Consider the following 144,179-nt stretch of genomic DNA (forward strand, 5'->3'; position numbering starts at 1 on the left):
TCCGATATACTGGACTTTTTCAAGGATGTTATGTGATGGATAGAGGGGTCTTTTATAGAGCTTGCTGAGTCCCTATTGGTTAAGCATTAATAAAAACGATATAATGATTTCAATATGTTTATTAAAATTGATAGTGTTTAATACAAAAAGTATTATAAAATTAAAAGGTTAAAATAATAAAATTAGATCTTTAAAAAAATTAGATCTTTAAAAATGATCCCAAATCGAAGTCACTATTTAAACCATACGGTATGAGGGTTTTAACCATATATATCCACTTTGTTTCTTGGCGTGATATATTTGATATATAATCTCCACCTCTCCAAAAATGGTTAACCTTCTGTATTCCTAAGAATTTAAGTTTATTGGGATTGCATGTGGAATTATTAGAAAAGTGGTTGGGAACGCTATGGGTATTCAGTCTTCTTTTAACATTGTATAGATGCTCAGCAATCCTTATTTTTAAAGTCCGCTGAGTCCTTCCTCTATACTGAACACCACATTGACATTCCAGCATGTAAACAACCCCTTCCGTATTACAACTGATATGCTGTTTTATGTTAAATGATTTCCCATTTGAAGTTAATTTAAATGTAGTAATGGCTTTGGTTTGAGAAATATTCAAATCTCTACATGTCTTACAGTTTAAACAATGATAAAAACCGTTAGAGCCAGGAGTTGATAATTTGGCCTTTTGTAGTGGAATATAGCTGTTAGTAAGTATCTTTTTCAAATTTTCAGCCTTCCTGTAAACGATATTTGGTTTACTAGGTATTAGGTCTTTTATTTCTTGATCCAGTTTCAAAACCGGCCAATGTTTCTGGATAATCTTCTCAATATCTTTAGAATTGCTATTGTATTGGGTAATGAATGGGATCTCTGGGGCTTTTTTTACCTTCTCATATTGATATGATAACAAAACAGTTCTCTCCATTTTTTTCACATTATCCAATGCTAAATTCACTGATTGAGCATCATACCTTCTTTCCCAAAAATTTTTTCTTAGATCTTCACTTTGTTTCTCGAATATATTATGGTCAGTGCAATTTCTTTTTAATCGTCTAAACTGACCTGACGGTATATTTCGAACCCAGTGTCGATGATGGTTGCTTGTAGCTAAAAGAAGGTTATTCGTGCTGACTTCTTTAATGTAGTTTTTGGATTTGACTTCATTATTTTCTATATAAATGGTAAGGTCTAGAAAATTTACTGAATGGGGACTGGTTTCGGCTGTAAATTCCATATTAACAATATTCTTATTGATATATGAGATAAATTCCAAAAGACATTCATTAGTTAGTTCCTTCCCAAACAAAGATTACGTCATCTATATAACGATACCAATGGATGACATTTTGCTTAAAGGGATTATTGGTCCATATGCAGTAATTTTCCCATTTTGCCACAAATAAGTTGGCATAACTTGGTGCGAAACGTGTCCCCATCGCAGTTCCTGATATTTGTTTATAAAATTTACCATTATACCAGAAATAATTGTGCTGTAAAATGAATTCCATACTACTCATAATGAAGTTTATCTGCTCATTTTCTAGGTCAGTCTCATTGCACAAAAAATGGTAAGAATGTGCACATCCATCTGCATGTTTGATGTATGTGTATAGAGACTTGACATCGCAGGTGCCTAGGATATATGTATCTTTCCATTCTATTTTATTCAAAATCTGAAGGATAGACGTGGTATCTTTCAAGTGACTCCTTTGTTTTATCACTAATTCTTGCAAGAAAAAAATCGACATACCCTGAGAGGTTTGCTGTGATTGAATTGATCCCTGACACAATAGGGCAACCCGGAGGATTTGTAGTGCTCTTATGTACCCTCGGTAGATGATAAAAAAACAGAATATTAGGATTTTGGTTATATAAATACTCAAATTCTTTTTTGGATAGAATTCCAATACTTAAACCTTCTTCCAACAGATCTACTAATTCTTTTTGATACTGTTCCGTGGGATCTCAGGTTAATTCCTGATAAGTATCTTGATCTGCCAGTATTCTTTCTAATTCTTCTTTGTATTTTGTTTTGTCTAAAATGACAATGCCACCGCCTTTATCGGCGGGTTTGATAATTATATCTTGATCTTCTTTTAGTTATTTTAAAGCTAGATGTTCTTTCATAGATAAATTTTGTTTTATCTTTAATTTCTCTGGAAGATTTTCTAGATCTTTTTCTACAAGTCTCTGGAATGTTTCTACAGACAACCCCTTCACAAAGCTTGGATAGAAGTTGCTGGGTTTTTTGAAATTTGTGTGAACAAAGTGGTCTGAATTGGTAATTGTTCTTTCTATAGGATTTTTTTGGAAACATTTCTTTAGGCATATTTTGCGAACAAATCTATGAAGATCAATATAGACATCGAATTTGTTTGTTTTGTTTGTTTGTACTTAAATTAAAAATTCCTCCCATTTCAGTATTGTTTTGTGGAGGTTTCTTTTTATTAGTACCGCCTCTTTTTCCTCTTTTCATGTATCTGTTCTGGCTAAGCTTTTGATTCTTTTGATACGTGATGGTGTGTTCCTGGTGGACGTGGTTGGTGACTCTTCTGTCCCAAAAAGAAGTTGTAAAAAATCCTCTGAATCTTCAGATAGTGCTCTTTTTTTATATATCGTTGGTGCTTTATTTGTAATATTCTGCATCAACGATCGAGATGTATCATTCATCTCTTTTCTGGCATGTAATTCGCCATTTTTGAATGATTCTTTTTCAACTTTATTATTTTCCTTCCTTTTATTGCCATAGTTGGTATAATTTTTGTTGTAACTGAAATTATTTTTATTATAAGGTGGATATATCCTTTTTATTGTCGATTGTTCAGGAACATTTTTGATTAATGGTTTTTAAACGGATGGTTAGCAAAACGCTAAGAAATAGGATTCTTTCAAAAAAACCTGTCCGGATAATTTTATCAACTTTAGAACAGGTTCAGCCACCGCTGACTTCCAGAACTACAGAAGAGAAACAATCAGATCGAGTCCCGGGACCAGCGATTAGGGTCATATAGGGTAAAATCATTTTTTATCTCTCACGCTGACAGCTTTTTGAAATCTCCCATTTTTGCACCATTCATATCATCAAAAAAGAGCTATAAACATTTATCTAACGTACCATCTACTATAGTTGTGTAATTATTTTGCGCCCTCCATTTTGCTTATTCTAATAATTATTAGAGTTGGAAACAGAGTTGTTCTCCCTTGAGTCTCGCAATAGACCACAACCCACTACAGATCTCATGTCCCGAATTGATTTGTCAAAGGACCAACTCCAGAAACTCTTACTGACCCGTACCCAACAAGTGTTGAGATAAAAGTTTTATGTAGCGGGTAGTAGGGCAGGTTGATTATTGGCTAAAAAACTTAGGGATGGCCTTCACTGGGAATTTATGCAAGAGGTCTTGGTCAGGTTTGGGTTTGTGAACCAGATTCTTGCATCCATTGTAGAAAGGTATAAAGGATCCTCAGCATGTGTCTATAGTAATGGCTCTACTTCTGACAGAGTGCAACGGTGCTAGGCATTAACGGAAGCCTTACTCATTAATGTTCCAAAGGCTCATTTGCCGTGATTGAAGGAAGACTTTCAGTATGCTTGGAGGGCCTCCTCCTTGCCATATCTTGGGATATTGATTACCCCTACTGTAGACTCCTTACTTGATGCCAACTATACTTTTGTTGCATTTAACTAATCTAACTAACAAAGTTCTGGCAGTGTCACAATGTTTCCTGGCTGAGAAAAATAGCTGCATTTAAATTTCTATATTGTCTAAAATTTATGTATATGTTTCACACACTCCCATTCTTGCTCCCCAAATGATATATCGACAAACTACGTTCTCTACTCATTACATATCTTTGACGGGGCAAACAACCCAAACTTGCCCACTCTGTCATGACTCAACCAAAAACAGCGGAAGGACTACCCTTCCCTGATGTAGTTAAGTATCAAGAAGTGGAGTGGCCATGCTCGCTCAACTGCGTAACTGGTATTTGCCCGCTCAATCCAAACCTTGGGTGAACCCTGAAAGAAATTTTAACCATGCCTTCCCATTGGCCAATTTGTTATGGGTCTCTAAAACTTGGCGCCCCTCGTACTATCAGTGTTGATACAGATGAGGATGATGAGCAAAAAGTCATGAAGGACGCCCTGCGGATCTGAAACAAGACTCTGAATAGATTATGCTGTCCTTTACTCAGCTGTGACACTGTTTTCACATTTCAAACTATGATTTTTTAAGTATCTACAGGTCTGACACTGGCTCCTCTCTCTAAATTCCCCCCATCAGCATTTGCCACCCCCCCTTCTTCTAGCTAGTCTGACAACTGAGAACAATAGAGCTGCCATTTCCTTCTGGTATACGTACCTCATGATGGGTGGTGAGCCCTCAAAGACCACTCCTCCAGCTCTTCTAGGAGCAGGACATCGGGCAGGAGCTAGGTGCATCCCAATGGGATGAGATCTTCCGGATCATCCATCACATGTCACACGGAGATGATGTTTAAACTGCTCATTGCCAAATTGAATAAGATTTGGTCCGCTCAAACCATACACTGCTGGCGTAGTTGTGAAGCGAGGGTCAACATCTTTTGGGAGTGCCCCGGGCTCCACCCTCTGTGGACCGTAGTCTTTTCATTGATAACGACTATTACTAAGAAGGATATTGACCCCACCTGGCATACAGCTCTTCTGCATCTTGTTCCCCCTCAGATTTCCTCAGGTGACCGCTTTGTTATTGGTCACATACTGATCGCTACTAGGGCCGTGATTGCCCAGGTATGGAGAACGCCATCTCTTCCCCCTCTCTCTGAGGTCATCTCTAATCTCCAGTTGAGTTACAAAATTAAACCCGTGGGGTTCCATACTCGTCCTCGGCTTCTTCTCCACATATGAAGTGGCCTATCTGGCTTGAAAATTCCTCTACCCACCCTGCAACGCACGACCCCTAGGCCCTGCTTGTATCTCTCTCGCAGTGAAACCATAGGTCCTTGTTTTCTGCTGTAGTTGTTTTGCCTGCCAATGTTGTTTTACTTCCTTTTACAGTAATGCCTTGTTTGATTTGTGAGTATCATTCCTCCTTCCCCCATGATCATCACCCTTCTAACCTTAACCTTTTTTCTTTTTTGCATTTTGTATTCCCTAATTGAAAAAACTGCTAATAAAACTATTGTTGAAAGAAGTAATAATAATTAATAGAATGGAGATCATATTGTGGATAGTAGCCCTAACAACAATAATACGTACAGATGTGTTAAGGTATGAAGTTGTCCCATACGTATTAGGCAGTTCAAGGCCAGACTTCTAGCTCAGGTGACTGTGGTATTGATGATTATTTCTGTGTATGGTATGGTGCAGTATATAGTAGGCTACTCACATTTGCCATGGACTTTGTCCACTTCTGGGAAAATGGTGGGCTCCTGAAATATATATGGATCAAATGCGTGGAGAAGAAACAGCAAGATGAAACCTGGAACAAATCTGAACACTCTGTATAATGGTTCTGAATTCCCTCTGGACTGGACCCTCTCTGGACCGAATCTGTATTTACCTGGAGGTGAATGGCAGTTCCCTCTGTGATGCTGGCAGCCCTTTCTTGCAACCTGGCAACCCTCCATGTTAGAGTGGCAGCTGTTTTGTCAAGACAGCAGCTTTCTCTCTAAGACTGACCCTAAGGGATTTACAGCATTTTTCATCACCTTCAGTCTTCTGTTGATGGTGTTGCCTTCTCTGACTGCCTCTCTCAGCAGTAACTATTTTCAAGGTACTCACTCTCCTACCAACTCTTATGCTCCCTGTCAGGTTCAGTAGGCTTGGCTCCAATCTATTTTGCACTCCACTGGCTCCACGCATTGTCCCAACAATGGTTGCACCTCCCTTCTCTCTGGCTGAACTCCCGCACTTCTCCTCCCTTTCTGGTGTGAATCTCTTTGCAACTGGCAGGCTCTGACATAATTTTCCACTGTGGACTGGGCATACTTGTGCGCCTCATGTTGTGCAAATATGCCATCTCTACGACATCTCAAATTGAAACACTTTGCTGGCTCCATCAATGGAAGATTATTTTAATGATGATAGAGATAGAGACATCTCAGACAATCCCTTTGAATACTGGAAGAAAAATAGGTTTTTTTAGATCCCTTGTAAAAACTGGCTTTATGCTACCTATGCTGCCCACCTTCCGTGTGTGGCGCTTTGAATGAGTGTTTAGAACAGTCAACGGCATTGTTAGTGTACGTCACATGAGACTTCTTCAACGTAGAAACACTTGTTGTATTCATCAAACTGAACTATGGTTTGTTTGATGAATACTGTGAAAGAGAATATGTAATGGTTGATTCTCGAAGAAATGAGCTTATATTTGGTGATGATGACATCAGTGCTGATACTTATGAAGATGATGAGCAAAAAAAAAAAGAAAGACTTTCTACTGTAGAGTTTTATTTGAGGGGGAGGGGTATTATATCTTGAGGCATTACATCTTAAAACCAGTATACAACCAATATACAACCCATCTTAAGATCTATACAGGGTGGCACCAGCAGCATATGTGTCCGATATAAGTCAGGCACACATCACAGACACGTAAGTCCCACTTGTGCCCATGTTTTATGTATTTGTCTTGTCGTTGCAGGTGGGGGGAAAAGTGGTATAGAGAGATAGAGGGCACGATCTTAGGAATGGGTGCAAAGTAGGGCAGATAAAGTCCTGCTGTGGGGCACAGACTATGAAAAATATGACAGGAACATGGGGAGATGTGGGTGAGCATGGAGCTTACAAGTAAAGTCAGGGACCCCAGATTTGGTGGAACTTGTCTTCCTTATCATGCAAGTGGTGGGTAATTTTTTTCCATCCGGTCAATGAACCAAATATAGAAACGTAGGGAAGACATGCGAGGAGGGTCAGTCTGCTTCCATGTTTGGCAACTAAGCAGTGCCCTGCAGAAAGGATATAGAAAGCTGAGTGCATCCAGAAGGGAGTAGCAGAGGAGGATGGATCATTGGTCCTTCCGGACAGAACAGGAAATGAGGGAGTAGAAGAGAGCCCTAACACGGTCCCAAAAGAAGTTCATTTTTGGGCAAGACCACCTGATGGACCTAGTTGATCACAGCCATGCCAGCGGAAGGAAGAGGAAAACATTTTTGAGAGCTTGTCAGGGGTTAAATATCATCTAAAGAACACGAAGAAATGAGGCGAGGCACAGAATTTCAGACGGGGAAAGAAGTGGGAGGAGAGACCCCACATAGGACCTAGTTGGTAGTATTCAAACAATATTGACCGGAGGATGGGGAATTTAGATCTCAGAGCCTCCCAAGAGAGAAATTTTCCTTAATGTAAAAGGTCACCAACAAATTGAAAGCCAGAAGCAGTGGAGAGACCCAGAAGAAGTCAGGGTTTCCTCAAAGAGATAAAATAGAAGAGGAGGATGACATTTTTGAATGCATACCCTGCTTCCTCAGACTACTTAGTTACTTTCAAATTCATGCAGTATTGAGATTTTAACTGTGAAAGCCACATTTCTGCTGTCGGAATAGAGTTTCCAGAATGGCAGCACCTGATTGTAAGGCTAAAGCACAATGATGGCATGGAAACTTATCTAGCTGTTTGTCAGTTTTGGCTACAAATGCCCACAGAATTGAACTAACCCAACAGCGCTCCCATAGCTGCCTCCACTGTGGGTAGAGCATGGGTGCCATTACATATCAATAAAAAAGGTCAATTAGAATGCGCAGCCATAATAAAGGCTGACTTTTGTAGTATTACTGTAATCAGCTAAAGCCAGTATAATAGGGCAGGGCCATCTTTTACATTGGGCACGATGGGCAGCTGCCCGGGGGCCCCACGGGCAAGAGGGCCCCATAGGCATGGCTCTTAATGAGAATAAATAATCTTGCAAAAGAAAAAAAACCTGCAAAAAACCCTACAAGGGTCACTGAACAAGTACATCTATCTATCTCTATCTCTATATATCTATATCTATATCTGTATCTGTAAACATCTATATATCTATATCTACATCTAGAGGCCCCGGTGCCCTGCTTTGTCCGGGGGCCCATAATGTTGTTAAGATGGCCCTGTAATAGGGTGATTCTGTATGTCTGGGTATAAAAGTGTAATGTTATATCATAGTGTGAATTGGACTAATGAAGGGGTTCAGAAACGGGTTGTTATCATATTAATGTAGAAATGGGTGCAATCTTAATAATAGCCATATGTACAGATTTGGGCTGCATGAGCAGATCTTGTGTCATTCATGAGACTCTCTTATCACAGCTTCTCAGCTATCCCAGACAGGGGGAAATGTTTGCTTAGTGTGTCTGAAGCCAGCTGATACAGACACTGTGCGTGTATATAGGCAAGCCAAAGAAACAGTTTGGTATCAGCTTGGTGATCAAAATTTACAGCAGCGAGCCAAGCTCAAGTTCTACTGAAATGTAAAGGCCTAGAATACTTCCGTCTTGTTTTTGCCATACAACTGATCATGCAAAGCCAATTTCTAATAGCACAAATCACTCCAATACATTCCTGTACAGTTAGCACATTTAACTTGTGCGATCTACAATAGATGACAGGCAGCACAAGCTGTACAATAAAGGGTGTTGTCCGTTAGCCGATGTGACTCGGCGGCTTTGCCGTGTCCCCTGTGCATGGTAAATCCTCCATTTATTCACAAATGAAGTGCTGCCTGCAAGCTTTGTGTAATTGGCAAGCCATGCTCTACAAGCACAGCTATTGACACTGCAGACATATAAGTAATTACACAGTCTCAGCTCTGCAGGCTACCTGCTTTAACTCTTCTCGATGTGAAAGAGTAAGTTTCTACTTAGAAAACAGCTTTTCAAAGATATCTGATCTATTATGATGGAGACGACTCCAAGCCTAGACAGCATTGAATTCCCCTTTATCAAAAACACACATCAGAAGTGTTGTACCTGAATGGAACATGTTGCACCAGCTTGAATAACAATGTCCCTGTCCTATATCCCCAGGAAAGACATGCCCCTTATGATTCTTTTTATTAACCTCAGACATCTACAGTGGTTTTCAGAAGTTGCTTGTTTTGTAACAGCAGGCCATGTAAGGGTTAACCTATATACCATGCAGGATTCAAAGCGGGATCGGAGAAGTATCTTATAATCCTGAGTAAATATCAGAGATGTGGAGCGCTGGACACACAAATGTCAGCTTTATATTCTCGCTCCCGTCTCCTCCCTACTGCTTATTGTCCCTCGCTATGCTATCCTTACGCTGTGCCCCCCCCTCTCACTTCTATATCCTTGATTTCTACTGTTTCCGTCTTCAAAGAAACAAGTCTGCTAATTTCTAAACTTCTATACAACCCTGTGCCCTCGCTACTTGTTCTGCAACCCTTCACTTATCAAATAAATTAATGTCACAAACATGGCAAATACAAATAAATAGTTTTATTTACATACTCTTGGAAATTATTTTGCAGAAGGATGTAACAAAAAAATTGATGGAAATATTGTCATATCAAAGGGCTCGTACAAATAGGAATTGAAAAACATTGCTAGTTAAAGCTTAGAAAATACCTTGTACTTTGTCCTTGCTTTACCAGGGAGAGAAGAGTGCATTCATTAACATGTCTCAAAGCCTCTTTGCTGCATAGTGTATTTTGTACCTAATATGTGCACCCATAGAACTCTGTTGCATTCTCTTGCGTGTTACCGCTTCTGAATGCTGCAGCATTGTTACTAAATATTCCTTATTTCTGGAGACAATTCCAAATTTTAGATATTCGGCCCTGGCAAGTTTATTCTCATTTTTTCAATATTGACCAATAATACAATAAAACTCATAGTTTTCTCCATGATGAATGCAATTCTTAAAGCTGTGTGTGTGTAATTTTTTTTTATCTTAAATGTAATCCATGTATGTCTGTGGGGACAGTGATAGTGTGTTAGACCTAATTTGTACCTTATAGCACTCTTGGGCCCACAACCTGGCTCAGTCTCTGCAGCGCAGAGTCCTGTGGGTTAAAATCAGCAGACAGGTGTCCCTGCACCTGCTGGTTTGATAACACTAACCAGGGGGTAAATGTATCAAGCTGAGAGTTTTCCGGCGGGTTTGAAAAGTGGAGATGTTGCCTATAGCAACCATTTAGATTCTAGCTGTCATTTTGTAGAATGTACTAAATAAATGACAGCTAGAATCTGATTGGTTTTTCAAACCCGCCGGAAAACTCTCAGCTTGATACATTTACCCCCAGGTGTGATGTAGATGCAGCAGGTGTAGTGGTGCACTGTTACCTCTGATGAAATAAATGGATGTCTATGTGTGAATTTAGACTGTAAGCACAAATGGGGGCAGTGACTAATGTAAATGGTAAATGTCAGGATACCACCTTTAGCTGGGATGGCAGTTACCCTCTGTGGGATTCAACTCACTCGGGTAGACCAGAATATATCCAAAATAAGACTTTATTATGACAGCACAACACCACAAGACGTTCACAAGTTACAGGGTAAATGGTAGCATGTATCCTCCAGCAGCCTATTGCAGTCAGCACTCCAAAGTAATAATATTGGTCTCTTTCAAAGTCTTATCCTCCTGCAATATTACCACTACTGATTAGCAAAACAGTTATGGTGTCGCCCAGCCTGGGTTACTGGCTCACGCAGAACCTGTCCTGGTAGGGTTTCCTCCAGCGGCACCATGATGCCTGGCCCAGAGTCCTTTATGCTGTTGTCTTGTACACCAGGATCCTCCAAGCTAGAATAGCTTCCCTGACATTCTACTCTTCCTATATTCTATGCTGTATACACAGGAAGTAGGGTCAAATGTCTCAAACCTCCCCCTTACAGCAGGGGTCTCTCAGTGAACACTTTAGCTACTAGACATACTGTCCCTGTTACCTTGATTATACAATGGAATGGCTTGACTCAATTAGCTATTTTGGCTGGATACACTAAACATGGGGTTAAAATATTACATCAGGGAATGACACTGCATGCTTACATGAAACATAATACTTTTGACACATTGTATCAGCAGTGTTACGCCATCTAAGTCTCTGATACATTTTTATACAATAACATTTATGTTGATACATATTAATACATTGCCCAATGCTATTTCATCCAGTATATTACTGTGGAGGCACATTGCATGTCATTTAGAAGTTCTAATTTAGACCTTCATTACCTCTCAGATTACCTGTTGACCTAGCTAATTAAACTGGGCTGCCAGCTAGTTAACTCAGACATTGTTCTGATTACAAACCAAATCTAATGTGCACCTCATAACAATAGACATTTGAGACAAATGGTAATTACATTAGCTAACACATGCAAAATGACTGCTGCTGTCCTGTATTCTTTATATTTATACTACGTACAATATTACAGGTAATAGCAAGGGCAAAATGTACCTAATAACATGAAATAATAATACACATAATACACCGATGCTCTGGTGTATATTCTTATACTGGGCCAAGGATTAAAAAATACATTAAACCGTGAGAAACAGGTAATGAATACAAAGTTCTCAGTCCAGTAGCACCCCGTTTCCTCACAGTAAACATTACCATGTTGTGTAATTTTAAGGTGCAATGTAAATAAATAATTTTAATAAATGTATCTCCCGCAACTCATCACACCGCAGCATTGACAGTAGTAGCTACAACATGAACAGTCCGGACTCATACAAATAGGCAAATGGGATGATGTTGGGGTTAGATGTGTTTTGTAAACAACAATATAGTTGACCATTGAAAAATCAAAAGGTAAAGCTTTATGTTTGACAACTTATAGAAGAAACCCAAAAAAGGGAGAATAGGATAGAAATATTTGGTTCACAAAGGTAAATTGAGTTATTTAGGGCAGTGTTCCTTAAACGTGGTACTCAGGACCACTAAAAGTGCAGGCTTTCCATCGCTCCTGCTTTAGCACAGGTGTAGTAGTCATTACTGACTGACACGTTGTAACAGATCCACAGGTGGTATAATTATTTCCCTTGTCATCTGGAAAACATGCACTGTTCCTGAGAACTGTTTTTTTTAGAAACACTGATTTGGGCTATGCTCTTAGATACTGTTTATTGTTTTAGATGAACTCTGCAGTGATAAGTAAAATAAACCACTAGGACTATGTTCTTCCAAGGTTGGTGCAAACAAAACATGCACAGCAACAATGGTAAAACGTGTAACATTCCAATTGTGATAAATGCAATAAAATGTGTAACAGAAAATCTAAAAATATATTTTACCAGCGACAGGCCAATGTTTTCTTGTAGTGGCCCTTAGGGAAACTTCGCACACAGCCCCAAAGGTATATCTAGGTCTATAACTAAGTGCTAGGCATGTTGGGGTTAAGTCTCAGTGGTTGTATTATGGCTGGAAGATTTTTGGACTAATCTTGAAAACCAAGTGACCTGGATAAGAATTTATACTACAAATTTTGTGTGCAGATAATCAGAGGTTTGTTCTAAGATGAAGTTCTGGCAGCAGATGCCCTCCTTATTGAGTACAATTTGGGTTAAACATATGCATGCAAAAATAGTATTTTCTCTGCATGCAAAAAAATTGCATTTCCACCCCTTGCATTGCAATGTTGGCTTATCCAGGTGCAAATATGCACCCTTTAGCTGGATTGCTCTTAACTCTAAATGAGGACTGATATAGCTGGGACTGCTAGCTTGAAGGAATTTTTGGGAACCCAAACACTATTCCCAGTCGACTGCTGAAATTATTCCTAACATTTGTCTATGTTCTGCAGTTACTGTCAGCCATTATTCCTGCACATCTCTACCAGTTGTTGTCAATATTAAGTGACAACAAACCAATGACTGTTATGCTGGCTAAGTCTTCACATGGGCAGATCCTGCCAGTCCTGTTTGATCACACAGTAGACAGTAGTCAAGTGCCAAACATATTTTCAGACATTGGGTTTCCATTCAGATTATTTTTCGGCATTCTGATCATTTTGGGGATACAGACATGACACTATTGTTAAAATATGGGAATGTTTTATGCACAATTGGTTTATTTATAGTTTTCTAAGATGTACAATTTGAAGTAAGCCCTTAATAAAAGATACAGTAAGTGATGCATGTGTTAGACATAGTTGTCTTCAGGGAGTATATGGATACTTCCATTTTACCCTGCACAATGACCAATTTACTCTATGTTCATCACTTTGTTTGCAATACAAACAGACTATACAGCCAGAGATGCGCTAGTTCCCAGGCTTGAGGCAGTAGGTTATTACAGGCACCATGCTAGTTCCTGACTTCAGGAAGTTGGTGATTATAGTACCAACAAAACATCTTACCCAAAACAATATAGGGTAAGGATTTTTATACCAGTTATTACAGTATAATTAGTGCAACATGATGGCACCAAATGCAAGTGTGGGAATGTTTGCTCAAGATCACAGCAGACATTGTTAAATATGGGCAGTGTCAAAACTCTGGCCTGCCAAGCAGGAAATAAATTCTCTGTACTGGGGTTGATGACCAGAAATGGGAAATGTCCCAACATCGATGGTGACCATCCAACAGGTAGAGTATTTGCTAAAATTCATAGTGGATGCATCCAGGTCTGAATGAGCAGCAGATGTGTCCGCTTGACCACAGACACACCCCTCAGACAATTGTAACCAACTTACTAACATATACATATTTTATATGTAATAAATGCAATTGCTATAAAGAATCATTTAAACTTGAATAACTACATCGTACTCAGCAAATTCTAATTTATGGCCGATTGACTACTGAAGTCTCAATAAGTGTCTGTGAAGCAAACCTCTAATTACAAGTGATTCTCTAGTTCGGGTGTTCATCATCACCATTCTCATCGTTATCATCATCATCATCCACCGCTTACATCTGTCTGCACCAAAATAAAACAGCTTTTGTAAGGTGTATCTGCGTGTCCAGACTGGGATACCAGACAGGATTGGTCACAACAAAACAGGTTAGCCAGTTCCTTACAGAATCAAGACTTCTCAGGACTTGTCAAACAGACTCAGGATTCAGGTCCATCAAGAACATTCATCACACAATGAAGACATGTTGGTTAATTACTGAATAAGACAGAAGCTGGACAGGTGATCCATAAATATGATTCAGGAATGGGGATGTCACTTTTTATTAATTGCAATCAAGTTCGGAGTTTCTTTTCCAAAAGCACACACTGATGACATCAGGATCCCAAGGTACAGAAGTGCATAAATGGAAGCCATATAACCAACTGCCATATTAGTTTGCTAATAGATTTAGAACAAATATGTATCTTACCGGAATTTCAGGGCATTACATAAAGTCTATGAATAAACCTTCAAAGACGATGGTCAATTCATTCTGATCTGTCTCTGCTGAATATTCCATGGATCAGTCCAAATTAACAGTAGTTTAGGGGAATATTTTTTTTAAAAATATTATTGTTAAAATTAAGATGACCTAACTCTAAAGTCACTCACACGCGACTGCCTGATTCACCAAGGAAAGTAAATACCGGTGCATGCCCAGAGCGTTCATGATTCGCCAGTGAAAGCAATGACATCAAATCATCTGTGAGCGCAAAGGACACTTATGACAGACTACGATTTCATGGGCAGAACCAAGAGGGGACTGGGCGTATACATGTAGTCAATGTACAGTAAGGGAGCAGCGGCGTCTGATTCAAGCTTTGGGCATCTCAAAGGTATGTTTCTGTTGTCTCACTTGCTCCAGCTACATGGCAGGTGTAAGTGCCGAATACTCATGATGAAGGGTGTGTATGTAAGCTAGAACATGATTTTGCAATCAGGTGCAACAGGGCCATCTTAGCAACATTATGGGTCCCCGGGCAAAGCAGTGCACCGGGGCCCCTACATATATAGATATATATATATATATAGATGTAGGTGTATAGAGACACAGATATAGATATAGATATATAGAGATAGAGATAGATAGATGTACTTGCTCAGTGACCCTTGAAGGTTTTTTTTGCAGGTTTTTTTCTTTTGCAGGATTATTCTAATTAAGAGCCCTGCCTATGGGGCCTCCTTGCCCGTGAGGCCCCTGGGCACCTGCCCATCGTGCCCAATGGAAAAGATGGCCCTGAGGTGCAACTGTAAAAATAATACCACGGTGAGCGTCTTTAAATTAATGAAAGGTGTGCAAGTGAATAAAATATTTTGAAAAGTGCAGCAAGGAGAATGAAGTTCACTGTCTAAGTGAAAAAAAAAAGAAGAAAAGATAGTCTGGCGCTCTAAAACAATCAATATATAGGTAGTTATGTGTCAACATATACATAAATAGGAGAATTTTATGTACAATATAGATATATAAAGGGAGGGGAATACAGACAGACACATGGATGAGACGGAGAGACGGGAGAAACGGAGACGGAGTCGAGGAAGGGGGAGAAGGGAAGAAGGGATGAGAGAGAGAGGTGGCTATGTAATATCTCAATGAAATACAATTATATAATTCCTAACATAAAACCAATATACACTAACATTAATCGTGAAGAAAAAAATGACAAGGAGAAAATCTTAAATTTGGTCATATAGGGAACAAACATGTGGTCCTGAAGGGGTTAATGGTAGAACACCCACAGCCACACAGAATGCATTGATCAGGCAGTCTGTACAGTAATCTTATGTGTGTCCATTCCATCAATGCAGAAATAGGATTAGTATTTATTATCTTAACGCCTTATTTCTTATCATACACATGCACAGCATATAGTGTTTTGTGTATTTAAAATATAAAAAGAAATCCAACTGAAACTAGTTATGATGCTAACAGTATACATCTTACACTTATAACATACCAACAGCAACAGTTTAACATAAAGCATACCAGTGTCAGAACACTCTGCCCAGCTGATAGACATCACATAATGAAAATACGAACACCAATATAAATGGAAGTTCTAGGTTTGTGAGATAAAACTGGAAACTTTATAAATTAAATAAGGTATAGCCCTAAAGGGTATTTTTACCAAAGGTTAAAAAATCTGTAGGCAATAGGCCTTTTTTTTCCTAATCACCCTATATATCACTGATAACATGGGGAAGTCTATTTAGCGGGAATCGCTGCAGTACATGTTGGATGGCAATAATGAAAATTATACAGAAAATGCTTTATTCTCTGAAATAATCACTTTTCAGTATTTAAAGATTATTTTTAAATATTTTTTTATCTATTTCTTTTGTTTTTTAATTAGTGGAACGGAAAGCCCAAATCTGTACTTTCAGTTCCACTCTTCATGCGCAAGCCCCATTGTGAGTTAAAAAAACATGGTTATCCATGCTATTTCATAAATAGCCCTCTAGCTTCTTTACCGGACCCTCACTTTACTGTTCTGCCAGATTGCAAAGTTCCACTTCACTTTTATTACTACAACTCTGTGCTTTCCTCCATGTCATAGCTTCAGAGAACTGGTGCAATAAGCACAGCCCAATCAGTGTGTAAACCATGACTCAATAGTCAAAAGTCATGGTCCATTCATAGATAGTTCTTCCTTTTAATGTTAGAATCGCTAGTAAAAAGTTGTAATGTGAACTTCCTAACCAGTTACTTCGGTGTATTTACTGAATTTTGACAACCAATGATTTAAAAAGCTTTCACAGAATAATCAAGTAAGTAAGAAGAGTCCAAGCTATCCATTTAGGGCTTGATGTAGAGTTGGACTTAAGCATCTTTTTTTGTTGCATAAAATTCACATTTTGCCACTGCGCATGTGCACAAAAAATGCATTAGCGCAAAGTCTCTATGTACATCTTACACTAACGACTTCTTACAGGTAGAGAGGTCGGACAGGGAGTGGGAAGGGGCAGGCAAACATAAGTCAAGTACAGTAATGGTGTGTTCACAGGAATGTAACTGACCTGTACGCAGATGTATATGTGCCTGTCAGCAGGCGTATATCTCTTGCGGTGATGGATGGAAGGTTCAAAATGTGCACTGATGATGATGATGACATGAGCCTGACACATATGCGTTCGATGCAGACCTGGATGCATCTTCAGATGCGTCTGGCTTGGCAACTACGCAAAATGTGTATTTTTTTTCCTGGACGTAATTTATATTTGCATTTTTTACTTAAGCAGCTCCCAACTCTACATCAGGAGGCAAATGTATCAATGTGCGCATTTTGCAAATCGACGATATTCCGTGACTTTGCAGGGAAAATTGGCAATGGCTTTAAAGCCATTGTTTTGCCTGTAAAGCCATTATTGTTTTAGATTCTTCGGGGCATATTCAATTGGCCACGCTACTGTCAAAAGTAACGCGGCTTGTGCACTATTACCGTTATTACGGTAATAGTGCGCGTAATTACCGTTATACCTTTAACGCCGGCTTTCTGCTTGCAGCTCAGGGAGCTGCGAGCTGAAATCCGGGTTAGAATGACCGTAATAACTGTAATACGTTTAACGCCACGTTACTTTTGCGAGTAACGTGGCTAATTGAATATGCCCCATTATGCTGCAGTAACGCTGTACAGAGACAGTGTTACATACATGAATTATAACAAGATATTATAGCAATTACAAGTCAGGGAGAAACAATATAAAGTCTGAGTTGTTATTTCTGATGGTCCGTGTCACAATGATTGTCACCTTCCTTACCTTCTATTATTGCACCGATATAATCCACATGAAATGCATGAAACTTTCCCTACCAAAATTTAACAAATAGTCTCAAAGCAATATCATTACACAATCCTTCCTCACCTAAACCCTCCACAACCAACTTATCACATTGCAGAACTATTGGTCCATGTTATACATCACCAATGTATTTAGTTAATTAAGTGTTCAGCGCCGTTTACCATCTAGAAAGAAAACATTCTGCATATCCCTTGATTGTCCCTTGACTGCAGAGCTAACCCTCTGCAGTCCAGGGAAGCTGTGTTCTGCTGCAGTTGTTCCCTGTCATTATGGGTTATTAAAAGTCTTTTTTGTGAATGAAAGGAGTCATGACAGCAAAAAGGCCACCAAGGCAAAGCGGTGCTAATTACTGTGTTTGACAAACTCTAATTACTGAAAGAGACAGAAGAGGAGGGAGAGAGGAGGCACGGATGGGGAGCAGAGATTAGGCAAAGAGATGAGGCTGCAATAAGACGGATGAATAAAAAGACAATATTTGCTAGGGAAAAAAAGATAAATAAAGTAAAAAAGACGTACAATGCAGAGAGAAAAAAAAGAAAGGCAACATAAAATGAATTCAATGCAGCCAGTGAGAAGTGCAAATGTTTTATTTGACAATGACGGGTCTAATAAAAAGACAAGGAGAGCTGACTCGGCTCACCTGGCTCCCTGTCACAATTCTCCTTATCAGAAAGATAGTCAGACTTTGAGGATCACAACCTGGAATGCACAGGCTGTGCCTAAAGACACACAAACTCCATATCATCCCAAATCTATAGTAATTGCTGTCCAGGACTTAAAATGTTATCATCCCAGAACAATGTTTTACATTAATAACATACGGAGAGGTAGTTCACTTAACTAGTTTACTTATTTGGAACTTGCTAGGGCAGATTATCTGATTAGCATTAATGCAGCTGAGTTGATCTCCAGATATTGAAATATTGAGACGAGAGTGATGCTCTGCAGGTTGCAGTGATCCTGAGAGAGATGTACTAGAGGACCAGTGTCCAGCCTCCTCCCTCAGGCTGAGAGGTTGTGGTGTTGGTGGGGGGAGAAGTGACGTCAGACGTGCCCTATAAAAGCATGAGCTGGTAGCAGGTGCACAGAACATACTCCTAAAAGAGTAGTGATGCCAACACCAAACATCTCCGGATCTGCTGGGAAAAGCTTCAGAAGGGCTGTTTCTGAGCTTGATCCCAAACAGGCTGAGGCTATCCTGGTAAGGGACATCTTAACTTGGGTTCATGTGCTTAGTATATTGCTGTGTATCTATCTGTAAGTTTTTATACCTTTTGCCTTTTATTCTTTATACCTGTTGTGGTGTGTTTAGTCTTTGCCCCTGTTGTGGTGTGTTTAGTCTTTGCACCTGTTGTGGTGTGTTTAGTCTTTATACCTGTTGTGGCGTGTTTAGTCTTTATACCCGGCACGTTGTGTTTAGTCTTTATACCTGTTGTGGTATGTTTAGCCTTTATACCCGGCATGTTGTGTTTAGTCTGTATACCTGGCACGTTGTGTTTAGTCTTTATACCTGTTGTGGTATGTTTAGTCTTTATACCTGGCAGGTTGTGTTTAGTCTTTATAACTGGCATGGAGAGTTTAGTCTTTATACCTGTTGTGAGGTGTATACTCTTTATACCTGTTGTGGTCTGTTTAGCCTTTATACCTGTTGTGGTGTGTTTAGTCTTTATACCTGTTTTATGTTTAGTCTTTACATATGGCATGGTATGTTTAGTCTTTATACCTGGCACGTTGTGTTTAGTCTTTATACCTGGCACGTTGTGTTTAGTCTTTATACCTGGCAAGTTGTGTTAAGTCTTTATACCTGGCATGGAGAGTTTAGTTTTTATACCTGTTGATTCTATTTTCTCATCTTGGTTTATACAGCTAGAGTTTTGTATTGTCATCCTAGGAGAACGTAAGAGCTAAAGTGACACTATGAGAAAAAAAGACATTCATTGTATAATTGTTATATAATAATACTTTGTCCTTATTGCTTATTTGTGATATACAAATGTGCAGAGTGGCTGAATGCAAGCTATTATTCTGTTATCAGCCATGTTCAAGGTAAAAAGACCACTGATAAGCACCTATATTTGAAAATGTGTACTAGTAGCTCTTTTATATACAGAATTTGGTTTAGGTTAAATGGATTTTTATTGTAATACAATGCTAGACTAGTCACAAAAATGACGGTGGTACATGAACTGTTTATTAGCAACTGATGTCTAGATTATCAACATTACTGTAATGAGATATATATGTTTAACAGATTATCATATTAAGAACATACTACATCCCTGTTTCTTGGACTGACTTATTTATCCATAGAGAACACAAACTTCTCTTTGTAGCAGTGTCAAGGCTTACTTTATAGCCCAAATTGGCTTCCCATGTATAACAAGACTTTGTAGATAAATTACACAATGAGCCAATCAGAATGGATCCTTATAATGAAGAATGTATACACCGTGGGACATCTTATAACACAATTACACTGCTAATAGTGAATTAAACATCTCTTATTTAGTTTCATTTGCAGCCTCTGAAAGACTGAAATTGTGTAGCTCCACCGATATAGCCTAGCTGCTTTGCAGAAAGGTCATCCAATGCTGCTGTAAATAAGAAATTCACATTTTCTATACACTAACATATACATAGAAAAAGAGAAAGAATTGTCTGTAATGTTGACATGTTTCTTAGGTAAGGATAGCTATGCACACATTATATTTAGATGATATAGTTTAATTACAGCTCACACTTGTAAACCTAGTCTCAAAAGCTTGCAATTTTTGAATTAGTTAGCCATGAGCTAACCATCTATATACAACTTTGTTTTTATGTTTTCCATGTGTAAATTAATTCTGCGGCTATTCGACTGGTAATCACAGTGTCATGCTCAACCTGCATATGTGCACAATGAAATGACAAGTGTCTGATAGGTATTAGGAATAATTGACAATGAAACGGTTGTTGGCGAGAACCACAGTAATCAAAACAGTGTCTAATCATTTTGTAGAACGAGGAAACAACTGAAATGGCCCTCAGACAAATTAAGATGATTATTATATTTAAATTCACACAGCGTATTAAAATTACATTTTATCAAGAATTCTTCTCCCTAGAATGAAAACAACATTTAAACAGTGTTTGCTCTCATGCAAATTAGTTCTCAGCTGCGACTAACAGCTGTTTGGTACTTTTTAAATGGAGAAAGCTATTGTACTCTGTTATCAGTCGTTTCAGATTCCAAGATGCAGCCAACTATATTCTTCAAGTCTGGTCTGCATAAAACAAAATAACAGCAATTGTTCTACTTTCACTTTGTTTCATAGCTGTCTACTTTCTCAGAATATTCCCATAATAGGGTGTGAATTCCTAGACTTCTAGAAGCACAGGCAATTCTTCTGGAAGGGTGCTCACATGCCTCCATGATGGGAGGAGACACAAATCACGTCATGAAGCCCACCCACCTCATTGACCACTGAGTGGCCATGAGTTTGATTCCTGACCATGGTCTTATCTGTGTGGAGTTTGTATGTTCTCCCCGTGTTTCCTCCGGGTGCTCCGGTTTCCTCACACACTCCAAAAACATACTGGTAGGTTAATTGGCTGCTATTAAATTGCCCTCAGTCTCTCTCGGTCTGTGTGTGTATGTAAGGGGATTTAGATTATAAGCTCCAATGGGGCAGGGACTGATGTGAATGAGTTCTCTGTGCAGCGCTGCGGAATTAGTGGCACTAAATAAATAAATAGATGAATGATGATGTGTGTTTACAATTAGCTTTTAACTGCAAGTAAACACTAAAAAAAATGCAAATTATACAGCCTGTTTCTGTGTGCCTGCAGCTACTATCATGAATGCATTAGGTGCTCTCAGAAGTTCAAATAGAGCACAACATTCATGATAAAGCAATCTGAAAACAAAAACATGACTCCGGACTATCCTTTGCAAATGCGGAGCTCTGCGCAATATCCATGCTGGAGGGGTTATTGCCGTGTGGCTAGACTCACAGGTTTAAATAAACATTTAGGGAGGTCCAAAGCATCTGACACCACCTAACAGTGGTCACTAAGATGGACAATCGTTATTGCTGTTGGTGACAAAAACCTGGTACTGTCACAGTCAGTGGATAAAATAAGTTGCACTGAACACAGACTACAATAACAGAAATACACTTTCACTAAAAATGGACTTTTATTTAGAAGTTAGTCAGTTCTCTCTTTTTTACCCAGCATGTGTCATAAAGCAGGGCTTGATGAATTCAGCGCTGCGGAATTAGTGGCGCTATATAAATAGCTGCTGCTGCTGATGAATCTAGGAGCCAGATTAAATATTTAGGAGCCAGACAAATTTTAAATAATTTATATATGATATCTGTTAATAAATATATAACTTTACATGTAGCCCCAAACCACATTCTCACACAGCTCAACCCTCTTACAGACATTACACCCCCTTGAATCCACATCATACCCCTTCTCTACACCCTTCTATCTACATCTCAATCCTCTTCTTCATCTCATGCTTCGGTTCCCTAGCTCAAGTCCATTTTCTATGCTCGCTCTCTCTGTAACCCTCAATCACATTCACCCCCTCTTCCTCATCATCATAGGCAAACCGAGGAGGGGGGTGTTTCCTAGTGCCTGGAAACCCCCCTCCAAGCCTGGGGCACTGTATAATTGAGGTGTCTGGACTTTGCCCCTGCTTCACACGGCTCTGCTTGAAAAGAGAGAGCTGCGTGCACCTAACAGTAGTGCACACAGCATTGCCCATGTATATTATGGGAATAGGAGGAGTTGGAAAGCAGTCAAGCACTCTCTAAAATTATAGCCACGCCCCCATGCACGCTGGTCACACCCACTGGCGGCGTGGTGTGGAAACCCCACGCTGCAAATCCTGCGTTTGCCCCTGATCATAATTGCCCATTCAGTCCCCTTCTCCATCCCATTGTCCAATTTCTTCTTATCCCATATCATCACATCATGTTCCCTTCACCTTTATTGTTCCCTTAATCCCTCTGCACCCTTCCCCTCCACACTCACAGGCCCAGCAGCTTCTCAGTCCTCCCACCTTTATTTCTTCTCCTCTGTAAAGTGATGTTGTTACATCATTACAACATGTTTGTTGCATTTCTTTTATCATTATACTAAAATTACAGCAGTGTTATAGGGTGAGCGGAGCCAGAGGTATCAAGCACATGGCTCTCTGTGGTAATACCCCCAACAGCCCGCCCTGAGGGGACTTGTGTATGGATGTGTGAGCTGTGCAGACTGCTTTCATTCTTTCATAGTTGTATTTCATGTGTGTACTTATTATGTAATATCAACTTAAAAAAACTTTATGGCACCCATATATGCAATATAGTTTACTTGTGATGCAATCCTCTTTAATGAGAGCACTCAATTATTATTATTATTATTATTATTATTATTATTATTATTATTATAAGTTATAAACAATTCCCTATATGGAAATTGCAGGAAATTAAGCCACACCATGATTGGCACAATTGCCCAATCTACCCATGCCATGCCCACTTGTTGTGAAACAACTCCACTTTTCAGTAGGCCTCACACCTGTTGGTCTCTGGTTCTGTCCTGGAAAAGGTTGGCGGGGATGACTAGGTGTGGGGCACACAAGCAATCTAAGACTAGGTAATCTAATTGAAAAGATTATTCAGAAATGTGATTTCCCAGATTCCAGCATTTTGAAAGTTCATTAATTGCTACATGTCTATTCAGATTGAACGATCATAATTAAGCAATTTAATTATCTTAAAATCTCAATGATATCATAAATAGTTTATTCCATGAATGTACAAATTGTTCAATGATAACATTGTTGATGTATTAGATTGTTCAGTTAAAATTAAGAAAATAATTATGGGCCTGATTCATTAAGGATCTTAACTTAAGAAATTTCTTATTTAAGTCTCCTGGACAAAACCATGTTACAATGCAAGGGGTGCAAATTAGTATTCTGTTTTGCACATAATTTTAATACTGACTGCTTTTTCATGTAGCACACAAATACTTGATAGCTTATTTGTACACTGAAATTTAAAGTTGATATTTGTGTGCTACATGAAAAAGCAGTCAGTATTAAAATTATGTGCAAAACAGAATACTAATTTGCACCCCTTGCATTGTAACATGGTTTTGTCCAGGAGACTTAAATAAGAAGTTTCTTAAGTTAAGATCCTTAATGAATCAGGCCCTATGCTACTGTTCAGCCATAGAGAAAAGTTGTGATTGATAGCTTTCCTTTTGCAGTGTTACAATATTTTTCTTAATTTAACTCCAGATACTGTACATATCCTCTATGTCAAATATTAACACACATTTAACAAAATCACTATTTTGATTAAATAACTAATAAAAAAACATTATCTGTCATTATTGAGCTGTGTGATAGAAACAATAATTCTACTGTTCCACCCAGTGTCTGGATATTTTTCCGAAGGTAGAAATGTTGTTACGGTTTCATCACAACTGTTGTAGTCCAGGGACAGCATTGAGGCTAATGCAGCCTATACCTCTCTGATCTCTTCTGACTCACTGCGATTTTTTTCTTTTACAGTCTCCCCGCTTCCTGGGCAGAAGGCAGAGTTTAATAGAAGATGCCCGCAAGGAACGGGAAGCAGCGGCGGCAGCTGCAGAGGCGGCAGAGTGCACAGAGTCTCTGGTATTTGAGGAGAAGGATGGAAAGGCCATTGTCAACCTGCTCTTCTCCCTCAAGGGGAACAAACCATCCTCCTTATCCCGCACTCTGAAGGTGTTTGAGGTAAGTAACAGAGAGTGACACACAACAGGAAGACACACAAGCCTGTGGGAATAGTACATAACACCATGCTGTAGATGTGGTGGATATTAAGGGCTAGATTTACTAAACTGCTGGTTTGAAAAAGTGGAGATGTTGCCAATAGCAACCAATCAGATTCTAGCTGTTATTTATTTAGTGCACTCTACAAAATGACAGCTAGAATCTGATTGGTTGCTATAGGCAACATTTCCACTTTTTCAAACCTGCAGTTTAGTAAAAATACCCCTAAATCTTGTAAACAAAAAACATTCAAAAAGATGTGGGTTACATGTACTGTATTTGATGAAAAGGACAAGTCAATGGCTGATTAACTCAGGCATGGCAGTCTGCCACCGTCCAATCTTCCAGTCTTTGGGGTGATTATGTCTGCATTATATTATTATATATTATTATTTTATTTTTATATTTAGTTACTCTCTTTTGTGTCAACTTAATACAGATATTACGATGTTGGGGTCTGTATTTTCACACAGAATTGCACGTTGGTGATGTGACTATAGTGATCATTACTCAGCATGACATATTTCCCATTATTTTTAAAAGCAAAATCCCCCTCAGATCCCCAAACATGTCCACTTTCTTGTGATACCACACCCACTTTCCAATGAGCTACGCACCTTTCACTGTCCTATAACCAGAAACAGTCCCCCAAAAATCAGGTCTTTTGGGAGGTATGTGAGAGTGAGTTGTCTTTGCCTCATGTTCCTGTACAATAATCACATGAAATAATAATAAAAGCCTCTCCTCCCCACGGATTCACATCTTATCTGAGTTACTGCAAAAGCCACAAGTACCTGGAAACCTTTGCTTGGAATGTATTTGGCCGTCCTTTTTTCCCCTGTTGTATCTAGATTTGTTCATTACCTGTATATGAAGACATCTGTTGCTCGGCATTGGTTTCCAAGAAAAGAGTAAGTTATAGAAACCTGTGTGCCTGGTTTTTATCAGGACCGTTATCATTTTTCCATTGACAGTCTTTAACTTTTAATGAATATCAAATTGGTTCCATGTGGCATCCAAATGTCTTATTAGCTTAGCAAATATCATCATCATCATCTATTTATTTATTTATTTTATTTATTATTTATAAGTTCGCAGCGCTGTACAGAGAACTCATTCACATCAGTCTCTGCCCCATTGGAGCTTACAATCTAAATCCCCTAACATACACGCACACAGACCGAGAGAGATTAAGGGCAATTTAACCTACAAGTATGTTTTTTTTGGAGTGTGGAGGAAACCCATGCCAATACGGGGAGAACATAAAAACTCCACACAGATAAGGCCATGGTTGGGAATCAATCTCATGACCCCAGTGCTGTCAGGCAGAAGTGCTAACCAATAAGCCACCGTGCTGCCAAATATGATGTATGAATCATTGATCCCTAGGTTTTGTAGCAGTTATGGAAATTTGGATTATCTTACCGAAGTTCAAAAATATTCTGTTTGTCTTTGACATTTAACAATATTTGTAATGGAGGATTTGTGGTCACATAAAAAAACCTTCAATGCCACGCTCACCAGTCACTGGTACATGCGGCATTGAAGGACATCGCTCAGTGGGACAAATCTCCCAACGGTCACCAAATCTGGACAAAGGTCCAGAAATAAACAGGACAGTCTCCTTTAATTGGGACTGTCCCACCTAAATTGGGACACTTGGGAGGTCTGGTTTCATTAAGCATCCTTTTGTTGGATGTGTAAGATTGTACCATGTTGGTCATGTGCCGAAAGGTAATAACTTCCTCTGCGATACTGGTGCAGACCAATAGCAATAGGTCATTTACAGTCAGTCTCCGTAGCTGTGTGTATATATGAGCCAGGATGCTGGTTAGCGCATGCACATGTTACTGAAACACCAAATTTGGGCTAGATTTTAGTTCCCTTATTAATTTTTTGTTTTAATATAAAGCATGAAAAAAGAAACAAGCACACACATAAACATCATAAATATACACACACACACATATACAGTATATATATATATATATATATATATATATATATATATATATATATATATGTATATATATATATATATATAAAACCATCTCTTCATTTATATAGCACCACTAATTCCACAGCACTGTACAGAGAACTCATTCACATCAGTCCCTGCCACATTGGAGTTTACAATCTAAATCCCCTAACATACACACACAGGCCAAGAGAGACTAGGGGCAATTTAATGGCATCCAATTAATCTACTAGTATGTTTTTGGAGTGTGGGAGGAAACCCACGCAAAAACACGGGGAGAACATACAAACTCCACACACATAAGACCATGGTTAGGAATTGAACTCATGACACAGAGCTTTGAGGCAGGACTGCTAACCACTAAGCCACCATACAATATACACACAATTGATTGTGTTTTAACATTAATATACACAAATATTGTGTCATTTTTATTGTTTATTGTTTTTTATTATTATTGTTTATTTTTTATTTATTTTATTGTTATTGTTTTTTAATTTGTTAAGTCCTCTGTCTCTGTCTCTGTTAATACTATCATGAAATGACAATAACAGAACAGGTAATGTGGAGGTAGAAAAACCCCTGCAGTAATTGATAAATAGGCTCCCCATGAACAAGGGGAGGCTTCGCTAGCAAGATGAGATAAAGTTATTACTGGCGGTAACTCCCTATATATGTAGGGTGAAATTCACCGATAAAAAAACACCTGTCTAGGCCCTTTGATAAATAAGCCCCTAGATGCAGAAAGCCTGATATGCCTATAATATTTGTCATCCTCAATCCTAGGCTTTAGTTAGTGGAAGATATCAGATATGTAAATACAACAGTATTAACATTCAGAGTTGTTGTATATCAGTTATGAGTGTAAACATAAAAATATCGTATGGGGCAGAATATAACACTAATGCCGTACATCTACAACCGTGCTTTCTAATAAGTAAGTACAGTGAAAGATATAAATCTTAGCAATAAAAAATGAACTATATAAAATATTAGAGATAAGTCTGATGGGAAATTAAATGATAGAATAATGGGTACAGAGAAAAAAGATATAAAATAATAATAATAAAAATAATAACAACTACAACAAAACAGGCATATTTGTCTTGGGGGCGTATCTAAAATGACGTGAATTACAGCACCCCGCCCCTTCTGCCCACCAACCACGCCCCCTTCCTACCTGCGATCTCCTGGAATTAACTCACCAGGTTGGTAAGTATGTCTTTAACGTATCTTCAGTAGATGGGTAGTAGAATATGAATGGTGCTAAGTAAACCGTCACTGCTATTAGACCCAAATATGATAAAGAGATTAGCTGTGAAATGTTAGAAGAGAGAGCAGAAAGTTATAGTGGATTCTTTGTAGGGAGCACACAGACGTGCAGGAGAACAAAGATTCAATGCAAAAATGTTGAGTATTTTTGAGGGTCCTTTACCAATCTACTTACTTTGTGTTCCCTTTATACATAGAACAATATATAAAGGGAACACAAAAAGTTAGTAGATTGGTAAAGGACCCTCAAAAGTACTCAACATTTTTGCATTGAATCTTTGTTCTCCTGCACGTCTGTGTGCTCCCTGTTTTGAAGTGGACGGGGAGTCTGCCTGGACTCCCGAAATGTTGTGTAGGACCCTCCTGCTAGGCAATGCCAGTCATTTGTCATCTCCTCATCTCCTAGTGGTGTGGTGGAGATACGATGCCCCCAAGCACCCCTTTAATACACCCGTCATGACGTCCCCTCGGCAAGTGTGTGTAAGTAATTAGATCCATAAGAATGTACAGAGCAGTGTTTTAGGAAATGTGCACACTAATCTTGCATTTTATTGTATAAAGCTACATATGACAGGGAAAGCGTTACGATGTGAGGAATGCAGGCAAGCAGGAAACCACTGACAGTGCTCTACGGTGAGAGAAGCCTAAAGTAGGGCACATTTTAGCCCGGGAGGAGAGACTGTGCTTTCCAGCCTATTAGAAACATTTCAAAAAAATGCAGGTAGCCCGGTATGCGACCGGCCAAGGGGGCAGAGGCCCCCTTGCCCCCCAGCCAGGCCAGCCCCTGAAACAAAGTTCACTTGTTTAAAATGTGTTCGAAAAAAACAATCAAACATATCTGCAGACATTTTTCCAGGCTTCAATATGGTTATTCTGTTACCCTTAGCTGAATGGAAATGACCTGCTTAAGTTAGTCTTTGGAAAGGTGTTATAATAATCACATTTTGTTGAAGAGTTTGCTGTTTTCAGCTCTCAAGATTAACTGGGTACAAGCTGAATATCTTCCTTGGGCAGAACTGTGTGACTTATATTTGCACTATGTCATTCTATGGGCATCCGGTGAAGGGGGTTACATTCTCCCCTCAGTCAGGCTGACCTGATAAAATGTCAGTTTCAGTGATGTCAGGAGGTCATTGGAGTATCTATCTAGCACAAATGTAGCAAATGTTAATTGTCAAACGTATTTTGGAGGCATTTCCTTTCCAACTACCAGTTATCATGTATATGAAGGCTTTTTTTTTAGTATCAATGTGTATTTTACAACAGAATCCATCTTGCATTAAAAAAAACAAGATATCTACATCACCTTCACTTAATTCACCATGAGGTTATTTGCTTTGAAGAAGAATAAAAACACTTTGACTTGGAATCAACATTTTAACGTATATTAAAAAATGATATTGCATAGTAATTTGTTCTCCAGTAGCCGGTCATTACAAATATACTTCCCGACTTTCCCAATTTGAAAATTGTGACACTTTGGGGGAGATTCAACTGCCGACGATGTGGCTCACGGACATCGTGCTGCGCACATTGCTGGCAATTATAGTAGGAATCTCCGCTTTTTTTCCCTCAATCCTCTATGGGGTGTGAGGAAAAATGAGCAGAGATTCCAGCCTGAACATCAGCGCGACACCTTGTTATGAAATGCTTATTGTTTTTTTTATTTATAGTTTTAGCCTTGCGTAGCTTTCTATTTAATGTAGACTTGTCATTGGTACATTAAAACTATGATTAATACACAAATGTTTTATAAGTGATATTGGGGTGATTATGTCTGCATTATAACAGGCAGCACGGTGGCTCAGTGGTTAGCATTTCTGCCTTACAACACTGGGGTCATGAGTTCAATTTCCAACCGTGGCCTTATCTGTGTGGAGTTTCTATGTTCTCCCCATGTTTGCGTGGGTTTCCTCCAGGTGCTCTGGTTTCCTCCCACACTCCAAAAAACATACTGGTAGGTTAATTGGCTCCGAACAAATTGACCCTGCTCTGTATGTCTGTCTGTGTGTGTGTGTGTGTGTGTTAAGGAATTTAGACTGTAAGCCCCAAGGGACTAATGTGAGTGAGTTCTCTGTACAGCGCTGCGGAATCAGTGGCGCTATTTAAATAAATAGTAATAATAATTATATTGTCATATATTATTATTTTATTTTTAGTTACTTGTCTGTTTTGTGTCAAATTTATATAGATATTACGATGTTGGGGTCAGTATTCTCAAACAGAATTGCACTGTGGTGATGTGACTATAGTGCTAACCACTAAGCCACCATGCTGCCAAATATGATGTATGAGTCATTGATCCCAAGGTTTTGTAGCAGTTATGGAACTTTGAATTATCTTACCGAAGTCCACAAATATTCTGTTTGTCTTTGACATTTAACAATATTTGTAATGGAGGATTTGTGGTCACATAAAAAAACCTTCAATGCCACGCTCACCAGTCACTGGTACATACGGCATTAAAGGACTTCGCTCAGTGGGACAAATCTCCCAACTGTCACCGAATTTGGACAAAGGTCCAGAAATAAACAGGACAGTCTGCTTTAATTGGGACTGTCCCACCTAGATTGGGACACTTGGGAGGTCTGGTTTCGTTAAGCATCCTTTTGTTGGATGTGTAAGATTGTACCACGTTGGTCATGTGCCGAAAGGTAATAACTTCCTCTGCTAATCAGCTGCCTCTGCGATACTGGTACAGACCAATAACAATAGGTCATTTACAGTCAGTCTCCGTCGCTGTGTGTATATATGAGCCAGGATGCTGGTTAGCGCATGCACAATGTTACTGAAACACCAAATTTGGGCTAGATTTCAGTTCCCTTACTAATTTTTTGTTTTAATATAAAGTATTAAAAAAGAAACAAGCACACATATAAACATCATAAATATACACACACACATATACAGTATATCTAACATATAAATGCTTAGTGGCGTCTGTGTGTGTGTGGAAAAAAACAACCAAGTTGCAGCGCCACCTGCTGGGCAGAGTTATACACTGACCTACTAAATTCTTAATGTGTGTGGGAAAAAAATTTCAAAAAGGGCTGAAATTTGGTAGGGCTCAAACTCATTTTCGTGAGGTAATTTTACCTTATGAACACACATGTGTAGAGGCGTGCGTTAGTGTGTGTGTGTGTGTGTGTGTGTGTGTGTGTGTGTGGAAAAAACTATTTTCTCAGAAAGGGCTCATCCAATTGACCTGAAATTTGGTATACTGACATTATTTGACAAAAAAATTAGAATAGTCAAGTCAGTTAACTTCCATCATCCCCCCTTCCCCCCATGGGAGGGGTAGTAAAGGCTAAATTTACGAGTTGAGGGGTCAAACTCATTTTCGTGAGGTAATTTTACCTCATGAACACACATTAAAAAGGGCGCTTGCGTCGGGAAGTAACGATCTTCCCCTGAGGAGGCCTGGGCTAGGCCCAAATGCATGACAAGAACCTTTTTAAGACCTTAAGTATCTTGATTTGACTAGAATGCATGAGTATCATGCACAGGTTAACTTGTGTATATATATATATATATATATATATATATATATATATATATATATAAAAAATCATCTATTCATTTATATAGCACCACTAATTCCACAGCACTGTACAGAGAACTCCTTTACATCAGTCCCTGCCCCATTGGAGCTTACAATCTAAATCCCCTAACATACACACACAGGCCATGAGAAACTAGGGGCACTTTAATGGCATCCAATTAACCTACTAGTATGTTTTTGGAGTGTCGGGGGAAACCCACGCAAACACGGGGAGAACATACAAACTCCACACACGAGACCATGGTCAGGAATTTAACTCATGACCCAGAGCTGTGAGGCAGAAGTGCTAACCACTAAACCACCGTACAATATACACACAATTGATTGTGTTTTAACATTAATATACACAAATATTGTGTCTTTTTTTTATTGTCGCATTACCAAAATCATTTAACCAATAAATGATTTGTTAAGTCCTCTGTCTCTGTCTCTGTCTCTGTTAATGCTATCCTGAAATGGCAATAACAGAACAGGTAATATAGAGGTAGAAAAACCCCTGCAGTAATTGATAAATTGGCTCCCCATGAACAAGGGGAGGCTTCGTTAGCAATATGAGATGAAGTTATTACTGGCTGTAACCCCCTATATATATGTAGTGTGAAATTTACCGGTAAAAACACCTGTCTAGGCCCTTTGATAAATAAGCCCCTAGATGCAGAAAGCCTGCTAGGCCTATAATATTTGTCATCCTCAATCCTAGGCTTTAGTTAGTGGAAGATATCAGATATGTAAATACAACAGTATTACCATTCAGAGTTGTTGTATATCAGTTATGAGTGTAAACATAAAAATATCGTATGGGGATATAACACTAATGCCGTACATCTACAACCGTGCTTTCTAATAAGTAAATACAGTGAAAGATATAAATCTTAGCAATAAAAAATGAACTATATAAAATATTAGAGATAAGTCTGATGGGAAATTAAATGATAGAATAATGGGTACAGAGAAAAAAGATATAAAATAATAATAATAAAAATAATAACAACTACAACAAAACAGGCATATTTGTCTTGGGGCGTAGCTAAAATGACGTGAATTACAGCACCCCGCCCCTCCTGCCCACCAACCACGTTCTTATCCCCCCTCCCTACCTGCGATCTCCTAGAATTAACTCACCAGGTTGGTAAGTATGCCTTTAACGTATCTTCAGTAGATGGGTAGTAGAATATGAATGGTGCTAAGTAAACCGTCACTGCTATTAGACCCAAGTATGATATAGAGATTAGCTGTGAAATTTTAGAAGAGAGAGCAGAAAGTTATAGTGGATTCTTTGTAGGGACAGGCCCGGCGCTCCCATTAGGCAACCTTAGGCAGTTGCCTAGGGCGCCGGGACCTGCAGGGCGCCGCTGCCGCTGACTAGATTTGAAAATCTAGTCAGTGGAGGGAAGTGGGAGAGAGGTGTTTTTTCAACTTCCGCCGCCACTTGCAATTAATTTCGATGCGCCGGGCAGCTCACCTGATCACTGACGATAGTGATCAGGTGACAGGTCTTTACCCGGCGGCGCCTGTGCTGTGCTGCATTATCACACTGTCTGTCAGTGACAGACAGTGTGAATAAAGTTCTTTCCCCCTCCCCTCCCAGCATGCATCGCTCTGCCTCCTATGTGAAGAAGGCGAGGAGCAGCCATAGGACAGAAAGAAAAGAAAAGAAGAGAAGAGAAGAAAAGAAAAGAGAAGAGGTTTGAAGAGCCCCCCTGCATCTACTGAAGAGGCTTCAGGAGAAGAAAGAGCGAGGTAAATAAAATCTAATTATTTATTTATTTATTTAGTGTTTTTGGCGGGGGCGGCGGGGCAGGAAGGAGGGAGGGGGGGGCGTTGAATTTTTGCCTAGGGCGCCTAGAACCCTAGAACCGGCCCTGTGTAGGGAGCACACAGACGTGCATGAGAACAAAGATTCAATACAAAAATGTTGAGTATTTTTTAGGGTCCTTTACCAATCTACTAACTTTGTGTTCCCTTTATATAGAACAATATATAAAGGGAACACAAAAAGTTAGTAGATTGGTAAAGGACCCTCAAAAGTACTCAACATTTTTGTATTGAATCTTTGTTCTCCTGCACGTCTGTGTGCTCCCTGTTTTGAAGTGGACGGGGAGTCTGCCTGGACTCCCGAAATGTTGTGTAGGACCCTCCTGCTAGGCAATGCCAGTCATTTGTCATCTCCTCATCTCCTAGTGGTGTGGTGGAGATACGATGCCACCAAGCCCCCCTTTAATACACCCGTCATGACCTCCTCTCGGCAAGTGTGTGTAAGTGATAAGAACTGAGATCTGCATAGGAGCGAAGGATAATAAAAGCTTTGCTGTATATTTAACTGAACTATTCTCTGGAGTGTTAACAGTTAATTTGGTGGTACGCCCATCTGGTGTCATAGGGGAGGGGTTAGGACTATAAGTTGGATGGGCAAAGTTTGCTCAGTCCTTTGCAGATCTGGAAGTTGCAGCCAGCAGACGTGGATTCGATAAGTATCCTCTTCTCCTCCCTGTCTCTTGCCTTTTTCTCTGCTTTGTGAGCTTTTTTCTCATTTTCTCAACCCACACAGTGTGTGTCTGCCCCTATCCTTAATTCCCCCCTCCTTTTTTGTGCCACCCGATTCCCTTTCTTTCACCCATTCCCCCTCCATTTCCCCCCTCCCTTTCTCCTTTCACCCCTACTTTCTGTTTTAATCCCCCCCTTCCTCCTCCAAATTAACCCCCTTACCTTGTCTTTTTGGTTATTGTATTTTTGTCGGTGGTGCTTTATTTTCCCCGGTTAGCGCTGGTTAGGATGTCAGGTGTCGGTGCCCCCCCTCCCCTCTCCAGTAGGGCTAGCGGCCCCCCCCTTCGGGTACCCAGAGGTCTAGTGGTAGGGTGAGGGTCCCCCCTTCACGGGCTTCTGCAGAGGGGTACAGCGGGAAACCCCGCGGAGATCGCCGAACCGGATGTGACGGCCGTCACTTCCGGTCTAGGTCATCAGAGTCGGCGGTCCGCCAGGAGGCGGCGGGCTTGTCAAGCCAGTCACTGGGGAGTTAGGTAGTCAGCCTCAGGGTGCTTCAGTTTCTCAGGGGGCAGTTGGGAGTCCGGGGCGGCGGTTCCGCTCCGGGCATGACCCAGGCCTGCGCGGCTCGGACGAGCGGCGCAGAGCTTGCGAAATTGGAGTTTCTGTTAGTGAGTCACTGGGGGCCAAGAATTATGGTGGAGTCTGAGGTTTGGAAATAGGTCCAAGTTCGGTTTCAGATCATAGACGTGGGCATAGAGCAGCGTCCCATGGTTCCCAGTCTCTGGCTTCTGGCAGTAACATTTCTTTCTCAGCAGAGGCCGGAGGGTATGATGAGGATCGGTTTGCTGGAGCGGAGGAGAAAGCGGAACGCTATCAGGCATGGTCCGGGGACGAAGGTCGAGCGCAGGGTTCGGTGGCTGGCTCGGAATTCATAGGTGTGCAGGATTGGTTTGATTCACCTGACATGCAATCTGTGTGGTCTGACTGTTACAGTTCAAGTTCAGGATCGGATAGATCATGGGCTTGTTCCAAAAATCTTATTAGGAAGTTGCGCAAGCATTTTGTTCAGCGCGAAGGGACCAGGCCGGCAGATAGGAGTTTTAGTCAGCTCAGAGGTTCCCGTCTTACAGGGGGGGAGAGTTTGCGCTGTGCTAGTACGGGGATACTGCAGGCCGTTAGAATGTCGGTCAGAGACCGAATTCATAAAGGCAGGCTCATTGACATGTTCGCTATGACATATAAGGGGAAAAGATTGGTGGCCCAAGCCCTCGCGCGGGGTGGCGCTGGGGAGACAAGTTACAAGTCATACAAGAATTGGCTTTCGGGGGCGTACCTTTTTGCGGCATGTTATTTAGAAACGCGTCCTTCATAATGGATGGACATGTTGAAATACCTGCACATGATCCATGAGATGTATGCAATGTCACGCCCAGGGGTGTGGCTGGCTTATGACGAAGCGTTTCGGGAGAAGTATGATGGCCATACGAGCCTCATGTTGGGATTCAAGGAAGTTGAGGTATGGTTAAAGGTGTCCCAAGATGGTGGGGGAGAGTCTACCCAAGGGTCAGGATGACGGCGGCCTTTGGGCCGCAGCAAGGGGGCCGCTCCCTTTGAGGTTAGGGGCCTTCTGGTGTGACAATTTGGGTGTCGTGCAAGTAATCAACCGGCATAAGGCTACCTCTCAGCCGGTCATCACTCTGTTGAGGAGATTAGTATGGAGGTGTTTAGTAGATGACATTAGCTTCAGGGCGCAGCATGTCCCTAGGGTGGATAATGCGCTGGCAGATTCATTATCTAGAGGGGAATGGGAGAAATTTCGAGCCTTGGCACCTCAGGCATCCCTGCCGGGGTTACCTTGTCCCACTTATATCTGGCAGATTGTCAAGCCGGGATAGAGGGTCTAGCTGAATCATCATTGGCACCCGCTACCAGGGAGAAGTATCGTTCGGCTTGGCATGACTGGTGTGCGTTCCGGGACTAAGGGCGCGAGTCCGTGGCCACAGGACATAAGCTGATGCTAGCGTATATTTGGGCTAGTTTCAAGTCCGATAAGTCCAAAGCGGCAATGTCAGGGGCTTTGGCGGGGATATCCTTTTTTACCAGGCTTAGGAATGAGGTGGATTATACAAAAAGTTTCATGATAGCCAAAGCATTAAAGGGTTGGGCGAGGGAGCGCCCTGCGCTTACGGATGGAAGACGGCCCATTGGTGAGGCTTTGTTGGCAGATTTGCTGGGGGCTATCAAGGAAGTAGCACGCGATGCATTTGAGACTTCCTTATTTCGCGCAGCGTTTGTCATGCTTTATTTTGGAGCGTTTAGAGTAAGTGAAGTAGTGGCCTCTTCAAAGTCTTGTCCTTTGTCAGGAATGTTGGTGCAGCATGTTATAGTTTCCCCTTCCTCAGTATGTTGTAAAGTCAGGAGATCAAAGTCTGACCAGTTAGGTAGAGGACATTGGGTTACATTGGCCCCAAAGGTGGGTTTCTCAGTTTGCCCTGTTGTTATTATGAATGAATTTGCTGTTATTCGTCCAGTGTCTGCAATTCCGTGGCTGGTGCATGGTGATGGTACCCCCCTCACCCGGTACCTGTTTACGGCAGTGTTTAAAAGTACATTGTCTAAGCTGGGTTTGGATGGATCCCAGTTCGGCACTCATTCATTCAGAATTGGTGCCGCCACATCTGCAGCTTTGGCTGGGGCATCAGAACGGGCCATACAGGGTGTTGGTAGGTAGAAAACCAAGGTATATAAGCGTTATGTTCGTCCTGCTCTCCTTACCTAAATCTTCTTATCTTTTTACCTATCTATCTCCTGCGGTGGTGGGGAAGGTTTTAGACTGCTTGGGCCTTTGGAGGTCGGGCTCGAAGGGCTTTGTCCATTTTTTTCCCCACTGGGTTTTATGGTTTCACCTTCGTCTGTGCCTCCGCCCAAAACCTTTTTCCTTCTTTGTCGGTGTGTGGTGTGTTTTTGGGTGTTTGTGTCTCTGGTGTGCTGAGCATTTGTTAGTTCTTGTGCTTTCTGTGGTTTTGTTAAGTTCAAATTTTCAGCATCATAGGGGCTCTCTGAGTTCCGTTTTTTCTGGATGTATGAACACGCATTGTTGCTTGTGACTAACGTTTGGTTTCTCCACCTTACAGACCATCGGACCCCGCTGCGCATCTGGGTGCTGGGACACTCTTATATTCACTGGGCTGGTTTGCACAGGGCAGCTAGAGATACTTCTCTGTTTAGGTCTTAGATGGTCTGGTTTTGAGAACTACTGAGTGGTTATGTTGACGTTCAAGGGGTACCCCGGGTGCTAGTTATACATCTGGGTGGTAATGACATAGGTGGTTGCAAGTCGGTTTAGTTGATTTTGCGTATCCAGGAGGACTTGGCTTGGGTACATGCATCTTGGCCTTCCCTTGTCATTTGCTGGTCGGATATTGTGCTGAGGAGGATTTGGCGCTCATTTCCTGAAGGACGTGTTGCTGACGAAGTGAGGAGGAAAGTTAATTCAGTTGTTACACGTTTTATACGTTCCATGAGTGGTTGGCGGATTGAACACCCGCATATTCGTTATCAGAGCCCCTCGCTATATAGGGGGGACGGAGTGCATTTGAGTGATGAGGGCATGGTTATTTTTGTTCGGGATATTTAGGAGTTTTTAGCATCAGAAGGTTTTAGTATGGTGGCGGGCCACGGCTCCTAGGGATCCGGGCGTGGCCGGAAAAGCAGTACAGTCGACGGCCAGTGGTTTGGGCTCACATTTATGGTATTGGGCATGGTGAACCCACCTCACTTTGAGTGAATCGACTATTAGTCTCAGGTTTCAGGAACCGCCCTTGTGGGTTGCCCTGTGGTTGCTTTCCGTATAGCCCAGAGGAGGGGCGGGTTCGGTAGATTCAGGACGTGGTGCCCCGTCCAGGTAGATATGTGCGCCCGGGGTTTGATTGGTTTGTCCCCCACTTGAACCCAGGGGTTTGGTTGTTCCCCAGTGTGTAGTCCTAAGGCTATGCTAGGACAGTTGGGTTTTGCCTGGCATACGTCGGTCTGACTGCTTATTTCACCTCCACCATGTTTATGAATAAATCATTTTATTTGTGCCCTATTTCAAGTCTCGTGTCATTACTTCAGGTTATAGTGATAAGATGAAGAAGGTAAAAGAGGTTAAGGTATCAGACATAAGACTTTTATTAGATCCATAAGAACGTACAGAGCAGTGTTTCAGGAAATGTGCACACTAATCTTGCATTTTATTGTATAAAGGGGCACATTTATCAATCATCTGCAAATATGAAAAATAGTTATCAATCCTTATCGCATGGATAAGGATTGAACTATTTCTCAAATTTATTAAAAACGGATCACAGAAACAGCAGTTCCGAAAAACTGCTGTTTCTGTGATAAAAAAAAATCATACTTACCCCCCTCATCGGGACGCGCTGCCTCAGGATCTCCTCCAGGTGTTCTTCGCTCCTCTTCATCCTTCAATTGCGCATGTGCATTTCGATTTACTGCACATGCGCACAAAGATCCCTGCTCTGTCTCTGCAACTATTGTTGCAGAGAGCGAGCGGTGAGTGACAGGGAGGGATCATGTGATCCCTCCACACATGCGCTGTCCAGCTCTGCTCTTCGGAGCAGAGCTGACAGCATTGAATTTTTTCAATTATGATAATGTACATCAGCTTCATGTTTTTTTGGAACTTGTTAGATTGCGGCCAGGAGGAGTCACCATACTGTTGAATGGTGACTGCTCCCAAAAACGAAGAGGAGTGCAAAGCAGCAGATATCCACGATAACTGCTGCGATGCCCCCTTATTAAATATGCGAGTGTCACGGAGGGACCTGGATCTCACGGTAAGTGCACGATAGTGCACCATCACCACTTGTTAAATATGCCCCAAAGCTACATATGACAGTGAAAGCGTTGCAATGCGAAGAATGCAGGCAAGCAGGAAACCACTGACAGTGTTCTACGGTGAGAGAAGCCTAAAGTAGGGCACATTTTAGCCCGGGAGGAGAGTCTCTGCTTTCCAGCCTATTGGAACATTTTAAAAAAATGCAGGTAGCCCGGTATGCGACTGGCCAAGGCGACAGAGGTCACCCTGCTCCCCCCGGCCAGGCCAGTCCCTGAAACAAAGTTCACTTGTTTAAAATGTGTTCGAAAAAAACAATCACACATATCTTCAGACGTTTTTCCAGGCTTCAATATGGTTATTCTGTTTCCGTAGCTGAATGGAAATGACCTGCTTAAGTTAGTCTTTGGAAAGGTAATAATCACATTTTGTTGAAGAGTTTGCTGTTTTTAGCTCTCAAGATTAACTGGGTACAAGCTGAATATCTTCCTTGGGCAGAACTGTGTGACTTATATTTGCACTATGTCATTCTATGGGCATCGGGAGAAGGGGGTTACATTCTCCCCTCAGTCAGGCTGACCTGATAAAATGTCAGTTTCAGTGATGTCAGGAGCAGGGCCATCTTTTCCATTGGGCACGATGGGCAGGTGCCCGGGATCCCCACGGGCAAGGGGGCCCCATAGGCAGGGCTCTTTATTAGAATAAATAATCCTGCAAAAGAAAAAACCTGCAAAAAAAACCTTCAAGCGTCACTGAGCAAGTACATCTATCTATCTCTATATATCTATATCTGTATCTCTATATCTCTATACCTCTCTCTCTCTCTCTCTCTCTCTCTCTCTCTCTCTTTCTTTATATATATTATATATATATATGTAGGGGCCCCGGTGCACTGCTTTGCCCAGTGGGGGCCCATAATGTTGTTAAGATGGCCCTGGTCAGGAGGTCATTGGAGTATCTATCTAGCACAAATGTAGCAAATGTTGATTGTCAAACATATTTTGGAGGCATTTCCTTTCCAACTACCAGTTATCATGTTTATGAAGGCTTTTTTTAGTATCAATATGTATTTTACAACAGAATCCACCTTGTATTAGAAAAAGCAAGATATCTACTACACCTTCACTTAATTCACCATGAGGTTATTTGCTTTGAAAAAGAATAAAAACACTTTGACTTGGAATCAACATTTTAGCGTATATTAAAAAATGATAATGCATAGTAAAATTTGTTATGAAATGCTCATTGGTTTTTTTATTTATAGTTTTATTATATTTATATTATATATGTAACACACTTGTAAATGCATCTAAATGTATATAAAAATCATATTAATGAGCACACAGGGGTAATGTGGTTTATAGGCATATTTACTTGCGCTTTAGCATGTGATAAAAAAAAAATCGATTGCAGACGCTAGTGTGTGTGTGTGTAGCCTTGCATAGCTTTCCATTTAATGTAGACTTGTCATTGGTACATTAAAACTATGTTTAATACACAAATGTTTTATAAGCGATATAGGCTGTATTGTAGTAATATTGTCTGTTTTCTAAATAGTAACGAGAACGATATAATTTACAGTTAACAAACTACCTCCAAGGATTGTACTAGAGATTAACAACATTTTCACAAATGTTCCATCTTTAGTTCACCCCTTTTTAATAAAACTTTAACTATTTTGTTTTTCTCTTAAAATGCTGCTCCATTTAACCTCATCTATTGCTTCAATTAATTGTTAGAGGGAGGGGACATCTGGATTGTCTGTATTACATATGAGAATTTTGAGTGTGTGAAGCTTTTTAATACATAGCTCAAAGTCCACCGCAAAGACCACCTGTTCTGAGCTGTTGCAAAATTCAAGTGAGGCTCGCTAATCAAAATGTACCTCTTTCCGCTTAGTTTCAGTACTGCTCCACAAAACTATCCGAAACGGTGTGCCTTCTCCGTAATCTACAATGAACGCACTCACTCAGCGCAAACCCTACACCTACAGGGGCGCACGCAGGATTGTCGTGGGGGGTTTCCCCCCCTGATCCAAACCTCCCCCCAAAAAAAACCACGCGAGAGAGCTGCTGCGCATGCGCCCGCGCATGATCAGCAGCTCCGTTTCGGCACCGCCGCGGACACTTCTTTGACAGCGCCGCGGCTGCTGTATAGGACAGTGCCACTATGGTGGGCACTTAGTTAGCGGAGGGGGGGGGGTTTCCAGAAACCCCCCCTGCGTGCGCCACTGACCTACCTGTGCAAACTTTTGGTCCTCTGCAAATGCCATCGCAAATTTGGGCGTATGAAGGGTCAAATAGTTGCTTTCATTGCGTAACAGATATTTAGCAGTGTGGAAATAACCTTCTAAGGGGCTAATTCATTTCGGCCGCGTCATTCTTGGAATAACGCGGCCTGCACTCTATTACCGTTATTTCTGTAATAGTGTGCGGTATTACCGTTAGTAGAATCATTTTAAAGTTGATATTTGCTCTTAGCCCGCGGGGGCCATGAGCAAACATCTGGGTTAAAATTACTGTCTTAACGGTAATACAATTAGCGCTGCGTTATTCCTAGAGTAACGTGGCCAAATTGAATCGGCCCCTAACTATATACTGATTCAAGAAACAATGCCAGACATTGCGGAAATAATTTTTCACTATAGAGGAGAGCAAGCGGAGTATCACAAATATTTTCAGCACCAACCCTGTTTAAGGGATATTTGTCAATTACTAATATTACATGATGAACACCCAACATATTTCATTAAGATTCCAGAATCCACATTTTAAATGAAAACCATAATGTAAATTACATTTTCAGGACTGTAGAAAAAACATAGGAGCACATTTATCAATCATCAGCAAAAATGAAAAATAGTTATCAATCCTTATCGCATTGATAAGGATTAAACTATTTCTTAAATTTATTAAAAATGTATCACAGAAACAGCAGTTCCGAAAAAACTGCTGTTTCTGTGATAAAACAAAATCATACTTACCCTGTGTCTTCGGAAGCGCTGTCTCAGGATCTCCTCCAGGTCTTTTTCACTCCTCTTCATCCTTCAATTGCGCATGTGCATTTAGAAGAACTGCACATGCGCACAAAGATCTCAGCTCTGTCTCTGCAACCATTGTTGCGGAGAGAGGGCGGTGAGTGACAGGGAGGGATCATGTGATCCCTCCACACATGCGCTGTCCAGCTCTGCTCTTCGAAGCAGAGCTGACAGCATTGAATTTTTTTCAATTATGATAATGTACGCCAGCTTCAGCATGACAAGTTGCCGAAAAAAATGTTTTTTCGGAACTTGTTAGATTGCGGCCAGGAGCAGTCACCATACTGTTGAATGGTGACTGCTCCCAAAAACGAAGAGGAGTGCAAAGCAGCAGATATCCACGATATCTGCTGCGATGCACCTTTCATAAATATGCGGAAAACACAGAGGGACCTTAATTTCACGGTAAGTGCACGATAGTGCACTATCGTGCTTTCTTAAATATGCCCCATAATCAGTCATGAAATAAGCTGGCTCTTATTGTTAAATACTACTGTGTATTAGTGTAAACATGATAAATCCCATACAGGTTGCTATTTAGCAATATATAGGCAAGACACAATAATGTATATCTTTTTCTGTGCAGGTGAGATATAAACACTTATTTTTTCATCAGATTGTAATCAATTGTCCACTCTGCAGCTAATTGTCCTGTTTGCTATAACTGACACAAGCTGATGTGTGAAGTAGTTTGCTCTGGGTATGAGACGCGATACCGGGAGTGAGCGATGTTCTGTGTTGTCTGTGAGATGCTCTGTGATGTGCCCTCTAGCTGGGCTTGGGAGGCAGACAGCAGTAATGTAATTTCCCTGCGTATGTGCCAGCTATCTGCTGCTGTCCCCGCTCTGGTAATGCGATCAGTGCTGTCACATTAGTGGTAATGCATTGATGTGCAGATACCTGCCACACAAATAGGGCAGAAGGAGCCAGATAGCACAGCCTCAAGCACCGCACAATTTAACCAGCTGTGTTAACGCTTTCCTCGTGTAGTGCTCTGTACTTAACTTCTGTGCTTGTTGTAAATGTATAGGAGTTTGTACTGTATGATACGGTGTATATAAGAGATGCTCACTGACCCCTGTGAACTGGTTTTGGTGTTGGATCTGGATTAGCTTCGTTTTTTGGTTTTGGCAAAAAAACGCCTTTGTGTGTTTTGGTTTTGGTTTTGTATTTTTTTTTAAAAATCCTAAAATCACATAATATTGCTCTTTTTTTCCCCCTACATTATTATTAACCTCAATAACACTAATTTCAAGTCATTTGCAGTCAATTTTGACCACCTCACAGGTCACAATATTATTTTCATACACTTTCAAACAAAGACTGCAGCGACCTGGCTGGATGGTAAGCAACAGAGCAATGACTCAAACACACGGCAGTTCCTAGCACATCTAGGAAACATTGACACACAGCAGTGGCAGAAAAGAAAAATGGTGCAAGATGCAATTGTCCTTGGGCCCGCCCTCTGTCCTTGGGCCTGCCCTCTGTCCTTGGGCCCGCCCTCTGTCTTTGGGCCCGCCCTCTGTCTTTGGGACCACCCTCCCTCCCACCCAATGTTATGTTGGATCTTAAAAAGGATTCCAAAATTTTGCGAGATCCGACGACGTAACAATGACGTTTTGACGAGGGCGTGCGACAGTACCGAGCCGGCTCGTCTCGGGATTCGGATCTACTAAGTTCAGGTATGTTTGGTTCACGGGGAACCGAGCCTGAGCATCTCTAGTGTATATACTGTATTGTGTGTGTATTTGTGTGGTAGGGAATTTAGACTGTAAGCTCCAATGCTGCAGAGATTGATGTGAATGATTCAATATTCTCTGGAAAGTGCTGTATAATATGGTGGCACTATACAAATAAATTAATAATAATTTTGCACAACATTTGTGTCGACAACCACTTAGAAGCTGAGGTGAATGCTGGCCTTTGTCGAGCTTGCAGCTCCAGGCATGATCCAAGCCATGGTAAAATAATAATGGTAAATCATGACAATATGTACTTTTCATTACCGCAATAAGAATCAGTAACAAAAATAACACATTTCAGTGTGATAACCATTATGATGATAAACAAAGCCCAATATGGGGTGGTACATTCAGTTAGCTGCGTTGTTCTTACTACGGTAATTTCTCCTCTGATCTTTGCTTGTAGCTCTATGAGCCATAGTAACGGTAATAACAACGCGGCTAATTGAATCTACCCCCTATGTGTGGTACGTGTGGAGCACAGCATTTCATCAAATTGTGAGATAAATCCAGTGTGCAAACTAGTAATAAATCACACAAAGATGGCCGGACATTTGCGTAAAGTGGAATACCTCTATTTGCGGCTAATTGAATTGCCTCCAAATTGTGATATTTATAAATGATGTGCTGGGAACATCAGTCCTCTGTCCACTTTACTGTAGAGGTTTACAGACCAAATTTATGCGATAAGGATAAAATCACAAAAGTTAGACGTTATTACTGAGAGAGACTTTCCCTCTTATTTTTAATCTACCTCGCAAAATGACGTGGAGCTATGTAATGATGCAACTAAATATCCGGGATTTTGGATTAGGCACTAACATTCATACGAACATGTGTAGGTCATAGCGCCTCTCAAAGATTAAGGGACAGCAAGGTGGCTAAGTGGTTAGCACTTCTGCCTCACAGCTCTGGGTCATGAGTTCAATTCCCGACCATGGCTTTATCTGTGTGGAGTTTGTATGTTCTCCTTGTGTTTGCGTGGGTTTCCTCTGGGTGCTCTGGTTTCCTCTCACACTCCAAAAACATACTAGTAGGTTAATTGGCTGCAATCAAAAATTGACCCTAGTCTCTCTCAGTCTGTGGGGTCTATTTATGACCCTTCGTTTTTTTCACTTGATACTTTTCAATCCTTATCTCCTTGATAAGGATTGAAAAGTAACGGCTATGTATTAAAAAACTTCTCAGGGACAGCAGTGCCGATAGACTGCTGTCCCTGAGAAGTGCATCACCTGATCATCGCAGTCTTTTCTCAAGTTTAAAGGCTGCGGTGATCTTCTCTTTTTTTTTCCTTTTTTGTTAGTGCGCATGCACCGACTGAAAAGTTGGTGCATGCGCACTAGCATCCTGGACAGCAAACTGTAGGATGAGTGACAGGGAGGGATCACATGATCCCTCCACACATGCGCTGTCCAGCTCTGCTCTTCAGAACAGAGCTGGACAGCGCGATAGTTTTCAGATATGTTAATGTACGCCAGCTTCAGGTGGCGCCAGCTTCAGATGGCGTACATTAACATGTAGAAAAAAGAGAACATTTTCATTAGTTAGCCTTTAATACATAGCGGTTCTGAGCACTTCCCATACACTGTTATGGGGAGTGCTCAGAAAAACGATAGCAAATGCAAAGCAGCAGATATCTGAGATATCTGCTGCGATGCTTCAATAATACATAGCAATTTCACGGTAAACACCCGAAAACTGTTGTTTTCGGGTGTTTAACACAGGAAAAATCCTTGATAAATAGACCCCTGTGTGTGTATGTTAGGGAATTTAGACTGTAAGCTCCAATGGGAAAGAGACTGATATGAATGAGTTCTTTGTACAGCGCTGCAGATTCAGTGGCGCTATATAAATAAATGGTGATAATGATGAATGGTGATGAAGTGACAGATTCAATTCTAAAAATACCTGCTACGTCGTGTCCCGTAATGGTTGATTTTTTTTAGTGAAAGTACCTTTCATTTTTGTGTGCACCCCATCGAGGTGTGAGCAAAAGTAAGCCTTACATATTACCATACAAACTGTAATAAAATGTGGCCGCGATGCAGGGGCGGATCTAAAAAAATGCTGTACCCGGGGCGATTTAGGAAGGGGGGCGATTAAGGCCCCGCCCCTTTCTAACATCTTAGGCTGCCGACGGCTGCACACTATGTGCAGGTCCGTCCAGCCGTGACAGGCAATGACAGTCTGCTGCCCGGCTTCTCTGATTGTGTTATAAACACAGTCAGAGCAGCCGGGCAGCACACTGTCCCTGCCTGTCACGGCTGGACGGACCTGCACATACTGTGCAGCCGTCGGCAGCAAGTGTCTGCTAGGGGGGGCGATCGCCCCGATCGCCCCCCCCCCCCCTGGATCCGCCACTGCCGCGATGTTCTCAGGAAGATCGTGGCCAATTGAATCTGCCCCTATATTACATTGTATGCGGTTTTCTGCACAGTGTGTGATTGTGTGTGAAGTAATTATTGCCAATCACAAAAATAAATAGCACTTCCTACACTCCCCTTGACATGGAGTCTTCGTGGGGTAAAGGAAAGAAAAGCCTGATTCCTAAACAGTGTGTCGGGACATATTTACTTACATCAGTCCCTGCCCCAGGGCAGCCTACAGTCTGAATCCTCTACCTAACACACACATGTGTCACATAAAAGCTAGTTAGGAGGCTGCTATGTCAGTAGATGTATCATAATACGAAAAAGGTTATGAGCCATTACAGGGCTATAGCTTGGGCTGTATGAGAGGAGCAACTGCCCAGGGCGCAAAGCTGAAGGGGGCGCAGTATAATTAATATTTTCAGTTAATTTGGCTACAGTTCTGGGCTAGGGAACGACAGTCCTGCAACAGGTATTAAAATGTTTAGTTACGGCTCTGAACTGCTATTATGGCAGCAGCAGAGAACATATAGCACCAACAAATTGGACATACCATGATTAACAATAGAATAACAAACAATAAACGGAGGGTGAGAGTGCCGTGCTTGCCAGAGCTTACAATCTAAAGGAGATGAGGGAAATGGCCCATAGGCGTGTGCAAGAGGTGTGCTGGGTAATGTAAGCTTTAAATTCTTCTTCTCTTCTTATATTAAACTGAGCGACACCACTCGATACCCCAGAATGCTGAGCTCACCACTCAGTATACTGGAGTGCAACATTTAAACTTCCTAAGGGTGGTGCAGATACATTCCTTTCTGATCAAGCAACAAGAGATGTAGGGCTTTGCATAGAATATCTCATGTATGATCAGTTCCCATATGGAACAGTGAGATGACCCAGGTGGATGATATAATGAGGGGTTAATGGAGAATGATGATGAGAGGGGGTTAATGACGCATAATCTATGGATGGATGTTTGCCTTTAAAAAACAGTATCCCTAATGTTCTGCGGATGTCTATGAATGAGACATAAAGTAGTAATCCATGCTTTGTGCAGCGGGCAAGCAATGAGTAATCATAAAGATAAACTTCATGAAGTGTTTCATAATACAGGCTGATCTTCCAACTAGTTTCCATGCATACACAGAAATAAACCACATTCCAGAGTAGATAATGGTGTAATAAATTATATGAGTAGGTGGGTAGTGTGACTATTGGGGGCACGGTGTGAACAGGTTGTGGATGGCAGGTGTAGGTGATAGGGCTTGGGGTTACTTATGAAGCTAAGGGATAGAATATCGGGGTATTAAGGAAGTTTGCTAAGTGTCCCTAAAATATGTGTTTTCAGGGTGCACTTACTACTTTCATCATCATGCCTCCCTCTCCCTCTCTTTTATGCTGTGCCTGAGCCCCCAGAGTTATAGTGCTTACTGTTACTTGTACTGTGCTGTTTCACCTTGTACTGTGCCATTGTTTGTCCTTGTACGGCGCTACGGATACTTTGTGGCGCCCTATAAATAAAAATTAATAATAATAATAATAATAATAATAATCATCATCTTCAGTACAGAGAACTCATTCATATCTTTAAGGTTAGGATTAAGTCTGACCGGGCAGAGTATAATGTATTCCAGACTATAGATACAGCACAGGTACTGTATTGGAGATGGGAGGTGCAGCTGATAGGCGAAAGTCACTGGCTGTCCAAATGGGAGGAAAATGAAGATAAGGTAAGAGTTATTGGAGGGTGCAGCATTGTGTGGGGCTTTGGAGTTGGAGCAAGGAATGGGAGCATTATTAAAACAGTTAGTAGGGAAGATCAGCCTGCAATCCACACTTAAAAGTGTTTGCTTAACGGAACACTCATTAGTAAGGGGCAACAATGGTCTACAATGGTCTACAGTAGCAGACAGGAAGTCTCTAAAGATAGAAGTGCATCGAGAGAACAGATCCCTGGGAAACTTCAACTGATGGATAAACATCACCATTTTTTATAAGGTGCCACCTGTCCGTGGCTCTGGACAGTCAGCATACAGATACGTGAATACAACATAAGTAAAATAACAAATACAGCAAAGCATAATAGCAGAGGTGTGGTAGAAAACCCAATGCTAATAGTCAAGCAATTACAGGTAGCACAAAAACAAGTATGAGTCACACTACATGCTTAGGGGGGTAATCAATGTAGGCTTAACAGAAGATGGGAAAAATACAGATTGGAAAGAGGTTAAATATTTTAATTAGATGAGGAAACAAGATTAGAAAGAATGAGATCAGAGGGCAGGTAGTTGGACAGGAGACAGAAAGAAAGTCTGAGACATCACCCTCAGTTATAGGCTCAAATATAAAGAGGGTGCGTGAATGAGCTACAAATGGCAAAAAACACTCCTTGGAGATGTACAGTGTAAATTTTTTTTGGGGGTGTGACTGAGGTGTAACCCACATGGCAGCAGGAAGGGCGGTGTCAGGACTAGAGGTAGGTATATTGTACACTGAACATGAGTTCCAGGTTATCCCTGCCGTCAACATAGGTTTTATGTCTGTCCTTGTCCCATGGGGGTGGCCATCTGCATAAAATCTCATAGTTATCCCTATGTGTCATTATTGCCCTGGTGACAGCAGGAAACACCAGTGACACGAGATCTGGGTCTGCAGCAGTGCCCCTAGCATGTGTTTACATGTTTTGACATAAGCTGGGAGGTCTATGACATTCTAGTCTATGGTATTGCATGTTAACAAAAAATGTATAAAAAATAAATTAATAAAATGGTAAAAAAAAGTATTATTCGGTGATAATCGTATTATCGATGACCACAATTCCGACATCCTTCATCCCTACAAAAACAAAAGTAAGTAAATACAAGCAGACTTGCCTGAAAGCCTGCGGGGTCCAGACATTGCCGCTTTAAATTAGCATTCATCTAAGTCATGCACACGTCAGACTCAAGTGCCAGAGAGCTGTCCATTCGGAATCACTGACTGTCAGCCTACGATGCCATCGGACATCTGCATCTTCAGATTTCAGGCAAGTCTGCTTGTATTTACTTTGTTTTGTTCTGTCGGAATTGTGGTCATCTATATTCCGTACCCAACCCGTATTATTGGGTTAAAAAGGAGGAAATGGGAAACAAACATATAAAACATATTTTATATGTACATTTTATTATAGCAAAGAAAAATGTTAGCGGCTCCTAAGACGCAATTTTGGCACGGACACGTGGAAATGAAAGGTTTAAAGGGGGCAAAGAACGAGAGCTGAAATTAAACATGAAATGTTAGTAAGGTTAGTGGGGTTTCTTGATCTAGATATAAAAAGGTAAGGAATATTTAAAATAAAGGAAAAACCAGCATTAAATACACCTAAAAACAGGAGAAGGGAGAGGTAAAGCAGATGGCTGTATGACTTATAGTATTTTTGGTGTGAAGTGAATGGTACATACCTGTCAACATTTCTAACTGGACATTTGTGATAAAAACAAAAGGAAGCCAAGAAAGAGCGCAAACTTGAAACCAATAAGTAACAATTTAATAAAATCAGTAAAAAATTATTTAAAATAAACCTGAGATAAAACAGGAAGGAATAAATGATGGGTTAATAATCACAACATAAGATTGTATACGCACAGTCCAAATTCCCAATGTTCTTGATTTGGGATCAGTATCCCATAAAAAAGTCCACATGTTAATCAACTATATATAGATGGTGGAATAGCAATCAATAGTCTGTGGGCTCAGGCAACAAAAAGCACAGCTTTGTGTGCATATGAACTTCAAATAAAATAAAACAGGATGTAGATGAGAAATAATTTCCATACAATATAGATGGTAGTTATCCGTTTCTCCAGCCTGTGAGATGGCACATTAGTGCACTGCATAGAGTGCTTTGTGATCTACACCAATTATAAGCACTGGTGCAAACAGAAGAACGTTAATCTGTGCTCACAGACTTGTGCAGTGTTGATGCCAACACATGTAAAAAAAATAACCAGTCTTCAAACGCCAGATGATGCACCTGATACAGACATGACACCAGTGAATAAGCCACCATTATAGTGGTGCAGTGTGAAACTAACTAACAAACTGAAATATAAATGTATATAGGAAATTAAGCTTTATAAAATCTTCTATCTGAATTATACACAAACTCTATTGATTAGAATTCCACATTCCCATGAATCATTCCAGTAAGTTCTATCAAGGAGATTGAGTAGAACCTTTCTGATAACTTTGCCTTTGTAAAACTGTTGACTGCAAAGTCAAATTTCTGCCATTAATGTTGGTCTGTAATATTTTACACTTATTGTAATTATCATTACCTCTCAGACGTTTGAGGCCAAAATCCAGCACCTGGAGACACGAGTTGGGAAGAAGGGATTAGGAGCAAGCACAGACATGGAGTACTTTATACGCTGTGAGGTTCATCGCACAGATCTCGGAACATTAATGAGCTCTATTAGAAGAGTGTCAGAAGATGTGAGGACCACTAAAGAGGTGAAAGGTATGCACTAATCAAGGCTGGATCTGGCCTAAGGAACGGCAGGCACAGACAGCGCCCATGGACATCAGAGGTTGACAGGTTATACATTGTTTATGGTAGCTCTGCTGTGCTCTGTCCTGTCACATTCCTTATGAAAAGTGTTGCATATTACATGTAGTTTGATAGTTTACCATGGAAATTCTACACTATATATATATATATAAAGTATGACTGGTCTTTGTTATGGGGCTTGACATTTTATAATTTGTGGTATTTGGAAAAGATAAAATGTATGTAAAGTTAATGCTAAGTAATATTAGCCATTTCATAAGGATGCCTATACTGCATGTGGGCGGTAATAAAACACAAGTCAGATGTATGAACTTTATTTCATATAGAGGACACTTTACACATATGAAACTCAATGGAAGTGAGGTTGGGGGTCAAAAAGGTAAATGAATGGCGTCCTGCTTAGTGCATCAAAAATGTGTGAAAACAGCATTGAAATCACATCCATTCACACTCCTACCCGCTCCCTGCGCTCGGCCAATGACCGTAGCCTCTCCTCCACTCTGATTACCTCTTCCCACTCCAGAATCCAAGACTTCTCCCGTGCTGCCCCCCTTCACTGGAATGACCTCCCTCGCTCCATCCGTCTCTCTCCCACTCTTAGCTCCTTCAAATGGGCACTAAAACCCTACCTGTTCTTCAAAGCCTACCCACCCTCCACCTAACCCCTTCTCCCCTCCCTCCTCCCGCCCAACCTTCAACCTTCCACCTAACCCCTTCTCTCCTCCCTCCCTCCTCCCGCCCAACCTTCCACCTAACCCCTTCTCCCCTCCCTACTCCCACCCAACCTTCCACCTAACCGCTTCTCCCCTCCCTCCTCCCGCCCAACCTTCCACCTAACCGCTTCTCCCCTCCCTCCTCCCGCCCCCCTCTTCTCTCCCTTATACGTCAACTCACTCCCTTTGTACCTGAGTTTTGTTCACCCTCCCTTAGGATGTAAGCTCATTGAGCAGGGCCCTCTTCCCTCTTGTGTCCTTACCTGCTCTTCTGCTCCGTCTTTACTGCATTAGCCTGCTTGGAGCTTCTGAAGTGTTAGTATTTTTTGTTTACTGTTCAGTAATGTTTTACCCTGTATTGTCTACTGTTTGTGCATTGTACGGCGCTGCGGATATCTTGTGGCGCCTAACAAATAAAGGATAATAATAATAATAACATCCAAAGGACATGCCGTTTTCATGTGCTTTCCAGACATGTTTGATGCTCTGAGTAGTATACCATTATTTTCTTACTGTACTGGTAATAACCATTATCTACTACCCACTCATCACAATCATAGCTGTCCCAGCACTGGCTTAATATTCCACAGCCAGTGGCTGGGAGATAATCCAACCAATGAAAAAAAAGTGGGGACCTGTGTATAATACCAGCTGCTCACTGTATCAGAATGCAGCATGGTGACTACTGAAATCAGTGATGTTCACATTGAGCTGGTCATTGTAGCTCAGGCTGGTGAAAGTCAGAGCTTGTCTCACTGACACTGAATTTTAGTAATAGGGCCAAATGGGTTTTTGCTGTTAGCCACTGTGTCACAGCTTAGCATGGACATGCGTTCAGTATGATACCATTGAATTTAATTAAGATTCAGCTTCAGTCTCAATGCAACAGGAGCTGACATCATAATGAATTGCGTCTGACCCAGTATTTAATTTAAAGCCCAGAAGGTGCAAAGTAGATAAAGAGGCAAATCTGATGGTATTTTCTGTGCAAAAATGTTGGGGCTCCTGGATGGAGAATGTCTATGGATGCTTAGCTGGCCCTTATGTCATTAATATTAAGTTTTATTTTTTTTTGCTGCCTGATTCCTTTCACCTTATTGGAAAATACATTATAGCCTTCAAATACTTACTATCAATATAATAATAAAACAATGTAGCCTAGGTGATAATATATATTTATTTCATAATTATAGGTACAACATCTATACATGGCTGTAAATTGAGTAACACCTCTAAACGTGAATATTTCAATGGTCAGTGATAGGAACCTCTCTTGTGTTAGATTTGGTGCTGAGAGGAAGGAGCAATATATAGTAATGTGCCTCCATCACATTCTACAGACATACAGCACATTTACATTCAGATTTATTATTTCTACAAAGAGTTTTGTTTTTCATTTGAAAGGGACTTGTATTTTACTGCAGCTATAATATGACTTCCCCTTGTAGGGTTTAAAGTAAACTTCACATGAGTCCTATCATCTATCATTCATATACAAACATCAAATGTAGATCCAATTGCTATAGTATGATGCTGATTCAAGTCTTCTCTCTTGCCCTCGGCAGTTCACTGGTTTCCTACTAAAATTACAGAACTGGACAGGTGTCACCACTTGGTTACGAAGTTTGATCCAGACCTGGACTTGGACCACCCGGTAAGCTATAAATCTTCATCTGTTTCACTAACGACCTTCAAAAAAATCCATATTTGTATAGAATAAGGATTGTCAATGTACAAAGCAACATGTTGCTCTGACGTTCCTAATTTTTAAGCCTTTAAATTTGTACCATAAGAGAGATTAGTTATCAAATTCTTTGCTTGTTTATTTATCTATATCAGCTCAGTGGCACACGCAGGAGGGTTTCTGAGTCTCTAGAAACCCCCCCCCCTGCGCTAACTAAGTGGCCACTGTCCTATACAGCAGCCGCGGCGCTGTCAAAGAAGCGTCCGCGGCGGTGCTGTATTGTACAGCACCGCCGCAGACGCTTCTTAGACAGCGCCGCGGCTGCTGTATAGGACAGCGCTGGCGAAACGCAGCAGCTCTCTCTCGTGTTTTTTTTTTTTTTTTCGGTCGGCGGTGAGAAACCCCCCCCCCCCTGACAATCCTCCATGCGCCCCTGCAGCTGGTTATGATGTTACCCAATATGTGGCTGTATTGCTTTTTTATTTGTCACTGTGTTTATTTACTAACGTGGTGTAAGAGTGCAATACTGCAGTAACTCATTACAACTAAACAGACATTTCCTTTTATTGTATAACTTACTTGATTACTAGATTCATGTGAGCAGCTATACATTTACACTAGTATATTATCTTTGTTAGCTCTTTTATTTTGCAAACCAGCCGAAGTACCCGGCTTTGCCTAGATTTAAATCTTCAAGTTATTAAGTTAGCAATGAGTTGGATGTAACTGTCAATATTTTAAAAATAACTAGTAGCTAAGATGTCATTCAAATCCATCCAGTAGATGGCCCAGAACAGGCTCCATGTGTCAAAGTTCTTCCCAGCGTACACCAATGGGAGGGCCAATCGGGACCCCAACCACTCCATTAGGCATCCCAGACCAATTGCCAGCCCTCTCTAAAGTATTCATTGCAATCCATCCAGTGAAAGGACCAGAACAGGCTCCCAGGGTCATAGTTCTGTCCAGCGTACACCAAAGGGAGGTCCGACTGGGACCTCAACAACCTAGTATGTCTTCTGGGATCTAATGTTACCACTCTGTGAAGTTTTCATCCAAATCTATCTAGTGGAAGGCGCAGGACAGGCTCCCCGGGTCAAAGTTCTGCCCAAAGTACAGCAACGAGAGGTGCGACCAGGACCCTAAACCCCTTAAAACCTAGCTATGATCCAACTGGACCACCTCGTGTGAGTTTCATCCCAATCGGTGCAGGGGTGTCTGAATGCATAAGCGGACAGACAAACAGACCAATGATTTTTATATATACGATTGCTTAAAAGCCTATTTATTAAAGCAACGCTTGCAGCAATAAGTGGATTTTTTTTTATCACTGCAATTTAATATTATTTAATTGCAGTGGTAACTGAGCAATGCTCAGCAGTAATACCTAAATATATCTAAAGAGATAATGGTTACTCATGGCACTGTATGCTCCACTCATGCATGTAACTGGAATCTCAATTTCCACTTTTATATATATATATATATATATATATATATATATATATATATATATTAGAATATTTATTTACTAGGGGTGGTTCCATAGCCCCATTAACAGAACAGTTACAGGGGCGGTACAAGTACTGGATAAATAAGCTCCCACAGGCGAAGGCTTGAGTCAGTCTTCAGCTTGCTGACAGCTGAAGACGCTTGAGAGCAGCAGGGGGGTTAATATTGCTACCAATGAGCTCAGTGAATTCCATCCTTTCTCTCTATGTCCCTCTGCACTGTGCATTGCGGTGGTAGTCATTTACCCCACCCGGGCATTGTCATGGTGCTGTTGTGCATGTTTTCTCATCCTTGTGTGGTCATCGCTTTTCAATAGCTTTACTAATCAGTCTCTTTATCTTTACCAGGGTTTCTCTGACCAGGAGTATCGCAAAAGGAGGGCGATGATCGCTGACATAGCCTTCACTTACAGGCAGTAAGATGATCATAACTATGAACTACATGTGTTCCTCTAAGGAAGTGTCAACGTTTAGCATACTTATATATAATAATTTTAGCTTTTAGAATTTATTTAGTAACTGTTATTTATATAGTGCCTCCATATTATGCAGCCTTTTACAGAGAATATTTCATCATGTACATTAGTCTACTACACGGACACTAGAATTAATAAAGGGCTCACCGTGTATGTCCCCCATAAACCTCACATCACACCTTCAAAAATTCTAAACATTTGCATGCAAATAAACACACAGAGACTTGGATAAGTTATTAAAAAACTGCGAGAACTTTTATTATGAGTTTTAATTTAACTAAACCTATGGTGGCAAACCGCCGTACGTCCACAACCACAGGGGAACAAATCCCGTCATCACTAGCACTGAGTTGGCGTCAGAGTGACTGCCCCTTTAAAACTCACGCTGCCCTCCCTCATCGAGCCGGACAGGGACCCTCCTCACCGAAGGACCAAAAAAGGAGTTACTGGTGCCACCTAGAGGACAGTGACCTACGACCAACTACCTGTGCGCCCACAAATCAGCCGCTGAACGCAGTGCCTTCCCACTGCAACATTAACCCAGAAAATGCCAACACCGAGGAGTGGGTGGGTGGGATCTCGTGCTGTGGAATGAGGCAGCCCAGGAAGTGCAGCCTACTATATCAATCAAGGTCCCTCCCCCATAAGCTCCCATTGGTCGGGCCCAACCCAATGTTAACCCCTTCAGGTTAGTGTTCAGCTTACTACAAACCCTGTCACCCTTTAAGTGCGTTCGTCCCATGAAGCCTCACTTGTCATTTAATCAAAAGCTGATTAACTTACCGGTATGTCTGCGGGAGGAAACTAACATAAACACATAGGGAGAACATATAGACTACAAACAGATAGGGTCCTGGTTGTAATGGCACCTATGACCCCAGTGCTTCCAGACAGCAATGCTATACACTGTGCCACCCTGCTGCAACAGGGTACTAAGTGCCATTGTTATTTGTTTATAAAATGGTGTTTTATAATTTTTTTTATAAATCTCCCTGCAGTTCGGCCTTCACCCCTCTTCCATCCATCTGTGGAACAAAGCTGTCACTGCAATCAGAAACTATGTGGTTAGGCTCATGGGCACATAATGTGTGGCAAGACAAGACAGTGGACATTTAATCCAGCTCTTTCCTGCACCTTAATAATAGTGATATAAATGAAAACTAGCTGGCATGCAGGTATCATTAATACAATTTATCTGACATTGGAACCAAGTGACACAGATGAATCTGCATGGTTGCAAAATCTGTCAGTGTCACATGGAAAGAATGTGGCACCAATCCCATTGCCTTATGCTCTGTTTGCCCCCAGGCAATGGTTCCAGCCTCTCTGCTGAAATGAACTTATCTTAACGAGTACACTGATGATCTTGTCACCAAACTTTACAGCAGACGGGTGCAACTGCCAGCGATAGGACTGCTCTCGTTGGCGGTAACCCCTTTATGTATGGTGTATTTCTCTCTATACTAAACTGACTCCTTAGATCTAGTTGGCAACATATTAAAGTAATTAATGCTGACCACAAACTGGTGGTAGGCAGCATATCGATGCTGACCACAGACTGGTGGTAGTCAGTATATCGATGCTGACCACAGACTGGTGGTAGTCAGTATATCGATGCTGACCACAGACTGGTGGTAGGCAGCATATCGATGCTGACTACCCTGACAAGACTTACCCCGACATGTTCACACCTAACTGCTCCTTCCCAACCAGGCTCCAGGATGACTGATGTGACATTTGACTGCAAGGCATCGCGACGAATGAGGAAGCCGGCGAGACTTTGCAAAGTACATATATATAGATACAAGTTAACTCGTGCATGATACTCATGCATTCTTGTCAAATCAAGCTACTTAAGGTGTTAAAAAGGTTCTTGTCATGCATTTGGGCCTAGCCCAGGCCTCCTCAGGGGAAGAGCGTTACTTCCCGACGCAAGCGCCCTTTTTTAACGTGGTTTTGTCCACATGTCACCACCTCATCATTTTTCTCCATCACCTCATCCTTCATCTTTATCGCCACATCTATCCAGATGTCTATCCAGACACAGGGATCTCTCTCAGCGGTCCTGAGTATCACACTCCTCTCGCTCTGTCACCCCCGGCAACCACCAACCACTCCCCACTGTCACCCCCGGCAACCACCAACCACTCCCAACTGTCACCCCCGGCAACCACCAACCACTCCCAACTGTCACTCCCGGCAACCACCAACCACTCCCAACTGTCACCCCCGGCAACCACAAACCACTCCCAACTGTCACCCCTGGCAACCACCAACCACTCCCAACTGTCACCCCTGGCAACCACCAACCACTTCCAACTGTCACCCCCGGCAACCACCAACCACTCCCAACTGTCACTTCTCCTTCAAGAAATATATATATATTTTTTTAAAATCTTTATAAACACTTTTAGCAATTAACAAATTAAATGAACAAATTAAAAACATCTTAGTATACCAAATTTCAGCCCTTTCTGAGATTTTTTTTCCACACACACTAAGAATTTAGTAGGTCAGTGTATAACTCTGCCCAGCAGGTGGCGCTGCAGCTTGGTTTTGTTTTTTTTCACACACACACACACAGACTAACACACGCCACTAGGCTTTTATATTATATATGTATATATGTATATACATGTATATACATATACACACACCCAACTATTTATGTCAAATATATCATGATGCCAATATCATCTTAATAGTAATGGGGCCTTCAAATAAATGTTAAAGCTATGCCACACAGTAGCCCCCTATTCATAGTATGCCACATAGTTATCCCCCGTATTCATAGTATGCCACATAGTTATCCCCCCTATTCATAATATACCACTTAGATGTGCCCCTCAATTTTTAGTGCTGCTCTCACTTACCTTTGGCGACACGTCTTCTGTTTCAAAAACCAGGGAGTTGCCAGTCGATGGCATGCACAGAAGCTCCAGTCCGGCCGTCATCGACTGCTTTACTGAAGCAGCTGCAGCGCCGGCTGGGCTGCCAAGAGGAATTCAGGGCGCTGGTACAACAACAACCTCATGTGGTCCCCCTTATAGTCTAGCATGAAAGAAAATTAGCGGAGGTGCAAAACTGGTAGAAGGTGTGTTCATACAATTGGTGGTGTGGCTATGCATCATTGGGGCGTGGCTAGCAGGTGAAAAGCACTAGCCACCCTCCAACAGAAAAAAAACTGCATTGTTGTGTACACTATTGGCACAAGGGTGCAGTGCCCGCTCGCCAGGGCGTGACATATGTCCCAGCACTCCTGACTTTCAGGACATCTAACACCATAGTGTAGTATATAAAGAATGCAGTGTGTACTTAAAGAGTTCACAGTCTTGGCCTGCCCCTTACATTGGGCAGAGCACTCACCAAAAATTGGGATTCTCCCACTAGAATCACAACATTTCACAGACTCTCCTGCTCTCTCCTACTTGTTCTTGTCACTTTCACCACCTGTGGCTGCAGGTTTCTCTAGTTGCGGCTTGTCTGGAACCTGGAATGTTGGGGGCCCTATTTGGAAAAAAAATGGTTCCAACCAACCCTGGTCTTAAATCAGTAGCACCCATGATTAATAATTAGGCCTTCCTCCAGCCCCAACATTAAAATAATAGTATTCATATTTAATAAATAAACCTATTTCCCTCCCTCCAAACAGCCCCAGCAATAAATTAATAGTATTTACATTTCATAAGTATATCCATTTTCCGCAACTATCACTGCATTTAATTAATTCAAGTGTCACATTTAATAAAGAGACCTCATTCTCCCCAAACTCACCCCCACATTCAATAGCCCCCAAACCACCCCATTTTAAATTAATAGTCCCCACTATTAAATTGCCCCACCATCACCCCACAAACAAAATTGCACCCATTAATTAGCCACCACCTACTTCACATTACATTCCAACAAGCCCCCTGTGCCATCACACACACATTACCACAAGCCCCTTGAGCCATCACACACACATTACTGTGCCCCTTCATCATCACCATGCTGTGTCCCCTTATGATCACATTGCACCCTCCATGCTGCTTTCCCCTCTTCACCTGGCCCCCCTTCATCACACTGTGTCATGCTGTTTCCGCCCTTTATCACTCTGTTCCATGCTGCCCCCCTTTATCACTCTCTTCCATGCTGCCCCCCTTCATCACTCTGTGCCATGCTGCTCCCCATCCCCTTCATCACTCTGTGCCATGCTGTTCCCCTTCCCCTTCATCACACTGTGCCATCTTGCTTCCCTCCTTCATCACACTGTGCCATCCTGTCCACCCTCTCCTTCGTCACTGTGCCATGCTGCTCCCCCCTTCATCATTGTGCCATCCTGCCCCCCACTCCTTCATCACTGTGCCATGCTGCCCCCCTTCATTACACTGTCCTATCCTGCCCCCCCTCCTTCATCACTGTGCCATTCTGCTCCCTCCCCCTCTCCTTCATCACTGTGCCATGCTGCTTCCCACCCTCTCCTTCATCACTGATTTATCCTGCACCCCCCTCTTCTTCATCACTTGGTTTTCCTCCCCTTGCATTCGTTCCTTTACTTACCTTTGTATTGACTTCTTTCATCTCATCTCTCTTCTGTCTTCTTGCTGGGTCCTCTCTGCGGCGCTACTGACTGAATGTCAGGCGTGATAACATCACACCCGACATCACACCCGACATTCAGTGCCAACGGAACAGAGAGGAAGGAAGAGGGACGCCGGAGCTGCAATCATGTGAGTATTTTTTTTTGTTATTTTGTTGTTTAGTACCCTGCTCCCCCCAGCAACGAAAGGGGAGGAGCCCCCCCATGCCGCAGAAAAAAAAATGAAAGAAAAAAAATAGGTTTAAAGAAACCCCCCAAAAACACAAAAACAGTTGGCATGCTCGGGCCTGGGTAATTACTACCTGCCCCCCCTCTCGGCGGCTCTTACTGTCGGCATGCCATACAGAAGTGGTCCACGTGCGAGACGCGTGTCGGGGGGCTGCCGACCCCTGCCGTATACCATTAAGAGGTACCTCTAACCTACTTATCCTCACTAACTGCAAGCCTGCAATACTCCTCTAGTCACCAAATTTTTTACCTCAATGCAAAGTTAACGTTACTGAACTTGCTTCCAACTAGTACATATTATATAATGGCATTTGTATAATAAACATATATCTTCATTTATCTGGTTTCAGAACATAGCATAGATGTAATTTTCAACTTCTTGTCCACAGAGACAACTTGCATTAACATGGCGGGATGCATAGAATAATAACATACTTCTCTGAATCTCTCAGCTTGACATAACGCGCAGGATTCCAAGCAATAGGACTTCTATTTATCCTTTCTCAATAAAGTATTTACCTCTCCTGAAGATTAGACAAAGAACACTTTTCCCTTTGGCTGTACCCCAATCCAATATCGGTGCTGAAACAAATGTAACATACACACATTTCCCTCTTTACTCTCTGATATGACAAGTCACAGCTCATTTGATGACCACTGGTACTACAATTCACACTTATAATGCGTCTTCATTGATCCTCATCATCATCATCATCATCAACATTTATTTATATAGCGCCAGCAAATTCTGGGTAATACACACAGACAGAGAGGTAAGAGAACCCTGCTCGCAAGCTTACAATCTATAGGACAATGGGAGTTAGAGACACAAGGGCATGTGCTACATCATATTGCACACTGGACCAGCTAGAATGCAAAGGTAAAAGTATTGAGTGGGCTGCGTGTGTTGCAATGCTGGTCAGAGGGTTGTTGTCTTGCGTTAGCAGTGTAGAGGATGGTAATAGGGTAATCTAGGGAAATTAAGATGGTGGTTGAGGAATATCATAACCTTGTCTGAAGAGGTGGGTTTTCAGTGAACGCTTGAAGGTTTGAAGGCTAGAGGAAAGTCTTATTGTGCGTGGTAGGGAATTCCACAAAGTGGGTGCAGCCCGGAAGAAATCCTGTAAACGAGAATGGGAGGATGTGATGAGAGTGGAGGAGAGACGTAGATCTTGTGCAGAACGGAGGTGTCGAGTAGGGAGATATTTCGAGACAAGTGAGGAAATGTATGTCGGTGCAATTTTGTTGATGGCCTTGTATGTTAGTAGAAGAATTTTATATTGGATACGTTGATATACAGGCAGCCAATGTAGAGACTGACAGTGGCTCAGCAGAGGAATAACGGTTAGTAAGGAAAATCAATCTAGCCGCTGCGTGCAAAATAGATTGTAGGGGTTCAAGTCTGACCTTGGGAAGACCAGTAAGGACTGAATTGCAATAGTCGATGCGGGAGATGAGTGCATGAATTAATGTTTTTGCGGTGTCTTGTGTCAGATATGTGCGTATTCTGGAAATGTTCTTTAGGTGTATGTAACATGATTTAGATATAGAGTTGATGTGGGGAATAAACGACAGTTGTGAATCAAGAATTACACCTAGGCAACGAGCTTGCGGGGTGAGATTTATGGTCATGTTATCAACAGAAATAGAAATGTCAGGCAGGAAGCTTCTGTTTTTGGGTGGGAATATTATTAATTTAGTTTTTGAAAGATTGCGTTTGAGTTGGCGAGAAGACATCCAAGATGAAATGGCAGAAAGACAGTCAGTAATGCGAGACAACACAGATGGTGAAAGATCAGGAGAGGATAGATAAATTTGTGTATCATCCGCATAGAGATGATACTGAAATCCAAAGGAGCTTATTAGTTTTCCAAGAGAAGTGGTGTAGATAGAGAATAGCAGAGGACCTAGGACTGAGCCTTGTGGTACTCCAACTGATAAAGGAAGCGGAGCAGAGGTGGATCCAGAGAAATTAACACTGAAAGAGCGATTAGATATGTAGGATGAGAACCAGGATAGGACAGTGCCTTCAAGACCTAGGGATTGTAGCGTCTGTATGAGGAGAGAGTGGTCAACAGTGTCAAATGCAGCAGAGAGATCCAGGAGAATTAGAAGAGAGTAATGGTTATTATTTTTTGCTGTGATCAAATCATTGACAATCTTGGTCAGCGCAGTCTCTGTGGAGTGTTGAGAGCGAAAGCCTAACTGAAGAGGATCCAATAGGTTGCTTGCTGTAAGAAAGTGTATGAGACGAGTGTAGGCAATTCTCTTGAGAAGCTTGGAGGGGCATGGGAGTTGGGAGATCGGGTGGTTATTTACGAGAGAGTTAGGGTCAGAATTCTGTTTTCTTAAAATGGGAGTAATCACTGCATGCTTGAATAGTGATGGAAAAATACCAGTAGAATGAGATAGATTACAGATTTTAGTTAGAGGGGAATGAGCACAGGAGACAGGGACATACCAATTTGTGAGGGAATGGGATCAAGAGGACAGAAGGTAGAGTAGGAAGATGAGAAGAGAGTAGAAACTTCCTCTTCATTTGTGGGATCAAATGAAGAGAGAGTGTCAGAGGGTGCTACAAAGGAATTGAGCCGATTGCTTGTCAAGGGAGATGATACCATTTCATGCCTGATCTTATCAATTTTGTCCTTGAAATAGGAAGCAAGATCCTGTGCACTGATGTTAGTTGGAGGATTTGGGGCAGGGGGATTCAGAAGAGAGTTATATGTGTTAAAAAGGCGTTTGGAGTTAGAAGCCTGAGCATAGATGAGAGATTGGAAGTATGCTTGTTTAGCAGTGTCCAGAGCATTTCTATAGGAGTGGTAGATATCAGTATATGTGATGAAATCATTAGAGGCACAAGATTTACGCCAGTGACGTTCTGCTTTACGAGAAAGTTTTTGTAGAGTTCGTGTTACTGTAGTGTGCCACGGTTGGCAACGAATTCTACATGAAGTATGTAGTGTCGCTGGAGCCACTTGATCCAGGGCAGTTGCTAGGGTTTGATGAAAATGGGGTACTGCCCGATCAGGGGAGGAGAATGTAGAAATTGGGGAGAGAAGGTGTTGGAGAGAGGTGGAAAACTGTTGAAGACCAATAGAGTTGAAATTCCTGCAGTTGTGAGGAGGCTTGGAAGAGTTTGACACAAGGAAGAGTAAAGAAGTGGGGGTGATAGAGTAGCTAATAAGGTGATGATCCGAGAGGGGGAAAGGAGTGTTAAGGAAATGAGAAACCGAGCATAGTCTAGAGAAAACAAGATCAAGACAGTGGCCACCCTGATGAGTAGCGTATTCAATCCACAGGGAGAGGTCAAGTGATGAGGTTAGAGAAAGTAGTTTGGAAGCAGCATTGGAACGTCAATAAAAGATTATTTTCTGAGCATTTGGTACACTTTTTTCCTCCTTTCAGAATTCCAAAATCCTATGTGCCTTTCCCTGCACTACACCCTTGTCACTAAAACTCAGTCGTGCAAAAAGGTTTTACAATTTATCTTAAGGTCTCTCCACCAGTTCCCTACCTAACTAACAGTAAAATGCTCAGTCCAGCTAAACAAGTTAAATGTGGGTTACTTATCCAACTGATCTCCAATTTCCAGTTACAGCATGGATCCCTTCTGTAATGGATCCCGGTAACTGCTTCCACTCAACTCCAAACATTCTTTTTCTCTCTTTCTCTCTCCCTAGTGCTTCAGCCACCAGCTCTGTTTCTCTGCTCTGACAGACATTTTCTCCTCATCTGTCAGTCTCTCTGTCTCACACTTGCTGCTCTCACAGTTTGCAAGCTCCGACTTTCTTCTCCCCAGCATCCCTTGCTCACTTTCCCACTCTGCATCATCACCTCTGCATGATTCTGATTGTCAAGTTTCCTCCCCAGGCATGCTGGGAGATGTAGTTCTGTGACAGCCAGTACTTGATTAGTTGCGCATGCGCAGCCTATTTCGGACGGTGGCGCTACATACAAATATTGTCTGTAGAAAAAAAGAATGAGCGGACCAATCAAAAAACAGATATCACCTATTTATATGAAAACACAACACTCGTGGTTTGCACAGTCTTTTGTGTTTCTTGGTTGTCTAATAAAAACAACATTTCTAATATGATTTATGTGAAAATTTTGGCAGTGAAAATGTTTACATTTGGCATCCTAAGTCTGTTCCTCCCTGCACTCATCTCTATTTACTAAATTTCTTCATTACAGCGGTGATCCAATACCCCGGGTGGAATACTTGCCAGAAGAGATTGCGACATGGTAAGCTGAAGATTCTTTATGAAGAGGCAGTACACATTGCTCTCATCTATCTTCTCTGTACAATGTACCTTAACAACACCGTAGAGAATATTATATGGCACCTTAGATAAATTGTCAGCTTGCTGTCGCCATTTTAATTAAAGTACAACTTCATCCACATAGTCATAACTTTCCATTTCACCGAGATTCCCTGGAGTGCATATGGCTGTTAACAGTTTCCAGCACTTGAGCTCAGACAACTGATCTCTGCCTTCAGACAGACAGGATCAGTTGTCTGTACCCGCCAGTTTGACTGGCAATTATTAAGCGTCTGAATGAGCAGAGAAACTCCAGACAGGAGAGCAAGGCATAATCACACAGATAGTTGATTGAGAGCAGCTTCAAATGCCTACCAAGAGATGGCTCAAGAAAATGTAGGGTCTAAGGCCCTTTTCTAAACTAACTCTCTTCATCTCTCCAAACTATCTACGGTACTTAAAAATAACAATAACAATATATAAATCAATGTTATTACCTTATAAATAAAAAATATATCTATCACTATAAAAGACCATTTATGTCAAGGTTGCTTGTGAACATAAATGAACTAAAAAAGCTATTTATTTAAAATCAATGGGGCATATTCAATTGTCCGCGGTTTCCGCATCGGAAAATCTATTACCGGTATTACGGTAATAGTAAGCTGGATTTCAGCTCGCAGCTCCCTGAGCCTCGAGCTGAAATCCAGCGAGAAAAGTGCCGTAATACCGGTATTTACACGCACTATTACCGTAATGACGGTACTAGTGCGCGCTCCGCGTGAATTTTGGCTATAACGCCAACAATTGAATATGCCCCAATGTGTAGAAAAATTTAGGTAGGCTCTTGCCATTCTGTCTGTCACCTTTCGCTAATTTATTGAATGGAAACTAAGTAGAAATTGCACACTTCGAAAATACTTTGGCATTTTTAACACCATAGAGAATAATTCTGGCAACATATAGTGATATTACAGCCAACACCAGGTAATTGGCATGATATTGCATCCCTGTGCCTGATAATCCGATCTAAATTTTTCAAATGAATTGTGGTCAGAGCCACTTTCGGCCTGAGTAAGTGGTCATTCCATCCTGGCTTATAGGTCACTGTCATAAGGAAGCGATTTGATCACTTGGCACGAGGAGCTGAACAGTCCGACTTTGTACACTTTGTCTTCTTGTCCACTTTGTCTGCTTTGTGTGTGGCCAAATTGGACATTGGTCCCATCGCCCAGAGTGTGCACTGAGCTGCAAGACTGACCTGTGTGTGGCCAGCCTACAGCCATTGCTTCAGTTTCATTGCACTGGAGCCAACTCACTCTGCATCTCTTAGCCTTAGAGTTTAACAATAGCATGCATGAAACATGGACCGGTGGAAAAGCTATTTTACAGGAGCTACATTAAAAAATAAAATCAGCACACCAATAGGTATGAGTGAACAGGATTTGTACTGATATTTATCTTGACCAGAGAGGGCTTTTGAAAACTAGAAATGATATACAGCATGGCTAAATATAGCTCTCGTATATTACTGACTACGTTCTGTAATTGGTAACCATCCCACGGCACTGCATGACATTTGGCTTAACCACATGGCTACTAGATTTCATGGCATGTATTGCTGTCATTCACCCTGATACATTTGGATTTATTAACACCTTGGATTTGTGAAAACATAATGCTACATCATTCTTCAGCATGCTACACACCTAGAATCTCAGTGAAATTACATGTTCCCTAATGGGGTAGATTATTTTATTAATTAGCTCCCATATTACTGCTTTTTACAGGAAGGAGGTTTACTCTACCCTCAAGAGTCTGTACCCAACACATGCTTGTAAGGAGCACCTTGCAGCCTTCCATCTGCTGGAGACCCATTGTGGGTATAGCGAGGAGAACATTCCCCAACTACAGGATGTGTCCTGCTTTCTAAAAGGTGATACTGTGACAGAAGCTGATGAAATGGTTGAAAGTTGTGTTCTTAAGAAATTATATACAGAAAGAGCCTTAAGACCTGTTACTAATTCCTCTCCCGAATAGGAACGGTGCAGTTCTGGATGATGGGAATTCTTGAGAAAAAAAAATACATGTCCAGCATGAAATTCAGAATATTAAATATTTTTAAAAAGTAGTCTTTAAAATGGGCTTTGTTATTCTTTACCATAATGATAAGGATCATTATTTAAAACTCACACTTGAAAGTTTGTTTCCAACGTGAGAAATTAAATCACAGAGATTTATTGTGTTTTTAATTTACAAATCATTGCATATGCCTCATTTAGAGTATGGATCAGACCCAGCTAAAGGGTGCACCCAGGGCCGGATTAACCGGAGGTCTAACTGGGCTAGAGTCCAGGGGCCTCGGGCATCTGGGGGGCCTTTGAAACTACTTTTTTTTTTCTTCATAGCTGTAGCGTGGCTGGCGGCATTATTCACCAGGCCGGGGGCATTCCCGCCCCCGACTCCGACTGTCAGCTGGTCAAGGAAGGCAGGCAGCTAACAGCAAATTTTATTCTGTTAGCTGCCTGCTGTCACTGTAGTGCTTCCGTGGCGTGCAGCAATCTTCTTATAGTCATAGTCTCACTCTCACAAGATCTCCACAGTAAGCAGATTACTGCGCGCCGCGAAAGCACTACAAGGAGTGATGGAAGAACGCCTACAGCCTTCTGACAGAACGGAACAGGAATAGGAGATAAGCGGGGGGCCTCACGGGGATACCTCATGACCTCATGGGGGGATCACAGTGGGAGGGGGGTTCACAATATCCCTAGCCCGGGGGACTCCATTCCCTTAATCCGGCCCCGGACAATCCATGATGCAAAGGGGCAGATGCATTTTTTGCATGCAGAGGAAATGCTACCTGTTTATGTCATGTAGCACACAAATACTGGGCACCTTTAGTCTTATAACTCTATATTTTAAATTTCGACATATTCAGCTCATCTAAAATAAATAAAAATTAACATACATCACTGACTGAAATGCTAAGCGCATGCAAGATATAAGAAATAAGGACTGCATAGTCAACAATGATTTTATGTTTTTGAGCAGTGTGTCTTCCGAAAGCTGATTCTTACGCAGGATATCTTGGTCAAATACTGGTTCCTAGTTTAAGATTATTAAGCCTGTGCATTGTAAGATAGCACCATCTACTGCCAACAGTGTAAACTGTGGTTCAACACGCCTAAAGACGAGCAAATTCAGGCAGAGTTGAATCAGTTTGGTATTCAGGGTTTTTTGGGGTTTTTTTTTTAAAGCAAAAATTGGTCTGAAATGTATGGAGCACCTATACTAATGTGTATGAGAATCAGCATCAAGCAGTGTTTTATATTTACACAATTGGGGTGTGGTTCTGATAATAGTATAATAATAGTCCTGAACACCTTTGCACCTTGGTGGAAATTTAGGAGCAATCCGGGTCCTGCTAGGTCCAAAGCTGCCGTTTTGCAAAAATGGAATGACCTCTACTATCTTACTGATTTTTAAACCTTTCTGTGGTCTATTTCTGAAGCAAACTTAATGAGAAACTGTTGCTTTTACCAAATGACACCCATTTGACGTAAAATAGTGGGCAAATCGGTAATGAATAAGAAATCCATTGCTATAATGGAAGTATTGAACTGACATATTTCCTGACCAACTGTGTAATGTGCTTGAGATCTGTCTTACTGGAAAACAATTGTTTTTCCCAAGTTTTGAGTTTAAGTAGTTGGTTATGAAGGATATTTTTCAGAGTTTTTGCTGTTACTCATACATCAGAGTTCTCTTCTAATCCACATAGTGATTGACTTCTTAGATAGCGGGGCACATTTATCAATTACTGTATTTTTGACACAATCATTTTCATTCCTTATCGCAATGATAAGGAATGAAAGATCGTGCCACTTATGTAAAGTGTTCTGCCGGCACAGCAGTCACGATAAACGGCTGTCCTGGTAAACACACAGTTTAACTATCTCCGCTATGGTCATTATCGCAAAGTGGTCACCTTTGCCATAGTAAACGGAGGGAAGAGTGTGTGTGTGTGGAAAAAACTATTTTCTCAGAAAGGGCTCATCCAATTGACCTGAAATTTGGTATACTGACATTATTTGACAAAAAAATTATAATAGTGAAGTCAGTTAACTTCCATCATCCCCCCTTCCCCCCGTGGGAGGGGTAGTAAAGGCTAAATTTACCAGTTGAGGGCTCAAACTCTTGACCGTGTGGGTATTTATTTACCAGAGCCTGTGTTTGGTCATGGACAATTGTATGTCGCATTTTCACGAGTACGGAGAAGCAGTGATGTGAAAGTGCAGGTTATGAATACTGCCCTTCAAGGAAGACTGATTGAGCACAGCGATAAGGTGTTTAGCAGAAACGTTGTGTATCGAGAGGTTTTAGAACAGTAAGACGATGGAGATTAAGGATGTGGCGATGAAGATGAAGGAAGAGGTGATGGAGAAGAATGATGAGGTGGTGACATGTGGACAAAACCACGTTAAAAAATGGCGCTTATGTCGGGAATAACGCTCTTCCCCTGAGGAGGCCTGGCCTAGCCCCAAATGCATGACAAGAACCTTTTTAACACCTTAAGTAGCTTGATTTGAATAGAATGCATGAGTATCATGCACGGGTTAACTTGTGTGTATATATATATATATATATATATATATATATATATATATATCTTTGGATGGAGTTAGCCATTGGGCACAAGTTCTGAATATCTTGGGTTTTTGGAACTTGGTAAATTTCAATAGAAACCTATGGGGACTTCTTTAGTATACGATTACAGTGGTACGACAGCAGATATCGGAGATACTTTAGTTATAAATTGCTGAGATCCTTAATATCCAATTGTCACAGTTTCGGGGGATTAAATAGGCCCCAACATTTGTTCCTGGTCTCTTTCTGCTTGATTTTTAACTTGACCAGTCTGTTTAAAGCATTTTATAATCTTTCCATGAATTGGTTTAGGAATTTTGGTTTGTGTGCTAATCTCTTCTTGCAATTTCCTTTTTTTTGGTAAAGTTAATTACCAGTTGCTTCTCCATCAAAGCTCCTACTTTAAATTTCATGTTGATCATTATTCATAAGAGTAAAAGCTAAATAGTTGGTGCAAATAGTTTTGCAAATCACTTCCGGTAATGATACTCATTCATTTGTTTATTTAATAGTTTTAATAGTTAACAGTACTTGCCTCAAGATTAACTTTGTGTAAAACTTTTCGTTTGTGTTGTGCAAAATGACTGTTTGTTATTAACTTTGTGTGCATTTCGACAAAAAATTGTTTAAATACAATGAGTATGATACAAAACATGCGGATAAAAATATTTAACATTTCACCAGTTATCCTAATTGCATCTGCCCCAATGTCTTCTGCACATTGCGGGCCTGATTCAAGACCAATATATTGTAAATTGGGCATACTGATGTCTGTATTTGTTGATGAATACGGGTCTAGGTCTGCTCTGTTCTAAAAGACAATACACTGCAGGATACATCCAATATCTATGTGGAATATAAAATCCCCAAAGAAAGCACAGAAAACAATAATATACAGTTAATGTCACCTGTTAATAATATAGTCATTAATGACAAAACATTTTAAAAAAAGAAGGAGTTTTACCCCCATAAAATACATGTATATGTCTAGTGCACATGAATGCTTTTTACAGTTGCTCCTCATTGGAAACACATGTTCTATGTTGCAAACGCTACTGTCATCACAAGTAATCGGCACTTGCACCCAACTTGTAGCTGGTGCAAGTGATACTACTGAAAATCACGAACCTTTGAGATGCCTAACGCTTGAATTGCATGTTGCTGAGTGCGTTCCAGCTTACTGTACATTGACTACATCCATATGTCCATTCCCCTCCCCATTCCGTCCATGAAATCGTAGGCTGTAGTAACAGTACTTTGCGCTCAACGATAAATTGAACGTTGCTGCGTTCACTGGTGTATGGTCCGGTTCTGGGCAAAATACGGCCCGTATCGGCATTTACATTCCTCAATGAGTCAGGCACTCTATATAACCATTATTTGGTAAAATGTAGGCAGTCCAAGCCTAGAATGATTTTGTCCTCAATTGCAACTAAATTTCAAAAAAACATACGTAGTATAATATGTATAATAAAAAATAAATATTAGATATATTATTTTTAGTATTTTGCATACTAGACAATATCATATGGGAATTGTTATCCTTTAGAACTGTTTCTTCAATAGTTTGTTTATGAAATAAGTTGGCTATGTGTTTTTTACAGAAAGGACTGGCTTTCAGCTACGCCCTGTGGCTGGGCTCCTATCTGCTCGCGATTTCCTGTCCAGTTTGGCTTTTCGTGTTTTCCAGTGCACCCAGTATATTCGTCATGCCTCTTCACCAATGCACTCACCTGAGCCGTAAGTTACAGAGCAAAATTTGTAATGTGTTTTACTGCCACTTTTTATGGCTATGCACATGGAGATATCGGGTCATGTATCCCAAAACAAGCGAGATGCCCAATAATAACTCAAAGAAAAACAGTAGTATCATTATCAGGGGCAGCACAGTGGCCTAGTGGTTAGCACTTCTGCTTCAAAGCTCTGGGGTCATGAGTTCGATTCCTGACCATGGCTTTATCTGTGAGGAGTTTGTATGTTCTCCCTGTGTTTGTGTGGGTTTCCTCCGGGTGCTCCGGTTTCCTCCCACACTCCAAAAACATACTGGTAGGTTAATTGGCTGCTATCAAAATTGACCCTAGTCTCTCCCTCTCTGTCTGTCTGTGTCTGTGTGCGAGTGTGTGTGTCTATATTTGGGAATTTAGACTGTAAGCTCCAATGGAGCAGGGACTGATGTGAATGAGTTCTCTGTACAGCGCTGCGGAATTAGTGGCGCTATATAAATAAATAAATGATGATGATGATGATTTGGCCCATAAATCTCATAAGGGAGATAGACTAAGGTAATATTCAATTTAAGTGGGATACTGTATTACAAATTACCAATGAGTTCTGTGATCATAGAAAATGAAGCACAATGCAACAAGAACTCCAAAGTAACTTCTGTCATGTGTAATAATTTTTAGAAGGGGGTAAATTTATATATTATAATACAAACATGTTTTATTAAAAATATGCTCCTTTACATAGACTGATTCATTGTCTCACATTTACACAGACTTACTGACAATGACTTCCATCTATACTTCTATCTATCTATCTATCTATCTATCTATCTATCTATCTGTCTGTCTGTCTGTCTGTCTGTCTATCTGTCTCTCATCATCATCATCATCTATTTATATAATGATAGATAATTCCGCAGTGCTTTACAACTGGGGATAAACACAGTAATAAACAATACTGGGTAAAACAGACAAAGAGGTAAGAGGGCCCTACCCATAAGCTTACAATCTATAGGTCAATGGAAGTTGGATACATGAGGTTTAATCTACATATTGCATATTAGTCCAGCCAGATTGCAAAGGATAAAAAGTGATTTGTATGCTATGTGATCCAGTCACACAGCAATATTGGTCTGGGGTAGAGGGTTGTTGTCCTGTGTGACTTGTGTAAAGGGTGGTAACAAGGTACCCTTGTGAGGTTAAGTGGGTGGTTAAGGAATATTATAAGCTTGCCTTAAGAGGTGGGTTTCCAGAGAATGCTTGAAGATTTGTAGACAAGAGGAAAGTCTTATCGTGTGAGGGAAGGAATTCCACAGAGTGGGTACAACGTAACAAAAGTCCTGTAAACGGTAATGGGAGGAAGTGATGAGAGACGCAGATCTTGTGCAGAATGGAGGTGTCGAGTTGGGAGATATTTTGAGACTAGTGAGGAGATGTATGTCGGTGTCTATCTACTTATCTTGTTTTTGTTAATGGAAATTCTGTCAAAATCCTGAAAGAGAGGATAAAACTTGACACTTTCATTTAAGTATTGTGAGTCAAACCATTAGCAGAATAAAGGTCCCAGTGATGATGCAGATCAAATGTGTTTCTCAAAGTAAATCTATATGTTATACTACAATGTAAGAAACAGCTGCACCCTCTTTTAGGAGGATATCCTGACAGATCCACAGTCACATAGGTGAAAAGATAATGTTGTGTGTAGTCGGAAAGCGAACGACTGTAGTATATATTGCATAGGAACAATCATAAGGTGGTTCACCCATTGTAATGGAATGACTCCAGGGAAGCAGGCAGTATTATTTTCCCAGCAACACATTTCAATAGACATTGTAATGTTCGTCAGGCTTTTGGAAAACACATGTGAATAAAGGGAGGAACAACTATATATATATATATATATATATATATATATATATATATATATATATGTGAGAAAGTACAGCATTCACAGGAATCCGTCACAGGTATGCTGAAATGAACCATTTAACTGTTTATTAGCAGTTGTCAGGATGGTAAACAGTTCCAACGCTGGTTCAGCAATCATATCCAGTAACAGTACACAAAAATCCCTACCACCTACATATCTTCCCTGTCTGCAAGCCGGCCACTTACTGGCATTGGTGGTCTCCCCCACACATACAGACAGTGCCTTTATCCTCCACCCCAGCACTACAACAAAACACAGCAAAGCAAACCGATTACACCCATGTGAAACACCTGTGTGTGTATGAGCTAAAGGAGGAACCTAGGGAAAACTTAACCCTGTCTGCAGCCTGTTGCTGCAGACTGTGTTCCTACCTTTCCCTTATAGGGGAACTGTGGCAAATGTCCCTCTTTGCCACTATATATATATATATATATATATATATATATATATATATATACACACAGATTAGATTATAATCATATAATCTGGTGTAGATTGATTCATATTAATACAAAAAAATTGGCATAAAGTAACTAATTGTTCCACATTATATAGTAATTTAATTCCAAACACACATTTATGAAATCATTAAAAATTAAAGCTGATAGAAATACATTTAGATCATAGCTGTCATTAAAGACTTTTGATAACATAGCTTCTCCGTTATACAGACAGAAGGTTTCTCTTTTCCTAAGACAATTTCCCCCCATATATCTTCAATCAACTTCAATAGATTTCCGAATGACAAATTGGATCACGATGATGTAATGTAGTAAAATGCCTATATAATTCATGTGTTACAGATTTTAACATTATATTCGATTGATGCTCATAAATTCTACATTTCAAGGCTCTGATTGTTCTGCCTATATAGTGCAATCAACATGCTAGCTTAGTAGTTATTTAACATCTTTTGTATTGTAATTGATATTAATTAATATACCAATTATTTTAAAGCTATGCCTATTGCCAAATAGACGGTTTTATTAATAATACAAAATTGGCACATACTACATTACAAATGTTCTATTGATTTCCAACTACCAATGTATCCATTTTTGTGCTTGATGCTATATTTTAGGATGCTGCATTTTTTGCTCAAGTAGTTTTGTAATTGGATCCCCTAGAAAGAATAAATAAAAGTATTGGGCCCAGATTTAATATTTTAGTGTTTTTTTAATGATATATTTGATTCTCAGATGGGCCCGATGATATACAGATAAAACTATATTTAATAATAGAATCACTAGTACATCTGGTTTAATTATCATGAAGTATACGTTGTCTATCAACAGCATAAACCACTGATTTCAAGGAACGTAAAAAACCGGATATCTGTAAATATTTTAATAAGAAAACAAACTTGTTTATTGTAATCTTAAGTGTTATTAACATTTCTCCTAACTCATTGTAACTGACTCTTTGAAATGCTTCCTTAATATAAATACGTCATCGATGTATCTGAGACAGAGATATATTGATCTAGAAAATGGATTATGTCCTTCAATAGATCAATTTTCCCAAGTTCCTAATAATAAATTAGCTAGTCCCGACGCTAGCAGTTTGCACCACGGTATAGGCCTCACCCAGCCGCGAACACAGATCCAATCAGGTGTACAGTAGACCCCTGACATCACATGATTGGGTATCTATGTTTGGCAGCGTTGTCTAGGCAACCTATGACAACAAACCCATGTCTGTGTAAAACTTATTGTAAGTAAATAGCGGTGAATATTATTTAAGAGATCGCAATATGCTTATATAGGGCCTGAATAGAGAGAAGAATATATAATCCCTCCTGTAAAGGACATGGTAAACTGCTATACGAGAGGACAATTTAACAAAATTGTGAGAGTGTGTATAATCACAAAGTAACAAGGTAAAAGTTATCATATATAAATTAATGACATGACAACTTGCTGGCAGGGACAATCACTTATATTTAAAGATGACTAGTACAAGCAAATGGGCAAACTAATTAGTTAAATAAAATGCTACATCATTCACATCAGTCCCTGTCCCCATTGGAGCTTGCAAACTTAATACCCTACCACATATAAACACACACTCTAGGGTGCATTTTGTCAGAAGCCAACTAAAGAGTAAAATCATTTTGTATGTGTAAAATAGTGTATATGTCTGTGCAGAACCCTTCGCTAGCTTGTGCAGTATGCAGATGTCTTCACTACCTTGCGCAGTATGCAGATGTCTTCGCTAGCTTGCGCACTATGCAGATGTCTTTGCTAGCTTGCGCAGTATGCAGATGTCTTCACTAGCTTGCGCAGTATACAGATGTCTTCGCTATCTTGCGCAGTATGCAGATGTCTTTGCTAGCTTGCGCAGTATGCAGATGTCTTCGCTATCTTGCGCAGTATGCTGATGTCTTCGCTAGCTTGCGCAGTATGCAGTTGTCTTCACTAGCTTGCGCAGTATACAGATGTCTTCGCTATCTTGCGCAGTATGCAGATGTCTTTGCTAGCTTGCGCAGTATGCAGATGTCTTCGCTATCTTGCGCAGTATGCTGATGTCTTCGCTAGCTTGCGCAGTATGCAGATGTCTTCGCTATCTTGCGCAGTATGCTGATGTCTTTGCTAGCTTGCGCAGTATGCAGATGTCTTCGCTAGCTTGCGCAGTATACAGATGTCTTCGCTAGCTTGCGCAGTATGCAGATAACTTTGCTAGCTTGCGCAGTATGCAGATGTCTTCGCTACCTTGCGCAGTATGCAGATGTCTTCGCTAGCTTGCGCACTATGCAGATGTCTTCGCTATCTTGCGCAGTATGCTGATGTCTTTGCTAGCTTGCGCAGTATGCAGATGTCTTCGCTAGCTTGCGCAGTATACAGATGTCTTCGCTAGCTTGCGCAGTATGCTGATGTCTTCGCTAGCTTGCGCAGTATGCAGATGTCTTCGCTAGCTTGCGCAGTATACAGATCTTCGCTAGCTTGTGCAGTATGCTGATGTCTTTGCTAGCTTGTGCAGTATGCTGATGTCTTTGCTAGCTTGTGCAGTATGCAGATGTCTTCGCTAGCTTGTGCAGTATGCAGATGTCTTCGCTAGGTTGCGCACTATGCAGATGTCTTCGCTAGCTTGCGCAGTATGCAGATGTCTTTGCTAGCTTGCGCAGTATACAGATGTCTTTGCTAGCTTGCGCAGTATGCAGATGTCTTCGCTAGCTTGCGCAGTATACAGATCTTCGCTAGCTTGCGCAGTATGCTGATGTCTTTGCTAGCTTGCGCAGTATGCTGATGTCTTTGCTAGCTTGTGCAGTATGCAGATGTCTTCGCTAGCTTGTGCAGTATGCAGATGTCTTCGCTAGCTTGTGCAGTATGCAGATGTCTTTGCTAGCTTGTGCAGTATGCAGATGTCTTCGCTAGCTTGCGCAGTATGCAGATGTCTTCGCTATCTTGCGCAGTATGCTGATGTCTTCGCTAGCTTGTGCAGTATGCAGATGTCTTGACTTGGCTTTGAGCCACATACTGATCTCTCTCCTGGTGGCTTCCAGGAGGTCACCGCTCCACAGCTCTATGACAAAAGTACCAGAGCCAGGAAGCCACCTAAAAGACATTATAGATCAGTATAGTGATAACAATATACAGGTACACCTTTCAGATATATTTGTAATCACTATGTTTACTGTGTCACCGCAGAGACTGCTGTCATGAGCTGCTGGGGCACGTACCTATGTTGGCTGATAAAACCTTTGCTCATTTTTCCCAGGTAAGTGCAGTATACCTAATGCAAGACATATGGCAATCCACTATCTGAATGATTATTGTAAAATTGGATAGATTCAGTTTTTGGTAGTCGGTATCAATTAATGGATTACACGGACACCCAATGTTACATTTTGTTTTTCAGGTCATACACATGCCAACTTTAGCCGAGTAAATGTTCACTTGAGTTTTACCATTTCCAATAGACCATATTTTAAGAATATCACATTGACTGTGTACTGATGGTACTAATGATTAACAAGCACAGAATGTCTAACAAGTCCCACTTTATAGACACATAAATCATTTTGGTCTAATATCATAATATCTAGTGGACTATATAAAGTTAATTTTCACATTTGAGTGGAAAGAAGGGGAAGAGAATTTTATCACACATTAAATCTTGGCACTTAAATCTTAATGCAGTAACATAACTTGCTTCATTTTATAATATGACATTTCAAATCAGTCTTCAGAGAAGTGGTAATCAGAAGTAATGTCACTTGCTTTCAGAGTTAAGTAGTTCTCTGCTTAAAACATGGTGTCCTGGGGAAAAATAAAGATTGATTTATAAATAAAGGTTGTATGCTTTACACATCCATCATGTGGGTTTCTAGAAATTTGCATTGGGATTTGACCAATAAAATTCAAATTCTAACTTTACTATCCTATTATGTAGAATCTTCCACGATTAAATTATTCTCAATCAGAATTGTGTGTTTCCTCATATACAGATACTGTATTCAGATTACACTTCTTGGATTCATTCAGCCCAGCCATACTGTGTATATTTGTTCTATGACATCATCACTTATAATTGTTGCGATATCATTAGTAATCTTGTGTATTATAAGGCATAGCAAGATTTTAGAGTGCTGTGGTATATATAAGAGCACTTCTGCTTTTATAGGGCCAGGGAACTCCTTATAATTTACATTTGTGGGCACATCATCCCATACAGTAATAACCTTGTTATGCCCTCACACCATGCAAATCCAAGCAGTGTACACCAAGCATCACCTTTCATACAGCTCTGTTTAAAGACCATAGGCAAATCAAGAGGGGTTTTCCTAGTACCTGGAAACCCCCCTCCAAGCATGGGGCACTGTATAATTGAGGTGGCTGGACCCTGCTCCCGCTTCACACAGCTCTGCTTGAAAAGGGAGAGCTGCGTGCAGCTAACAGTAGTAGCATTGCCCATGTATATTATGGGGACAGGAAGAGTTGGAGAGCAGCCAAGCACTGTCTAAAATTATAGCCACGCCCCCATGCATGCTGGTCACGCCCACTGGCGGCATGGTGTGAAAACCCCCCTCTACAAATCCTGCGTTTGCCCCAAAGACATATATCGTACCCTGGGTAGAAAAGTGAAACTGTTTACTTAAAAACTTTAAAGTTTATGTACAAGTGTTATCCTTTTGTCTCCAAATCATAAAGTCAGTATGTTTTATACAGGACATTGGTTTGGCATCGCTTGGCGTGACAGATGAAGAAATAGAGAAACTGGCAACGGTAAGAACTGTGACAGGCTCCTGGGTATGTAGATATGTGTGCGTTGTATATATGACGTTTTAAATTTCAGTTTGACCAGGTGTAAAATGCATGCATGTCTCTGCTAGTTACAATGTTGATATATGAATCCATATGTGTGTTATAAAATAAACAACAAGGCTAAGCTACACACACATGTACAGATATTGTCCACCAGCTATTATCAAAGTGTGGTCAGGGTTGCTCAGGAAGGACAGAAAATATGGTCCGCTGGTGATTGTAGTACCAATATGAGTGTGGTCACCAGCCATCCTCGATACATGAGCCCCTCGCTATCCTATTGTTTCCACCAATTGTCCAACTACTTCATCTCTTCATTTTACCCTTCCTTGTGTGAGATCAATTGGCAACTGTGCTGGTGATTGACTGATCAGGGCAAACAACCCGTTAACCAAAGTGAAGCACTGAAAAAAATAATTAAGTAAATTATTATTATTACTGTAGCCCTCCCTCCAGGGCAAGATAGATGTGATATAACTTATATATCCTGATATACCACTATATATAGGTATAAAAACAGTTTTTTAAAAATCAGTAATTTAACTTTTCTTTTTTAGCAGCAGTTGAACTGAAAAGTCAAATCTGGGCTTCCGAAACACTGGGCCCCAGTGCATGCTCTGTAGAGTGATAAGTCTCTGTTATCACTCTGAATAGCTTTTGCCATGGCAGCGGTCTTTTGCTCAGTGGTCAGGGGCTATAATATTGTTAAAAGGTGACAAGATGTAGGGGTATATTTACTAAACGGCGGGTTTGAAAAAGTGGAGATATTGCCTATAGCCACCAATCAGATTCTAGCTATCATTTATTTAGTACATTCTACAAAATGACAGCTAGAATCTGATTGGTTGGTATAGGCAACACCTCCACTTTTTCAAACCTGCCGTTTAGTAAATATACTCCGTAATCTTTTATCATCTTTAAAAGGTGCAATAAAACAAATTTCCTTTTTCCCCTCAGGGGTAAATACTGATAAATAGGCCCCTAAGACCCTTACTTGTTAATATTCGACACCAGCTCAGATTTTGAGTGATACTAAGCTGCCTGGCGATACTGGCTGATAGCAGTAAGAGAAATGTTAACGCTTTGCCGGTCAGTTTTGGTGCATCTGTTCATGTATGACCAGACTTTGCTGGTTCACGCATGTGCAGTGATACTTGACGCCTTGATTGGCTTCCAGTTCCGTTGATCAAAAAAAGTTAAAGTTGTTAAAACATATACATACACTAATAAAAAATAAGTAGGCATTCTAATTAGAGAAAATTATGTATTCAGATAAATAAAGCATTTTTCTTTCAATATCTTGGGAAAGCTTTTGCTGGAGAAGCCTGGAAAAAGACTTAGCTGGCGGTGGCTTCCTCCGGCTATAGCCTTTGATAGTTAGGAAGACACATAAACATCAAAAAAGAACAAAGAAGAGAAAGAGGCACTCCAGTTTGGACTGTCTTTTTGATGATTAGGATGTCTCTGCTGAGAGTGCACCCAGGGCCTGATTCATTAAGGATCTTAACTTGAGAAACTTCTTATTTCAGTCTCCTGGACAAAACCATGTTACAATGCAAGGGGTGCAAATTAGTATTCTGTTTTGCACATAAGTTAAATACTGACTGTTTTTTCATGTAGCACACAAATACTTGATAGCTTATTTATACACTGACATTTAAAGTTGATATTTGTGTGCTACATGAAAAAACAGTCAGTATTTAACTTATGTGCAAAACAGAATACTAATTTGCACCCCTTGCATTGTAATATGGTTTTGTCCAGGAGACTGAAATAAGAAGTTTCTCAAGTTAAGATCCTTAATGAATCAGGCCCCCCATCTGTATAAAACACCAGGAATATCCTGTAATAAACATATGTTAGTCCTCTTCAATGTGCGACCACACCTTTGGCATTTGTCGTAGTTAGGAAGAAGCCCAACCTCCAGCGAAAACACTCTGTTTTTGCCAGATAAGGCTTTTCTCTACTTAATAATTAGGCCCGTAGTTGTCAATGAAAAGAGATGATCTTCTCTTAGAGGTCAGTGTGATGTCCTCCACTTGCATCATATCATTAACCTCAATCAGAAAGACAATAAGTTAGGGGACTTTCACTGCCAAACAAACAGCATTATTGCTTTAGCTGATTTAAGATGGATAAGTAATGATCTCATATATTTTCCTAGCGTGAAATAAAAGTAAAGCCAGAAAGTTTAGCTATAACGGCAATGACCAGCATTCCACTTGTGACTGTAATATATCATCACTTTTTAAATAAACATTTGGACCATATTGCGTTTTTGCTCCCAATCCTGTACAAACCTCTCACATTTCCTTTAGAACCAAAGGTTAAAGAGAAGTGTTACTAGGACAACTGATGTTTTGTGAGGGTTCTGTTCTATTGGATTGTACTGATGTATTATATTGTGTTGCTGCAGCTTTACTGGTTTACTGTGGAGTTTGGTCTATGCAAGCAGGAAGGAGAAATGAAAGCATATGGAGCCGGTCTACTATCATCCTATGGGGAATTGCTGGTATGTATTGCTCTCTACACAAAAATCATTAAATTATGTACTTTTCTGTTAAGTTGGATAGTACAGTTGTACATTGGTTAGCATTGCTGCCTTACAGCACGGGGGTCATGGGTTCGATTCCCGACCATGGCCTTATCTGTGTGGAGTTTGTATGTTCTCCCCGTGTTTGCGTTGGTTTCCTCCAGGTCCTCTGATTTCTTCCCACACGCCAAAAACATACTAGTAGGTTAATTGCAGATTGGTCTTCATGCACTTCCCCTTCCCTTCTGTGGCCATTTATTGTTGGTTGGGACAAAATGGCTGAATGTAGCCGCACCCGGAGCTATGGTTAGGGGGAGTGGCCACCTTAGCAAAATATTTTCACCCTTTGGCAAGAATTGCCCTTAGTTCTTTCAGTTGAAGCCTAAAAGGTAATGACAACAAAAAACTATCACCTATCAGCTGCACAAAACCTATATTTTACACTAGTGTAGGCCTACTTCCAAAATTCATTAATACAAAGCTATTTAAAAACTAGATTCCATACTATCTTTTACACAAATAAAGGAAAGATTTCACCTCACTTCCCAGGAATTTTATAAATACCTGCAGCTCAGACACTGGTTTAATTCCCTTCCCAGACTAGGTCTACCTATTACAACACCACCGCCCTTGCTGTTCACTAAATTAACAAAAGGAGATAATAGAGCCAGCATTACCTTCTGGTACAGCTATACCCTCCCCTCTATATCAGAAAATAAAACTAAAATACAATTGCAGTGGGAATCTGACCTTCACCTAGAGTTGGGAAGCCATTTTCACAAACTCGTTCCGAATGTCCAAATGTATAAATCACACAGAAATGATGATAAAATTAATTAATAGATTGTATCTTACCCCAACTAGACTTCATAAAATGTGGCCTTCCCAGTCTAAACTTTGCTGGCAGCAGTGTAATATACCGGGAGATTTGATGCATATATTCTGGAATTGTCCCCATATACAGTCGTTCTGGGTACAAATCTTCCAGTTAGCCAATAAGGTTACTATACAAAATCTCTCTCCTACCCCGGAGGTTGCGTTACTGCAACATTACCCCCCCCCCCCCCCAGTTTCCATCACATGCTAAATATGTCTTTAGTCATATTATGATTGCCGCAAGAGCCTCTTTAGCTCAAGGTTGGAAGTCACCACAGATAACCTTGATATCGAAAGTAGTAGTAGGTGCAATTCAGCTTTGAAATGGAGACAGAGGGGATGCCCTACTCCACTGCCACCTTGTCCCCGATAATGAAATGGTTCAGCTGGCATGTGTATGTTACGGACGGAGAGGGAGCGCGTCCAGACCGAATAGACTCTGATTTACTACCTGCATCTCCTACACTTAGCGAAGTTCCCCAAGGTCCCTATTAGTAGTTCCATGGTGACCATTCGACCAGTGTAACTTTCACGAATTGGAAGGGATCCTATTAGGTTCCCTCCCTCATGTGTTCAATATGGTTTAACAGCAGAATTGTTTAATGTGTTCCCCCCACTATGTACCCCCTCAACCCTTCCCCTTTTAATTTTCTGTCCTTTCCTTACCCCCATCCCTTTTGTTCTTTCTGTACCCCATAATTTTTGAAAAATTAATAATAAAAATACTATTGAAGTTAAAAACTAGATTCCAGCTGCATTAACCATATAAATGGCATCTTTTCAGAAACAATGGATTGGATAACATTACACAAAGATTGCTATAATACAATTGCTTCAGTCTACAGTATAGCTAAATGCATTGATCTTCCAAGTAAATTAAATCTTTACCTAATAAATAATACCTTCTGTCATCACATTAGTTGTAAGCTTTTGCTGCCAGGGAACATTGCCTGAATGTACAAAGGAATAAATACTCTACATACAAAACTATGGATTATAAACATGACCTACTTCCATTTTATGACAAAGGCCACTAATTATCTCAGCTGCCATTTTGAATGTGTCAAAATGGCCTCCTATATTTGTTTTAACTATCACACATCCTCCTAAAAAACACCATTGGTAGTCATGTTAGCGATGATCCAAATTACGAAACGCTACATTACCACAAAATAATTCCGATTTCATTAATGGCGATAATAAGCAAAGGCAGACTTAACATAAAAAAGACTCATTACATCACTGACACTCGTGATATGTATTCTGATTGAAGTAAAAAACGGCACTTGCATTTCACGTCATCATGGGGACAGTGAATTTAAAGCGGCAATGCCACCAGTTGCTGCATTTACAATCTAATTTAAAGGTTAGGGTTATGGTTAGGGATAAGGTTAGGGTTAGGGATAAGGGGCCTGATTCATTAAGGATCTTAAATGAAGAGGATCCTTATTTTAGTCTCCTGGACAAAACCATGTTACATCTATCCCCTGGTGTTTTGACACATCTACTGCAGGCTTGTAATGCAACTTCTGTTTTGAGGACATTATTATTACTGAAGCAGGATTTGTGATCTTTCAGAAAACATTCTGGGCCTGATTCATTAAGGCATGCAAAATTAACGCATTGTGCAGTTTATTTTTAAAAACGTACGAAATCGGGATTACGCACGTCTGTATTCAAGTACAAGCAGAACTGAAGAAACGTCTCTTGTTGAATACAGGTCTAGGTACGCTCTGTTTATACAGCACTTACCGTATTGAGAAAGACACAATACACTGCTGGATAGATACAATACATATCTGGAATATAAATATAATCCTAGCAGAGCGCACAGAAAAAAAAGTATTCAATTATTGTCACCTGTTCATAATATAATCACTAATGAAATAAAGTTTTTTTTTGTTTCATTTTTTCCCCATGAAATTATTAATGCCTAGTATCTTTTTACAGTTGATCTTGATTGCAAACACATGTTCTAGCATGTATACGCGATCGTCATCACTAGTAATCGGTACTTACACCTAGCTTGTAGCTGGTGCAAGTGATACTAATGAAAATCAAGTACCTTAGAGATGCCCAAAACTTGAATTGGATGTGCTGCATGAGCTCGAGCTGGGCCCTTACTGTACATTGACTATGGACATACGCCCAGTCCCCTGCCCGTTGCGCCTTTGACGTCCTATGCTGTTGGAAGTGTCCTTTGCGTTCTCAGAAGATGAATTGGATGGTACAACACCTATCTGCATTTACGTTCCTTAAGAAGCGAAATGTTCATGATGTACACCAGTGTTGGGCATACATGCCAACTCTCCCGGAAAGTCCGGGAGACTCCCGAAATTCGGGTCAGTCTCCCGGGCTCCTGGGCAAGCTGGCATTTCTCCCGCATCCCAATCTCACCGAGAATCGATTCTCGGTGAATCGCGCCATTTTGGAGGACGTGAATTACGTTTTTCGCCCCCTCCCGCCCTTCAGTCACGCCCCCTCTCCCGGAAACAAGTTTACGGGAGTTGGTAAGTATGGTGTTGGGCATGCAGCCCTCCACAGGCTGCCCATGGGGATCCTGAGAAGGAGACATCAGGCTTGCACTAATGCACACATTGCTAAGTACAAACCAGGAGTATGTTGTTTCTTTCATTATGAACAGGTTACACTATTAGATTTACATTGCTTTAATGTGTCCAAACTATATACAATGGCCACAAGAGGGAGTAGGTGACCTTGCAACAGAGAGAACACTATACAAATTCAAAGTAGTCTTCACCTTTCACAACACAATGCTCTCTGTATACCTTTAGCATGAGGACAATCTTTAAAAACACAGTTTTGAACCACAACTTTAGTAATTTCCCCAAGTTTGGTAAGCTTCAGTGAGGGGGTGATGGGCTTCATGAGACAGGTAGTCCCCACCTACAGGTGATCATTCTCTGGCAGAGGCGACGGTCAATTAGAGCTTACTTCAGGATGCTAATTGGCTTTGTGTCTTCCTATCGGTGTCCATGCTTTACATGCAATACAGACAATGGAATGCATGTAGGAAGAAAGGGGGGTGGGGTGTGGCTGGTGGAAGGGAATGGAGAAAGAGAGTGCATCAGGAAGAATGCATGGAGGAGGAGAGGGAGCAGGCTAGTACATTGCTTGGAAAAGAGGGTTGGGAATTGTATAGGAGAATATATGATATAAGTTGGGAAACAGGTGGACTTTAGTTTATTTGAAGCATATCACCGGGCATCGGAGTGAGAAAGATTGCAAACCTCTAGCATCAATGACTGGATTGACATGACCTCTTACTGATCTCTTTTCTTGGGCTAACTTCTGTTCTGCCTTTTATAGTCCCACCTCCCTCTTTTGCTTTTACTTTATTCTTGTTTTTGTTTGATCTGTTTTCTTTCATACCCGCATTCACTCTGCTATATACCTTTTCTTCGCTAAATCATTATATTTTGTACTTCTACTTTTACATTTCTTTGCTATTTATTTATTTTTCTGCCAACACTTTTCTCCCCCCACACTAAATCTTTTGCACGATGAATGCTGCACCCTTCCAGTTCAATAATAAGGGGGTCACCAACATCATAACTGTGGGCAAAACAGGATGTTAGGCATCCTCTACATTTAAGCATTATAGGCAGTTTCCTCTCCAATGTCCTCATAGATAGTCTAACATTTTATTACTCTAGAACAAAGCTCAGGTTTATAACAATCCCGAGATTGTACTATCTGGTGATCATACTCCTTCATATCTTCCTCAATTGCTTGGTCTGTTATGGCTTTCCCAAAGAAAACATTTGGTAACGAATGATGGTCCTTTGGGACTCAGTGACATTATCCCTCCTTGGTTGGTTGACCTTGGCAAACAGACCTTCACTCTACTAGGATGATATTGGTATGTTTCCTCTTGCAACTGCTGTTGAACCGCTGAGGTAGGTAGAGTAACTCCTCCCTTTCCCTTGTGAAAAATAGTAACATGCCCTCTAATACGTCCTTGTATGACCTTACTAGGAGCAAAGTTAGTCTCAGGAAAGAGCCTTCAAAGTTAGTCATGTTGGCAATTTCAATCACGTCAATTTTAACAATCTGGTTATTGTCCACACTATATATATTTTATTGTAAGTGTGAGGGGGGGGGGGGGTTATATGGGTGCCCAATGGATGAAAAATATCTTTTTTTTACGAATCCATAGCCTTCCTGGCCTCTGAACCATTACATGGTTCCTTGAACCTTAGTAGCAAGCACTTTCTTTTTGGGTTACATGGCGAAGGCCACTAAGTGTATGCCTTACTTTCTGAATACTAAAACTGGTCCATAACTAAAAGGGGTTCTAGATTAATAAACTACTGACAGGTAAATCACCAGTGTGTACTAATTGTTGCTTGCGCTCGTAGCCTCACTGTATGGCTCCTCCACAAGTCCCCTTTAATCTATCTAAGAGTAGCTGTGGTCAATTCCATTTATCTCTGTCAAACAAACAGACATGTCTTCCTAGATTTATCAAGGAGTCTTTGGTGTTTCATGCCTCTTTCTTGTCTGTTTAAGCATGAACTTGGTCTGTCCACTGCTAATATTGCAGATGCACCACAAAAACCCCAATCACCCCCCTGTCCTCACTTTATAGCCTCTGAATGGTTTGGAGAATAACTGAAAGGTCAGCAGCTTATCAGTATTGACCAGTAAGGCCAGGTCTACGGGATGGTTCAGATCCATTTCTAGTTTGCTTCTTGGCTTTTTCAGAGCAATTGATAACTGTTGAGGAAGGTTTCCACCTCTTTATGTCTCCTTAAACACACCACAGTGTACAGTTTCCCCAAACAACGCCTTCAAATAGACGAGGAAAGGACTCAGAGTTGCCCTTTCATTTCATTTCCTTAATATCTGTGCTCCCTTATCAACGTTGGTGTAACTGACATAGACCAAGATCCTCTGGGACCTCTGCAAACCATGCTGGGGCATATAACTCCTCATGAAAGTAACTTTTACCCCATGCCAGGTAGACTAAAATGACACAAAGGCCGGTGATGTGGTCACCTGTAATCTGTCATCTGATCTATCATCCAACTCCTCCCCTTCCTTCTATGCATATTCCCACTATGAAATGAAGCTAATCCGCCCCTTAGTTACCTCAACCAATCTCTACTTCTTACATAGTTTTCCCACTATACAGTCATAAAACCTACTCCAACTTTCTGATATGTTTTGACATCAAAGGATATATATATATATATATGTATGTATGTGTGTATGTGTATGTATGTATGTGTGTATGTGTATGTGAGTGTGTGTGTGGTAACAAAACCGCACCCTTCTCACTGTACTTTTGTCACATTCTGTTGCAAGAACACCCAGCAGATATCAGCAACACGAAAACTTCTTGTTTTAAATCAAATATATTTATTGTTGGCATCACAATAAATAACACTTCTTCTGTCTGGATGACACCAGCAAGCAACTACCTCTTGCTTGCACCTCCTGGTGACCCTAAACACTAACTAGACACAGCCCAGCTCACTACTGACTGGCCAACTAGTTCAGCATCAGTCACTTCTAGCAAGAGCACAACTCAGGGTTAAATACACAGGTCTCCTCCCACAGGCTTGGATGACTGACAGGTGACACTCCCACCTTGTCTTTAAAGGAAGTCTCCTCAGGTGTTCTGTAACGCCTATTCAGTACAGCCACCCCTATCAGCTCTGCTGCTAGCTGTGGATACAAACACGTTAAAGCATGCAAGTAAATCACTTTTTACATTTACTTTATCACATGTCTCAGACCTGTACATAGTTTAACATAAGCACAGTGCTACACCCATGTATGACTTGATTTGCAGCCTTTTACCTGCAGACTGTTAGCTCCATAGCTAATTTCACTCTGAGAGGCCTGTGGAAAACAACTACCATTGCCACAGTGTATATATATATATATATATATATATATATATATATATATATATATATATATATATATGTATCTGTGTGTGTATATATATATATATATATATATATATATATATATATATATGTGTGTGTGTCGGTATAAATAAATATATGTATGTATTCTATGCTGTTTCACTAAATTATGACTTTAGACTTAATGATTACCCAATATACTTATATTGAATAATTCTGTAATATAGTTTAGGGGGGCTCTTGGGTGAGGGGTTGTCAGCTAGCTGCACAAATGATTAGCATTACTGCACGGCTATGATTACAAATAGGTTTGCAATTTTGTTTCTCCAGACTACAAATAACATTGTTTCATATGTCATAATGTCACATAGCCTTTTGATAAGAAAAAGGTAGAAATGTTTGCCCTGGGCTACTGCCCCAAAAGCCCCTATTATATCACCCCGCTGTGTTGTACTTTATTGCCTTGTTGATTTCTCAATTATAAGGTTGGGCTATAGTGTCCTTTGATTAAACTAGACGTATCCAGATGCATGAGGCATGTTGGCCATAATCTACCATTTGTTTTCTCAGCACTCTTTGTCACGTGAGCCAGAAGTTCGACCCTTTGATCCAGACGAAACAGCTGTACAGCCGTACCAGGACCAGAACTACCAGTCAGTCTATTTTGTATCAGAAAGTTTCACTGATGCCAAGGAGAAGCTAAGGTGCGAGAAAAATAATAATGGGGCATATTTCATGCCGGTAAACTTAGAAAAATATACCCCCTGCTTTATATGTGCATGTGATGTGACCAGCTGCATAATTAGTGCTCCCAAATGTCCCTATTTTACCAGGACATCACCAAATTTTTTAGCGCTACCCTTAAACTTTAAATAATTATTAACAAGGGTTAATAATTACATAATTACTGCATCATTACATTAGAGGTGTCAATGTGCATGATAGTTCCACAGTTCTGTTCAGGGGGCAAACGCAGGATTTGTAGAGGGGGGTTTTCACACCACTCCGCCAGTGGGCGTGACCAGCATGCATGGGGGCGTGGCTATAATTTTAGACAGTGCTTGGCTGCTCTCCAACTTTTTCTATCCCCATAATATACATGGGCAATGCTGTATGCACTACTGTTAGGTGCACGCAGCTCTCCCTTTTCAAGCAGAGCCATGTGAAACAGGGGCAGGTTCCAGCCACCTCAATTATACAGGAAACCCCTCTCCAGGCTTGGAGGGGGGTTTCCAGGCACTATGCTGTTTTATATGTTTACTTATTCTTCTGTGTTTCAGATTTATATCCTGTTCTGAAATCAGTTTCCTTTCTCACAGGAATTATGTATCCCGCATGAAACGGCCTTTTGCTGTGAGATACGATCCATACACTGTGAGCATTGAGGTTCTGGACTCCCCTGGGAGGATTCAAAGTTCCCTGGAAGAACTTAAAGATGAACTGCAGACTATCACCGATGCTCTTAACATACTCTCCTAACACACAGCACGCATCGCCTCCTACCATATGCTTCCTTAACGCACTATACGCTCTCCAATCTCTGTATTGTTTTCCTGATGTCTATTCACCAATTTGTATTTCCTAGAATAGAATCTCCTCCTCGACATTCAGTATTTCTTCTAGATACAGCCTAAATAACATTTGGTATTTTCTTATACACAGCATGTAACTCTCTATTATTATAGAGAATGTAATGGTTTAGTCGTTTCCAATGTTATATGTGCAGAGATTTCATAATTGTTGGGAAAGGTTCCTCTGCTAATCACTCTCTTACTCCTCCATTTCCAATCTACACTATTATTTAGCTATTGTGGTTTCTTAAAGAATTTTTTTAAAAATGCAATAAATAAGCGTACATAAGCTAACCAGGGAATTGGAAAATCACAAACTTGGGACTGGAAGATTAAATATTGACCTAGGGCCATTAAATCTAATATGCACATTGCTCTATGTACTAAAACTAATAAATGTATATGTAAACCTCCAGGCCAGTGCACTCATTGGGGAGTATTTATTAATTGGAAAAAATGTAGAAGCGCAGCTTAAATTTTATGTCCCAATGCACCCATTTATTTGCCAAGTACATACTATAGAGCACACCTACAGTACTTTCCACTTATTGATGTATGCGCAGGTGCTTTGAGCATCGTTTTGCAGACTTGTCACAGAAATATGTTTATCAGCAAACATAATAACATACATGCCAACTTTAAAGATTTCTCCCCCAGGAGATCAGGAGGAGAAGTCATGTGACATGGGGTAGGAGGAGGGCGTGACCATAGCCCCGCCCCCACTATAGAAACCCGAAATTCACAGCATTGAATGGAGGGGGTGGAGATTAATGACACTGTTAAGCCCCACCCCCTCCATTCACTGCTGGGAATTTCGCCAAATGCAGGAGCTTTGCCTACTCTTCCAGGAGTCCGTGAGGACTCCCTGAAATTCGTGAGCTTCCCGGGAATTCCGGGAGAGTAGGCAAGTATGTATAATAACATTACTTGCCCGTGACCAAGTTGAGTTTCTTCACGTGCAATTGGAGTTTAGAAAATACAAATAAATGACAAGTGATTTCCCGGAACAGTACGACAGCAAATTCCTTTTTCGCTCTGCAAAAGATTTTATCCATCATATATACATTGCAGGATATTTCATATGGCCAGTTCTTGGCGATACCTTGAAAAATTAGGAATATGTAAAGTAAGCAGAGGGCCTTAACACACACATAATCATGAGGGGTTATCATAATGTCTTAATTAGAGTGGCTTTCTTGCAAGCTTTTCGGCAGGATCGTAAGACAATAAGGGTTATTTATCAACATTGAGCAAAAGCATAGTTAGCATTCAGCAATTGGCATTTATCTGTCTACTGCAAGTTAGACAAAGAAAGACAAAGTCTGATTGGATGCTATTATTTAAGTGCAGATTGGCACCGTTGAGCAGTGTAAGGTCTTGTACATGTGGGCGTTAATTTGAAGCAGTTAATAGGCGTTCTTAAGCCTATTAAACATACTTGAATGCTGATAGACCAAATGATGTCAGAAAATGGACAAACGCCCTTTTCTGACAAACACCCACTTCTCTTTGCTTTAATTTCTCCATGGCCTGCAGGATTTAGAAGCGTTAACGCTCAGTAAATTGTCTCTATGTAGCTGGCTATAAGTGCTGCAGGGAAGCATCAGGCATTAAGAAACACGCTTTTAATGCTCTAATAAACAGGAATTAAATACAAGGATATGTCTCTGCTTTCAACTAAAGTTGTTAATTAATGCCGGTGTGTACGCACCTTTAGTAAATAACCCTTATTTTTTACTACTAGTAAAATAAGTAAGAGGAATCATTTTAATTTCGTGTTTCAAATTTCATCAGTGGCTTATACAATGAATTGTATGATCTGGCAAACATAGTCTACTGGCACAGTGTTAAAATAACATGATTCCTTACATATACTTTCTTCTTTACTTTATAAGTATATTATATGCTTATATCTTCTACGCATTGTAAAAGTATCAGAGATCCTTTACCAGTGAGTATAAGCCAGAACCTATATAAATCTGTACTGTAGCAATTTCCTCTTTCATTATAATCAGAACACCAGGTGAATATGGGTGACTGGCAAAATGTAGTTATTGATCTTATTATTTGTGGTCTATGGGGGGTATTCAATTGTTAGCGAGATCCCCGGAAAACGAGCGCTCGAAAAATATTAGCGCTAACACGGTAATTACTCGCTGAATTTCATCTCATTCAGCGAGTAAACTACCGTATTAACGGTATTTACGCGCATATTACCGTATTAACGGTAATATTTTTTGAGCGCTCGTTTTCCGGAGATCTCGCTAACAATTGAATACCCCCCTCAGAGTCTCATCAAAGAACAAAAAACAAACGTATTGGGCTGGATTCATTAAGAAACTTAGGCAAGAAATTAAGTTCGTTTTCTTACTTACGTTTTCTGGACAAAACCATGTTAAAATGCAAGGGGTGCAAATTAGTTTTCTATTTTACACAAAAGTTAAATACTGTCTGTTTTTTCATGTAGCAAACAAATATCAACTTTAAATTTCAGTGTACAAATAAGCTATCAAGTATTTGTGTGCTACATGAAAAAACAGCCAGTATTTAACTTATATGCAAAATAATAAACTAATTTGCACCCCTTGCATTGTAACATGGTTTTGTCCAGAAAACTTAAGTAAGAAAACTTACTCAAATTCTTGCCTAAGTTCCTCAATGAATCAGGGCCATTGGGCTTTTTTTTTAAATGCACAGAAGTCGGGCATATGCAAATTAGTATTCAACAATAAGCAGATGTAAAAACATGTCTATTGATGAATACGGTCTAGGTCCGCTCTGCTCTAACAGACAATACACTGCAGGATACGTCCAATACATATATGGAATATAATATAAAGTCACAAAAGAACACACAGAACAAAAAAAACATTAAAAAACAAAAAACGAACAAAAAGGAGCATGGCCTGGCGGCTGACGTGAGAGGTCTCTCTCTTTTACAGAGCTCCAGAGCAGGTTTCTATACTCTATCTGCCTTCCACCACTCTGCTATTGAGCTCTGACATGCCCTGTTTCACCTTGGGAATAGGTGCAGCAGTGTAGGTGTTCCTTGCGCTCCCTCCAGCATTAGTGCCATAGCTTGGGCCTACCAAGCAGTGTCCGCCATCTTCCAAGGCAGTGCCCTCCGGACATCCTGGCCACAGCAGACCGGTGCGGTCGCGTTCATCCCTCGGTCTCCCACATCACCGAGACGCTGCCCCTGGAGATCCGGCGGCACTGTGTGGCAAGCTACTGATCGTGACTGCCTTTTGGCTCCAGCCGCCCGCCTTTGCCACCACCAGCTTCTCAGTTTTGACACGATTGTGCGAGCCTGCTGCAACCTCCATTTAACACACTGAATTTGCCACTAGCCCAGTGTTGCTCGATACTACCCCATTATCGAGTGCAGGGTCTGAGACCACCAACAAATTTTCTTCTACATGAGGTACTCCTTGCTGGCAGCCATCTTGCTTTCCAGCTGGCTCCAAATTGCTGCTGGCTGGACTGACCTCCACCAGTAAGCACTGCATGCACGATAGCTACTGTGACACCTGGATACCATACCTTGGGGTCTCTAACACTCACTGACTTCTATACTGCTGAAATGGCCTTGTGCTCAGCCCTGTCATCCCCATAATTTGGAATCCTCTCCTACTGCTACTGACCCCCCATACTGGTATACAATCGCAGTAGTGAGCCTGTCCAGACATCTATTTGCAGACATCAGTGGACACAAGCACAGATACTAACATTTCACCTGGTTGTCTCTTGCTTCGAGGTATGTTACTGCCATACATACTAAGAACCCACTAGTCCAACTACTAGTAAACCTTGTTGTGTACGCCCTGCACCCTCTGTGGCATGCTACATGCCAGCAGTATAACCTGGCAGTGACTCTCCATCTCATACCATCTTCTAACCTGCTTGGTCAATCTAGCCCATCCAAGATTGGATATATCTCTGGGCTGATGGCTTAATTGAGCTTATGTGATTTGGGCCTTACCACCCCACTGGCTGCCTATTATTCTATACCCTGTTCCATGTACCTGGGCTAAGTGAGCCATATCTAAATGGAATTCGTGCTTCCTATTCTTCAGTATTGCTCTGAGTTCACATATAACATTCGAACTGAAGAAGATCAAGTCTTCATCCAAGTCGGTTCCACCGGGCCATTTCTTTTGTAATATGGCGACCACTTCCATGTCTGGTGCCTCAAGATCACCGATCACAGATAAATCTCTGAACTCGTGCTCGGCCTCCTCTGTTGCGGAGGAGAATCCTCTCTCTCCTTATTGAAAGACTTGAATAGCCTGGTGGATCACCCACATTCTGCTGCTCCCCACCCATTGCATAAGGAAAGGACCCTGGTGACTGTCTGCTCAATCCTTCCCTGCTGAAGGGAGGGAAGGATTTCCTTTACAGGGTCCAGCTGGCTCATGCAGTCCGGCATCATCCTTGCCCTCCGAGGCAAGATGTGTGAGTTGTATGTTTCAGTTGTCTTCACATGCTAACTCCTTAGTCCACAGCGCTATATTTTGTACTTAGTGATTGTGTTGTTTATTGAGTTTTACGTTTTGTTTAAAGGTTTTTAGTTGTTTATGTTACAGCTCTGACCTGCTCTGATGTTAGATTGTTAAAATGTTTTATCACCAATGTCGAATCGGTCTACCTAACATTGAATTGATTAGTGATGCTTGCGTATAGTTTAAGGATCGGCATTGCTGGCTGATCCACACCATTTTTCTGAGTCATTAATAGTTGCTTATTCTATTGATTTGCATCAAGGTATTCAAGAGAAGCGAAACGCGCGTCGGATGTTCACCTCACTGTATGATCCAATAATTTCTAACCACCTAGGCAGACTAGTTAGTGCTAATACTGCCTAAGTTAGCCAGTCAGATACTTAAAACTTTTTACTTACAATGGAACAGACTATTATGCTTTAGATACTATACTGCGGATAACAGGCAGTTACTGAGGCTTCACTAGTAATAGCCTTATGTGGCTTATATTAACGCCATAATAAGGTTCTTTTAGCGGCATAATAAGGATAGTGGCGAATGACCACTATATTGGTGATAGTTCATCAAAAGCCAATACACCTATGAACTTATTGGCGGCCACATAATAACTTTGGTTTAATGCTACTATTCAAACTTTAGAGTCTAGTCTGCTCTCTTTGAGTGACAGCATCTTAATGTGCACAGATTATTTGTATCAGTATAAGATACATTCTCTTTTGGCCATATTGTCTGGTTGAGTATATAATAAGTGATATGAAGAACATATTTTTGCTGCAACTATACAGTAATCATACAGTGTAAAACAGTAATCATCATCATCACAATTTATTTATATAGCGCCACTAATTCCGCAGTGCTGTACAGAGAACTCATTCACATAAGTCTCTGCCCCTTTGGAGCTTACAGTCTTAATTCCCTAACACACAGACTAGGGTCAATTTGATAGCAGCCAATTAACCTACTAGTAAGTTTTTGGAGTGTGGGAGGAAACCCACGCAAACATGGGGAGAAATTACAAACTCCACACAGGAGTGTGGAGATTCCCATGGTTGGGAACTGAACTCATGACCCCAGTGCTGTGAGGCAGAAGTGCTAACCACTAAGCCACCGTGCTGCCCATAGATATAAATAGAGGCGGGGTTTCTATAAATAATAATTGGAAACTCACTGTGTAATACTCATCAGATCATTGAGATCAGACACTAGGTGGTTTTATGATTTTTATTGAAATGTATTAATACAACAATCAATTAACATCATATAAGGTTTAGGATCATATGGTGAGTCTTGGTAGTAATTCTACCATTTTATTACACCCTTTCATTTTTTTCACTCTTTATGTTTTTAGTATTTCTCTACTAGCTTAATATTTAGACAAAAAGGAAAATAGTTTTAATATTATTATTAAAGAAATAAGTTTTAAAGGTATCTATTCTCAAGTCACTGAGTGCCCCATTTTGAACATTTCTTTTATTCTTTATTGGAATCTTCTTGTATTAGTATGTTTAATGTTCTGGGTGCACCACCTGTTAATGAATATCATGTACACAGAGTCATATACTAAGGATTGGGGATGTGACAGCCTAGCGCGGTGATATCTTTACCTGTCGTGTGCATTTTTGCTTTCCACTACAGGCCCATCAGGTGAGGCCAAGCCAGGCCTCCACCCCTCTTACTAACCACCTCTTTGCTACATTGCTCCTGTAGCAAAATCTTAATTTCTGCTATGGAAACTATTTCTGATTTATTTCCTTGTATTCCCCTCCCTCTTCTCCCCCAGGTTACCCCCCACCCCCCCCCCCCCACCACCAATATTGCAGTTCTGTACTCATATTCTCATTTTTAGTCTACACCACCAGCGCCTGATGCGATATTGCTCGTTTCTCCCTGCACCCCTTTAATTATTTGCTTTATCTCCCTCAATTCTAAGGGATTAAACTCCCTTAATAAACAAAGGTTATCGCTGCGCTATTTTGCCCTCCATAAAGCTGACATCGTTGCTGTCCAAGACTTCTCTTCCACCTCAGCACCTCAGCTTTCTAACCTTACGTTCCAACCTATTACTTTTCCACTAGTCCGTTCAAACGAAATTGAGTCACCATTGCTTTCCGTCAATCCTGGCCATTCACGGTATCTCAGAAGATCTCTGATAAAAATGGTAGATACCTGATATTAGTAGGTTCCCTAGGTAAAAAGAAAATCACCATGGTATCACTTCAATCTCCAGATACCTTTTTTTCGGAAACTATGTCTTGAGATGCAGAAAGATAGAATGGGTGCCCTGTATTACATAAGTGATTTTAATTTTGCTCCTGACCCAAAACTAAATAAATCTTCCCATCACCCGGACTTGGCCCCTTCTAGTGTCCCTAACACCCCCACCGTCTTCCCCTCAAATTATTGCAGAGTATGAGCTATATGATGTTTGGTGAGTTAAACATCCTGCTCTGAGGGACTATACCTTTTTTTCCCACGTTTATAGTTTATACTCTCGCACTGATTTACTTTTGATGCACAAGTGGTGCTTGCAATATATTAGCTCTATAGACATATTCCCCATCACCTGGTCCAACCATGCCCTCCTGCGGTGGTGCTGGGAGACCTTCTGTAAATCCCCCCCTCATCCTTGGGGATTGGCAACGTTCATATTGCTAGACCCTGAGAGCCTACACATTTTGTGTGAGGGCCCCATGCAAACCAATGACCCAAAAGAAATATCTCTGCCTAACTACTGGTGCGCCCTGAAGGCAGTGATGAGAGGAGTAGCAATTAATGCTGCTGCCTGCCTCAAATCCCAAAATCCTTCTAGGGCCAACTAGTGGCCTTGGAGGCTCAGCGAAAAAGAATGCCTAGGGACCCTCGTCTTAAGGCTGAATTACTCGATATCTGTAACAAGCTACAATCTATTTCCATGAATCAAGTTAAAGCTGCTGTGTTCCCCTGTCAGCAAAAGTTCTATACACTTGGAAAAAGGACAAGCCGATGGTTGGCCAGCAAACTAAGGGGCAAAAATGCTATAAACCCTATTAAACGCCTGTCTGACTCCAGTGGCCGACGGGTCTCTAACCCCATAGACATGGCGAACAAATTTGCCAGCTACTATCAGAAACTGTATAACCTACACACTGACTCCTCTGCTCTACAAGCCACTCCGAGTTCATAGCTTTCTGGAGATCCCTGACCCTCCCATCTGTTCCCCCAGATGTGGTGGCTTCCTTGTTCTCTCCGTGGAACATCGATGAGTTTGAGAAGATCATTAAGATCTTAAAGAAAAATAAGGTGCCAGACCCAGAAAGCTTTATGAACAATTATTACCTCGCATTCAGGAGTGACTTAGTCCCATTTCTTACTACATTTTTCAGCCATGTCACCTCAACTTCCACTTTCCCTAAGAAAATGCTGGAATCCCAAATCGTTACTATCCTTAAACCAGGGAAAGACCCCACTAGATGTCAAAATTACCACCGCATAGCGCTGTTAAACTCAGACATTAAAATCTTCACCAAAATCATTGCAATGCACCTAAACCCGATTCTTCCCTGATTGATCAAACCTGACCAAGTGGGATTTGTGCTTGGCAGACAAGCCTCTGACAATATTGGACAGGTGTTTAATATGGCTGAATATCAATCCATCCATAACCATCCCTTGTTATTGCTCTCCATAGACGCAGAAAAGGTGTTTAACAGGTTCGATTGGGGGTATTTGCCCTCTATCTTATAAAAATTTGGGTTTGCGGGCTCCTTTCTCAAGGCTATCTCTACCCTGTACTCAGGTCCCTGGGGCGCATCTTTAGTAATGGCTTTTTATCCTCCCGGTTTGATATTTCTAATGGTACCAGGCAAGGGTGTCCGTTATCCCCACTTATATTCGCCCTGGCGATTGAGACCTTGGCAGAAAAATTAAGGCAATGTCCTCCAGTAGGGTGCTCTGTTTTTTGGTGATATATTATAAACGGTGTATTTTTGGTGATGACATCTTGCAGTTCATGTCCATAGACCCCCTTACCAGCCACCCACCTCATCCTTCAATAAACTTAATACCTCTAAATCATAAAACGTAGCTGTTGCTGCCACAGCAGCCCGCCAGGATGCTCTCAAATCAAAATTTAGCTATACTTGGCAAACCTCCTCTTTGATGTATTTAGCTATCCGCGTATGCCTCTCCCCCTCTGACTCTATTGCAACTAATTTCTTATCCCTTTTGACCCAATTTATCTCCCTCTGAAAATACTGTATCTCTTCAGGTCCATCCCATACCTCCCGCCATGTTACCTCCTAACCAAATTTTACAAAGTGTCCTCAGAATTTATTTGGAGGGGTAAATACCCCCGAGTAGCAAATGCTAAAATGATGCGATCTAAACTAAAAGGTGGCTTTGCCTCCCCTAACATGGAGTTTTACCAGCTGGCCTGCTTTCTGGACCAGCTGAGAGACTGATTGGCCCCTGACCTACCTAAACCTCGGGTCTCCATTGAGAAACACTCATCCTGTTTGATACCTTTAACCAATCTACTGTGGCTGGATGCTAAAACTAGACCGTTAGAGGCCTCTTCCCTGTCAAGTATCCATGACTCCCTTAGATCATGGGATACACTGCTAAGGTTAACCCCTGATTTCACTCTCTCCTCCTCTAACTTGTTGTCAATTGGCCTGTCCAAATTGATACCCAGTATGGTGTCATGGCATGTGCAGGACATTGTTAGCCTATGTCTCGTCATGGAGAATGCCTCCCTCCTCCCCTTTCCAGATTTGCAGGACCACTTTATGATTCCCTCACAGGACTTTTCTAAGTATTTGCAGATTTGCCACTGGTTTCAGTCCCAAATAGGACGCACCTTCGCTCCAGCTTCCCATTCCCCATATATAATGAAACTATCCTCATCTGACCATTTCTAACCATGCTGGAGGCATTTTCTCCTGGTACATACTTCTCCTCTCCTCGAGTGAGGACTGTAAACTGTCGAACCAATCCCACTGGGAAGCGGACCTTCAGCTGTCCCTTGCAGATGAGGACAGCCGACGCATTTTCCTGAAAGTATATAAGATGGCGAAATGTATTAATCACTCAGAAATGCTCCTTAAGCTTTTGCACAGAGTTTACCTGACCCCTAAGTTTTGATGGATGAACTACAGTGAAATGGTGAGCTTACTCCATACCTTTTAGTCCTGTCCGAAACTGCAGGGTATCTGGTCGGAAGTCTTTCAGCTGATCAATGTAGTGGGTTCTATAGCTCTGGCTCTATGTCCAGAAATCACTTTGCTACATCTGTACCCCCTTATCTCCAACATCATAAGCGCTATGTGACTGGCCACAACCTCATCGCTACCAGAGCAGCGATCGACCATAGTAGGAACTTTCCATCCCAACCGCCTCTTTCGGTTGTTAAGGTCCAAATTCCAGAAGAGCTATTTTATGAAGACTCTGGGCCTCCCATATTCCACGTCAGCCTCTTCCCCCTGTTCAAATGGCTTGATTGGCACATTAATTATTCTGAGCTCCTAGCCCCACCGCAGTCATTCTCCTATATGTGACTTGTTGTTGTAGTCCCGGGCTATAATATACAATTTTTGCTGCTGTTATCTGAAGCACTTGTTTAAAGTACCTTGAAGTGCTAACCCCCCCTCCCTCCGCCGCCGCTTGATGTCTCCCCCCCCTTCCTTTCCTTATTACTAATTATTTTTCTTATTTTGTTTTCTGTCCCTATGTACCCTGAAAATTTCAATTTCAATATTTTATTTTTTTTAACAGTAAAAAATAAAAATAAAAAAGTTTAATTTTGGATGTTTTTTTTTTAAATAAAATACATTATTTGGGTGTCATGAATGTCTACTGTACATAAAATACATTTTTATAACTGCATGTGATTCCAAACACATGTTCTAGCATGCAAACTCAGCCATTATCATTAGTCATAAGCACCTACACCAGACCTGTAGCTGATGCAAGTGTTACAAATAATAATCACGCACCTTTGAGATGCCAAAAGCTTGAATTGGATGCTACTGCATACTCTTGAGCTTGGCACTCTCTTACTGTGCATTCACTATGTGCATAGGCCCAGTCACCTCCACCTTCCGCCAAAGAAATCATAGGCTGTAGTAAGGGTCCTTTGCGCTTGAAGATGAATTGGACGTTGCAGAGTTCACTGGTGTTTTCTCAGTTTCTGGGCATGCGCAAATCGCTTTTACACGAATTACGCATGTATCGGCATTTTGCCTCCTTAATGAATAAGTCCCTATGTCTTATGCCCATATCAGCTTTTTATATATATATGTAAGATTGCGGGTGTTTTAAATATAGGATACAGAAGCACATAATGTCAATTGGAAAAGGGAATGATGTTACAAGGTTAACTGAAAACGGTTAATTGTCCTGCAGGTAACTAACTATATGGTGACATCTATGTTCCATTACCCATGAAATATTCTCCTTATATGAAAGGAAGCTCAGTAATCTGCTCAATTATATGCATTAGGATCACTTGACTTAATTGAGAGGAATTGTATTTCTTTTGTATCAACTTACATTATGCAGTATATTTGAACACTTTTGATATGTAAATGTAATTTGTTATTGTATTTAGCCTTGTTTTTGCAGTCGATTTGTAGCAAAAAAAGCCCCATTGAAAAGTCATATAACCACAACATCTGTCTTTCTTGCATGACTAGAAAGGCTCTGCAGATACCCGTTATGACGGGGAAAGCCTCCAAAATTGTAATGTTTATCCCTTCAAATTCCTAAGAATATCTCTTCCTGCAAAACAAATTCTTATGTTTGCATTTGAACACAGAAGCAAGTGCATTACTCCATGGAATTGCCTGATCTCTATATCTGGCAAACAACTTTTATCGAAGCTAAAGCTACCTTGTCATGCTGACTTATGTGAATATCTATAAAAACAGATGCATGTCATAAATAAAGCTGTATCTCTGCATTATTTTCATATTAATGTGCATTAATGACAAGCTTATATATTTTTTTTTGTTTGCTTCTCAGAACTTATTTCCAGAACTTCTCATAAATAGTTATGCATACTTGCCAACTCTCCCGGATTGTCCGGGAGACTCCCGCATTTTGCGAGAGTCTCCCGGACGAGTGTGGCAATCTCCCTGATAGGAAGGGGGAAAAATTTAGTTTAAACGCCACGATTCACCCGGAATCGCAGCGTTTAGCCCCGCCCCCACTGTAAAATGACGCGATTTGCGTCATTCCGTCGCGGGGGCGGGGCCAAAATGACGCGATTTCGCAGCCCCGCCCCCTGCACGCCCACGTCTCAGCCGGCATCTCCCGGAAAAAGAAAAAAAAATGTTGGCAACTATGTAGTTATGTCTGTCCTCTGACAAGATGTCTCACTGTCCTTTGGCTACATATATTTGAATGGCAGTGGTGTAGCTAAAGAATCCTGGGCTCCAGTGCAGATTTTACAAAAGAGACCACCCTTAGTTTCTGTCTTTAATATCACCCACCTCACACAGACACCTAACTCTACTCTAAAATGGACATTTTACAAAACTCTGGCTGGCTATCCAGGTGTGTCATGTGGCTTAAGCTAGGTCCCATGACTGCTGAGGAAGAGAGGTAGCCATGACTGAAATGTCACCTATCCCTGCAAATGAGATAAAAGAAAGTCTCTTACACAGTAATGAATCCCAAAATTTTTGTTTAGTTACCAATAATCAGTTACCATCCATACAGTTTTTAGACTGTGCTAGAAAATTGATACAAACAAGAATAGTAATTATAATAGGGTCACTTGGCCATTAATAAATACAAATCTGTTGTCTCCTTATTTTGGGAATAAACAGGTTGTCTGTCATAAAATCTTTTGTCTCATTAAACCATACTTGTAGCTCCATATCTGACCATAAGAGGGAGCATTTCTACAAGTTTATATTTCCTCGCTTAACATAAACTACAGGATGTGATTCTTTGCAAAGGCAGATGTGTTATTGTTTTTTTGGGGGGGTTACAGTTGCCAAATAAGTTTCGCCTGGTAAACATGGACGGATTTCCCATTTGGCCAGAAGATGACATAGGGCTCCTTACAGTATATTTAGGTTGGGTCTGAGTGCTGGCTGCTTTGGCTAAGAGTTACACTATACAAACATTTAGGGTTACTTCAGTGCTGAGGATTTGCTTAGAATCACAGCTGCGAAACCTGTATTTTTGAGTTAACACATTCCACATAAGTACAAATGAGGCCACACTTCGTTAAATTCAGGCCCACCCCATCCTTTTTCCAAGAGCTGCATTAGCAGGAAAACTAACTTTGCTTATAAATGGCTATAAATGCAAGTAGACCAACATCACAGTTAATGATTAAGGGTTTATACACACAGAGACAAGACAAGAGGGTATGTGGCATCCATGGTCTAACCAGTACACAACAATACCGCTTATCATAGGGTTTAATTCATCATCATCATCATCACCATTTATTTATATAGCGCCACTAATTCCGCAGCGCTGTACAGAGAACTCATTCACATCAGTCCCTGCCCCATTGGAGCTTACAGTCTAAATTCCCTAATATAGACACACACACAAACAGAAAGACTTAGGGCAATTTGTTAGCAGTTAAATAACCTACCAGTATGTTTTTGGAGTGTGGGAGGAAACCGGAGCACCCGGAGGAAACCCACGCAAACACAGGGAGAACATACAAACTCCACACAGATAAGACCATGGTCGGGAATTGAACTCATGACCCCAGTGCTGTGAGGCAGAAGTGTTAGCCGCTATGCCACCATGGGGTAAATGTATCAAGCTGAAAGTTTTCCGGCGGGTTTGAAAAGTAGAGATGTTGCCTATAGCAACCAATCAGATTCTAGCTACCATTTTGTAGAATGTACTAAATAAATGATAGCTAGAATCTGATTGGTTTTTCAAACAAGCCGGAAAACTCTCAGCTTGATACATTTACCCCCATGTCTCTATTTGAAGTGAAAGTTATGCAGTGAAGTCCTAACAAACCGTGATGCAGGTTATGAGCACATCAGAGGTATTAGCACAGTCATATTAATAAAAGCACTTGTGATCAATTTTATCTAATTTACTTCTTGATATGGTAATTCCTAGTCCAAACAGGCATTGTCTATTCCACCATTAACCTCATCCTGGGGTTGCTGTATTAAAAATGTTCAACTTGTTGTGACTTTTGCATGGATTGACAGGCATACAACGATAGCGCTTTGCAATGGTTGTGAAAGAATGATTATAGTAGCTATCATTAATGTGCTGGCTGCCTGTCGCCATTTTTATGAGTGTTTTTTTTTACTACAGATTTATATATAGTAGACATTTTATGCCTTAATTACTACATCAACAATTCCCTATTTTTGCTTGATGATTTCGTGTTGATTTTTATGTTTAGATTAGGAAGAGTACTTTTTAAGAAAGAAAGGGTGAAGAACCCCAATGTTGGTTTCCTTAATAACATAAAAATCTCTGCCTCTGGGTGAAGTTATTGCAGCTTTGTTATCCTTAGAAACAGATTGTTCTAATCCACAGTAGATAAAGGGAAACAGTTCTGGAGGTCATCTTTCACTATGCCTTAGGTTATAATGCCCTCGGTCATCTTCTAAATATTTTATTCATTTAAAATGCAAAGGAAACCTTTTACTTTCCCAGGGTGGTAAATCACGCCTACTCAGTGCAACGCAAGTAAATGACAATTCACCTCCCTTCTTATATTATGACAGATTTATAACGTGTTCGGATAAGACCAGTGACTCTATTTCAAAATTAAATTAATTCCATGAATAAAGGGGATCTGAAATGTCTGATTGCATAGACCATGCCTTAACCCTTTTTTGAAAGTTGCCCAGCGTCATAGCACTAAAGGGTTAACAGTCTACTAGAAGTGTGATATCTTCTTATGGTCTGCAATTGTCCTTGAAATGTTTGTCTGTAACTGTGTATTCAAGTAGATTTTGTGAGATATATAAACATACGTATATAAAAGTAAACAAAATAAAATACTTTTTCTTCAAATAAGTATATAAATTCTTATTTATTTTCTGTGAACAATGATGTGGAGCCGCTTGAAAGTTAAAAAGGAAATTGGGGCTTCCCAGTTAAAATTTTGCAACTGCCTAGTATGTACATTTTATTATCTTGGTGACTCCATTGGCAGGAGCCTCTGGGGCTGCTTCCCGCAGACAGTTTTCATGGAGGTTTGCCGGTTTTGCAATACAAAGGAGAAGTGTGAGCTGGGACGACCAATCAGAAGCTACAGTCACTTGACTTTTTATTGGCATTTCAGTTGGGACTATGAGAAGAACCACAGAGCATCAGGAAAAACAGCAGCATGGAGCAGCCCCTGTGGCTGAGTCACCACGTTAGTAAAATGTATAGACTAGGTAGTAGTGCAGCTTTGAAATGCAGTTTCTGAAACTGGATTCATGTTTGTGAGAATTTGGGATATTCCCATATTCCCATATTCATGGGAATATGGATTGTTGTGAAACAAACTGAGGTTGTCCCACTGGAATACACTGAGGTATTTAGCACTGTAGCCAAAATGCTGAGGATACAGCTGATTACGCAAAGTGTGGGGCTTTGGTAAAGAGCAACGGAGTATACAGAGTTTAGGTGCTGCCTGTGCAGCGCGTAGCGTTTACTTGGATACAAGGATGGATTGGCACAGTTGGACAGCACATAGCATGAAATATGGTAGATGGAGGTATTGGCACTGGTTGGATAGCGCGTAGTGTGCAATAAAGCACCCAGAGGTGTTGGCACTGGTTGAACAGCATGTAGCATGTAATAAGGCACACGGATGTCTTGTCACTGTTTGAACAGTTCACATTGTGTAATAAGGTACATGGAAGTGTTGGCACTGGTTGAACAACATGTAACATGTAATGAGGTACATGGATGTGTTGGCACTGTTTGAACAGCATGTTATATGCAATAAACCTTTGGATGTAATGGAGTGACCCTTTAGAGCAGAGATGGATAGCAAGTGTAGTGGAGTACACACACAAACACAAATGATAATAACAGGTGGGACTGCCACAAATTGTCAGGACTGTGTATTGGATGGAGCTATTAACTGCTATTAAAACCACTGAACAAGGAGGCGCTGAGTCTAGCGCACCCCTGGTTTTCACCAGGGACCCCCCGCAAGGAAGTTTGGCCTTGGCTGCAAGAGGTGGGCAGGTCGCGGTTCTCCGGGACAGTTAGCAGTGTAATAGTGGTGAGAGTGCTGAAACAATCCAGATCTAGCCAATAAGGAGAAGCGGTACCAAGGGGGGCTCCAAGAGGAAGGCCAGAGTAGCCGAGGTCAAACTAGATGTGCAACAGAACCAAATCAGTATTCAGGAAAATGGTCAGGCAACAAGCCGGATCAATCCGGAAGTGCAACAGAAATGAATCAGTATTCCAGAGAATGGTCAGGGAATAAGCCTGGTCAAAACAGGATCAACAATAGGTAGCAGGAACAACAAGGAGTGCTGGAGGCAGGTAAGACCTGATACACTCAAATGGTGTCAGAAATAGGTTTAAATACAGGATCCTGGGGGCTGATAGGCTGGTGGTCACTGATGCCACTGGCTGGCATCAGGTTGCAGAAAATGGCGTCCAGTTGCCTAGCAACAGGACGCACTACTGTGCATGTGCCCGGCGTTGCCCAGACGGCCAGCGTGTCACTGGCCGGAAATGACAGGCGGCCGACCCTGCTATATGGGAGCCATGCGGGGTCGGCACCTGACATAAAAACACTGGAGCAGTGTCTAAGACCCACTCCGGATTTCACCAGGGATCCCTGAAAGAGGATATGGCCTTCGCTCAGTGAGGACCCAGGTCATGGCCCTGTGTAGTTGGTTCCCTCTGTGAAAGCAGCAGAGTACTTAGCTGGTACGAGGACTCTGCAGATGGAAATGCGGGTGGTATGGGTATGCTGTGGTCGGGGACTCTGGACACAGGAGTTGAAGAAACACGAATGGGTTCTTTACTTCTTAATATAGTCCTGAAGCTGGAGTATCGATGTTGGACACAATCGGTACTCAGGCACTTGTGATGTGCATTTAGCAGGTTCTTATAGTGACTGGTTGATTGGTGATCCCCCCCCATGTGTCATCGGTTATGAAGGTTAGTGGTAACAGCTGAGAAAGGTGCTATGTCATATCTAGCCTGAGGCTGAGCGCTGCTGGGTCCTATTAAGTATTCTAATTAGGAAAGCCAACAATCAGTGCCTGCGGAATGTTGAAGCCAGGCCATTGATGTCTAAGACTGCTGGTACTGACAGTGTTGAGGAATGATTTTTTTTTTTTAATGTGTTGTTCTGCAGAAATAAAATTATAATTAACAATTTCCAACCCACTTCCCTGATGCCTCTATATAATCTTCATGAATACTTCACTATCCTTGTAATCCAATAAGGGAGAGGTTAGTCATCTTGGTTGGTTTGTAGGGGCAATTTTACAATGGGAGAATGAATGAGGTTCAATCTTGTGTTGTTAAATAAAGTATCTATTAAGGCAGTGAACTCCAGGGCAATGTGACTAGGAAAAGAAGAGTAAAGACATTTGCCTCTGGCCCCAGGGGTTGGGCATAAATGAAACGTCCTCTATTGATGAGGACATCAAGACTGCACCACCTAGGTATATTTTGTGCATTGGGAATAGACTTCACTGCACTTTGCACATTCAGTTCAAATACAATAGCTGAGTCCAAAATGAGGAACGTTACTACTTGTTTAATTTTTTTGTTGCAAACAATCCACCTTAAAATCCCATTTGTTGCTGTGTTTTCCAAGCGCTGTGTCTTTCCAATTGTATGATGAATTTGTCATGGAAATACTAGAAATATATATTTTCATATATATATATAATATCGTTTTATTGACTATAGAAAAGTTGTGCTTCTACTTTGGGATGACATTGGAAAACCGATTCAGCAATCTTAAGCTCATTTAGGATTCATTTAGGATCCAATAAACCTTAAATACAAGATGTCTTATATAAAATAGCTTCTATTAACATACACACAAATATTAAAATATCAAACAGCAAAACATACTGTTTCTGTTGTGGTTGCTGTAAAATCACTGGCCATACAAATCTGTACAGAGCATATATAGTATAGAATACTAAACCTGTCAACGTAACGTAAATCTGTCACATAGCATCATGATTCCCATGGAGTGCTGCAAGATAGAGATATACTGGCTTTCTAAGCAGATATTAAAAGATGTCTGCTTTCAACAAAGAGAAGGGTTAGTATTAGAGATATTCACTGATCCCCATGTTTTGGTTTTGATTTTGGATCTGTATTAACTTTGTGCTTTGGTTTTGGCAAAACTGCCCTCTCATGTTTTAGTTTTGGTTTTGGATCTGTATTTTTTGGAAAGATTGCTAAAATATGCTAAAATCACATAATTTGACTTGACTTGTTTTGTTCCTACATTATTATTAACCTCTATAACACTAATTAAAAGTCTTTTCCAGTCTATTCTAACCACCTCAAAGGTCACAATATTATTTTCATACACTGTTGTCCAAATACTGCTGCATGCTGACTGGATGTTAAGCGACAGAGCAACGACACAAACACGGCAGTTCATACCACATCTAGGAAACATTGCCACACAGCAGTGGCATAAAAGAAAAGTGGTGCAAGATGGAATTGTCCTTGGGTCCTCCCACCCAGCCATATGTTAGAAAGGTTTAACAAACTCACACAGAAACAGGATGGATAGCAGGTACAGTTTAACAAACCAAGCACTTCAGCGACAAGGGGTGCCACTTTTGTGGCTGAAGTGCTTGGTTTGTTTGGGCCTCACAAAAACAAGCTAAAGTCAGCTGAGCTAACAGTGCTGTCAATGAACTGTAAGACTGCAGCAAGCTTGGTTGGTTAGAGCAACAGCACAAACACACAGCAGTATATCACATCTGTCGTCGGGAAAGAAAAGTGGTGCAAGATGGAAATGTCCCACCCACCCACCATTGACACCTCTGCGTTACTCCACCTACCTCCCACCCACCCTTATGTTGGATCTTAAAAAGGTCATGTACATGGGCTTAAGGCAGTTAAGCTGACAGTGCTGTAAATGAGCTCTACAGTGGGAAGATGTTGTTGTCATCATTCTCACCCTCAGTCTCACCCTCATAAATGTGTACATCATCCTCACACAAAATTAATCCCCGCTGGCATCCACCATTACAGAAATATCTGTACTTTGAAGTATCTGCCGGTAAAAACCTTCCTCGTGGAATTTGTAGTTCATTTTATGCTTTATGCTTTATATGCTTCAAAGGATGGAGGAACAGCAAAAAGCCATCCACACTTACTCCACAAGCCATGACATTGAGAGAGGAGGGGGAATGTACTTTACTCAAGCACAGTGGAGAATACTTTCCATGTTGTGCAAGGTGCTGAAACCATTTGGAGTAGTCACCTGTGAAGTGCGTTCAGACACTGCTAGCTTGAGGCAAGTGATTCCCCTAATTAGACTTTTGGAAAAGCAGCTTGAGAAATTGAAGGAGCAGATGAAACATAGAAATTGCGCTAACTATGTAGGACCTCTAGATTAAGTACTTTATTCGCTTCGCTAGGATTCAAGACTTATCAACATCTTGAAATCGGATCACTACATTTTAGCGACTGTGCTTGATCCTCGGTTTAAGAGCTATGTCTTCTCTTTATTTACAACTGACCCAGATCTGAAGAGATGCAAGGAGCTCCTGGTGAGCAAGATGACAGCTGAAATGGCTCATGACACAACAACGTTCCTCAGGCAATTACTGCTAGGAAAAAAAGATAACTTTCCCAAGAGACCCAGTGGTGATGCAGATGAGTCAGCACAACATTTTGACACCTAGTCTGTTCTAAAAAAATTGCCCAAAAATTATGACAGCTGTGCCGTAAAATTAGCTACAAATTCCGCAAGGAAGGCCTTTACCGGCAATTACATCATAGTACAGAGACTTCTGAAATGGTGGTTTCCAGCGGGGATGAATTAATATTGTGTGAGGATGATGTACACACTGATGAGGGTGATGGTGAGGGTGAGGATGATTACAGTGTAGATTGCAAGTGCTGGGATCTAGTTGAGGGAAGGGAGCTAACTGATGCTGGAATGATTGTTAATATTTGGGGTAGAATGGCATGTTGGCAATTTTGTTTTTTACAGTAAACTTTCCGTTTATTAGAGAGGTGTTTTATTCTTTACAAATGTAAAAACTTGTTTTCAGATTTCAGTTTCCCTGACTTAAACCCACTATTCGCTTGAGCATAGGCTTTAGTAGATGATGTTCAAGGTCTAGAATCATCATGACTGGTGTCTGCAACTGGCTGCCATATCGATGGTGCTGAGCTATGGCACTACTACCCCTGCTGTTTCTTTGTAGCACTGAGCAATGGCACTGTGACTGGAGAATGACAAGAACAGTGCCACCCCTGTTTCTGTATGAGAAATGGCACTGAGCAATGTGACTGGAGACTGGAGAGTGACGAGAACACTGTCTGCTTCTCCTGTTTCTGTGTTATCAATAGCACTCAGTGTGAAGATACTGGGTTTTCTGGCCCAATTTTACCCACTTAACACTGGCTGGCCATCCAGGGGTGCCTTACTATACAAGGGCAAGCCTACCCAGTACCTTCTAAAGGATCCTATAGTCACTCAGGCAAATGCAGTTCAAAAAGTACAACAGTACATTTATTGTAATAAAAACAACACTAGAATATTATATACAAACAGTAAATAAATGCCAGGCAGGTTTACCACATTATCTGTCCCTTACCCCACTAGCTTAAGGAGTTATAGTCACCTGCCTGTCCTGACTTGAAGACCCATGGATCTACAAATGTAGTCCATTAGTAGAGAACGTCAACTCAAAACTAGCCCCCTGCAGCTTCCAGGAATAAATCCTCACAATGAACATCCCATCCTCGTCTTGAGTGGTTCCTTATATGCAGGGTCAAATTTCCACAGTGCTTTACCATCCCTAGGCAAACCCCTGGCTCTCTCCCTCTTAAACATTGTTGGGTGTTGGATCAGGGGGTTGGAGAGGGAGTGGAGATGAGCAGTGCTTCCCCAGAAAGCTTCCCTACTGGGTTCCAGGCAAAATGTCTGAACTAGTCCTGTTGAGAGCAATGAATACTAATTGGCCTTCCCCTTCACCTATATCCTGCAAACTGATCCTCATACATAACCCACCTGGCTTCACTTTAAGGACAATAAGTAACAGCTTTATTGCAATACCAACAATATACAATAAACAATATACATATTTACAGTGATCTACAATGTCTCCTTATGCACCTGTAATTGGACACTGCAGTTGTACTTTGGTGAGTTGGGGAACAAAAAACAGGGCTATAAAAATGCATGTTATGCTCCACATTTTGTGAGAAACAAGGGACAGGCTGGTTAAGGTGTTATCAAACTCCTTTCATCACACTCAGCATTATAACTGGAGACTGGAGAGTGACAAGAACACTGCCGCCCCTGTTTCTGTGTGAGCAATGGCACTCAGCAATGTGACTGGAGAGACTGAAGAGTGACAAGAACACTGTCTACTATCCCTGTTTCTGTGTTAGCAATGGGACTCAGCAATGTAACTGGAGAGTGACAAGAACACTGCCACCACTGTAACTGTGTGAGCAATGGTACTGAGCAATGTCAATGGAGACTGGAGAGTGACAAGAACACTGTCACCCCTCCTGTTTCTGTTTGAACAATGGCACAAAGCAATGTCACTGGACACTGACAAGAACACTGCCACCCCTCCTGTTTCTGTGTGAGCAATGACGCTGAGCAATGGCACTGGAGACTGCCAAGAACGCTGCTACCCCTCCTGTATCTGTCTGAGAAATGGCGCCAGATCACCATGGAGGGAGGTACCTATGGATTCCAAAACTTGCGAGATCCGACATTGCACCAATGACATTTTGCCTCTATTTCAATTCCAAGAACGCAGGATTGGTGAAATTCAGGAGGGCTCGGTTTTCAAAAAACCGAGCCTGAGAACCCCTTGTAGATAAATATTTCATGTATCCCAGATGTATTATTTAGCTTAATAAGAGACCAACTATGATGTCACCTAGTAGTTTTACATGGTCTTTAAAAGAATGTTCCTCACTTATCTATACTTAGAGGCTTATACTACTCTATATAATGAAGAGAAGTGTAAAGAAATCCCATTGACTGTCCTTTTGAAATGCTTAGAGATCAAGATAAAACACGATAAGATGGATAATGGTTTCTAACATTGTATGATCTACTGAACAATAATGTGCCCATTTAAATTGCCGTCTTCTTATTATGACATTCATCTGGTAAACAGATGTAACATGAAGATGATTAACATATTAACAGTGAAATATCTAGAGCTACTTTTCTGTTCTTCTGGTCTCCTATGATCCATAGGAAAGTTAATCTATAAACATAAAAAGCAAATACAGAGATGCTCATTGACCACCCCTGGCACCTTAGGGTTCTTTGGATCACACAAGGAAGAAGAGAGGGATGATACAACTGTATCTTTATTACAGAAGATAACCACTGCTGTAAATAATAGCTACAACTACGACAAAATACTTTAAATAATTTCTAGCACCTTCACCAAACTCAAAAGAACCCCACACAGCATGCCAGAGTCAATATTACAAAAACTGTTATCTAGATCAATGGAAAGTACCACACTGGACCAAGTTGTAGTTTTGAAATCGGTCTTGATGCAGTTCCCAGGACAACCTGATGGAGGGCACACCAGTGCCCTGAGAGTTCAGTGTTTTCCCAGCCAAGTTGCAAAATCATATGGGGTAACGGATAAAAAAAGTTGTAGCTACAAAGTTTCACTTCCAAACTGCAAGTTTCATAGACCTATGTTAGAAGATCCCGGCCAAGTTTGTAAGTCCCAGAGACTTGAATGGCAACTTCAGCCCAAGCTGTACTATTAACTTGCCTTTTGCTGGTCCCAGTTGCTTAACCTCAAGCTCTCTACCAATGTGGTAGGGCTAAGGACCCCAGCCATGCTACTCCAGTAGACACATCAGGAGGGCAGGTACATGGAGAGTTTTCCTCAAAGCAGGATATCCAACCCAAGAACTCAGGGGGTGAAATGCCTCAAAGTGTAGCTGTGTAATAAAGAGGAAAACTCAGTCAGAGAGTAAGTCTGACTGAGATACAATTGAAATGAGAAAATACTCTGTTTAATACATAACTATTACATAAAGCTACTTAACCATAGCTTTCTATGGTCCATGTTCAGTATATGAAATTTATGGCAACACACACAGGACCTGATTCATTAAGGAAGGTAAATGAGTAAGTTTTCTCCTGGACAGACCATGTAACGATGCAAGGGATGCAAATTAGTTTATTTTTTTGCACATAAGTCAAATGTTGGCTGCTTTTTCAGTAAACAAATACTTAGTTTTAATTTTATACTGAAATATAAAGTTGATCTAGGACATGTCCTATCCCAACTATAAATCTGTCCCCACATTTTAAATTTACCTCCCCTCCAATGCAACATGGCTTTGCCAAGGTATAAAGTTACTCCTTTTTTTTTTGGTTTACTTTCCTTAATAATTCAGACCCACAGTATGTTGCCTGTTTAGACAATTGATCTAAATTAAGAAATTGTTACTTATATAATATGACAAACATTACTAAGGAAATGAGCACCAAATCCCTTGAGAATTAAGCCCCACTAAAGTAACCTAGGGGGGGTAAGACCCAAATCAAGAAACCAATATAAAAAGACAGTGAGGCCCTAGGAAGAGTGGAGTGGGAGCAGAGAGGCAGCATTGTGTGTATTGTAGGGCCTAAGAGCTACACCAGAGGAAGTTTCAGAGTGCAGGGACTCGGTACAAGAGAGAGAGAGAAAGTGTAAGGGCCCAAGTAAATAAGTGAAATCATCCCCACAGAGAAGGGGTATGTTGTAGCTGAAAGGGACCCAGAGATAGTGCCAGAGCCAATTAAATGGGGTATTACCCCTGCAGAAGAGGGGTAAGTGAATACTGCGGAAAGAGTGAATGTGCCCTGAGGAAGCATTTTAAATCTGTCTGTTCTATTATCATACCCATGTTAACCATTTAAGAACTGTGCTGGAGGAGACAGGATATGTATATAATTGTTTTACTGTTTGCAACCCAAGTATTGTGGACTGGAGAAGGTGTGCAAATAAAGAGTTTCTATTTTATAATATAGAGATAGTCTGGCACCCAACATACTACAATAACTAATTCACTGCACCACCACACAGCAACACCTGGGTCCTCATCTAATAGACATTTCTGTAAAACACACAGGTGTGGGGGCCCTCTGGTCACGTATGTCCCACCCAATAGCTAGCAAGGGCAGAGAAGAAAGCGCAGATGAGGAGGTGCATTACCCACTAAGCACCCCATATTGGTTCAACCCTAAAAATAATGCTGCATTCACTCTGTGTGAGTGCTTTAAATCATAAGTTGCTGACCCAGGGCCGGTGCTAGGGTCCACGGCGCCCTAGGCATTTTTAAAAAAGTGGTGCCCCCCCCCCCCGCAAAAATCGCTGCCCCCCCCCCCGCAAAAATCGCCGCACTCCTCCCTCCTCTCTTTACTTTGTCTCACCACCGCCGCCTCTCTGCTCCGTCTCCTCCCCTCCACTCACTGACACTAGTAAGTGGAGGGGAGGAGACGGAGCAGAGAGGCGGCGGTGGGGACAAAATAGCCTCTTCCCCCCCTCCCCGTCCATCTGAATGCTGTGCGGCGGCCGTGACAGGTATGGTCAGCGGTCGCTGCACAGTTTTAAAGTATTTTAGAATACTGTGGCGCACTCCAGGCGCCCTCCAGAGCCCGGCGCCCTAGGCAAGTGCCTAACCTTGCCTAATGGGAGCGCCGGGCCTGCGCTGACCATATACAATGTGGAGACCGTGTGACCATGCTAAGCATCAGTTATGGCATCTTCAGTCATTGTATCTCAGTGTGGCATTTGTTTTTGTTTTTTTAATGTTTAACAGTTTATTTCTTGTTTTCTTCCCCCCATTCCTGTTTAACTAAGCTTCTACACGTGAGCATCTTAACTGGTAAATATTTACAAAGAAGAGGAAACTCATCACTTGCTCTGTCACAAAACAAAACAGATGGCATCTGACAAATAATGTAAAAAGCACAACATATGCTTAAAAGTCATCTGTGTTGCATATTGACGTGTAGCTGAAGACATATAAGATTTGAAACATACATTACTTCAGTCTATAATTGTGTAATCTTCCTGGTAGAATGCAATTCACTGGTGTGCACTCTTAGGGCCTGAGTCATTAAGGAGAGCAAAGCAAAAAAAAGGAGTAAGTTTGCTCATGAACAAACCATGTTACAATGCTAGGGGTGAAAATTAGTTTATTATTTTGCATTTAAGACTGGCTGTTTTTTTCATGTAGCACACAAATACTTGATAGCTTTATTTTTACACTGTAATTTAAAGTTGATCTAGGACATGCCCTACCCCAACTATATATCTGCCATAACATTTTAAAGTTAGCTCCCCTTCCAATGCAACATGGTTTTGCCAATATGCACAGTTAGGCTAGGTACAGGAAAATCCTCCTGATAGTTTCAACAATTTTAAGCAAAGACAAAAAAAAAAGTTCCAATCAGAATGCCGAATCCTGTGTACACACTTTAACAATTTTATAACGATATGTGCTCTTCATCTGTCATTTGATTTGACACTTGTCAGCAAGTGAGCTTAGCTGTTCGAGGTAAGTCAGTGTGTCCGAGTGCTGTTGTGTCTGTGCTGTCATGGGGTCTGTGCTGTCAGTGCTGTCAGGGGATCTGTGCTTTCAGGGGGTCTGTGCTGTCAGTGTACAGGGGGTCTGTGCTGTCAGTGCTGTCAGGGGATTTGTGCTTTCAGGGTGTCAGTGCTGTCAGTGTTCGGGTGACAGCTGTGTTGTCAGTGTACTGTCAGTGTACAGGGGGTCTGTGCTGTCAGTGTTCGGGTGATGGCTGTGTTGTCAGTGTATTGTCAGTGTACAGGGTGTCTGTGCTGTCAGTGTTCGGGTGATGACTGTGTTGTCAGTGTACTGTCAGTGTACAGGGTGTCTGTGCTGTCAGTGTTCGGGTGACGGCTGTGTTGTCAGTGTACTGTCAGTGTACAGGGTGTCTGTGCTGTCAGTGTTCGGGTGATGGCTGTGTTGTCAGTGTACTGTCAGTGTACAGGGGTCTGTGCTGTCAGTGTTCGGGTGATGGCTGTGTTGTCAGTGTACTGTCAGTGTACAGGGTGTCTGTGCTGTCAGTGTTCGGGTGATGACTGTGTTGTCAGTGTACTGTCAGTGTACAGGGGGTCTGTGCTGTCAGTGTTCGGGTGATGACTGTGTTGTCGGTGTACTGTCAGTGTACAGGGGGTCTGTGCTGTCAGTGTTCGGGTGATGGCTGTCTTGTCAGTGTACTGTCAGTGTACAGGGGGTCTGTGCTGTCAGTGTTCGGGTGACGGCTGTGTTGTCAGTGTACTGTCAGTGTACATGGGGTCTGTGCTGTCAGTGTTCGGGTGATGGCTGTGTTGTCAGTGTACTGTCAGTGTACATGGGGGTCCGTGCTGTCAGTGTTCGGGTGATGACTGTGTTGTCAGTGTACTGTCAGTGTACAGGGGGTCTGTGCTGTCAGTGTTTGGGTGATGGCTGTGTTGTCAGTGTACTGTCAGTGTACAGGGGGTCTGTGCTGTCAGTGTTTGGGTGATGACTGTGTTGTCAGTGTACTGTCAGTGTACAGGGGGTCTGTGCTGTCAGTGTTTGGGTGATGGCTGTCTGCAGCCGTCGGCAGCAAGTGTCTGCTAGGGGGGGCGATTGCTTCGATCACCCCCCCCCCCCCTGGATCCGCCACTGGCGTAAGCGTAGTCTCCTATGCAGATTTGCATGATTCTGACGCTTGATTACACCTGGAGAGGCGGGACAGGGGAGGGAAGCGGTGTGCAAATACAGGTCAAGTACGCTCAATGTGTATTCATGCAAATATGGCTCATGCCGACCAGCTGAAACATGCATATATGCCTGTTATAAGGCCTATGTTTTGTAGCTGCTATAGGGCAGGTGTAAGTATGCATTGATGTTGATTTATTGTAAACCAGGAGCATATGCTGCCGATGTAGAATCAAATGTATACAGCTCTGAATAAGGGCAGAAATACACTCGGTTCCAATGCTCTTTTTTCTTTTAAGAGTAAGTTACTCCCGTTTTGCGTCCAACTCTGTATTAGCCCCATTGACTTTATATTCATTTTGACTTAGCATGTTTACTTTTCTAAATATTTCGATTTCCGTTAAGTTTTAAGCAGTATAGAGCATTAGCATCAGATATTTAAAAAGTGTAATCACCAAAACAAGTAGCATGCTGTTTATTTTTAATGTTGGAGCAGTAAATTAGCAATGAGATATGCAAGGCAGATCATTAGTAATGAATTCTCTGGTCTTTATAAGGTAAATGTATAGACTTTAATTTCCAACTTTTCCCAAATAACATTTTTATTTAAGAAAGGTTAGTTGCAATGACATCACCTAGTTTCAGCTAAGAGCACAGAGGTCTTATATACTTTAGAATTCAATAAAATGCTAAATTAGCATGGAAATAATATTATTGATGTGGGCAGGGAGGGGAAAGGGTTAACCTGGAACAATTAAAGAGCAAAATCCACCATGAGAGGTAGGTGTGTCAAGCGCTGGCCCTTCAACGGTCATGTAAATCACAAATACATAACTTATAACCCTGCCATACAACCAATTTATAAAGTATACTGGACCTGGTAGAAACCCATGGTCTCCAAACACAGCAACCAAATCCTTTCAGTTCGAGCCATTAAGTCCTTTAGATAAGCAGTACATTTCTCCATTTGTATACAATCCCAAATATGTCTAGTTACTTGTTAAGGAGAGGGATGGGGGGGTGCTCTGTTTTGTATAGGTGGATATTCGGCATTTGGCTGTCAGCAGGATTTGTATGGCCAGTACGTTCTATGTTTTAGGGAGTTTGGGAAAAGTGTGGGTTTACAGTAGGTAAAGCGCATCCCATTATAACTGCAAGTAAGGACAACCACCCAAAATTGTCTGATCACGGGGTATGTAAAAGAGTACCTCTTCCTCTACAGCGTAAAGGTGAGACTGAGGGTAAATATGGTATAATTTAGATGTATTAAACTGGTACATAGTCTTTTAATAGTTAGTTTTGTTTTGTGCTAAGACTGTACAGTGGCGGATCCAGGGGGGGGTGATCGGGGCATTCGCCCCCCCCTAGCAGCAATAAGCTAGGTCCCAGCCGCCGATCAAAATGGGAGGGGCGGGGCTAAGTGCGAGCGGGGGGCGGAGCCAATCAGAGTGGTCCTAGCCGGCGATCCCAACGGAGGGGGCGTGGCCAATCAGGGGCGGAAGGTGGGGTTTAACTTGGGCCAGCCAATCAGAGCAAAGGAGGGGCGTGATTATGCAAAATCGCCCCCCCTAAACATAAAGTCTAGATCCGCCCCTGAGACTGTATATAGTGGGTGTACAAAAATTCCAATTCACTCTTTAAAACATTCTTCTATTGCTGTCTACAATGTTCTTTCTGATCATTGTTACTTTGGTGATGCAAAGGTTTTTGAAGCTGGGCGGTGAGGCCCTTGGATGACAATGGAGTATTTCAAAGGTATCAGGGAGGAGAGGATAGGTATAAATAAGTAATTATTGGGGGGAAGAGGAAATTCAGATTGAATGGTCACAAGTGGTTCAGTGAGATCAGCAACACTCTGGGTCATTCTAGTACTCCAGGAAGCCTACAAGCCATGGGTAAATTTCAGTTATGAAAACCTGGTATCAGTAAGTAGGGGTGGGAGCTAGTTTATAGCAAATGCTAACTTTGTCCAAAAGGCCAGCAGTGAAGGCAAATACAAGGTTAGAGGAAACACCTTTTCTGATCCCTATTATTGAGCCAATGAGATGACTTTAGTGCGTCTATTCCTGAGTTGACCCGCTTAATATTTACTCAATGTCTAGTACTAGAAGTGGGAATGGTTGGGTTTCCCCAAGAAACCCCAAAAAAATTAATGTGTGGCAAGTTCATAAGGAGGGCCATTTATTTTAACTGGTTTATTTAGTAGTTTGATCAATCTGTATATTTTCCTAGTTCTCTAAACAGATGAGGTAATGTCATCACTGTTTATTTTAGTTTCGGGTGCCATTAGATAGCCCAGAGATATTAACATTTTGCCCTATGTGGTTAGCCAGCAGTTCCACTGAAAGTGCATATAACAAGGGGGCGAGTGAGCTGCCCTGACTAACACCATTGAAAAGTTGAAATGGGGTTGAGATGTAGCCCCCTGCCCTAGCTCTAGCTGTGGGTATGTAGTACAGGACCCTCACTGCTGCCCTGCAACAGTTGGCATTCATCAGCCTGGATAGCTGTGAACTTCAAGCCTGATTTAATATAAAATTGCAACTTTTTTTATGGACACAAAAATGTGCCCCCACACTCTTACGTTTCTGCGGCTGTATGTTGTTTACCACAAGCATCTTTCAATCTAGTGTATAGATTTGTCTGACTCAAAAATGTACCTGTCCTCATTACTAATTGGAAAACTTGTACCAGGCCTATAGGTTGGGCACAGAAATGGCATATCTTAAAGAAGTATCTAAGTCATGTCCAGTTCTTACGAAATGAAGAACTAGACACAGTCACATAAATCAATACATTACACCGTTTGTCCCTAGAGCAGTCATTGTCACTGAATGGGCAGGGACACACAGAGGATTTTTCGAACAAAAATAATTCCTAGAAACCTGCCGCACATGCGCGGCAGCTCCGTTTCGGCTGCACTGTAGTATACAGCAGCCTTGGCGCTGTCAAAGAAGCGTCCGCGGCGGTGCTGTATACAATACGGCACAGCCGTGGACGCTTATTAGACAGCGCCGCGGCTGCTGTATTCTACAGTGCCGATATGTAGGGCACTTTTTAGCGGAGGGGGGGGGGTTTCTGGAGACCCAGAAACCCCCCTGAGTGCGCCACTTTTGGGATTGCTACTCTGTCATTCTCCCTCTAGTCTCAGTGCTGTTTGAGAAACGTCACTGATGCGGGACAAGTTCCTGCCTGTCTACAAACTTTAAAGCAATGTTACAACAGTCTTTGTTCACTAAACATTCCTGAAGTAGAACCACACAGTCACTCACAAGGTTCTGCAAAATTCTTTTCTGAGATCATCAGAACTACTAGCTAATAGACACAAGGGGTCTGATTCATTAAGGAAAGTAAGTCAAAAAAAGGAGTAAGTTTTCTGCTGGATACACCATGCTACAATACAAGGGGTGCAAATCAGTTTATTATTTTGCACATAAGTTAAATACTGGCCGTTTTTTTCATGTAGCACACAAATACTTGATAGCTGTATTTGTACACTGAAATTTGAAGTTGTTCTCGGACATGCCCTACCCCAACTATAAATTTACCATCATATTTTAAATTTAGCTCCGCCCTCCAATGCAACATGGTTTTGCCAAAGTGCAAAGTTACTCATTTGTTTTTGCTTTACCTTTCTTAATGAATCAGACCCACTGAGCGCAATGTCCGTTTGTTTCAGAATGCACGTAATTCGGGTCTGAAGTCAACAAGGAGCGGATCTGAAGATAAGTGCGATGATGAATACGGGTGTGTGTCTGCTCTGCTCTACTACACAGGACACTGCAGGATATGTCCAATACCTTTGTGGAATATAAAATCTCAAAAGAAGGCACAGATTTTTTTTTAATTAAATTAATGTTTAATTAATTAAATTAATAAAGCCATTTATGAAATACATTAAAATATGTTAAAAAAAAAAATCTTCTATCATGAAATATATTTATTAGTATGTTATTAATGTCTACAGTTGCTACTGATTGTGTACATTTATTATAGCATTCATACACAGCCGTCATCGTTAGCAAACAGCATTTAGACTGTAGCTGGAGCAAGAGATGAGAGGCTGAAAAACAAGTAGTTGAGAAATGCCCAGAGCTTGACTCAGTCGCTGTTGTGCGCACTTGAGTTTAGCACACCCTTACTGTACATGCAAAAGTATTTACTGTGCATTGACTTTGTGAATACGCCCAGCCAGTCCAGAATACATATTGTGGTGGTATCGGTACCACCGCGATACTTGTTAAGTAGACGCCCCATGTAACAGTGATTTTTTCACCGGCAGGTGTTAACACCATTATCAAGGGCAGTAACCCTTTGAAGCAAGAAAAAGCCCTATTGACAGCCACAGCCTACGGGAGTCCTGTAGGACCAATATTGTGATTGTGAGTCTTATAGCTGCGACCACAACACTCTGGATGGCTTTTTGCCCAATAATAAATCATGCTCCTTAGTGCATGCAAAATCCTTAATGTATAATACCTGATCAGCAGAGTCTCAATGCTCTATTGGTGTGTGTACTAATGTTGTATTGAATATGATGAATGAGACCCTTAATCTAACAAAGATTTACTATCCAGACACACTGCAAAATGTAATAAAATCAGAACATTGTGCTTACCTACAACTTAGGTTCAGTTTTGTGACATTGAACACAGTTGTGCCTCTGTCCGTCCATATCACTTCCACCAGCACTGCTTCTGCCTACCACACTGTAAACTACAGTAGAATAGGAGGAGAGAGCCGTGAAGAGGCCAGAAGTGGAAGATGAAGGTGGATGAAGGTGTGGTGCAAGAGGACAATGGCTTGTGGGGGCAGCTGGGAGAAAAAGGAGGGGAAACAGATGCAATGGTGGGAGGGACAAAGGAAGACATACACACAATGGGGGCGAAAGAAATGGGCCGGTACCTGTAATGTGGAGTCAGAAACACACAAACAATTGGCGGGAGGGGACAGAGGCACACATGGGGAGATAGAGATAGAGATACACATACAAAATTGGAGACAGAGAGACAAACACAAAGGGGAGACCGACAGAGGGGTGACAGAGACAGACACATGGAAGGGGGCAGAGGACCACAGACACAACCAGAGGGTGAGACTAACATGGAAGAGAAAATGGAGTCAGTGGTGGGCAGGGGAGTATAGGAGAAGTCAAGGCTGGTGGACGGATTGACTTGGAGCAGGCGCAGACAGTGGCTATTCAGAAGGGTGCTGTAGACCCTTCTACCTCCTATTAGCTAATGGGAGCCTCCTATTAAGAATGAGGCTCCTATTTAATTATTGAAATGATCGGGGCCCCTGGGGGGTGGCAGCACTTTGATGTTAATAAAACAGACTTTGCCAAGTCCAGAAAGGACTAAAAATATGACAGAGAGCAGGCAAAGTGGTAGCACACACAACTCCCAGGATCATAGTCTGTATACAAGGATAGTATAAAACGATATCTAGCATATGTCCCAGCATAAGTAAGCAAATCATTTTATTAAAATATAGTCCATTTACACCAAGAAAATGTTTGAAGTCTGCCTGACATTAATCAAGGAGATAATTAATTGAGTTGAATATATAAGAGACACTCTGGTGGCACTGGGTAAGAGTACTCAGGCTTAGTTTCGACCGCTAGAGAGCCAAGCATGTGGTACCTCCATTACTCTATACCCAATTTTTAAAAAGCTTTTATATCATTAAAAACAGGCAGTATTTAACTTATGTGCAAAACAGAATACTAATTTGCACCCCTTGCATTTAACATGGTTTTGTCCAGGAGACTGAAATAAGGATCCTCTTCATTTAAGATCCTTAATGAATCAGGCCCGTTATTATTATTATTAATATTATTACTATTATTATTATTAGTAGTAGTAGTAGTAGTTGTAGCAATAGTAGTAGGCCCACCATATTATCCTGCAAAGATAATATTTTAATCATCCACATCTGTAACTGTCCTATTGAAGTCCATGGGGCCCGATTCATTAAAGATCTTAACTTGAGAAACTTCTTATTTCAGTCTCCTGGACAAAACCATGTTACAATGCAAGGGGTGCAAATTAGTATTCTGTTTTGCACATAGGTTAAATACTGCCTGTTTTATCATGTAGCACACAAATATCAACTTTAAATTTCAGTGTACAAATAAGCTATCAAGTATTTGTGTGCTACATGAAAAAACAGTCAGTATTTAACTTCTGTGCAAAACAGAATACTAATTTGCACCCCTTGCATTGTAACATGGTTTTGTCCAGGAGACTGAAATAAGAAGTGTCTCAAGTTAAGATCCTTAATGAATCAGGCCCCATGTTCTCAGCAGCTAATAAGCCGACAAATATGTTTTTTGGACTTGTAATTAGAGATGGGCGGGTCCGGTTCTCCGAGAACCGAACCCACCCGAACTTTGGGTATCCGAGTACCGAGCTGAGCAGCTCGGTACTCTCCCGCCCATTCCGAATCCAAATCGAGGCCGAACGTCATTGTGACGTCGTCGGATCTCGGGACTCGGTTCTCGCGATACTTCAACTTTATAAATACACGCCTCCACAGCAATCCATCGCCATTTGACAGAGGGAGAGAGCAGGGTGTAGTCATAGGCTAATTAGAGCAGGGACAGAGAATACCATATTGTTCTTGCAATTGCTCTAACTAAAATCGCTAGTGCAGAGAGGAGGATAGAGGTTTATTATTTTTTCTTCATATTTGGCACTCCCCAGCGCTTTTGGGGTGTCCCCCATAATTGTGCATTAATATTTCTGGCTGTCAAAAGTCATATCTGTCAGCAGTATCTACTAAATAATTTGTAGCACACCTCAGTGTTTTTGGGGTGTCCTCCCTAATTGTGCATTAATATTTCTGGCTGTCAAAAGTCATATCTGTCAGCAGTATCTACTCAATAATTTTTAGCACTCCTCAGTGTTTTTGGGGTGTCCTCCCTAATTGTGCATTAATATTTCTGGCTGTCAAAAGTCATATCTGTCAGCAGTATCTACTCAATAATTTTTAGCACTCCTCAGTGTTTTTGGGGTGTCCTCCCTAATTGTGCATTAATATTTCTGGCTGTCAAAAGTCATATCTGTCAGCAGTATCTACTCAATAATTTTTAGCACTCCTCAGTGTTTTTGGGGTGTCCTCCCTAATTGTGCATTAATATTTCTGGCTGTCAAAAGTCATATCTGTCAGCAGTATCTACTCAATAATTTTTAGCACTCCTCAGTGTTTTTGGGGTGTCCTCCCTAATTGTGCATTAATATTTCTGGCTGTCAAAAGTCATATCTGTCAGCAGTATCTACTCAATAATTTGTAGCACACCTCAGTGTTTTTGGGGTGTCCTCCCTAATTGTGCATTAATATTTCTGGCTGTCAAAAGTCATATCTGTCAGCAGTATCTACTCAATAATTTTTAGCACTCCTCAGTGTTTTTGGGGTGTCCTCCCTAATTGTGCATTAATATTTCTGGCTGTCAAAAGTCATATCTGTCAGCAGTATCTACTCAATAATTTTTAGCACTCCTCAGTGTTTTTGGGGTGTCCTCCCTAATTGTGCATTAATATTTCTGGCTGTCAAAAGTCATATCTGTCAGCAGTATCTACTCAATAATTTTTAGCACTCCTCAGTGTTTTTGGGGTGTCCTCCCTAATTGTGCATTAATATTTCTGGCTGTCAAAAGTCATATCTGTCAGCAGTATCTACTCAATAATTTTTAGCACTCCTCAGTGTTTTTGGGGTGTCCTCCCTAATTGTGCATTAATATTTCTGGCTGTCAAAAGTCATAACTGTCAGCAGAATCTACTAAATAATTTTTAGCACTCCCCAGTGGTTTGCGCTCAGAATGGATTCAAAGCAGTCCACATATGATCTAAATGAGCAACCAGGTTCTGTCACCAGTCCTGATGTTAGTGTTCCCAGTACGTCATCTGGCCAAGGCGATGTCAAACAACAGAGTGTTTTCAAATTAGTGCAAAAAACAAAAACCCAAAAAAATTTTACTGTATTGAAGCGAAAAAGAAGTGTAACTGAGCAAAAGTTAAGTGACGATAAAAAAAAAATTGCAAGCATGCCATTCTACACACGCAGTGGCAAAGAGAGAATGAGGCCTTCACCTTTGGCTATTAGTGGCAGATCCCAAAAAGTTACCCAGCCTACAATTGGTGCACAACTACTGTTACGCCTCAAAGCCGAGCTGCAAGATAACAGTGAGGCATTACAGGAGAATATTTGCTCTGATTCACAAATGATAACAATCCCTGTGGAGAGTCCATCCAACAGTGGGATGTCTAATCGTGAGCATTCTGCTGATGTGTGCCTTAATAGCCCGAGTGTAGCCGGTGATACCCAAATTGAGGATGCCACTTTGGAATTAGAAGAGGATGAGGGGGAGATTTGTGTAGGCGACGAGGGCGCTAATGATGATGTTGATGATTATGATGCAGACAGATACCAAATTGCCTTTCTCAATTTCTATTTATATTCTAGATTATATAACGGCTGAATAGTTTTCTATTTTACTCCTAGTGGAGAGAGGATCTGATGCAGACAGATACCAAACTGCCTTTGTCCATTTCAATTTATATTGTACAGTATATAACGGCTGAATAGTTTTCTATTTTACTCCTAGTGGAGAGAGGATCTGATGCAGACAGATACCAAACTGGCTTTCTCCATGTCAATTAATATTGTACAGTCTATAACGGCTGGATTTTTTGGTATTTTATACAAGTGGAGGGGGGCCTAGAGAGACAGAAACCAAACTGGCTTTCTCCATGTCAATTAATATTGTACAGTCTATAATGGCTGAATTTTTTTTTTTTTTAAAAAGTGGAGGGGGCCTATAGAGACAGAAAGCAAACTGTCTTTTTCCATTTCTTTACATATTTAACTATAAGTGTAGGGTGTAATATAGATTCAAAGACAATGGCTGCATTGCCAATATGCATAGATGGAGAGGAAGACAATCTGTTTTGTGTGTAGAATAAATGAAGGCCTACCAATGAAGAATTAAACAGTTTTTTTGGATGATTTATTACCTCAACAATTAGATTACTTATCTCTAAAACAGTTGGAGCACTAAATTGGGTTATTTTAGGCACAAAAACATGTATTTTCCAACAAAATAGCAAAACAAAACCAAACAAAACCAAAACCAAAACCAAAACACGCAATGGCGGTTTTGCAAAACCAAAACCAAAACCAAAACACGACGGTAATCCAGATCCAAAACCGAATCCAAAACCAAAACACGGGGGTCAGTGACCATCTCTACTTGTAATATAAAAGTACTTTGCAGGATATTTCTGCACTAGCCATCATGGTCTGGATATTGTTGACATTAACAAATTCAAGCTGGAATATGTTGAGAGTAGTGACATTAGACAAATATTATCAAGAGAGTAATGTGAATTACATACAGTTCCTAACATCAGCCACCACCTATGCATACTGTTTACAGGCTGCCATATTGAGAATACACAACAGCAGCTGCAGTCAGTTGCCACCTATATGCTGGGGAAGTGAGACGAGAATGGACAAGCACTTAAGTGTACTGTACACTGAGAAGAACTGCAAACAAACTGCTGGGTTTCATCAGTAGAGTTTATCTTTAACGTTCTCTGTGTTCTGCAATTTTCTGCCACATCAGTCCCCAAAAGATTGAACTCAGCTCCCCCCCAAGTCACTGTCCTACTCATCAAAATGACCAGGGCTGGAAAATCATCATGAGCAGATTTATTTACTTTACATGTCCCAGCTGCCAGACACTTTTGTCCATGTAGGAAACAAGCTCATTAACGGTTTAATAGCCCTGTTATCTCCACCTGCATTAAATCCTTTACTGAATCAGCTGTTTCATCCTTTCCAAGCTGTTAGTTTCACAAGATGAATTTGTTATATGTTTCTCTCTTTTAAAGGTGCAGTTTGACATAGAAAGTATATCCCATTAAGATGCGCTCTGAAACAAAATCTGCTTTTCTTTGCATTTTGTGGACAGCACGGTGGCTAAGTGGTTAGCACTTCTGCCTCACAGCACTGGGGTCATGAGTTCAATTCCCGACCATGGCCTTATCTGTGTGAAGTTTGTATGTTCTCCCCGTGTTTGCGTGGGTTTCCTCCTACACGCCAAAAACATACTAGTAGGTTAATTGGTTGCTATCAAAATTGACCTTAGTCTCTCTGTGTGTGTATGTTAGGGAATTTAGACTGTAAGCTCCAATGGGGCAGGGACTGATGCGAGTGAGTTCTCTGTACAGCGCTGCGGAATCAGTGGCGCTATATAAATAATTGGTGATGATGATGATTTTGTACCTGGTGGAAAGGGCCATGTTGGAGGGTGTGCAAGTGACTGTAAATGGATTGACAGACATATCGGCATTGCCACAAAGTATATCACACAGTGGACATTGGGTCCTGATTAAAACCAGAACCAGGGCCTACCCATAATAATAGCTAAGCATAGACAAATAGCATGCGTATAGTTTCAATAATGTTTAACCTAGTCTTGCTAAAGCAATATCATCTCTCAAAACTAAAAATGTTCCTATTATTCAATACTGATCAATGGCAGAGTATAATCTCAACAATTCTGTGTAGCGATTTCAACACTCACTGTCTGTTCTTATTCCAATGACATTATAATTGAAGAGGGCGCTTTAATATGCAAAATGTTATTTTATAACCATGCTCAGTGATCATGACATGATTTTAGTGTACAAAGGTCCATCTAATAAAAGGTGCAGTATACTGCACTGCAGTGTCTCAGCCACTAAGTGTTCCTATCTCATTCATGTATGGGAATGCTATGGGGATAGTGAGTTTTCTGGCAGCCCAGAACAACACATGACCTGTTTGTAGTCCACTGAAAATGTCATTGCAAAGTGTTTTGTTTTTAACTTAGAGGCTCCCTCCAACACTGTTATATTGTGCAGTACTACAATACAGCTGCTAAGAGTAGAGGACACAAGGGTTAGGTTACCAACACAGCAGTCACACTATTGGTCTTTGTGATACAGTTATTTTATGGTTCACCTCTTCGCCTCTACCACCGACACATCTCCCCCTTCATTCCACCTATCATTTGGGGTCCCACAAGGCTCTGTTCTCAATCCTCTAGTTTTCTCACTCTACACCACTCCTCTTGGTGAACTGATTGGCTCATTCGGCCTCCAGTAACACCTCTACACTGATGACACCCAGATCTATCTCTCCTCCCTAACCTCTCCCTTTCTCTACTATCTTGTGTGACCAAATGTCTCTATGTTATGTCCGCATAGATGTCCAAAGCAACCTTAAAACTCAACATGTTCAACATAGTGTTTATTATTTTTCTACTTCCTTGAGTTACCACCTTCCCTCAAATTTCCCTCACTGTCAAAAACACCACAATTTCCTCAGTCTCCTTAGCCCTTTTGACTTGGCGTTACCCTTGACTTTGCCCACTGTATTATTTTTCAGATCTAATCTCTCTCAAAGTCCTGTCACCTTAACCTGCGGACAATTTCTAGAATACACCCTTTTCTTACCCAAAATGCAACTATAATTGGTATTCCTTCTCATCATCTCCCGCCTCAACTATCTATCCCTACTTCAGATACCCCGCACCACTCTGCAACTGTTTCCCCAAATCCTCCAGAAACCAATTCAAATTCCTCACTTTGACCTACAAGTCCCACAACAACACCACCCCTTCATACGTTGCAAAATACTCTCCCTTCCTCCCTTTTGACTGCCTCTGGCTTGGGTCTTGCCACCTCTTAGATAATCATCTCTCACTCCCTCCTAGAAGACAACTGTCGTCTCTGAACTTACCTTTCAAATTCTCTACAATGCCTGATCAGAAAGTCCTCATCTTTCAAATGTTTAAACGTTCTCTTAATAAACACTTCTGTGCTTAAGCCTACTCTACTCTCACTTACAAGGCTCACACTGGTACACACCCACTTCTGTCCCAATCTCCTTTCTGAGTCACACTCACTGCTCTTGTCTCAGCTCTGCCCTTTTCCCACTAGATTGTAATGTCTCTCATGAGCAGGGCCCTACAACATCTGCACTAATCTATACTCACCAATCAGACACTGTCTAACTTGCATAAGACAGATGACAGGTAATTGCTGATTGGTTGCTTTTATTTAGGGCCAGTGGTAACAAGGCGGGGGACTACTTGGTAATTATTTTGGCTTAGGGGTGCCGTGAAAATTTTTTGGAGACCCTAAGGGTGCCTTGAACTGAAAAAGTTTGGAATCCACTGCCCTAGACACCTGTAAGAATATGTTTATTAAAATGGATCACCGCATCAAGGAGATATATGAAGAACAACCTCACCTACATCTGACCTTTGCTATAATTTTTCAGGCAAGGAAGAACGAATAGGATTTTCAAGATGATTCCTAGAATAAAGAAAAGAAACAGGAACATTCTCACCAAATTATTAATGAAAGAGTGCAAATCTCAGTAGATTTACATTGGAAACTTGTGTAAATTCATGAGCCACTAGTTATCTTTTAAAATTTTGTTGGCTAGGAAATTCTGTGTCCCTATAACTTTCTTACCTACTCTTTTCAGGATTGAAGCAGTAAATGGTCAGCTGCTATTGAAAGGGTTAATGACCTTCGTTCTATTTATTTGATAAACTCTCTAAAATTTTCATTGATTCTACAATTGCCAAGCTTAAAGCAGCATGAACCACGTGTATATTGGAAAAGGCAGATATTGGTAAGTGGATTTGGAATTGTTATGAAAATTATCTTCTTCTTCCTGTACGCTTTTCTTTAAAAATGTACCTTCTCAGTAGCACAATTTTGCTGATGTGGGGCCTGATTCATTAAGGATCTTAACTTGAGAAACTTCTTATTTCAGTCTCCTGTGCAAAACCATGTTACAATGCAGGGGAGAAGGGGGGGGCAAATTAGTATTCTGTTTTGCACATAAGTTAAATACTGACTGTTTTTTCATGTAGCACACAAATATCAACTTTAAATTTCAGTGTACAAATAAGCTATCAAGTATTTGTGTGCTACATGAAAAAACAGGCAGTATTTAACTTATGTGCAAAACAGAATACTAATTTGCCCCCCCGCCCCCCCTCTTCCCCTGCATTGTAACATGGTTTAGTCCAGGAGACTGAAATAAGAAGTTTCTCAAGTTAAGATCCTTAATGAATCAGGCCCGTGTTTTGTAAAAATAAGTTCTGCCTGGTCTTAGGTCCCTGTCAGATGTATGGCTCCTAAGGGGAACATGTATCTTGTCTGGAATCTCTGGCAATGAAAAAAATACATAAAACAACTTACAATGGGGGGGTTTTATGAGACCTCCCAACTCTCCAGCTGGAGCAGGACTCTACTTATACTATGTAAGAAAATATATTGGCTTAAGGTCATGTATTGACTATAGGGGTCTTAATAAAGTCACTGTAAAAAATGAAAACCACCTGCAATAGATTTGTGAACATTACAGTCAAATTAAATGGACAAATGTGTTCGCTAAATTAGACCCTGGAGGAGCTTACTGTATAATATCACATGAATCAGGAAAAATATAAATGGAAGACAGTATTTAACTCATCCATTGTTCATTACAAATACCTTGAGATGTCTTTTAATTTATGTATGCGGCAACTGTCTTCCAAGGTTTTGCCATAGCAAGACCCAGATGCACAATCTCCTCATATTGGCCAATTTGGAGTGTGTTCACGGTGGAACAGTGGTCCTGCTATGCTAGGATAGGCCGACTTGGACTTGCTAGTGAGCAATAGGTGTTATATGTCTATACAAGTCTAGGTCACACACTGTATAGGGCCCATTTGGTTCCTGGGTGCTCTGCTACTTGTGATTCTCTGGTGTTTATCAACATAGAATGGGTGCAGACATGACTATGAGACCTAGTGTCACAGATCCCTGGATCATCTACTATCCCTGAATGAGCACTTTGTCCAGCATTATATTAACAGAACTGCATCATATTAGATTATGGGACCACATCTGGATGAATAGTTCACACCATCCAAACAGTGTGTTAACCTGTGGTTTCCTAGTCAAGTTGTAGAAGACATCGCCATTTACTCATGGACTATTACATTAACATTTAAAACACTACACAAGTCCTTGTGATGGCTCCTATCTGCAGAATAGTGTGATTTGAAATGACATCTTGTATACTTTAATACTTTCATTTGGTATTTACAGTCCACATACAGAGAATATAACAACATTTGTGAAAATAAAGCTGGATTCTCCTGTTCAAATCCTGCACCTTCCGCCTACACATACGTGAAGTTTATACAGCCCTGTATTAAATGTCTTATTAACAGTTGTACAATGATTCCAATCTGGCGACTGCTGATGTTTTATTTTTATTTTCTTGCTCGTTTATTTTCCAGGAATAATGTGCACAGGTGGTCAGGCCATCCATGAAGCTGAGCAGATAAATCAATGATACTAATGCTCAAGGGGACCTGCACTTTTAATAGGTAACTGTTCACACTTGTAGGAGGAGCAGCTAATGAGGCAGCAGAATTTTGGCAAGGTGCTTAGCTAAGGTGCTTTTCAGATGTATAAAATGAGTATGGGGACACAGAACGGTCACTGACACCTGTCATCTCTCCTCTGCACCAGACCTCACTTCCCACTTTTCCAGCATTCATCCAGGTAAGTGAAATGTCGATGTGAATATGGGATGTTAAGTTGATTTCCAATCAGGGGAAGGGAGCTCCTTAGGAGAATGGCACTAAATTTGTGGGCAGCACAGTGGCTCAGTGGTTAACACTTCTGCCTTACAGCACTGGGGTCATGAGTGCAATTCCCGACCATGGCCTTATCTGTGAGGAGTTTGTATGTTCTTCTCGTGTTTGCATGGGTTTCCTCCGGGTGCTCCGGTTTCCTCCCACACTCCAAAAACATACTGGTAGGTTAATTGGATGCTAACAAAATTGACTCTAGTCTGTCTGCCTGTGTCTGTCTCTGTTTGTGTGTGTGTGTGTGTGTGTGTGTATTAGGGAATTTAGATTGTAAGCCCCAAATGGGGCAGGGACTGATGTGAGTGAGTTCTCTGTACAGCGCTGCGAAATTAGTGGCGATATATAAATAAATGGTAATAATAATAATAAAAAATAATATGTAGAACTAACCTAGATATGGATTTTCAAATTCCTATAGGGTTTATCCACCATTTATTAATTTATAGTCACCCGCTCCACCTCTTGCAGTGCTGGACTCCACTATAATGTGTTACGACATATAGTACATTATGATGAAGCAAGCGAGCCTGTGGAGATGTAGTGCAGGCAACCTGTGAAACTGGCCCTTTACCAGGAGAGAGTTCTATGCCAGTCCTGGCCAACGTGTGGCTAGCCAGGTGCTGTGAAACTACAAGTGCCAGCGTGCCCTGCCAGCTATTTACTACATCTGGAGAGCCACAATTTTGGCCAAACCCGCTCTATGCAGAACTGATATCTTAGTCAGCACTTGAATTGCCTGTTTGGTACATCTAATGAATAAAATCAATGTTATTGAAAGGGTCTCTAAAAAAGAGTAGTTGGGTAAAAACTTAATAAAGTTTGAAAAATAATTCAATTCTTTATACTGCATTAAAAAAGGAAAAATATAACCTATCTTTCTATTTTTATACCTTCTTTCTATTATATCTTCAGTCATTTTCAGTCTTGTGATCACCTCATTTAAATGTTTTTTTTTGGTGATTCTTCTTCCTGTTCAATTCTACAAGTTCTCTCCAATTGACCATGCTGCCATATTGTCTCTCTACAACTCATGTCCTTTATTGCTGTGTCCGCAGCTCCACCCTCCACTCTTCTAAAGATGGCCCTGTGGATTCAGTGTCTCCCTCTGGCAATTCTTCTAAGTCTGTTTACACCCAACACCCAAGCCTTAGCCAATCAGCACCTGTGCGGGTCTCACCTAGTGGAAGCCTTGTACTTGGTGTGCGGAGAAAGAGGATTCTTCTACTATCCTAAGGTCAGAAGAGACCTTGAGCAGCCGCTAGGTAAGGTGCAAATATACTTTAAGAAAGTATTTTAAACTTTTCGAGACCTGAACAAATGTATACCTGCCTTAAAACCACTTGGGGCTAGATTTACTAAACTGATTTGAAAAAGTGGAGATGTTGCCTATAGCAACCAATCAGACTCTAGCTATCATTTATTTAGTACATTCTACAAAATGATAGCTAGAATCTGATTGGTTGCTATAGGCAACATCTTCACTTTTTCAAACCCGCAGTTTGGTAAATATATACCTTGATATCTGTTTCTAAACAGACAGTACTTAAGTACTAAACTTTACTACTGTTGTAAGGGACATGTAATACAGTGATATGATCTAAACAAACATAGAAATGTGAATTGTTTAAGGGGATAAATAACTTAGGGGTAATGTGATTATTTCTAGTGTGTGAAGCCTTTTAGTCACCAGAAAAAAAAATCAACATACAAGTGTTGCAAATAATTGAGGATGTTGATCAGCTTGTTTGATACAAAGCTTGAATTACTTTATTTAGTTAGTTTGATTGAAACAGTTACATTAGCTTAAATGTCTGGTAGGTTTTTTTAGAAGTATAATTTTCCAGTTGGTTTCAGAACTTGTGATACTTAGAGGTCTATTTATTAAAGGGCGAAAAGCCCCATCTCTGGCAAAAAAGGGTGTTTTCGCCAGTGATAGAGCTTTGCTCTATACATCAAGGGGTTAGCACCGGTGGTAGTCCCAGCCAGCCGTAAGATTTGCCTGGTCTTTATTATTTGAGAAACACATTTTTTAATTCAGCAGTAAAGTTTGGACTTTCAGTTCCACTGCTCATGCGTGAACCGACTAACCAGGTCATACATGTGCAGGACCCCTGAGACTTGCCCAGCGAAGGGGTAAGTTAACTCATCGAGTGATATATCTAAAATAATGATTATTTTCTCCCAGTCCAAGCCTCTTTTTTAACTAGTTTATCCTATTCGGTGCTAAGGATGAGTGGGACTTGTCCTCCACATATACCACTAGGGTGCAAGGATGACTCCCACTAGTCCTTAGTGCTGATGGGGTTCAAATAATTAAAAATAATACTTATCAGCCCCTCCCGGTATTTCCTGCCAGTGGGGGCTGGGTGAGAGGCGGAGCATAATGATGTCACTGAGCGCACCGTTCCAGCTACTGGAAAAATCCTGCAATACAGGGATTGGGGTAAGGGCACTAAAGTGCCCGATCTCCTCCATCCAGACACCTACAGTTTCATAGGCACCCTTATTAGAAAGAAGGGAATGTGCTCTTTCAAAGGATGTGACCCCTGAACAGTTATTGTCTGGAGATCATGTGTGTGACTATAACTCCTAACCAATGGAAATCATATCATTGTCAATGGATGGGTGAGGATCTCCCCATTCTGGCTTCAATAATCTCTGGGGCACTTTCATATGATGTGGTCCTTTAGTAGTTATTGCTTGCTGATCACGTGACCACTTGCCAATAGCACCCTACACTACAGGAAGCATTAAGAAGTCCAGAGATAGGGATGTTAATGCCTACATGTCGCTCATCCTGGCTTCAATAAACTCATTGATACAGCAGGTTGACTATTTTTTTTAAATAAAAGCGACAAAGGGTTTAAGTTAATAGGATAAACTAGAAATACTTGGCTTATAACTGCTATCCTGCACTTGCTGCTATCACTGCAGAATGCTGCCTATGATAGATACTGTACACCTCTCACATGAACCGACAGGGGCCCATGTGGGCTTGGGGGGGGGGTCCATTTGCCCAGAAAACCCCCTTGCTGCAATCAAATGATCCACCAGCTTCTGGGATCCTCCCAGTTAATGTTTTCATTAGATAAACTATAAAACACTGCCTACAGTCTATGACTATTTTTTGTGAGTTTCTGCCTATGTTTTAATGAACAGTGACCTCAACAAAATGGCCACCATTACTGGCCTTACTTCATATTTTATCTCTAGTGTAGTCTTTTGTTTTGGAACTAGTGCTCTAGTCACAGAGTTTTTCTGATAAATATATTTAAAAAAAATATGTAGTAAATCACCTGTGCTTCTCTGCAGTTTCTTTATGTGAAGCACGGCCTGAGGACTATAACCCAATTATTTTTTTTTTGGGTGCAAGGGGGATTAATATTAGTTTTGTACAGTAGTATTAATTTAGTAGGATGGTAGATTTATGCTTTAAATAAGGGCAATGGCACAGTACCACTTCTTTTCAGCAGCTGTTATACCAGGACAAGTGCAGTTTCATTGTTCTGTATATTCTGCAAGTAATTCAGAACTGTAAGCACTATGGGGGGGGAATCCATGCTTGATATTTGCACTGCTCCCCTTCTACTGTAAAACTGACTTTGGCTCTAACTCTTACAATGATGTACCACAGCTTGTTTTGTGCAATAACATTGATCCCTGCCTATTCCCGGCTTTCGCACTGCAACAGCTGGCACCGACCAATCACGTGGCTTCTTTCCCACAGGGTGGGGCTGGAGTGGAGCCATGTGACAGACATATGTCGCACGGTTTCCCTTTTGCAGACGGTGAGCAGAGTCATGACGTGGCCGGCAGGACCACTCCTCAGTAGCTGCTTTTGTATGATTCTTTTATTGCTTTCTCCAAAATTAAGCATTTGGAACTCCCCTCTAGAATCCATTCTGTTGCCCTTGAGATATTCATGCTGCTGCTACTAGATATGGTGGTAATGACATAAGTTTCAGATGAAAAGATGTCAGGGAAAAACTGAGGATACTGATGAGTAAATTATTGGGTTTGCAAACAGGTAGAAGCCAATATTGCTCAGCTATATAATCCTGGATTCTTGTGTTGAGAGAAATTGCTATGATAGCACGTGACATTAAAGCTCAGGCTGTAATGTGTTACTATAGCACATTATTATCAGTTGTTGGTATCAGGGGAGCGCAAGGAAGCCAGAACCCAGGAACTTGTCTAAAGCTGCAAGTATAACAACTCACAGCCAGAATAGAGCAGTTCAGAACCGGCAGTGGTAGCGGTTAACACTTGAGTGTGGTTATAGGGAAAGCATGGCTACTTTCTCTTTATACAATAAGCTAGTATAGGAAGAAGGGTTAGGTAGGAAAAATTTAAAATTGAAGCTAAAACATTATACATGTTTGACTCCTGTGGGTATATTTACTAAATTATGGGTTTGAAAAGTGGAGATATTGTCTATAGCAACCAATAAGATTCTTTATTTAGTACATTGTAGAATGTACTAAATAAATGATAACTAGGGGCATGATTCATTAGTGATCTTATCTTGTGCAAAAGTTAAGATGCTTATTTTAAGAAGAATCAGGGAGATAAGAGTGAAGTTAAGATGGATTTTGATTCTTATCTCCCTTTTCTGGGCATGAACAGAGTGGATTTGCTTAAGATTAGCAAAAAAAGTGCAGATAAGATCACTAATACCACTTTCATACTGCCGCCCCTGCAATATCCCGGGTTTTTGAAGCCAGGTTTTTGCAGGGTCTCGGAGCGTCCCAGCTCAGAAACACCATCCATACTGCACCTCGGACCCGGGAATTTCCCGGATTGACCCCATTCATACTGCACAAGTCTATGCCCTGGCAATTTGTGGGAGTCATCACCAGAGCACTTTTCATTGGCTGAAAGCTGGAATATGAAAGAAAAAAAATCTCTCTCTCTCTCCCTCTCCCTCTCTCTCTCTCTCTCTCTCCCTCTCTCTCTCTCTCCCTCTCTCCCTCCCCCTCTTTCCCTCTCCCTCTCTCCCTCTCCCTCTCCCTCTCTCTCTCTCTCTCTCCCATATGCAACTATGCAAAAACCCGGGTTGCACCATTCATAGTGCAGGTCCAACCCGGGAATTACCCCTCGATAAATCCCGGGTTGAAGACCCGGGTTTTTAGACCCGGGATTTTTCACTTGTACCATTCATACTGCACCAAGACCCGGGTCGTTTTAGCTCGCCCCGGGAAAAACCCGGGATTTTGGTGCAGTATGAATGGGGTATAATAAATCAGGCCCCAGTATCTTATTGGTTGCTATAGGAAACATCTCCACTTTTTCAAAACCCACAGCTTGATAATTTACCCTCTGCTTTCCTATGCCAGTCTTACATTTTTAAAGTATGTTAAAACATAATGTTATTTGGTTGCAATCATCTTGTAACCAATAAATAAGTGTACCAAGGTGTAAGTAAAGGCTGTGTACTAATGAAAATACAATTCTATTTTATCTCTGCAGTAAGCGGGCCCCAGGACAGCGAGCTGGACGGAATGAAGCTTCAGTCACAGGTCCAGGAGTATCAGATGAGAAAGAGGGGCATCGTGGAACAGTGCTGCCACAGCACATGCTCACTCTACGAGCTGGAGAACTACTGCAACTAAGAGCCGACGGGACCGCCAGCAGGGCACTTATATGAATGTCTCCTTCTATGCAAATCTATTACGCGTTATAACAACACAAAACAAATTACCTTTCAACCCACAATATTCTCCTTTCTCTAGATACATTAATATATCTACCTATGTAGATGTCTACCTATAAAACATAGAAAAGAAACATAACTAGAAATAGTTATATCTATAATATAAATGTCTAGTGGCGTTTGTTAGTCTGTCTGTGTGTGTGTGGAAAAAATAAAATCAAGCTGCAGCGCCACCTGCTGGGTGGAGTTATACACTGACCTACTAAATTCTTAGTGTGTGTGAAAAAAAAATTCAGAAAGGGCTGAAATTTGGTATACTAAGATGTTTTTAATTTGTTAATTTAATTTGTTAATTGTTAAAAGTGTTTATAAAGATTTTAAAATATATATATATATATTTCTTGAAGGAGAAGTGACAGTTGGGAGTGGTTAGTGGTTGCCGGGGGTGACAGTGGGGAGTGGTTGGTGGTTGAGGCCTGGGCTATGGCCCAAATGCATGACAAGAACCTTTTTAACACCTTAAGTAGCTTGATTTGACTAGAATGCATGAGTATCATGCACGGGTTAACTTGTATACATATATATATGATAACCCTGAACATGCCCATATTTAAGATTGTATCTTTTTGTTCACTTTGTGTTTCTATTGGCTGAAAAATCCAGCTCCTATAATTATTCTATTAATATATAGCATATTTATTAAGTTGCGACTAGACAGTGTTACTTTGTACGGACTGTACGTAGACATGAGTGGAATACTGAAGGACAGGTGGGAAAGACATACAAAAAAAAGAGTGGGTTCATACAAGGGTATCAGGTCTTCTGAGACCAACAGACAGGGTGCAGAGAAAGGATACAGTTGTGAGAAGAATTTCGTTAACCCAGTGCTTTTCTGATACTGAATGGGGTGAAATGCCCATAATGTTATACAAAGCCTCTTTTCATAATATAAGTGTCCTGTACCTATCCATCTCTTTCCCTGCTTGCATACAAATAAATGTAAGAGATAAAGCATTTATTCTGGTATTATTTAACTGCGCTACTGTGTGTATAATAAGTTTGATTTATAAATACATTAAGTCAAGATTTATACGCTGTGGGTCTGTCATCGGGCTCCCAGCTGCTGTGATTAGCTTGTGGTTTTTAGATCCAACTAAAGGGAAATAAGAGAGGGAAAAAATACATTGTGTAAGACGAACAAAGAAAAATCAACCTCACATTTTTTTTTTTCCAGCCTAAATCCATTCTTAAAGTATCTTATTATAAAGACTGCAAACACTTTATACAGCGAATCAGGCAGCCATGGCAATAGAAAGGTTAAATTGGCAGTCAAACAGGGCATGCAATCTCATGGATTTTGGAAGGGGTGTATAAGGGGACACAGGGGTACACAAAGCCAAAAGACCTTATATCCCATTGTAAGAGAAGCAGTGCTGCTTTCTATTAAAGAAGAAGTTATGGCTAGAAGGGGTGGGGGCTTTTTGACTGTTGGCTGAAAGCCACTCGCTGTTGCCTACCCCCAAACCCCCCTATCCCTCTCCGCCCCCCGCATTTCTTATCCTGAGCTGACCCCCTGTTTGGCTTACGTCCAGAAAGCAAACCTCGAGCCCCTCGGAAAGCCCTGAGACTGAACGCCCCAGTCTGATTGGCCCCCCTCTCTGCGATACGGGGGGCTTCCTGCTTTGAGGCAGCTGGGAGCTCTGTGCTTTGTCTCCTGTGCTGAAGGAGGGGGAGAGGGGTTGAAAGGTTAGGGGAGCAACTCTCTACAGTTGATGGAAAGGGGTTAATGTAGTGATGCTCTGCAAGTCTGTGATAGGGAATAAGCTAAGGGTACAGTGTTCTACAGATCCCTGCCAAGTAATAGCTCTACAACTCCCTGATAGGAAGGAAGTTGATTAATGAAACAATGTTCTACCAGTCTATTTAAGGAATTGATTAATAACAACGTAATGCTCTGCAAGTTGAAAGAATAGTTTTATAGGGAAGTATTTTGTAGCTCCAACTGAAAAGACTGGTTAGTAGGGTGATGCTCTGCTGCAGCGTACAGACAAATGAATTATACGCTGCAGCTGTGGTAGTCTAAGTAGTGTAGCAAAATTCTGCAGATCTGTAAATGATTGGGTGTTGGTGTGATGTGCTGTAGGTACAGGGGAGTGTTTGAGATTAAGCAAACAGTATAGCATTTGAGAAATGATTATAATTTATAAAGGTCTTACACATACTTGCCAACATTTTTTTTTCTGTTTCCGGGAGATGCTGGCTGGGACGTGGGCGTGCAGGGGGCGGGGCTGCGAAATCGCGTCATTTTGGCCCCGCCCCCGTGACGGAATGACGCAAATCGCGTCATTTTACAGTGGGGGCGGGGCTAAACGCCGCGATTCCGGGTGAATCGCGGCGTTTAAACTAAATTTTTCCCCCTTCCTATCAGGGAGATTGCCACACTCGTCCGGGAGACTCTCGCAAAATGCGGGAGTCTCCCGGACAATCCGGGAGAGTTGGCAAGTATGGTCTTACATCTAGTATAAGCCGGGCCGACATATGTGTCTCATAGGTTGTGTGCAGAAAGGTAGTAGAGGGTCAAAAAACAGAGAAGAGGGAGATGAAAAGTAAAATTGGAGAATTGTTACCTTATAGCTGCAGGTAAAGTCTAGATAATATGGTTGCTGTGTCATTTCTCCTGGGAAAGAGAATAAAAACATAAGGAGCTTGATTCATTAAGGCACGCAGAATGAACGTAATGTGCGTTTCTTTTTTTAAAACGCATGTGAAACAGGTATACGCACACCGGTATTCAAGAAGGTAAAGATACGTGTGGTGGTGAATACGGGTCTAGGTGCGCTCTGCTCTGTTAGACAGGACACTACAGGATACGTCCAATACATATGAGGAATATAAACTCACAAAAGAACGCACAGGAAAAAAACTATTCAATTCATGTCACCTGTTAATAATATAGCCAATAATGACAAAACATTAAAAAAACTTGTTTTTCCCCATGAAAAACATTTATTGGGATATAATTAATTTGTACTGTACATAAAAAAAAATTTGCTCCAGATTGCAAACACATGTTTTAGAATACATCTCAGCCGTTATCACTAGTACATACTTGCTCACTCTCCCGCAATGTCCGAGAGATTCCCGGAAGAGCAGGTCATTCTCCCACATGGGAGTGTCAATGACTCAATGTCGTTTTCAGTTCGCTGACTTGAGCAAAATGATGTGATTGGTCTTGCCCCGCCCACTTCCCACCTCCCACCACACACCCTGTCCGGGATCTTCCAGAGCTCAAAAATTGAAAGTTGGCAAGTATGTACTAGTATTAAAAAAATAAGAGCTGAAATAAACATGAAGGAAATTAAAAGCTGAGGCTGTGTCATGTAACGAAATTTATGTTAAAAAGTTTAATGATGTGTATGCCCATCTGATATCATATGAGAGGGCTAAGGAATAGTCTATAAAAGTGATGGGGGCAGAGAAAAATCATTCTCTGGAGTTTGTGGGCATTGCCTGACCACCCTTCCTGGTTTGGATGGACCTCCGTGCCTGCTATGGCTGGTCGAGCTGTTCTCTGATTGCCTGCTTCTAGTTCCTGGTGTGTCTGGCATTCGATTGTGGAGGTCCTGGATGGCGTGTTGCCAGAAAATGCAGTGCAGTCAACGGCCAGTGGTTGGGGCGCACATTACAGTAATGGATATGCTGAACCCACCTCTCGGCTATAGTCTCTGTGCAAGTATCGCCCCCGTGGTTCAGCTTGTGGTTATGCGCCTTTCAGCCCAGAAGGATTGCGGGTTCATGGAGTGCCTGGGATTGAGTGTCCTGGTAAGGTAGATATGTGTTCCCCGGGTGTATTTTGGTTGTTCACCCCATTTGGTGATATCCCATGGTTAATTCTGGGATATCCTGGTTGCCTGGCGTGTGTTGTACTTACTGCTCTTTTCACCATCACCATATTTGGGTTGCAAAAAAAACTCCTTTTATTATTGCCACAATTATGTCTTGTGTTAAATATTTAAAGATGTTAAATAAGTTATTAAGAGGTTTAAGTGGAGTGAGAGATATCAGCCATGAAGCATTTTATCGGCACTTAGACTAGGCCTGTAGCTGGAGCAAGCGATACGGCTGAAAGACAAGAAGCCCTGATCTTGAATCGGACGCTGCTGTGTGTGCTCAAGTTTGACACATCCACAGTCCATTGAATACTGGCATAGGCCCCTTCCCCACCCTGTTCCCTCACTAAAGTCGTAATCTGTAGTAAGTGTCCTTTGCGCTCGGAGTTGAATTGGAATTTGTTGCTTTCTGTGGCGTATGGTCCCTTTCTGGGCATGTGTAGGGTAATTATACGCAAAAAACGACAGCTATGCTCCTTAATGAATGAGGCCCAAGATGTCTACTACTGTTTTTTTTAATGTGTGTGAGTATTACGTATGTGGGTATATTTAAATTTACATAATGCACTTAACAGTATGTGCATTATTATCATTATTATTATTATTACTCACAATGGACACTGTGTACATTAGAATACACAGAAAAATGCGTGTACCACTGACCCTGGCATAGCGACTGCAATGGCATACAGCCAGGCATCCAAACTATTCACAGAGTGGCTACAGCTTTAATACACCAATAATAGGATGATTCTTTGCATTATGTACAGAACAGTTTATGTCTTCTTTATTATACCCAGATTAGTAAACAGATCTGGGGGTAAATGTATCAAGCTGAGAGTTGAAAAAACCAATCAGATTCTAGCTGTCATTTATTTAGTGCATTCTACAAAATGACAGCTAGAATCTGATTGGTTGCTATAGGCAACATCTCCACTTTTCAAACCCGCCGGCAAACTCTCAGCTTGATACATTTACCCCCTGGTGCATAGAAAAGTAAAGCGTATATTACGTAATAGAACAATGTGAACCTGGATCTATGCTGAACATCTACTGTAAACATAACTTTATTGTATTTGTGGTATGTGCAATCAGTGAGTTAGAAAGCATTGTGCACTGAACATTGTGTTCTATACATGAAGCTGAGTATCTGAGTATAATTTGCAGAGTCAAACCCATGATCTTTTGCCAAAAATGTGTCTTGATAATATATAATAACTATGGATAGTTTTATATACATAGGGACTCATTTAGAGTCGGACGCAATGTACTTCTAAGACTTGTAGGAGTGGGAGTGTGCTGCAGCTTGGTAGGGTATTACGAGTGGCATGCAACCCCAGCTGCGTCCCACTCATAATAACCTACCGAGCTGCGAGCAGTTCGTGCAGCTAGCTAACTACTTGCGCCACCTAATTCCTGCCGCACAGTTTTAGCCCTTTTTTGACGAGTGTTCCGTCTGCATCCAGGATTTACCTACGTGGTCACACCCCCTGTGTCTATATTATGCAAGTTCAAGCCTTCACAATTCCGCGTTCCGCCCTTTCCCTTCCACTAGGCCTCAAGCTGTCGCAAGTGTAAATTGCGTCCAAGATGCAGGCGGATATGGTGCTTGCATTCTACACAGAGCAATATTTACCTGTGTTAAGCTGGGTACACACTAAAGTTTTTCCCTCCAACTTTTTATGCCGACCGATTTTACATCCGATCGATGGTCCAATCGCTCGGTCCATGGACTGCATACACACTAGCCTTGTTTTAGACGATAAAGGGAAGAGCGGACGTCCCGGTTGCGACTTTTTACAGCCATGTTGTCGTGAGCAATGATTTTAATTTTGTACACACTGAAGCATCATTTGCGGGGCATGTAACGATATACCAAAGACATTAGCATCAAGGGACAGAGCTTTCACTATAGTCAACACCCAAAACCACATAAAAAGAGAAGACAACACTGTCTTTTCAATCATTCCTATTTTTTAACCTAGAATGGGTTCAGTAGAAGAAGAATAAGCTACTGCACTTTTCCTGCTTGCTGTGGCAAGGAGACTGCAGGTACGGAAACAAAGAGAAAGAAGGAGAAAGAAAAGATCTTGTTGGAGCAAAGATTGGATCATGAGGAGAGACACATTCTCTCATATGCCCCTGCATCTCCCACAATGCTCTATTCTCTGCGAGCATTATCTCTGATTGGTCCACAGCAGAAACGAACGCCCATGTCTGAGTGTATAAAACTACAGAGGAGCCTGTCTGGCACCGAGGAACGTGAGAAGATGGTGGGTGAGGAGATGGTGTCAGTGGGGATTGCTGCTATGGAGACGGAGACAGAGTCACAAATGGCGCTGGAAGGCCCCAAAAATTATGAAAAAGTTAAGGTGGGGGATGTAGATGCTCTAGAAGACAAATAAATAAAATTTACTGCACTTAAAAGAGCAAAACCAATGAGTCCCAGAGAGGTGGAGATGATGGTAAAAGTACTGGACCAGTACGGTTACGACTGTCAAAAGCGAAAGTACAGAAAAGTTAATAATAGAAAGGAAGTTATAATGCAAAAACTACTGCGATTATTGAAGGAAAAACTTGGAAAGAAAATAAATAAATTCCAAGTCCAGAAGAGGTGGTCGGACCTTAAAAATAAAGAGGAAAGGAGACTGGTGCAAATTCGTAGAAACATTAAAAAAAGTGAGTAGCACGTGTAGTGTACCTGTTTGAAGGACTTTATGTATTTCATTCTAGTTTCACACGAAGCAATGCAAACGCCTGATTTGTAACATCCTTTTTTTTCGTCAGCACGAAGAATTAACGGTGAGAGATGGCCTGTTTAAATACCACTGGTACCACTGATGTAACACCTGTTATCAAACAAGAACAAATTGATGTTAAATACCAAGATATGAAAGAAGTTATACACAAAGGTATTTCAATGAGCATGTGTAGACAACTAAATGCTTTGGGCACATACCTGTACCGTTATAATAACCAAAATGGCGCCTGTTTTCCAGAATCTATGGAGGTCAAGCCCACTATTGTTGCGATTGTGCTAGAGGGACCACAACATAAACTGATCTCGAGCAGTGTGCAAGGTGAGCAAATGAGACTATTTCTGGTGTTGGATTAAGACTTTTGATAACTTTATTACAGATATAGAAGTTTAATGCTAAACATTTTTTATTTCCTTGTTTTGTAGATACCATCGTCATATCCAATGAAAGTTCTGAGGGAGAAAAAAACGTTCTAAAGCAATCAAAGGGAATATAAATAAGCGACATCAAGAAAAAAATTAAAAACCTTGAGAATAATTTTGTTCAAATGTTTATGCTGTTTGGAACTGTTCTACCACAAACCACTAGCATCATTAAAGTCTAATACTACTTTTTTCACTTGTCATATTCTACAATAAAAAATGTTGCACTTTTTCCAGCAATAAAACTGTTGCATTAACACTGTGTGGTTTTTTTCTGGGTATTTTACAAATATTAGTTAATAAAGGTTAATATGACTTTATAAGTTTAATAGTTTATAAAGGTATAAGTTTATAAAGGGTAAATATGAATAGGTTCCCAATATAGATGTAAAAGGTTACATAACACACGTGCTTTACGCATGTGAAATGGTCTGCAACTAGACAGGTGCAATACACATGTATACAAAACACAATTCAGTGATGTCCGGACACCGCATAACATGGGACAGGTACAAGCATCATAAATTTACATATACACGCCCCCAATGGAGCCCCAGGTCGAGGAAGTATCGGAGGATTGTCCTGAATTGGGCGGAGATTTATACACACTACACAATGAAAATGAGATTGGAACGAAAATATTGAACGGTATGACCAACCAAATGAGGCGAAAATCTTCCATTTGGGCAAACTTTCGACCATCGTGTCACTACACTCACTGCACGCACTGACCGGACTTTCGAACGAGAGGCCGTATGTAGGCTGGTTGAGCCGATTATTGGACGAAAACCCTGTAGTGTGTACCCAGCTTTAGATAGAGAGCAAGGAGTACAGATTACTGTTTACTTGTACAAAGATGCAATTTGCTATACAAACATCAATGTTTACCTGCATTGTACAAACACTAATTACATGTGTTATACACAGAACCCTGTTTACTTGCATTGTACACTGAACAATGTTTACCTGCATTGTACACAGAGCATTGCTACATCAATGGCTTCCTGTTATATGCAGAGCTATGTCTACCTGTGTTACATACAGAACAATAGCTTCCTGTTATACACAGAGTAATGTCTACCCGTGTTATCCACAGAACAATGGCTTCCTGTTATACGCAGAGCAATGTCTACCTGTGTTATACACAGATCAATGGCTTCCTGTTATGTGGAGATGTGTCCTGAGGAAGTGCCCAAGAAGAGGGCAAAGAGAGAAGAGATGGGAACTTACTCACCGGTCATGTGTTCCAGTGGTGAGTACTACTCTTTTTCCGCAGGTCCCGGCACCAGAGGGCAGTGAGCCAATCAGGGATCACATTCCACTGCTGGCCAATCGGCGGACGGATAGGGGAGCCAATGGCCGTTTGAATTATTGGCGCCGAGGCGAGTCAATAAGAATAAAATAGATTGTAAGGTCAGGCACAAGGTCCGTGGGCACTTCGGGAACTAGGCCCGTGGCAACAATTAGTAGACACAAGGCCCTGCCGCGGTTAGGGCATAGGTAAGTCCCATCTCGGCACCATCTCTCCCGGGCCCCCCGCCTGCACTCCTATCCCATAAATAACAATTGACAATGCGGGCACTAGGCCTGAAGTTAGAGAGGGGCACATGGCCTTGTGGTAGAATTTTGGCATCAGGCCCTTATAAGTAAAGTGGGCGCAAGAACTCTTATTAGGAGGTTGACACAGGTGGCACGAGAGAGTGAATCTCAGGCAATAGGCCTGAGGTAACAGTTGAGCAGAAGGCTCCTGTTACCGTTCTGCATTTCTGGCTTGTTAGCTAGTTGGTGCATGTGCCATCCATTCTCAGTCTACCACAAACAGTAGCAGGGGCGGGCTCTGGACCGGGGGGGCAGGGGGGCAGCGGGCACCCGGGCCGCTCAGTCTAACGGCTGTTCGGGCTGGCCGCCTCCCCCCGTCCCCCGCCGTGGATGCAATCATTTTTTTAAATTACCGTGTCATGTGATGCGGCCGCCTGTGCGCCCCCCAGGCTGATACCTCCCAGCCCACTCCTGAACAGTAGTAACGTGTTATTGAACTAGTGTGGTAATATAGCATTGTGAATTGTCTATGGTTGCGTTGTAGAAGTTTCTTTCCAGGTGCAAGACGTCAGGCCCCCATTAAAGGTAGGAGCTTGTTTCCTTACTGTACTCATGTAATTCTCTGTGTCTGTGGGGACAAGGGGTTAGTTACAGCACACACAGTTAGGGTAGGACACATGGT

At 41.2% G+C, this 144,179-nt stretch overlaps 2 protein-coding genes across 2 annotated transcripts; both read left to right on the forward strand.

Moving 5' to 3' along the window:
• The first annotated feature begins 18,739 nt into the window (after nucleotides 1-18,739).
• On the forward strand, nucleotides 18,740-88,588 carry TH (tyrosine hydroxylase). Its single transcript, XM_075187470.1, has 13 exons — nucleotides 18,740-18,838; nucleotides 24,200-24,403; nucleotides 50,047-50,221; nucleotides 52,551-52,639; nucleotides 54,526-54,593; nucleotides 63,661-63,711; nucleotides 65,519-65,664; nucleotides 69,980-70,115; nucleotides 75,677-75,746; nucleotides 77,198-77,254; nucleotides 79,710-79,805; nucleotides 87,173-87,306; nucleotides 87,922-88,588. The coding sequence occupies exons 1-13, from the start codon at nucleotides 18,749-18,751 to the stop codon at nucleotides 88,079-88,081; spliced, it is 1,476 nt and encodes a 491-aa protein (XP_075043571.1). The 5' UTR covers nucleotides 18,740-18,748; the 3' UTR covers nucleotides 88,082-88,588.
• A 41,704-nt stretch (nucleotides 88,589-130,292) lies between these two features.
• On the forward strand, nucleotides 130,293-135,171 carry INS (insulin). Its single transcript, XM_075187472.1, has 2 exons — nucleotides 130,293-130,496; nucleotides 134,704-135,171. Exons 1-2 carry the CDS (start codon nucleotides 130,313-130,315, stop codon nucleotides 134,844-134,846), a joined length of 327 nt encoding a protein of 108 aa, XP_075043573.1. The 5' UTR covers nucleotides 130,293-130,312; the 3' UTR covers nucleotides 134,847-135,171.
• Nucleotides 135,172-144,179: the final 9,008 nt, after the last annotated feature.

The sequence above is a fragment of the Mixophyes fleayi genome, chromosome 10 (assembly GCF_038048845.1).
Source record: "Mixophyes fleayi isolate aMixFle1 chromosome 10, aMixFle1.hap1, whole genome shotgun sequence".
In the NCBI taxonomy this organism is placed as follows: domain Eukaryota; kingdom Metazoa; phylum Chordata; class Amphibia; order Anura; family Limnodynastidae; genus Mixophyes; species Mixophyes fleayi.

What these genes read in the sequence shown, in the direction of transcription:
- INS (XM_075187472.1), top strand. Translation starts at nt 130,313, where the DNA reads ATGGCCCTGTGGATTCAGTGTCTCCCTCTGGCAATTCTTCTAAGTCTG. An exon ending in AGACCTTGAGCAGCCGCTAG is followed by an intron (nt 130,497 to 134,703) that starts GTAAGGTGCAAA and finishes TTATCTCTGCAG; the next exon opens with TAAGCGGGCCCCAGGACAGC.
- TH (XM_075187470.1), top strand. Translation starts at nt 18,749, where the DNA reads ATGCCAACACCAAACATCTCCGGATCTGCTGGGAAAAGCTTCAGAAGG. An exon ending in GACCACTAAAGAGGTGAAAG is followed by an intron (nt 50,222 to 52,550) that starts GTATGCACTAAT and finishes TGCCCTCGGCAG; the next exon opens with TTCACTGGTTTCCTACTAAA. An exon ending in ATAGCCTTCACTTACAGGCA is followed by an intron (nt 54,594 to 63,660) that starts GTAAGATGATCA and finishes TCTTCATTACAG; the next exon opens with CGGTGATCCAATACCCCGGG.